This window comes from Equus przewalskii, chromosome 1, assembly GCF_037783145.1.
Source record: "Equus przewalskii isolate Varuska chromosome 1, EquPr2, whole genome shotgun sequence".
NCBI lineage: Eukaryota > Metazoa > Chordata > Mammalia > Perissodactyla > Equidae > Equus > Equus przewalskii.
This window is the reverse complement of record NC_091831.1, coordinates 4201818-4345996: the sequence shown is the minus strand read 5'-3', so window position 1 is coordinate 4345996 and position 144179 is coordinate 4201818. Positions and strand designations below refer to the sequence as shown.

The following is a 144179-nucleotide window of genomic DNA, read 5'->3' as shown; positions in this document are numbered from 1 at the left end:
TACTAATCTTTAATAATTTATATAGCATAGAGTTTCAAAATATTTAAAGCAATCTATAGCATCAAATACCATATGAAACAGAGCGTTCAAATTAAAGATTCCATGTAGGCATCAGAAGCTTAGGGAGAGGGAGGGATCATTTTACCAGGAAGGTGGAGTGGGAAACCTCCTGCCTGTCATAGACATGATGGCTGTTTAAAAACACTCCTGCTCCATCTCCTTCCAGACACAAGGATTGCACTTCTTCTCCCCGTTGAAGTTATGCATGACCACACGGCTTGCTTTAACCAAGGAAATATTAGCAGAAGTGACATGGCACTTCCAATAAAAGCTTTAAGAGTGAGTGCATGCTTCCCCACATTCTCTCTTCCCCTCTACCATGAGAGGAGAGCAGACAATGGCCCAGACAGGAGCTACTGTATCAGCTCGGATCCCAGCCAACCTGGGAGAGGCAAATAACATGAGCAAGAAATACACATTAGCTGTTTCAAGCCTCTGAGATTTGGGGGCTGTTTGTTACTGCAGCACAACCTAGCTTATTGTAACTGTTACATTGTCATTGAGTGATGAATTTAACTCTACGATTTCAGCAGTCAACGAGGAGAGTAAAACAGCATGTACCTACGTGATTCTCCTCTTTCCCGAGAAAAGGAAATACACAAGTCCATTGGGAGCTGGTGCTAAGTCTCAGAATTGCTTTGCCTGGAGTTTTAAACAGGAGACAAGGAGGAACATCATAAGTTATTCACAGAAAGGGGACTCCTCCTGCTCTTCAATATTCTAATCAAGAAGTCGAAGTATCACCTCCTTTGCAGAATTGGGGTAAGGACTGGAGATGATGTGGGGGAGTTTTCCAGCTGTGTGACTGGCCTTCGCTAGGCATGATTTCCTGTCTCCTTTGTCTACCTGAGCCCACAGCAGCCTGTTGTGCTGGAAGGGGAGAGCAGCTGCACATAAGTTGTCATCAATACAATGACTGAAGCTTGCAAATGCTGTGATTATGTACATAGACAAGAGCAGATGAAAAGTTATCACTACCATTACTCTCACTCACAATCTGATGTGTTATCCCGAGAGAAGGGGGTATTGTTGTGACTCAAGAGTTATGAACACACAATGACATCATCAACCAGGTATGCCCCTGCAGAAGAAGGTGCCGTGGATGACAGCTCTTACAGATGATTGAGCTGGGTGCAGTGGTGACCTCAGTTTACCATAAATCTCCCAGATTCCCTGACCCGGAACTGGAGTTCACTTATTTGCCTGGCAGGATCTGGTTTGCTCATTTCCTGGAGTTAGGAAACGAGGACCACACAAGTCCTGGCAGACAGCAGGGAAGTCAAGAGAGTCTCCATCAGATTACTTTTATATGATAGAATTTCAGGGAAAAAAAAATCAAATTAAAACATTCATCCAATTAGTAAAATATATGGGTAGAAATGAACCATTTTTGGGTTTTTCTGACTTGCGTGATCCCTTTGGAATTCAATTCATCATCTTCGCCAACGTCAAACCTACCAACCTAGACCCCTGTGCCTAAGTTTCAACTGGAGAATTTGAGAGAATTGTGGAAATTCATAAAAGAGACATTTGAAATTCTTTATAATTATGCCAAGTATATCCAGATTTATCAGAACTGTCTACACTTTGAAATGAGAAAACATAATCTTTAACAGATAAGTTAATTAGCCTGAGCGATGGCCAGGGAGTCAAAAAGTTTAGCCCCATCCTCCTCCCAGAGTCTTCAATTACTGAAATGTGACCACAGCCACTCCCCTCACCCAGGCCTGCAACAGCCAGTGACTCGGTGACCAGGGAACGCCCTCCAAGAAAAGACCTTGGGAAGAATTACGACACGGATTATCTTGTTAAGGTAAGGCTACCTGCTTCGGGGTTGATGGACTCTTCAAGTGACAAAGGCAGGAGGCTCTCCTGACAGCCAGAAAAGGCAGATCTCAAAGCTTTCATCCAGAGCCTGGTAACCTTCCAAGTGTTGGGCCCGGGGATTTACCCAGACAAACGGCTGCCCTCGGCAGCAACTGTTTCATCCGCTTCATGAATGAATTACAGAAAGTCAGGAACAGCAGATATCAAAGCGCATCTCCCTATAGAAAGTATTAATAATCATCTTTATTAGGCTTCTGTTTGACGTTATATTTCCCTATCTTCAAAATTTTATCAGACCCACTTTAAGAATTAAAATCCTTTCACATTGGCTATTGTGGGATTTTATCTTAATTTTCAGTTTTTACCTCTTTTCTTTATATGGAATGCTGCAGAGAATGATTTATTGTACTTTAAAATTATAAATTATTATTGAAATTTAAGGCAGTGTTCTTTCGAGCTTGTATATCATTGCTTTATTATTTATTTAGAGGTATTGAAAAGTCTGTGTTAAAATTAAAAATGTAATATATAAATTCATCTTTCTTTGTTTATTCAAAATGTTTTATTGCACACCTGTTCTGGGACAGTCACTGCACTAGTTTTCAGAAACTGGAGACCAGAAATGCATGTATTTTCTCCAGCTTTCTTGCCTCGCAGTTCGAAACTCTTCATAACTTCTTACATTTGAAAAGTTATAAACAGCTCCAAAAACTGTTTCCTCTTCTTTTTCTTCTGTTTTTCTTTTATCCCCAACATCTCAGTCGACACCGGAGACTTCCATGGTTAATATCCCTAATTAATATCTGTTCGCTGAGAACTACAGACCTCCTTAAACCATCATCTGTAAAGCACATTTATAGGACTAATTTGTTTTTACTTTCACTTAGGTGCACTAATGCAAATTAAAGACATTAACTAATCAGGCATGAGAATAATTTATAAAGAAAAAGAAAGGGGCATGTCTTTTCCAACATAAAGTCTATGGAATTGCTACAGAAATGACCCAAGTGAGCCCTCCTGGCTTATTCAAGAAGAGTCCTCTCAAATTCCATCTGTGAACATTCGGTCAGTCCTTTTATGGAGAGAAGACATTTCTCCAGGTTCATATTAATTTTTGCGCACATCTGTGCGTTCACCTAATCCCCACCCACGTACCACTTCAATTAAAATTAACAGAAGTCAAATCCTTGAGTGGTTTTAATTGCAGTATGTAGATTATAAATGGTGCCCATCTTCAACCACACAAAAATTATTTTCTTCCTTGGCCTCTCTCTCAGGAATAATATTGAAGCATAGGTTTGGTTATTGTGGAAGAATTTTCGTTTATTGTGTGACTGCTCCAAAGGATACTGAGACCTTAGCAGTGGGCAAAAGGCCAACCAAAATTAATGCAAAAGTACAATTAAGGAGTATTTTAAAGAAACGTCTTTTCATTCTATTCAAGGGCACACAGTGATATGCATTGCCAGAAAGAGGATAATGTTGGGCCTGCTTTAATGAGGCAAGCATAATTATGTCAGGTCTATAAATGATACAGTAAATGGTTTTTTCTCCTAAGTAGGTTAAATATTGTCCTTATATCTGGTTCACAATAGTCACAAACTACTCGTCTCACAGATTCCTGAAAGATATATTTTAAAGAAGACTGTATCCAAATTATCTGCCCTTTAAACTAGCAGAATATGACTTAATGCTCTCTTATTTCATGTACATGCCTACCCCACATATGCATTTCAGTTTGCTGAACATTTTCAGCCTCACACTGGTCAACTGTCTAACGAATCCTATTTGTATACTCAAATTAGAACAATCGGCAAAACCACCAGTGAGAGTTCTGCTTTTGTTTGTGTCTTTGTCTCAGCCAGGGCAGAAATTGCTTCCACATCCACAGCCTCTTAAAAGCAACAAGTAATTTGCTCTTTGTCAACTACGAGCAGCATCGCTACCACACACCATCAGCATTTTTAACTTAAGGAAGCAATTATATTGGCTCAAATAATAAGTTAAGATAAACAGAATTGGCCATTGAAACAGAAAATATTATTAAGAAGGAAAAAGTCAAAGATGGCACCAAGAAATGTCAACCAGGTTAATCACACTTAATTTGAAAAGACGACTATAACTTTAAGAACAGAGCTTAGCTGGAGTTGGAGCTTAGGATTTTATTTTACCACTTTATAGCCTGCTTCACAACTACTTGGACAAATACAAAACAAGAATTACAGTGCACCATAAGTTATTTTAATATCCTGTAGTGGTGCATACTTCCAATGAAATCCCAAGACTATGATTACGGTTCTCTGTTTGTGTGAAAATGTCAAGTTGTTTCGAGTGACTACATACTCTAAATTATATATAACTGTTACTTTATAGCTAATAGGCACTAAAATTACTTTAAAACAGAAATGTAAAGTTATATTTTCATCCTTTTTGACAGATAATAAAACTTATTTATGAGATACAATTTTTCAAGCATTAAAACATCTCATGTTTACAAAAACATTAAAAATATTATTACTTGATATTTAAAGGAACGAAAAGAGCAGAACCATTATGAAAATACTTGTCCTGCTCGATGACTTCTCTATTTTGTCACTGTCATAACTTCGTTTAGGAAAGTTACTGGTTTGAACACTTTTAAAATTAAAAATACTTGTAAGTTCAAATAGAGGCCAGTGATTTAAGATCGGTCTTGTTCCATAATCTGTTGGCATGCACAAAATCCTTTCCTATGTATTTTAGATGAAATAGTGACATGTGATGGATTGTGCCTGTTTATTCTCCTCTGTATCCCAAGAAGACCTGTTACTGGATTGTCCCACAGCTGCATCACTGGGGGAGTTAAACGGTATTTGTTTTTGTTCATAAACAAAGTCTCTTGTTTCTTCTTCTTCAGTGGGACTACATTTTCTGATAATCCCTTAAATTTCTGCTGCCTTCAATCCATCCATCTATCCACAGTGTCCAGCGAGAAGCACTGGGGAGACCAAGAATGAGGGAGCAATACACTTGCCTGCTCCTGTAAACCCAGCACCCGCTCCGCCCCTGTAAGACCATTCATTTACAGAAGAGGAAACAGCCAAAAGACTCACACAAAGTCACCCAGCTCTCAGTGGCATGTGTTGCTCTTTGAACAGTGGTAAATGTGCTGATAGCTAGCAGGGAGTAGAAGGGGACCTTCATAGAAGGTTCCAGCCTGGAGGAGTTATACTAAAAAGTTACTTTACCAGGAAGCTGATACTGACCTGCTCTGGCTTCTGGGGCCATGGCTGCCTTTTTTCAGTAAAGTCAGCCTGGTTGTGGCAAAGCACAAATAGAGGGGTGTGCCACCTTGAAGAGCCAGGCAGTCATAGCATGCACAACACCAGTGCTGCATTCTTTCAGCAGATGCAAGCCAGCCTAAGGCTCGGAGCCAGCTCCAGGGAAACGCGGGGAAATGCTAAGTGTGCTCTCTGGGCGATGGCTTTGTTCCTGGCACTTCCTGAGGAGTCAGGCCCTCTGGATCTAAGGGCATTCCTACTGTGAGACCGAAGCAAAATGCAAGGGGAAAAGTCCAGCAACAAAGAACCCAAGAAAAGTATCCCTTCCAGAGGGACATGATGGAAGTCATTTCAAAGGGGAGCTGGGTGGACGCTTGGGGCTCTTGGCTGCCCGCCATCTATGCTCTTCCCAGAAGCACCCACATTTGCTCAGAAGCATCGCCTCCTCCCTGCTGGATAAAGTCAAACCCTCCTTCCCAGGAATCTGAAAGACTGTGGAGTTTTCTCCTGAAGACAGGACGTCTGCGCCATGTTGGAATGTCCTTGCGGGGAGAACGCCCTTGGGCTTCCTGTTTCCAGTGCTCTGGAGAGACTGGTTCACTCTCCAGCCTCCCCACCAGTGCCCAGGCCCCCCACATCCTGCCAGGAAACTCTCTTTCTGTCTAAGGGGGCCAGAGTTCATTTCTCTTTCTTTCAACCAAAGAAGTCACATCCTCTATGGAGCTCTCCTGGGGTCCCTTCCCCACCATAAGCTTCCTGGCAAGATGGCAGCCTGGCATTCTTCGTGTCTGAACTTCCACAGGGAATAGAGAGATCCCCTGATTCTCCTGGGCTCTGGTGTCTGGAAATTGACACACATACCTGCCCCCCACGATCCCCCCGCCCCATGTCCTTTGCAGAGCCCATGTCTCAAGGTGCCCACCATGATGGAGCACTGAGTCCCACAACATTTCTCCCCAGTAGCTACTGTGAGCAGCAACACGCCCACATCCAACCACTGAATCCTCTCTGAGTTTGTTTTAGGTTGCACATTTCAGGCCCTTTTCACATTGCTTCTAACAACATGCCCTTTGCTAGGAGGATATCAGAGTTCCTGTCCCTGGCAGGTCAACGCTGTCCTCCAAGTGGTCTAGCTAACTGTAGTAGCCCCTATATCCACCCCAAGCTCCTCCAGCAACTTTGCGAGCAGAAAGATGTTTTCGTGGCTTCCGTTTCTGACCCTCCTCCTCTGTCAGGCCCATGCCTTCCTTCTCATGGAAGGAAAGTAAAGCACAGCCCCTGAGAGTTACTGGTCAGCAGAAGGCTCCAGCACAGGGAGGCTGCCCACACCAGGCACCATCCATGGCCACCCAGCCACCAGGAATCTCGGTTCCGCTGCCCAGGGCAGGGAGTGGGATCTGTGCTGGAACACCGTGGTCTCTGCAGGAGGCCCAGCGGGAGGCCAGCGAGCAGCTAAACCAGGACAAAATGTTTAGCTGTGTTTTAAAAGACTAATCTCTGATCACACCCCACAGACTTTGTTCCTCCTCCCAAGCCTTCATTAATTATTAATCCAGCTCATGGGCAGGGGAAGGGAAACCCATCTCTTCTGTATAAAAGGAGGGAAAAAAGCATAGCATTGCAGAATTTTGAAATGAAAATTTTAGGAAGACATAAACATTGTGAAATCTATGTAGAAGTTCACTGGAACAGGTATGCACAGGTATGTGTGTCCACATGCACAGGTGTGCGTTCCGGAAGGCAGTGGGCTCCAGGAATACTCACAAATGGAAAAAATTTGCTGCCATTGCTAAAGAATTCTTTGTTGAGTTAATACCAGGTGAACCTGAGAAGGCAGGGACATTTTGCCTATTGGGTTAACCTGGGATTGTGTTCAATCTATAAGGGCAGATATAACAACTTCATGTCCCAAGATTTTATGAAGGAAAACACGATTTTCTCAGGAGTTGATGCAACATATGCTATTACGTATTGAGCAGATCAAATGAGGGACCATGAAATGAATCAGCCAAGGTGCAAGGTGGTACAACACAACCACGTGTCTTCAGAACTTGGGTAAATAGAGGCACGCATGCAAGTCACAAGATACAAATGATATTCAAATACAGGGTCCTTAAATATATCCATTTACTATAAGAAACATGCAGAGTGGAAACCTTTGTGTTACCCAGGTCTCCGCATTCTCGCTGCTTCTCTTCCGATCTCTGATGTCGAGAGGGTTGTTTGCCCAGTGAGTTTTCCCAGCCGCCCTTCTTCTGAGAACAGAACTCCTCACTCTTGCGGGATCTATTCCACGGGACACTGGTAGGGCTGACCCTACCCTCTCCCCAGCACAGGGGTGGCCCCTGACCGAGGCCCAGGCCATCAGAGCACCACGTCTCCCAGCCTGATCACTGGTCCTGGGATGGTCGTGGCACCCAAGTTGGGCTGCTCAGAGCTGTCTCTAAGACATCTGCCATCTTCTCTCTAAGACTGCTAATCTTTGGCCATAGTGTGAGTCACTGTATTTTAGGTCAAATAAGGGGAAAATGCCTGAAAATTAAGCTAACATAAAAGAAAACAGAACCTGAAGATGAAAAGACAGACAAGCTAGATTTCCAATGACGTAGCTTCAATCTCTGATCCAGCCAAATTCCTTTCCAAATTCTACTGAATGTCTGCTTTCGTGTAAGGAGTTATAACAGGGGACTCGGTCACTCGCAACCACAAGGATCCTGGCAGAATGCCATCCTTCCGTAAGAGTTTCTTTCCCCCACTTCAGCTTCTTTCACAATTCCACCAATGTTTCAGTGACCCAGTAGTTAATTCACCTGCTCTTTTAAATGCTGGCTCAATTTGCAGAAATAACCACCAAGAAAAACAAGTGTATTTCTTTCTTAAGTACAGTAAGGGAGAGCTTAACTGTAAATAATAAAAGGTGTTACCTTTCACGATAGTTTATCGAATTCATGTTCATAAAAAATTGAAATTAAAAGTAAATCAAATCTTAACAACCACCACTAACTGTGAGTCAAGGCAGATTTAAGCAGAGAACTTGTGCAAAACTGAAATTCAAGGGGGTGTGTTAGGAGGCCAGCATTTGCTCTTTGGTGATAGGGAAGCGTAGAGCCCACAGATGTAGCACTGGCAGGGACGTGGACGGCAGAGCTTGCCCTGGTCCTTGCAGCACATTGTATCCCCAAAACCAGGCTCCAAGCAGGATGGTGAGCAGCAGCAATGAAGCAAAGGGTGTGATGAGAGGAAGAAATTGGCAGAGGTCAACCCAGACCAGGCGGTATTCAGAAGACCATGCATTCACGGATGGTTTGCCAATCTGCTGGCTGTCCTAGGAGGGACAGTGCAGAGAACCAAATGTACAGGAGAGAGAAACGGAAATCACTCAGAGTTTGGGGTGAGATCAGGAGGACAGATCAGTTAAGTTTATCCTAACCCTTCCCCCAGACAGATGGAGATTCCCCTCCAGAGCTGCCAGGTACTCAGTGTTCATAAGTCAAACGTGGATGGAGAAATGGATGGCTGCCAACCTAATGTTTGATTCAAAACCAGGAAACCACAGGCCGAGGCTGCAGAAGGGAATAACACCTTATTGATCGAAGTGCGGGCGAGAGACTGGAACCAGGCAAGAGCTTTACAAGTGAACTTTTGTAAGTGACTCAATCACTTTCACCGAATGGGATGCCTAAGCGGCACTGTTGGGGGAACATGTGGGGTTTGTTTCTACCGGGTAGAAGTGATTTTTCCTTTTGAGAAAATTAAAGCTGGGAAAGCTAGAGAAGCAGACCAGGAGGTTTGACGGAAGTTTACAAGGTGTGACACATGTTACTAATACGGCTGTGAGTCCGCCACCAAGCTTGGACTTGTAAGTCAGGGTGTGACGGAAGGAGAACAGTATATGGGCTTAGAAGGGGGAAAATGGACAAGTAATTTCTAATAGACATCTTTTGACTACCCACTTATTTTAGAAGAAATACATACTTTCACAGGGCTGAAGAACTTGTGAGAGCAGCATATAACTTTTATTAATAAATTGTTCCTATTTCTACAAAAAATCCTTTAACACACAGGCACTCACACACAAATGCATACACACACTCACGTGCACTAACATGCACACACACATCCCTCCAGCTTGCTCCTGTGGTTCTTCCTGCGTTTGCCTTTCGGCTTGCTTTTCTTCAGGTTACATAACTCCAGTTGCTTTCTCCTGTCCCCCGGGGTTTCTCTCTCCAATTGTCCTCTCAGTTTTGTTGTGTCCTGCTGCCTCCCTGAGTCTGTCCCCTCCTGGATGTCCTGATGCTCTAGTCTAAACGCAGCACCAACTCAAGGCCCGTTCAATGCCCTGTACCGTGGGGACAGGAGTTCACGCCTCCTCATTCCTGCTGTTGTCGACACACCGGCGGCTCATACTCAGATATAAGCCACACGGTGGCCCCTGTGAAGCATGAACAGCCGCTGCAGTGACCAGGACTGTTTCCCACTCTGCTTACTCAGGGGGTGGCATTTCTGACCTTACACTCCATGCTAAAGACCCAAGGTGGGGCAGGCTCCTGTCCCTGAGACAAGAAAAGATCAGAGGTTCGTGCTGAAGGCACGTCTCTCTGTCCCTGACTTCCCCGAAACTGTGCACCAAGGTTCGTCCTTCTTTCGTGCACCATCCTGAGTCCAAGTGTGCACATCTTGGAAGGCCAGAGGGAAAGGGGACAATCACTCAAACGCTTTCGAACATGTGTGTACTTTGGAAGCCGTGGCCTGCAGCCCGCATCCGACCCACAATCGTTCCCATTGTCGTGTGCAGACGCCTATAACAAACCTCCCGGTGGGCCCTGTGGACTGCTCGGACTTTCCTTCTGAACATGTGACATCTTCATGCACCCACAGCGTCGGCACCGCCTTCCTCTGAACTTGGTTCTTTTTGTTAGGTGCTGAGTTCTTAGATTTAGTAAAAGCCCAAAAGTTGATGGAAAAGACTGATTGGCTGATTAAAAAGATTAGAACACTTTTAAAGGAGTCCTTCTCATCCAAGTTGCTTTTGCAAATGTCTTTGAGAGACAAACCAACATCCTTGACTAGAAACCAGCCACAATTCCTTCCAAACTTATTGGAAACCAAAATGCACACAATCAAGTGGTACCCTTCACCTGAGAAGGTTTAAGTGTGGGGTCAACAAGCAGACTCAGAGGTCTCTTAGTTCACCACAACTATGACCACCTTTGGCATGGAAGTCCATTCTCGGCTTCCTCTGTGTGGTTCGGACACCAATCACAGTTTCCCTGTAGCTATCAGCATAAGTCCTACCCAGCCACAGCTTTGTCCCTCTTCCATCTGGGTTGCCCTGATTCCCTCCACTCCACTTCATCTGGTCCTGATACCTCAGTCCCGAATGCTCGCTAAACACAGGCAGATTCTTGATGAAATAGGAAATGGTGTCAGCACTCACAAAGAGCTTAAATTCAGGCCTTTCAGTAAATCTTAAAGCTGTATGAATAAAGGTGTTCGCAGCACATCTTGGGCACTTCATCGATCATATGGAAAGCTTTTCAAATAAAGTTACAAATATCTTAAGATGTGAGAATAAGAACCATACTAGTTTGAGACACTGTTTTGGAAACTTTAAGAGCTTATCACATTAGCCAAAAATACAGCCTTTACCAGAGAGCCTTCATTGGGTAGTACTGGGGGCACCTGCTGCTTCTTCCTACTTTTCTGTATTTGGAGAATTTTCTGTGAGAAGCATGCATTTTCTTTGTAAAGAAAAAGGAACATTAAAATAAATTGCAAAGCTTTCATAAATTATAAAATACTAACAAAGCTAAGACTCATTCAAGTTGGAAGAAAACTTCTAGCAATATCTAGGTGATGATAATAGACCCAAGATACAATCGCTAGGAAAACAATTATTTCATTTGCTTACAAATTGATAAAGTTTAAGAAAGAATGTTTGTCTCTAAATATCGCACTTGCTGTATCTTAAGGAAGCATGTTTCTAGTGTTGTTTTAGTGTGTAATTGCTCCATATTTAAGAAGGTTGACTGCAATCAGAGTGTAGTGTTTAAAATGCATTCAACGCACACCTCGTCCTTGTGAAAGGAAGTTATTCGTCTCTGTCTTCTGAGGAAGCGCATGGCATGATGAACGAAACCCGAGGAGCAATAAAGACGAATGAGGTGCAAATCACGAGACGGATCCAGCTTCATCCCGTCAATTAAACAGATGAGGTACTAAATATCTTGTTCCACGCAGAAATAAGAAAGAGCAGGTAACTCAAAACACATGCTATCCCATGCACACCCGTACCTCACAATGACATGCTTTATATGAAAAGTTGATCAAGTATTTCAGCAGTCATAAGCATCTGTTTTCTCAGCTCTGGAGGCCTGCAGCTAGCAGAATGAGGCTATGATACAAGTGCTGCCATCCCGGCTGATCCTCCTCAGGGAGCTTGGACTGGTTCACACAGGTGAAATATTATTTTAGATCACCAATGACATTCTGATGACGTCACTGGTAACATTCTTCATACACAGTGGTCTTAGTGATGGTCATAAAATTCATGGACTCAGTCAACAGACCCCAGTGAGGACATCCAGTCTGGAGACTTCATCAGGACCTACTCAATCTGCTCCAATAGGGTTAGTTATTATTCCTGTAGAATATTAATGTATGAAATGAAACAAAATGAATAAGATGCGTCATAACTAAGCCAACTTCCAGGTTTGAGGGAAATATTTAAGGTGCTACGATTGCTAAGGAGACTCTTCAACAGTCATCCTTTGGACAGGGACTTCCAGGGGAAGTCAGATAAGGCAGAGTCCTTCAAGATCCCTATCAGACTGGGCTCAGAGCCACCTTGCCCCTGGACACCCTCCGGCTCCTGCTCCTGCCTGGGGAGCCACATTTAGAAGAGCCACATTCCTAAGAAACCCAGAACGTGAGCCCCTGTGGAGGTGGGGGCACAGGGGCAGGCTAAAGAGGCCGGGAAGTGGAAATGAGAGGGAAAGAGAGACAAAGTCCAGACCACTGGGGCCTTGTAGGCAGTCGGAAGGAAATCGCTTCTCAGAGAGGCCTGCATCTCTCTGAGGGCGCAGCACAGTTGACATGCCATGACGCCGTGACGTGGCAAGAGGTCCTGGGGGAAGCTCAAGGCTGACAGATTTTGCTCCCGAGCTTCCGAGTCTGGGCTTGCCCCTCTCCTTCAGCCCAAAGGAGACCTTCGAGAGGCCCCAGAACAAAATTATTTGCAGCGTGAATCACCCCATAAACTTGAGAGATCCAAGACTCCCACTGGCCAGCCAGGAAATGTGGGACCAAAGAGGGCCAACTGTGGATGCCCTGGTGCAAACTCTCTGTCTGAGGGAGGCCCGAGATTCAGCTTTCCTGATAAGCCCCAGGTGGTGCCACTGTCGCTGGCCACTCTTTGAGAACTAAGAGTTTAGAAGCCACTGGATTTTTGAGAAAGTCTAGTGCTTACAGGAGAAGTATTGGGTTTTTTCTTTCTTTTTTGTTTGTTTTTCCTTTAAATCTTTCATTTAATAAATAATCTTCTAGGCAACCAATATGGCACATGCCCTTTTCTGTAGATTGGTGGGAATTTGTCTCAAAGAAACAGAATTTAAATTCATTAATTCTAAACCTATATTCTCTTTACAAAGGACGCTTAGGTACCTAAGCCTAGAATCATCAGTATTGGGTAACTATTTACTGTGTGCTGACAAGTGATAATGGGCAGTTAACACTTAGCTTGAATCCTGTTAATATATGGAAATATAAATTATTTGGGTCCTGAGCCTGAGCAGGACAGGCTTACTGGCAAGGCAGTAGCATCAGAAGCAACTGTTTGAGACCATTTGCTCTGTATGCAATTCACACTTGTCACCACTGTGGCCAGTCACACCAAACATTCAGGCAAGGACTTCTCTTAAGGTCACCTCATTAGTCAAAAGGCCATCGAGCTTCCAGAGGAAGGGACTTGGGGGGTGGGGAACAACAGCCAGGTCTCTGGGAGGGCCATGAGGAGTAGCTATTCATTTGCAGATAGAAACCTTTTCATTTCAGAAGTAAACTAAGAGGCAGGGGAAAATCCCTTAAAATAGCTCAGTCACCCAAAGTCATCTACAAAGGGAAAAGTGGGCTGAACCCTGGGAATGGATGCAACTTTCCAAAGTAGGGATTTATAGTGCAAAATAGTAGGCACGGGCAATCTCTAGAAGTTTACATTCACGTGGTGTGATTTTTTCAAAAGTGAAAATGAGATCACTGACCGTGCTCCCTGAGACAGCTTCTTGTCCACAAGCACAGTGCCGATACAGGAGCTTACGGGATGGGAGGGAAGGCGGTATGTCACTTCCCTCCCTGGAAAATGCCAGAAGCAGAGGGGAACCCATTCCATGTCAACCAAAGAACAAGTCATGGGAGACCAATTTGATTGTGCCTCCCTGATAGAATTTCAAGATTCACCAATGCTGAGTGCAATACACATATTCCAGTAAAAGTTTAACAAAGCATTTGACAATAAGATCTATTAGATTGCAGAGCAGACTTCCAAAAGAAGTTGTGGGAGTGCTCTCTCTGGGGACCTTTCAAATACAAGACAACCCATTCGAGGAAGCACATTGCAGAGGACAGTTTTTTTCCTCTAGGTTTCTTGATTTAACTGGCCCACTTAACATTCCTTCGGTGGAAATATGATTGAAATAAGTCTCTTTTCCAAAGGCAAGCATAATCAGAAACATGGGTTTATTGCGCCACTTTTTCTTTTTTTTTCTGCTTCCCTAGACATAGAAAAGTGGCCTCTTCTCAGAAGGCCCTTCTTCCTTGAGATACAGGGCACCAGAGAGCCATCACCAGGCCCAGGGAAGGGAGAGGTGAAACTTCCTGATGCCAACAGCACAGGCCTCGCCGTGAGCAACACAGCAAAGGACTCTTAGGCACGCACACACCGCGCCTCCTGCATCCTGCTCCACTGCCAATCCAGCAAGCATGTTAGAGTGTCCAGTGATGTTCTCCACCAGAAAATAAAGAATTGTCGCCAGAGCTCAACAATTCACACAACAGGCACCCGACACAGTTTGAAACCCCTTAAGCCCCCGATGTCCACTATGATAACATACATAACAGTACGCCATTTTCTATCATTCCTTTCCTTTAACCAGTCAAACAAATATTTATAAGCCAGAAAATTCCAAAACCATGTTTGTCTAGGATATAAACACTAATTGCTTCCCTGGTTGCACTACACTACTTTTGAGGGGGAAAAAATGATTTTTTTTAAACCTTGCTACAAAATGTATGCAGAATTTGTTTTCCAATGAACGCCTAATAAGGCTACCTCTTAAGTCTAGATATGTAAAAAATTGCCCTTTTCACAGCTGATAAAATACAAATTAATCCTTAGAGGATTTCATATGTGCCTATTTATTACTTTCAAATCTGAACGTACCATAGCAATTAATATGGCTCCCATTAGCCTGTGAGAAAATCAGGAACTTTGCCTTTGAAACTAGAAATAAATGCAAAGTTGACCCTGTTTTAAATGCCTCCTACCTGTGTGTGTGCATGAGCCATATTTACTTTCAAATGTGCTACAAAAGGTGTGATTCGATGCCCTTCAGAAGATCGCAATTGCCAGAGCCCCTCTGTAGTTACAGCATTGCTTCTAGAATCAATTTGAGTTCCAAAAGCTTTAAATTGCAGTGTCTTCGGGGTATGAAATAATGTTGTTTGTATGCAACTGCAAGTTCAGTTTATTATGAGAAATGAAAACATTTTAAAAATTAAAGAAACATTTTTCTTTGTGTTCACAGTTCATCATGTTAGTTTAACCCGCACGCTTAACCTCCACAGTTCATTTTGTAAACTCGCCTTTCATTTATTTTTGCATGCATGCAGATTTAACCCTTGGCTACCCAGCTTGTTTTTTAGCATGCCAGGTAAATGAAGGCTTCGGAGAGCAAATGCACACATCCCCCATCTCCTGGGCGTGTGCAGCTGGTAGGCTGCAGGACTATGTAACTACATTTGCAGAAATTTGACTATTCCTTACTTCTTAACCCGCTCTTCTTAGAAAGCCACTCATGTCTATTTTTACCCTCATTTATTTAGCATACGTATTTCAGTTTTCTCAATTGGATTCAAAGCATCTGAGACCATAACAACTTATACCCTAGGCCAGACTGAAGTTTAAATCTGTGTAATAATTTTATCCAATCACATTTCTCATTTTTGATACCGAGCGCTTTTCAAAACGAGCTCTGCTTTTTTTTTTTCATCTTGGCCTCAAATTTTAGTCTAAAACCAAAAGGATCATTTCCTGTTCTTCTTCAAAAATGAGCCCTTCTTAATTACCACAGCACTTATTCTTTAAGTATACATGGCAATCGGGCAGGTATTATTCACTTTTTTTTTTTAAGGCTAGGATGTCTGTTTGATATTCTGCTTTTGTGTATTCATCAGCAAAAGTCTATATAATTTCCTGTAATGGTCATGATTTATTGACAATTTTGGCCGTCGTATTTGTTTAGGCTAAAAGAACGCCTCTACGGAGTTAAGAAGAGCAGCCCTCTTTGCTCTGAGAATTATGTCACCTCTTCTGTCCCATTTCAGCCCATGGAGTTCTTTTGACAGACAGCAAGAACAAATCTGCATAAGGAAAAGTAAGTGACAGCTGGGGTCAGGCTCTCTCTGTTTAATGACACTGCCAGTTACACATTTTGAATTGTTTAAATATGAGTCTACCGCTTCCACAATCATCATTTCACTGGTTCCACTTTTCATACCCAACAGCCAGGAAACTGACACGTAATTACACACTTGCTGATGGTATCGCCGGTGCCGATAATTAAAACTGCCACCCGAGGATTGCGATTGCTAGTCTACAGCTGGGATGTTGTCAGGAGGCAGCAACTCCAGCAGCTTTTAACGCCAGCTCCTTACAGGTGGACCTTGGGTCCCAGCGCTGGAGGAACCGGCTGGCCTCTGCACATCATTTGCAACGTCTCGCACAAATGAAGAAAATCTATTAACAATCCAATAAGTGAAATACAAACAGGATGACCCAGGGGTTAAACTGTCTGCTTGGACTCAGGAGTTGGATCTGTTAGGTACTGTTCTTTTTTTCCTCTCTTTTTGCTGCATTTCCCGAAAGGATCACCAAATAGTCTCCCCCCTCTGAGTGTAGCTTCAAGTCTCCTAGTGAAGTTCGAGGTGACACAAAGAATGGACAGCTCAGATAGCTGCTTGGTTTCCTACCTGTACCTGAATAAAGAAATAGGGGAGGCTCTGGGGAAAACAAAAAAACTTTAAACCCTTACAAGTTTATCAACTAAAAGTTGATTTAATTTCTTGGGAGGAAATGAGATTGGAGTAGAAAGAGACTGGGGGTGGGGACACTGGGACCTCCTGGGGTTAAGTGCAATCCCCACACTTCTGCCCAAGAAAGTGGTCATGCTGATGGCATAGCATCTGTGACTTCTGACATCCCACTTTCTCCTTCCTCCATGCAAGGACACACAGAGGGGGCAGAAGTGCGAAGAGTTGCTAAAATAATCTAAATAGGACAGGCAGGGAATGCAAAAAAAGGAGCCATCATGAGTAGGCAAGAGCTATGGATTTATGAATGCTAAACATTAAAATATTAGAAAAAAGTAACTTTGGAAAAGTTAAAGCTGCCACAGACAAGTGATAATCCAAATTTTAATAGGCCCCGACAGCTTTGCCTAGAATGAACTATATTTATTCAATTCAAAAATCAGCAATTTATTCATTGTATTAGACCCAAACCTATTCATCAGCCTGAGTTTATGTGTCTTTCATGGACTGCCTGCCTTTCAAAATAACCTCCCAGCGCATCTGCACCGGGAAGACGAAACGCGACCTCTGCCTGTGCACTCAGCTGAGTTTAGCACAGCAGAATTAAATCTGTCTTGTTCACCAGGAGAGATTCTCCCAACACCCTCTGCTAGCCTAACTTGTCATCCTGGTTTGCTGGGATGGAGGGGTCCCCAGGTCTCAGGACCCTCATGCTAAAACTGGAAAGTCCTAGGCCCCCCAAGACAAGCCAGTCAGCTGCCCACTCCACCCCCATAATATTGCAGAGAAAGTTGGATTGAGGTTTTTTTAACCTTTTTAAACCCCAATGCAGAATTAGGGATTTTGGGCTAATAGATCTGGGCACCTTTATCCAGAAGTGGCAGATATATAGTGGGTGGGGGTGACCACAATACATTTTCTAAAAACTCTAATTTTAATCCATGGCAATTTAAAATATCTTAATATTAAAACCACGGTTTCATGGTTTAAGAGGAAAAAGTGACTAAACTGTTTTATGCACATACACCTCGCAACTTTGAAATGTTATGTTGATTATGATTGTCACAGAAATCTCATTAAGTTCTTACTAACTGGTGTTTCCTTAAAGCACATGCACCAAAGAACCTCACTGGCTGGTTCTCAGTTAACATTCAGGAGACAGTGCCACACACCTTGCCTAGGATATTTCACGGCACTTGTGTGTTGCTTACATCCATCACATGGATATTTGTCATTACAGCAGTGCTGTGCCATCTCCCCAACACTCAAAATGGATCGATGGCCCAAAAGTCAACATTTTAAAATACTTTTAATAATAAATATTTGGTTTTTAATATTTAATAAAAATAAAAATAAATTAATTTTACTGTAAAAATGAATGGTATTTTTAACTAATCTTTTAAAAAATTTTAATAAGAAAATAATAACCTCCATACTCCAACACGATGATTGTTAATAATGACAGGACTCTAGTACGAACACAAATTATGAGAAGTGAATCTGCCATCAATGATGATTTCCATCAAGAATCCAAAAGTAGTCAAGAGCTGTGAGTGGCATGGAGGCATCAAAGGAGGAAAAAAGACCAAAGCCACAGAAACAGCATTCAAGATTACAGCTTTCCCTGCAGAGCAGGTCAAGCCACACATGTACTGAGAAGCTTGTAAATCTGGCCACTAGTTAATGACAAATACGATGGTTGAGGAATGAGAAGAATAAGCTATAGGTGAAATTCCTTTATGATGTCGCTCTTGGATGTCACACAGTATCAGTGGCAGGCACCATCACCAGAGCCCTCTAACAGGTGTCTTGCTGTACAGTTAGGCAGAGCCCCTTCATATGCAGAGCTCAAACCAAGTCTTGCATCCATGTGAGAAAGACGAGCTCGACAACAGGCACCAGCAGCACACTGCACACGCCATCGACTACTCAGAGGGACATCTTGAGATCACATGCTGCAAAAGAAGGGATTTTACATTTATTTAATAACTGTCTTGTGGGCAATGACGGAGACCGGAGAAGGAGTGTGGAAGTCGCCCTGCTGGGGCAAACGGGAGGTCGCACCTGAAGCCTGATTTATACACTGTTTCGCTCTTGGGAAATTGGGGGCCTCTGGTCTTGATTTAGGGTTGAGGATATAATAAAAATTGTGAATATTATCAAGTCATGGAAGCAAACTATGTGTGTTATGAAAGAAATGGACAGCAGAGTTCTGTTTCTCACACTGCAGGACAGTGAGCTCCTCACATGGATTTTTGAAATGAAAGATGAAATAAATTTTTTTTCATGATACTAAAATGCCATTAAAGACTATCGTCTGCTTTTAAAAGGCTTATTGAAGTGACCTAACGAGGGACGTATTCAGTATTTTGAATAGCTCAAGCCTATCACTTTAGGACTAAATTACCACATTTGATAGTGAGGAAAAATGGTTAAATCTGCCAGTAAGACCAAACTGTGGGATAAACAGGGTATTTGTCAGAAGTTTGAGTCTTTCTAAACACATGATGCTTTATTGCACTATGAGCAAAAGAAATTAATGACATGTTTTGGGGGCATATTTTAAGACCACATGTAAATATACAAACAGGGCATGATAAAATACTTTTCAGACCCAAAGGCAACCAAATATTGGGTTTCACCACTATTTTCCCAAACTGGAAGGTTCAGTCTTTTACTTGTGAGTGACACAGGCTCATCCTGCATCCGGGAAACCCGGGAGTCCTTCGTGAGAAAAAGGCGCCTTTCTGCAACTGTCGAAGCCGCATTCCTCCTGATGACCAGAACTGCGATCTGATCTTCGAAGTGCTGGAGGTCGCTGGTCCAGGTTACAAATGGAGGTGCTAACACAGCCAGATCCCAACCAGGAACAACACACAGCCCATTCCCAACAACCGTAACTGTAGCTTAGGGTTTTCTAATTTAGAATTTAAGAGGATGAGAAAAGAAACAGTCCGCAGGTTGACCTAACAAAAGGCTTAGTTACCACCTCGCTGATGAATACATAGTAAGTGTTCCTGTTCAAAAGAAAACATGATGTTTTAAAAATTAAATTGGGATGCGTTATCTTCATTAACCAAAAATCCAGTCGCCTTGCTCTATGCATTGAATTGGGACAATTCTGTTCCCTGGAAATCTGGGCATTTCTGAGTGTTAAACAATCAAAAAGCAAAGACAGGCCCCAGTGCCCATATTTAAGTCACTCTCTGGATGCAGCTGAGCAAAAACCACACGTGTGACTATGCATTTGTGAATTTTATGGGCTTTTTCTTTTTGAATCTGGCAGTCAGAGTAGCCATTCAGCCCAACAGCAGACCTACAGGGAAAAGAGATGCACGTACAGAAGCACAGAGTCAGAATCACGCCGTTAATATCTGTGTTTGATGCGCTGTGAATCGTTCTCCATCAGACACCGAGCTCTGCCATCTCTGGGTCCCAGCCAGCCAGCAGGCAACAGGGCCTTCAGAGACGCACGGCGCCCGCAGGCAGCCACCCCGGGTTAATCCTGGAACAAGTCAGCCCCAAACAGGACCTCACATGTGCAAAATTAACAACAGCAATAAACAAACAAACAACAAGGAAAACCCTGTAGGAAAGCAGATGATGAGAAAAGGGGAAGATCCAGGGCCTTTACGCCTTCCACGATCCCTGTGATCAAGAAAAAACTGTGAGGTCAGGGCTCTGGCTCCTGCCAGGGCGCCAGGTGAGGTGTGATGGGTTTAAAAATGGACGTGTTGGTGCTGAGTTCTTGGAGACTTTCTTTTATTTTTCTTGTTATGAGTAGGGGTCCCTGGCAGGAAGTGGGGTAGGACCAGCTTGTATGGCTCCTCCCCCAGGCCCTCCAAGAGACCCCTTCCTGTAGGTATAAACACTTCTTTCCACACTATCCTGGAGCCACCCAACCTTTCAGCCAGGTCCTGCCGGGTGGGGGGTTGTGCAGAGGCAGGGTGGGAGAGCTGGGGAGTGGAAAGGAGAAAGCTTGGAAGTCGTGCCAAATGCTCACCTAGTCCCAGCGAAGGAAAGCCAGAGGTGGCAGTAACCAGACAGCCAGGGCTCAGGGACCATGGACATGGTGTCAGGCCAAGGGCTCAGGGTGGAGAGAACAGAGCAGAGGCAGCTGAGGAGGAGCTCTGGAGGAGGAGCTGGCCACATGCCACCAGGGACTGCACTGACCAGGGCCTGCTGTGCGCCCAGCTGAGGGCAGTGGAGTCAGGCTGGATAGACTGTGGGGACCCACCAGGAGCTCAGGGTCACAGGATGGAGTGGGGGGAACATTACCTTGAGAGCTGCTTATCCATGGGGACTGCAGCCCTCTCCAAGTGCCTCAATATTGGCCAGCTGGCAAAGATCAGGCAGCCCCATTAGAAGTCCCCCAGCAGCCTTCTCGCCCCACATGGCATTTCCAGTCGCATTGCTATGCTGTCCAAAACAGTTTCCATATGCAATCAGGTTGTGCCCTCCAGAACTAGAGATTCCAGAGCAGCAGGGAGTTTTCCTCAGAAGGCACTCATTTTAATTACATTAGACAGGATGACTACCATGGCCACTGTCTGTGGGGGTGGAAAGCTGATCAACCCCATTTACCAATGCAGATACGTTGGCAGCAAGTGGGAAGCTGATGGAGGATGGAACAGCTTTCTCTCCGTCAAAAACTGTTTTTAGAGAGTTATATAAACAGACAGACAGATTTTTGTGTCCACAAATCCTGGGGCCCCTGCAGGTGTGGGCTGGGGGCTGGAGGTGAAAAAAGGGGCTGGCTTATTCTCCTCAATCTAAGGAAACCGACAAAGGAACCCCAGTGTCCCATCTGGGATCTGTCTGCATTTCCAGTTATAGACGCGGCGTTTCCCTCTGCCTGTCCGTGCCCTCAGCCGCGACCCAGTAGGAAAAGGCGGCTGACGTGCAGGTGGCCCATCCCCACCGGCCAGCTCCTCAGGGCCAGGGAGCCAGGTGGCTTAGGGGCTGATTCAGGGACATGCATCCCTGTCCAAGACCTTCAAGGCCAAAGTAGGACTTGCATACTTCGTGCTTTTTGTAAATTTTTGATCATGTGCATTTCCTCCAATTTTTTATCCTGAAAATTTTCAAATGTAAAGAAAAGTTCACAGAATACTTCAATGAACACCCAAGTACTCATACCCAGATTCACCAGCTTTTAATGGTTTGCCACCCTTGTTAAATCAATTGAGAAGTAGTCACTCCATCCCTAAAACCTCCAGTGTGTCCCCTAGGAACAAGGAAGAACAAAGGAATAGAACTTTCCAGGGCTGTATGCCCACCTCTCGAATACGTGCCATTTTTCTCACGGCTTATGGAATTTAGGGCTTTGGTTTACCTGCATTTTGTGGCACTGAAAATGCAGCTTTATACAATGGAGTGATCAGCGACTTGGGGAGCATCAACATCTGCCCCTGGGTGCCAAGGTCAGCCCAAGGTCGTGCCCATTTTGGCCATGCTCACCGTCTCACAGCCCTCATCTGCCCACAGTGATTAGAACAAAACAAGGACGGAAGCACCCACAGAATTCTGTACCCTGAGCACCGTTTAACAACCTTAGCACCACATAAACTACAGACACAAGTGGACGAGACCCTAACCCCCTCCATCAGTAAACACGTCCCTTGAATTATTTGCCTGGTGAGAAACATCTTTAAGAACAACACAATATGGACTTTAAGAAGTAGTCATGGACAGCAGTACATGCCAAGAAACAACCTGAAGGACTATGAACTGTTGTCTGCGAGGGATACTGGAGACCTAAGGAAACAGAAGGACAGCATTACTGGAATCAATGTCACTTGCTTTGGGCAATAACTAGTGCAGACAGCAGAAATTTCTGGGCCTGTTCCTCACACCCTTTTCTCCTTCTTCCCTAAAAGGGGGTCTATTTTAGAAGAAACAAGTCAAGGTCCCTTTCATAAAGATCACACACAGAGTCCCAAACATCCCCTCTTCTGGTCCTCTCCCAATGGCTGGTGGCCCCGCCAGGACACTGACTCATGGATGACACCAGGGCAAGCTGTGTCCCGGGGTCTCCAGGCTCGCCAGCCTCCTCCTCCTCCTGCCGTGTCCGCCTCCTTTCTTCCACAGCCTCTGCCCATCAAAAATTGCCCCTGGGAAAAGTTTTGGTGCTCATTCATACTATGGTGTAAACAGCTTAGTGTCATCTTCCCAAATGAACTCACATTTTGGAGGATATCAAAGTCTTAAGCTAAAGAAGTATTTCCCTAAAAATCATGGGAAGAGTCAGACTTTCATTCACATCGCCGACAGACATAATCAGCCCAAATGCCCCCAAATACTCCCTAAAGAAGTAATAAAGGAGAAAGACAGTGGTGGCCATTACAACCCTGGTAGGGACAGAAGAAGGAAGAAGGCATTGGACAGGGCCTTCTGCTCTGCTCCAGGGACCCGTCTGAAAGCCTTCGGCCAGGCAGCCTCCACCCCCACAGACCCACGTGGACACACAAGGCCCTGCCACCGAAGGACACCATTTCAAATGCAAAACAGCAGTCACTTCTGCAGTATTGACTGCCAGCTGCCGGAGTCCGCTTCCCTCTGCCACACACTGAGTGACTCCAGTCACAAGCGGTCACAGCCCAGTAGACGAAGGTGACAGGGCATCTGGCTGCACACAGGAGGCCTGCCTAGACGGTGGCAAGTGCCCATATCCACAGAGTGGGGTGATCATGGCCATGTCACAGTACTGCTGACACTGCTGCCCGCTCCCACAGAGGATGGAGTCTGGGCTCCCCGCAGACTCCTCCACAGGATCTGTTCCCGTCCTAGGCTGGGGCAAAGCTGAGCACACCCTGTGGGGCTCAGGCAGAAGCTGTAGCAACAGCACAAGAAACCAGATCGGGGGACCCCACTCCCACTTGGGTTGGGCGCAGGGAATGAAAGGGCAACTGCTCCTGCCACCCGTCTGCCAAGCTCAGGGCTCCTCTGAACGGGATGCCAGCCCAGGGCTGCTGGTGCACTGGGGCCCGTGGGCCAACTCACAGGGCCAGCTCTCACAGCTTCCCCAGGGCCAGCAGTAGGTGATCTGGCGACTAAAGTACTGATGGAGATGGTTTTCCTCCTGGCTGAACCTCTCTGTGCCTTGCCACCCACAACTACTCCCAAATATTCTGCAGAGAAGCCTGGCTCAGCCCACCCCAGCCCACCCCTGCCTGCAGAGCTTCTCTGACCAGCTCCCCAGCTCTTACTTGCCCAGGACGCATCAGGCTTCTTCAAGGCCCAGTAAGGAATATATTTCGGTTGCCTTAAATAAGGTGAGAGATTGAATACACAAATAGACAATGGCCAGACCACAGATGACAGTGGAACTCTGACCTGCAAACTGCAGCCACCAGCTCGGAAAGCCAAACCACAACCTCACAGGACACAACCACAACCACAACTGGTCAGGACGTGGTTGGGACGTGCCAGTTTCCCTCATCTTTGCTCCGGTTTCCAACTCAGGCCCAACCAGAGAAAGCCAAATATGCTCCCCAAAGTAATCCCACAGGATGCTCTGCTTCTGGGGAGCTGCCTCTGGCTTCCCCAGGCCACTGCCTCCAGGCGGAGCACACCTGGAGCCTCCCCCTTTTCTACTCTAAAGCTCCCCACCCCTCCGGCCTCTGAGTCTCTGCCAAATGCAAGCGATGGGGGCTGAGGCCCTTGCCGTGGCAGCTCTGAGCAAGTAGCCTCTGTTTGTTATCACTTGGGTGGTCTTTGTTTATTCCCAAAAAGGACGTGCAAGAACCTCAAACAATTCACTTTACTCTCTATCTTCAAAGCACCAACTCAAAGGAAATATTTGCAAATTACATATCTGATAAAGTACTTATAGCCAGAATATACAAAGACTCTCAAAACACAACAAGAAAACAAACAACTGAATAAAAAATGGGCAAAAACTCAGACACCTCGCCAAAGAAGCCATAAAAGTAGCACTAAACAGATGAAGAGATATTCTACACCATTAGCCACTGAGAAATGCAAATTGAAACTACTACACAGTTATTAAAAGGGTCAAGACAAAACATACTGATAATACCAACTACTGACGAGAAGGTGGGTACCTGGGACTCTCCTATGTTGCCAGTGGGAATGCAAAATGGCACAGTCACTTTGGAGAACAGGTTGGCAGTTTCTTACAAAGTTAAACATACACTTACTGTACGACCCAGCATGCCCAATCCCAGGTTTTTCCTCAAGAAAAATGAAAACTTATGTTCACACAAAAAAATCTGTACCCCAACTGCTTATAGCAATTTTATTGCCAAAAACTGGAAGCCACTCAACTAGAAAACAAACTGTGTTCCATCCATATAATAAAGAGAGCAGCTACTGATGCATGCCACAGCATGGGGACGTCTCAAATGCCAGAGAAAGAAGCCAGACCCAAAGGCCGCATCGTGCAAGAGTCCATTTATATGACATTCTGGAAAAAGCAGGACCACAGGGACGGAGAACAGAACAGTGACTGCCAGGGGTTGGGATTGAGGAAGCGATCCACTACAAAGATGCAGCACACGGAATTCCGGGGCGTGATGGAACAGATCTGGGTCTTAATTGTGGTGGCTGCATCACTCAGCATTTGTCACAACGCACAGAACTGTCCACCACAAGAGAGAACTTTACCCCACGTAAGCTTAAAATAATGACATTTTTAAAAAATCCTCTCTAATAACATAGCTTTTAGAATACTTAACTTCCAGCAAGGTTTGAAGGGCAGTCATATACTCTATAGTCACACGTTGCATTTTTTATGCTAAAATACCATTAGTAACTCAGTCAAACACTCATTGCAGAAAGGGAAAAACCAGCAGAGCGTCCACTGGCCATCGGCCTTCCAGCCCTGCTTTACCCACCCAGCCGCCCAGCACACTTTCAAGCCTATTATTTCCTTATGTTTAGAACATGTATCGTTTTCTGATGACAAAGGTAAGATACACTCACTATAGAAAATATTAAAAAGAGGAAGACACTAATAGTATCAACAGCACCATTATAACCTAAACTGACTACAATTTTCTTTTTTAAAATATTCACTTTTTTATTGAATGAAGTTATTATTACTACCATTAAGGAAACACTAAAGATCACTTATCACAAATAGAAGATATCTGTAAAATAAGCATAATTAAAATAAAACAGCGTAACTATCTTTTAAAAGATTAAATTTAAAAAATGAAATACAGGTAATGATAAATCTAACTAGTTTCCCTAAAATACATACTTGAATATAAGCTCCTCAACAAAAAGAATGGACCTCTTTACGATCAGTCATGAACGAGGGTTATTCTACCTCTCGTGGGTTCTCAAAGTGAAGGCTGCAGCTGCACCCCTGAGAGGGCTTGTGAAAACAGATGCAAGGCTGGCACCACCCCATCCCCCTCCCACTCCCATTCCCACCCTCACCCCCCACCCCACCAGAGTTCCAGATTCAGTAGGCCTGGGGAAAGGCTGGAGAATCTGCACTTCTAATAAGTTCTCAGGTGTGGCTCTGCTGCGGATCTGGGGACCCCACTTTGAGAACCTCTGCTTTAAGACGTCTTTCCATCTTCTAGGTGATTCCAGTTCTCGGTCTGAACATAGGTAAGTTCCAAGGAAGCCAATTCACATTGTTGCATTCTCAGGAGTATTTCACCATCTCACCTTAGTAATGGTGGACACACAGAATTAATTCTTAGCCAACATAAGGTAAGTAACTTTGGGTTTAAGGCACAACCTCCAGACTCTGTCCTCCTGAATGAATGATTCGGCCAAGTCCTGGAGGTGATGGAAGTCTGTTCTCTGTCCACTCACCACTCCCATTGTGGTGGGGAAAAACTCATGAGTACCTCTATCAAGTCTTTCAAAACTGTCTCTTCATAATGTTCAAAATATTTTCAGCAGGTTCTTCAGATGAGTTCATGGCCGGGTCACCTAAACCAGGAAAGGAATCCCGCCCTGCCACGAGTGGCGGGAGCACCCCTGCAGGCTTCCAGTCACCACCTTCTCTGGTCCTGCACGTGGAACACTGATGTCAGCTGAAGCCGCCTCCTGGGGATGAATGCAGGTTGTTCAAATGAGCTAACATGTCTGCAAGATATGCTAATTTGCAAAGCTGGCTGTAATCATGCATACAATCTCACAGTTTGGAGAATTCATCCAGAAAGTTCTTGAAACATAAATAGAGTGAGGACTTTCTCAAGCAAAAGCCAAAAAGCGGCAGTATTAAAGAGCTGTCTGCAGTCAGTGAGTGTCCCTCCAGTGGCCTTGTCTTACCATGAGTGACAGTTCAACAGCTTTGGTACGCTCTCCTCTCCAGTCCCCACCCCATCAAGGGTTTCCCTGCGCGTGTGCTTCCCGGTGGAGGTGTGTGTCCAGAGCATCCATTTTGCAGCTGTGCAGTGAGGGAGATGGCAGAGACCTGCACAGGGCAGCTAAAGGGAAACAAGTGACAGTCACCAAAACACCACTGGTTAGACATGCTCCGTGCATAATTTTTTCCTAAATTCATTACAATACTTATGCCCAATAACATATTTTTCAAATTCTTTACATGCTAACAATCCATCTCACACCATCAGTGGTAAGCATCAAGGTCTCATAGCATGACGTTAAAATACACGTGCTTCCTGAATAGGTTCCTGAATAAGTTAAAAAAAAATAAATAACTGGGAGTGGCCAAGGTCACAGACAAATTAAAGATAAAGATGATCTCAGGAGAAGAAAACCTAATCAAGCCATTATAATCTTACAAGGAAGAATCCACTGGGCCAAGATTCAATAAATATGTTCATTTCCACATTTTTTTTGGATCCACATTTATTTTTAAAGTGTTTGATTCCTGCATTCCTTTGCACATTCTGAGTAATAAATGATGGATGGAAAGAAGGAAGGAGGGAAGGAAAGTAGGAAGGAAGGAAGGAAGAAAGGGAGAAAGGAAGGAAAGAGGAAGGAAGAGGGATGGAGGATGGCAGATGAAGCAGAATCATTGTCAGGTCTGGAAGCAGATCTGCCTTTCCTGCTTGCTGGTTGTGTAATCTTGGTCAAGTAATTTTAGCTCTGTGAGCTTCAGTTTCCCCAATTTTAACAAAAAATACAATAATTACTGTCCCACTGAGTTTTTGAGGTTCTTGTGAGAACCATGTTAGATAATAAAAAGGAAGGGATTATTACAATATACATTTATCCACTGGCTTAATTTCCCTTTTATTTTGTTTTATTTGAAATTTAATGTGAACTAGGCTTTGTCTAACTATACAATTTATTAGCACACTTAAACCAAGCCACTGACTGACATGACAATTCACAAAGCATCGGCCCTAAGGTGACAACAGCAGCTAATGTTTCATGAGGATGTCCTAGGTGCCACAAATTGTTCAAAACCCAAACTTGCATTGACTCATTTAATCCACAAACAACCGTCTGAGGTAGATATTATTATTATACCCAGTTTCCATCAAGAAACTAGGATACGAGAAGATTAACCAGGATGGCCCCAGCCGTGCAGCTAGTTATCACCAGAGCCAGGGTGCAGACCCAGCCCCCTGGCCATTACAAGCACATCACAACCATGAGCTGGTATTCGGAGTGACTCAGACGGGCAGTGGAGCACCAGATCTGCACAACACGAGCTGCACAAACTTACTGAGACCCAAACCTACTTTCTCATCTGTAAAATGGGCACAGCAGTATTGTCTCTTTTACAGAATTTTATGGATTAAATGAGATGACACAGGCAACTTGATTACACTTCACCTAGCACATAATAAGAACTAAAAAATGTTTGTGGTTTTTTTCTAAGTTTTATAAGTCAACAAAATTACCAAGCACAGGCAAACTTACACAGGTGAACATCCACCCAGTTCATCTGTTGCTGAATGGAACATTGGGGAGCTGTTAGAACTGTGTGTGCATATGCGAGTGAGGATGTGCGTGTGGGTGTGCGTGCACGTGTGTGCGCAGGCTCGTAACTTTCCTTCACCTGAGCTGCTATCACTATTAGCTGGTCAGGAAGAAACTCTGAACCCAAAACAAAAAATGCTCATATGCTTCTGCAGCTGTGTCAGGAATTTAAGTAGCATGTGTTCTGCGTTCAGAGAAGACTGTAAAACGCCTGCAGACTCTCAAACGGAGGATGGAATGAGGCGTTTTCTGAATCCTCATCCAACGGCTGCTTTGTCAGACTCACGCAGACAGTTCTTGGTGATTCTACTGGAGACGGAATAATCGCAAATGAGCTGAACTGTGTTTTCTTCCCCGCCTTCTCAAAGAGGACCTATGATCTGCCTTCCGAGGCTGCACAATTGATGTTCTCTCCCCACCAGCAGGTGGGATAACAACGAGACCAACTGAGAAGCCTTCCTAAACCCAGATGAAAGCCCAAATAATCCGCTTACAATGCAGGCCAGCACAGGGACAATCTCAGCTCATCTTTGTTCCAGATGGTGAAGTGGGGCGGGCATTTCCACCGCAATCCCAGCTTTTTCAAACTGCGTCCACTTACCTCTTGGTTTCCTACTGTCGCTGTAATAAATTACACAAACTTAATGGCCTCAAACAACACAAATGTATTATTTTACAGTCTTATAGGTCAGCAGTCTGATATGGTCTCACTGAGCTGAAATCAAGATGTCGGCAGGGCTGCGTCCCTCCTGGAGGCTCGGGGGGAGAACCCATTTCCTCGTCTTTTTCAGCTTCTAGAGGTGGCTGAATTCCTTGGCTCATGGTCCCTTCCTCCGTCTTCAAGGCCAGCAACAGTGGGTTGAGCCCTTCTGACACTGCATCACTCTCACCAACTTTTCCGCCTCTCTTTTCCACTTTTAAAGACCCTTGCAATTACTGGGCCCACCCAGATAATCCACAATAATCTCCCTATGTTAAGGCCAGCCAATTGACGACCTTAATTCCATCTGCAACTATAACTCCCCTTCACCTTGTACCTGCGTATTCCCAGGTTCCAGGGGTTGGGATGAAGACATTTTTGGGGGCCATTCCACTGAATTTACCCACCTCCTTCAACTCTTTCTCCTCCCATAACTCTTCCTCAAGTAAGAGCTCTTCTCAGAGAGAAAGTCTGACATGGAAGAAACAAATAACCAAGCAGATTTTCGATCTTACCCCTTCACAGAGTACGTGTTCTTCAGAGAGAGACACAGCACCACATCTGTGACGGACACATGGATCCAAGACATAAGCAAAAGAAATGACTCTCTCACTGTGGAGTTAGGGTGGTAGAGTTATAAGAGGGTAAGTAGGCCTTCAAGGGTGTGGGCGGTGAATTCAGAGCCTCTGCTGACTTCACCTATCATTGACTCATTAATTCATTCAACCAACATTCACTGAGCCCCGTGCCCTGCAGCACACTCTCTGCATGCTGCAGAGGTGAGGGAGTCAGGCAACAAGATAGTTGTCCAAGGTCCCAAAGAATTCACGATGTGGCCTGCGGGGAGACACAGACGAGGACTAGGGGCTCTAGAGGCATGAGGTAGCCCCGAAGCCTTAACTACTCTGTAACAGGCAGGTGAGAACACACCACTCGGTTTTTTTTAACTGCTGTCTTCATCCTTTCCGTCCCACAGCCTTAACCCATAGGCAAGATCACTAGGTAACCTCTGTGTTAAGACATTCATAAAGATGAACACAATGGCAAACGTTTTATTCACTTAGGCTCCAGTAAGGCCAAATGTTGCTAAGAAGGGCAAGAAATGGTAATGGAGACATCTCAGCACAGAGGACCTCAGGGTTCAATGGAATTAGCACTTGCTGCAGAATCGGATCCCAGTAGGAAGGCAATCTCCAGCAAGTTTCCTGGTGCACTAAATGGAGATAATAGTACCCAGCTAGTAGGCTTGTTGTGAAGATTAAACTGAATGATAACAGATGTAACGCCATCATCACCTAGTAGGTATCCATTAAATGTTAGTTTTCTCTGCCTTCAGCAGTTACTCACAAATTATGAGCATTTGCTGAACCCCGAAATACCAGCGAGTTACTCAAAACAAATCATTAGAAACACTATGCTCGTGCTAGCTGTAATTTCTTTCCAATTTTAGCAAAATCATATAGAAGTACTCAGGGACATATGGATCTAACAAGAGGAGCATTTGAACTGGGCATAGTTCCATCACTGGGTCCCACCGAACAGACGAGTGGATTTCGATCCACCTTTCTCAAAGTTGCTCCCATAAAAAGGGGTGAAAAAGGGGTGATTTCCTTTTCTGAAACCCACGGGAAAAAGCAAAAACAATGGAAAATTAATTCCAGCTTCAGTGAAGGCAGGAAACGATGGCAACCTCAAATAGTAGATTATGAGTAACAGGGACACACGACCACATCTATGATGGATACCCAGAGCCAGGACGTCTCTAACAGAGACATGTGACCACCTCCATGATGGATGCTCAAGGCCACAGCATCTCTAACAGAGACACACAACCACATATCAGGAAGAAGGCCAAGGAAGGACATACTTTCAAAGAATTGCTCTAAAAGCAGGAAAAAAAAAATCTTTCAGGCAATTGTTTCTTTATATTCTTGAGTAAATTTAAAAGAAAATGGAATATGGAAGAAATAGAGAAGAACTATGAGAGATAAAAGAGAGAACATTACAAAATAAAAACAAAGAATAATGAAGGGGATAAAATTTAAGGTAAGAAAATTGTTATGGAAGTGAAAACCTCAATTAAAGCAGCAGGAATTTAAACAGACAATGCTGAGAATATAGGTACATGGATAAGCCTATGGAAAATTCCACAAAGTCACACGGAAAAATGAAGGGTTATAAGGAAGAGGTGACAGAGATGAAAGAAAGACACGGGGTTCCAATTCAGATTCCGTTGCTTCCAACATAGATGTGATTTTTCATTCATTCATTCACTTAGTCAATCATTTTTTCATTCTAAAATTCTTAGAATAATTGAGTCCTGACTACCTTATGTGCAGACGCTGTTCTAGGACCCTGGACATAAGCAGTGAGGAAGCCACCAGCTCACCAAAGCTCACATTATGGTGGGGACAAGACAGGAAGGAGCAAGAAAATGAACGAAGTTCAGATACTGTTAACAGCCATGAAGAAAATCAATCAGAGTAAGGAGAAAGAGAGTGGCTGGGACGAAGGGTGCCCACAGGGAGAGGACATGGAGCAGAAAATGAAATCATTCCAAGATGTAATGGAAGGAATACGTCCCTAAACTAAAGAAAGACCTGATTCCCAAATCCAGGGGGAAAATGACACAAGACTATAAACATTAAGTTTATATCACTTCAGAGGAAGTGACTGAATTTCAAGAATTTTTTAAAAACCCTTAAGGACAGGAACCAGAACAAGGAAATCAACTACCAAGGATAAATTCCTGGCTGGCCCAAGATGTTGTACACACGGTTCAGAGCCAAGACCCACAGAACGCTCCAGGCAGCACTGATTCCATAACCTCAGCTGCAAAAGGGAGTCCTAGGACACCTCTTTCAAAGGGCAGAGTTCTCAAGCCCACATTTGGAACTTCTGAATCACTAGGATGGAGTTGCTGGCCAGGAACTGGCACATGACACAAATGTCTGATAATTCTGAGGCAGGGTGTCCAAAAGACCCATACGTTGAGAAACGCTCTTCCCCAAAGCTTTGGGGGAGGACGTAGGACTCAAGGATTTTGTACCCAGCCCATTTGTTTGTGTATACAGTGAATAAAAAAATCTGTCCTCAAATATAGCATACATGAGCTCTTCACAGAAAAAAGAAAGCTAGATGAAATCTGGGAAAACAAATAAGGAAATTAGGAATGAGGATAAACAAACTGGTGGGTGAGCTTTGAATACATTTAAACATGGAATCAAAATAAAGCATTTGCAAGAGTTATGGGGATAAAGGAGAAAGGAAGTTTTTTTAAAAAAATCAACATTAAAATTATAACATAACTAACAACAATCCAGAGACAGGGAGGGAAAAGAAAACGTAAGGCCACACATTTCCCCATCTTTCACAGGCTGGAGCAAATCAATACTATCTGAAGTTGATCAATCAAGAAATAGAAATGCAAGCAATGTTTTAAAAGTAACCACTAGAAGAAATAAAATGAAATTTAATTTTCCCAATACTAGACAGACTCTCTTTCCTCTCCAATTCTCTCTCTTCCCCCACACACACTCAGACTGTGTGAGCAAAAGAAAGAAAACAAAAGAAGCGTAAAAAATGGAAACAAGAACCTAAAATTAGGCATACCACATTCTATAAATACGTCTGTCACAATAGATGTAAATTGGAGAAATTCACCCATTAAAAAGCATTTTATACCAAATGAAAATTCTACTATATGCTGTAAGAAGCATTTTTCAAAAGTTATTCAGAAAGGTTGAAAGTAAAAACATGCCAACGAAAAGGAACAATAATGATACACAAGGCAGATTGCAAAGTCAGGAGCCTGTGAGCATTCAGCTCTGTGCTGGACCCTCACACACTTTCTCCAAATGTCCCTGGCCACTCCGTAAGGTCTCTGGCACCTTCCCTTCTCCATTTCCTTCAAAGGGCCATTTACCTCTGCGAATTGTCAAGTGTCTTGTTTATCCGTGATTTCTTGTCTGTTGCACATATAAATGTCAGCCTGGCAAGGGCACATATTTTCCTTTTGCTCACCCCTGTTGCCCAGAACAGCACATGGGGGATGCTCAGAAATATTTTTTCTAAGAATGAACAAAGGATAGCTAATGAATAAGTTTCATTTGGACCAAATACTTAACTTGTGTGTGTGCACTTTACTGAGGTGTAATTGATATACAAAAAAACCCTGGACATATTTAACGCATACAATTTGATGAGTTTGGAGGTAAGCATACACCTGTGAAACCATCACCACAATCCAGGTAATAAATATGTCCATCACCTCAAAAAGTTCCCTCCTGCTCCTTTGGGTTCTGTTGTTGGTTTGGTTTGGGGTTTTTTTGGGGAGGAGCGGGGGGTGGTAAGAGCATTTAACATGAGACCTATCCTCTTAACCAGTTTTTAAGTGTACAGTACTGTTTGTTAATTCAAGAGCAGAATGGTGGTTGCCAGGGCCTGGGAGGAGGGGAAATTGGAGAGTTTCCCAACAGATGTAAAGTTTCAGCTATGCAAGATGAATAAGTTCTAGAGATCTGCCATACTTACTTTTTCAATGAAAGCATGATAGTTCTAAAAGAAAAATGGACTTTCCGAGAAATGGCTAAAATGATTATAATTGTATACCCAAAAAAGCCAGATGAAATAAAGGAAAAGAGTGATAACTCTGACTAAACATAACGTGTAAAATTCTGTAAAGCACAATTTCTGCGCACTAAATGGGTAAAGAAATGAAAATCTGGGGGAAATACTTATAACACCAATGCAGGTGAAAGGGAGGCCTCCACAAGGCAAACCAAATGCTGACACATCTCGTTTGTTTGTTTAAATTTGATGAAGCCAAAAGGAAAATGTCCAAGGACACGAAGATATATGAAATAATGAAAGTGAATCAATGCAAATCACAGCAAAAAGTACCATTTTCACTTACGGATTTGCAAAGGATGACCAGCATATTAATAATCCGCTTCTGACAACAGTGTGGGAAGGAGGCACGCATGACTTCTCAGTGATAGCATGACTGGGTGCACGTTTGAGGAGGGTAACTTGGCAATATTCCTCAAGGTTTAAAGTGCACGGGTGCCTTGACCCAGCAATTCCACATATGAGACTTAATCTTACAAAGCACTCACTTATTTGTATAAAGATTCTCTCTCTCTCTCACACACACACACACACGCAAGTGTTTATTCCAGATAAAATACGGAGAAAGCTGTCTGTATGCAAAGCCCTGGTCTTTGCTCTCTATGTGCATTGTTTTAATTCTCTCAACAAATACACGACATAGGTTTGCTTTACTCCAATTTTACAGATGAGGAAACCGTTTCAGCGAGGGTAAGAAGCGTGGCTGACGAGCGCTGAAGCTCGGATCCGAACGGAGTCCCTTTGTATCAGAGCTTAGGTATCCTTTTTCTTGGCTTCCTTTGTTTGTAATAATGGAAAACTGGAAACAACTTCAACATCTATTAGCGCAGGACAAGTTAAATAAATTAGTTTCTGGAATACTAAGCAGGATTAATTTTCATCAGCTTAAACTTATGTACAGAAATGAAAAAAACGCCCAAGACACATCAAGTGAAAAACAGCCAGGCAGCAGGACATAAACTGCGATTCCTCCCGTGTACGTGCGGGGGCTGCCGGTGGTTAACTGCAACTTACCAGATTTTGTACTCTTTGCTTCCTTTAGTAATGAGCATGTCTTTCTGCTATAATTTTTTAAAAAAACTAATTTTGAAATAAAGAATAAACATTTCCTGGACACTTCCCCAGGATATGAGTCTGTTCCAAGAGGTACACACCCAAATCAGGAGGGCCGGTAACACTCTGACAATAGGATTTCTAGAAAGAGAGGAAAAAATGACTTCAAGATGCGATGTTTCCTCATAAACAAGAGGCAGTCGGAGCTGAGTTCCCGGTCTGATATTTGAATGCCCCCATGGCATTTTTTTCTGGCTATTACAAAGAGAGGGCCATTAGGAAGCCCTGCCTTGCGGAGGGCTTCAGCTGTGAGCGCAGGTCCTATTTTTACAGGGTGTTGGCCTTCTTCCCCTCACATCACTCATTTTCAACGTGAACGTGCCCCACAGCTCAAGGAACAGGAGGCAGGGTCACTTTTCTATACCGGGCGCAAGTGTCTCATGTTTTCCTGTTTGGCACGCTCTCCACTCCCTGGGAGAAATTCTACAGCCAAAGACAATCTGTTTTTCCCTTTAAATGAGGGGAGCTTCACAGAGCTTCAAAGGAAAAGGTGCAAAATGATGAGGGATGGTCCATACACCCGGGCACCCCTCGTCAGGGGTGAAGGTTTTCAAAAGAATTAGACTAGAAACTTGTTGGAGGTGAAAGGGCAATGCTTTGGGTAAACCACCCAATCTACTGTGGTGTTTTTACAAAAGAAAATAGAATTTCAACACACAGGGCTTGTGAGAACATCGGCTATGTTTCAACACCATGTTTCTCACATAAACATCAGCGATGTGGTCATTTGCCTGCTTGCGACTTTTCATTACGGATAATTAAAGAACAGACCCCACTTCAGTGGGGGAAGATATACAACTCCTTATCGGAGGACTGTAGATGTTCTTCTTAACAGTGTACAGACACGGAGATTAAATTTCAGAGAGAGATTTATTTTGTGCTATTGTCCCGTTATTCACCAGAGGATTGTGCAATGCAAGTAATCTGATCAGAATAATGCATAGGGACATATTTCAGAAAACCAATAATTGTGGTAACATTGAGCTCTGCCAGGTGCCAAAATAAAGTCCAGAATCACTCTCACCCTTTTCCCCCAATTCCTTCATCATAACTTCATGAGATGGTGCAATGTTGTCCGTTACAGGCGCAAGCTGGTGGAAATCACTATTGGACTTTTAGAGATTTACTGTAATTTGAGATCTATAGCACTTCTCTAGACCCAAAATCAAAATGATATTTTATAGATGAGTCCTGGCAAGATTTTACAGCTTTTATATCTTAAGAATTCTTTGTCCTTGGCTGGCTACTGCAGGGGTTTTTTATTATGTTATGAAGCAGTTAAGTCGAACAATAGAAAAATTACTAAAACTGGCTGTATTTAAATTCTGTTTACTTCTTTAACCTTTTGACTTACCTACATAAAAGGTAATCTTTCAAGAACAAGTCCCAAACAGAATCATCGCCTCTTTGCCCTTCTCAAATCCTTATGGGATAAACAGAATCTGTAACAAGATCCCTTTAACCATTTTTTATTCTGCTCATATTTGCAATGATTTTATAACAGACGGCCGGTTTGCCTCTCACATTATCACAATCAGTGCATCCTGGGATTAAAAACCATTTAGGGCCCAAGTCTTAAACATACTCCCCACACAGCAGTATAATGAACATTATGCATTGTTTCTTTTTATTGTTACTAGCTTTATTGGTTCAACCAAGAAGCTGGGGAGTTTGGTCCTCATTTTTAAGCAGAGGAGCGACCCACTTACCAACATGGAAAGTGGCATCAAATGAGATTGCAAAGGTGGCCGGGAAGTGAGTGCATGAGCCCTTGATGGCCACCATCCCCATTTTATCACGAAATGGTCATGCACTAGATGCCTCTCCAGAGACTTTTCTTGGAATATTTTCTTTACAAACATGGGCTGATGTCTAAATTGCTCAAGAACAAATGTGTTGAGTGGCTAAAAAGATTGCATTAAGAAGAGCAAGGTAATCAAACAAGTGGCTTAGAAGCCTAACCATATGGAAAATTCCAGGCAATTCTGGGGAGGTCCGTTCAGCTGCCTGTGGATGGATTCTAGGCGCGAGGGGGCCACAGGAGGACGTGCTGCCCCCACCCATCTCCAGTGCGGTGGTCCAGGGTGGTCCAGGGGCAGGAGGGCCTCTACTCTGGGCACAGCTCCTCCACTAGAGAAATTAAACAGGGAAGGTCAGCTACATCCAACCAGGATCTCCTTTCAGGATCCCACAGCATGAAATAGGGTGGAGACAGTGAATTCAGCCCTGCTGAACAATTTCCCAGCCTTAGGTCAAAGATAGAAACTGGTCTACAGAAACTGAACACCAGAGAAGATCCTAAGTGACTTCTTTTGTTGTTACCCACCAAGTAGAATATGCGTCCCAAGATAATCGGACTTGCAATCTAAGGTGAACTTGAATTTGGACAATAAGATCAAAAGATATATTAATGAGCTCTTATGTTTCCTGAGCTGGTTTTCTATGCCAACCTAAGAATGACTCCGCTTGCAAACGGTTAACAGAGAAAGAAAGAACTCCATCTCAGGAATCAGTATTAATCTTTAGTTTATCTGTGAAAACAGGAAAGGGTGGTTTTTAGGGAAATGAATGCCTTCTGATTTTTACATTGTTAAGAATGTTCAGTTAGTCTATCTTAGTAATTAAATAACATTACCACCTTATATTTATATAGGGTTTTACAGTCATTTCATTTTTTCTGGTCCTTAACCCTGTGAACCAGATAGATAGTACAATCATCATTTTAGATGATAAAATGAAGCTATGCAAAAATATTGACTTTAATCCTGTTAAAATTAGAAATAATACAACGATGTCTATTATCACTATGACTGTTTAATATTGTTCTGATAGATTTTCCCAATGCAGTGACATGCGAAATATAAAAAAACGAACTATTATAAATGACAAAAATCATTCTTTGCACGTAATATACACATACATAGAAACCCTTAGAACTAATTTAAGTGAAGTATCCAGAAATATGTTAAATATAGGAAAATTAATTCATAGGTTATTAGAAAACAGAATGGGAGAAAATTACTTTCATAATAGCAAACCCAAACATAAAACGCAAGCACGAATCCTAACCAGAATTATACAGAATTTGCGATAGGAAAGCCACAAATATTTCCTGAGCAACATTAAAACATTTTACAGAAATATATGATGGTCACCGAAAGGAAGGCTGAATGCAGTAAAGATGAATATTTTTCCCAATTAATTTAAAAGAGGAATGTAAATGCAATCATAGTCCCAGTGGGTATTGTTATGGCACCTGACAGAATCATCCTAAAATTTATATCAAAAATAAATAACAAAGAAGAGCTAAGAAATTGCTGGGGGAGGGGAAGAGCAAGATGGGGAAAATGTTCCTGCCAAGAAGTCTCATTTAACTAAGGACTTTTTCTTTTAAAGGGGAAATTATAAAACACGAGAAGAGGTGTGCATACAAATAGACATATTTAATAAACAGTGTTAAGAAAAACGCCCCTGTGTTTAAAAAACTGGCATACATTATAGGCACACCTCACATGATATAACCAAATAAATTCCAGATGGATAAAAATAACCCAGTAAGTAAATAAAAAATAAATATGCAAAATTTAAAAAATAAGACTAGTTTTTATATTCTTAAGCTATACATTCCATGAGGGGAGAATCATGTCTGTCTTTTTGAATGAATGAATGAAAAAAACACCAAAATAATGGGGGGGAATCACAAAGAAAAAATGGATTGCTGTGATAGTTTAAAATATCTTTTAAAACAAGAGGCAAATAAATCTTGGAAAGGATTGCAAATAGTATGATCAAGGATTAATATTCTTAAGATGTAGAGATTTCATTAGTCAATAAGAAAAAGACAATGGGAGAAAAGTGGAGACTATTGCAAATTGTGGTTTGGGAGTGTCAAGAGAGACGGGACCTAAGACAGCTATGCAGTTCCAAGAGGCCACTGTGGTGAGCGACATAAATTTCCATCAGCCTCATCTGCAGGGTGCTGGGCCTTCCTCCAGCAGCCCAGACACAGAAGCATCGATCTAAACACACTTTCAATACTTTGACATCATCATTATCTAGGGATGGTGTTGCCTTACTAAGATTCCTTGATAAAGATATACTTCCAGTCACTTTTGCTAAGCTGAGGTTTGGTAAAATGATCTTAAAGCTAGAATTTCATGATAACTTGGCTCACAAAAATAAAACAGAATAGTTTGGCTTTTCTGTGAGAACTAATCCATTTATCTTATAAATAAGTTAAAAAATTACTATGTAAAAATGATAAAAAATCTATGACAGTGTTAATTTTTGTGATTTAGGTGCCAAGAAAAACTCTTCTATCTCGAAAGCTTCCAGACGTGAATGTACACACACGCGCGCACACAGCATTAGGAAGGAATATATTGGCCAAACACCCAATCTAACTTCTCAAAACCTTGATACTCAATTCATGGGCGTTCATTACCTTTGTCGTCAATAAAGAAGGAAGATGAAGCCACTCAAGAGTTCATGGAAAATTAAGGATTGAAGGAGGACAGGAGACAACAAAAAATTAAATTGTCTAATTTACAGGCAGAATTTAGGAAAACATGAAATACATAAAGAAATAGATAAGAATGCAAAAAGTCAATCATTTTCCTTTAAAAAGATAATATAATGTAATGACACAGTATAAGGGCAAATGTCTTAAAATTTTGTTCTGTTTTTCTGATTTACTAATGGAATAGATGCTCTTTATTTAAAAATTAAAAAACAGGATTCTGATTTCTATGGCTGACTGAAGATATATTATTCTTTCAGCCCTCTCCAAACCCTGTTGAAATCACTGAAGAAATATTTTTTAATTCATTATGGTTCTGGAAGAAATGGACCCTTACCAATAGATCAAAATTCTGGAAGATGGAACACATGAATATTGATCAATGGCAAATCCCAACAAGCTAAAGTGCCAGCATTACCAAACAGACAAAAAAGAGGGCCATCTTGAAAATAAGTTTCCCAGCAGAACCCCATTACACCCCAAGATCAGAGGAGGGCAAAGATCAGGTCATGGACCGTCAGCCCAGAAATTATTTAAAGGCAGCCTCCAATGCACCCCAATGAGCCACAGTGCCCCCTGTTTACTTCCTTGTGTAGGTACCTCCCTCATCCAGTCTGGGTGGCCTGTGACTTGCATTATAAAACAGAATACGGGGGAGCAACCCTGCACCAGGCACCAGGTCTGAGCCCAGCCCTTAAGAGGACTGGCTGCATCTGCTTCCTCCCTTTTGGAACTTGCACTTTGGGGACATCCTGAGCTGTCCTTGTAAGAAGTCCAGCTCCCCTGCTGAGGAGACCACCTAGAGAAATCACATGAGAGTCCACATGAAGAGGAAGAAGCCCTGAGATTACATGGAGAAAGAGAGAGAGAAAGAAGTGCATCCTTTGTAAGTGCAGCCCTGCCAAGGCTCTGGGCATGTGAGTGATCCCTCCTGGGCGTTCCAGCCCAGTGGAGACCCCAGACAACTGCAGACCCCGCCAGCAGCCCCAGGAGCAGAAGGATGGCCCAGCCGAGCCTCGTCATCCTTAGAATCATGAGTAAATAGGATGGCTCTCTTATGTGGGATTTCTGATGAGGAGGTCCTCAGGGTGGGGTCTATGGCCAGAGAAGCTGGTAGTCACCTGGGTAACAAGCTGCCGTGAGAATGAGATGCCTGGGACCCATGAGGTGCCCTGCTCACCCTCCCTGAGGGAAAGCTCAGCTGGCCGAGTCCTTGAGCCCCATCCCCTGCACAGACACCAGAGCCACAGCTTCTAAGGTCAGAATTTGCATTCACTGCCAAGGTGACACAGCACAGTCATCAGTACCACTTGGCTTACAGTCTCATCTATGAGGTGAATAATTACGAATCCTCACACACTGGGGGAAGCAGCTTGAAAGAACAGTGCCCCTCACAGAAGTTGAGAGAAGAGTCAGAACGAAGGCAGAAGAAAATGTTGAAGTCCAATGAATGAGCTCGGAGGAATATGAAAGGATACCTGTTGGCTAATCTCAAATAGCCTGCAATACAACTTAGGAAGATAAAAAATATGATTTCCAGGATGAAAAACTCAATAAAAGAACAAATAGACAAAGCTGAATGTCCAATTAGGAAAGTGGAAGACTGAGACAGTTTCCAAAAACTCAAACCAAAAGGACAGAGATGAAAAATAGGAGAGAAAATGCAAAAGATAACACGGACTGATTCAGAAATTCCAACAGCCGTCTAATAGAGTTTTCAGGAGAAAAGGATATTGGAGGAGAGAAAAGGAACAAAGCATTAACGAAGTAATTCTCCCTGTTGGAAAAATGCCCTGAGTTTTTTTGTTTGTTTATTTTCTTTTGTTTTGTCTTATTGAAAGGGTTGATCAAGTGCTGTACAAGAAGAATGAAAAACGACCCATTCCTGGGGCCAGCCCAGTGGCATAGAGGTTAAGTTTGTGCACTGCTTTGGTGGCCAGGGGTTTGTGGGTTCAGATTCCAGGTGTGGACCTAGCATCGCTCATCAAGCCACGCTGTGGTGGCATCCCACATAAAATAGAGCAAGACTGGCACAGATGTAAGCTCAGCAATGGTCTTCCTCAAGCAAAAAGAGGAAGATTGGCAACAGATGTTAGCTCAGGGCCAATCTTCCTTACCCAAAAAAAAAAAAGGACCCATTCCTAGATTCATCCTGAAAGTGTCCAGAAAGGAAAATATTATCTACATGAAACAAAAAATCAGCTATCTGATCCACAAAAATAGGTCCTAGAAGATAATGGAGCAATGTTGCAAGGATGAGAAAAAAGGAATTTCATACCTAGCCTAAAACCAGTCATGTGTATGGCAAAATAAGGATAAGTACAGACATTCAGTGACTCCAAAAGTTTGTCAATCTTTTTAGAAGTTACTTGAAGATTTGTATTGGCAAATTTGAAAAATGAATCTAATAAAGAAGTTAGTGGATATAAGAAATAATGGTGAGAAAAATACCAAAAAGATACAACTTTAAAAAAGAATTATCTTTATAATATGGCCATAGTTGGTATGATTTTAAAAGGTAAAAGTATAAGGCAAAAGATAATAATTTTTTGGTATTTTTTGGTATCTTGGAACTAAAACTCTTAATTACATCAACAGAGTACAGGAGGAGAAATAGAGATGACGAAAGAGGCTTGTCATACTTGCGGAAACTTAAACTTAATATTAGACCCAAAAATCAAGACAAAAAGGACATTTAACACAAGGAATTATGTTTTATATAAAATATAAAAGTACAGGCCTTTTTGTTTAATAGTATAAGCTCCTATACATTGAACAGCAAAACATCAGACTATATCAAGCAAAATATATAAAACAGTTATATACAATATATAAAGCAGAAACTGGAAAACCAGAAGAAACTAGCTTGTTCGCAGACATAGAGTGAGATTTTAAGTTACCTCTTGAAAAATTACATATGCGACAACTGAATAAAGAGGCAAGATTAAAATATCTTGATAAAAGCTTGATTGAAATGATATAAAGAAAGCATTGCCCACAACAGATGGAGAATCCATGTGTTTTTCAAACACTTTTGGAATATTTACTTTACAAATGTGCCCAAGTTTTGGTGCATAAAGAAAATTAAACAGACTCCACAAAAGTAGAAATCACAGAAACAGCTCTCTCTGAGTCCAAAGCAATAAAACTAGAAACTAATAACCAAAAGATGGCCTCAAAATGTCAAGCTACTCAAACACGTGAACCAGAACCTCTGAATAACTTATGAATGTAAGAGAAAATAAAAACTGAAATTAAAAATGTGTAGTAATGAAAATGTTCCATATTAAAACCCATGGGCACAGGCAAAGCAGTCCTCAGAGGAAAATGTAGAGCTTTAATGCATTTTCAAAAAATAAGAAAGACTAAAAGCAAATTAACTAAGCATTCCATTCAAGAAGTTAGAAAAATAACTCAAAAAATCTCAAGTAAATATGAGGAAATAATTAACAACAAAAAAGAGAAGCTCCCATTTCTAATATCCCACACTAAGTTATTCGGACCAACCCTTCCATTGAAAACAACTACAAATAATAGACAATTTTAATACCCCTTAAATGCATGAAAAAAGTTGTCAGTATTGTAAAGAAATACCTTCTGAAGTCTAAGGAAACAGAGAACTCAGAGAGCCAAGAAAAAGAACCTTAACTTCATGAAACTACACAACTGCATCCACGGTGCCAATTCCTAGGGTCCTACAACACAACTTTGGACCAACAAATTTTTAATGTTAATAAAATGAACAGTTTTTTACAAAATTCTGAGGGTTCCACAATTGACTGAAGAAATGTAGAAAACCAGAATATATATCAATGTCTACAAAAGAAATCAAAAAGTAACCAAACATACATACCCCACTTCTCACCAGTTAGACTCAACCTTCCACAAGATTTCCTGTGCTGTTTAAATTGTTCCCAGCAGAGGAGATGTATATCTTCTCACCTCATCTGCAGGACAGCCTACATTTTTATTAATTCCTTTTCATTTATTCTTTTCTAGCTTTTTTAGTTGTATATATAACTAACTTGTTTATTTCCATTTCTGGTGATAGAGGTACATAATTAGATGCTTCTCCTCTTAGCTTTAGTTTAACCGTATCCTCTAGATTCTGAGATACTAAGTTTTTCTTATTATAGTTTTAGAAATTCTGCAATTTTGTTTGTTTCCCCTTTGACCCAAAAGTTGTTTAATAGAAGGATTTGTTTTTCCAGGTGGAAGGACCTCTTTGTGTTTTTATTTTCTTATTAATGCCTGGTTTTATTGCACTTAGTGAGGGTGGTTTGTATTACTTATATTTTTGGAACTTATTGAGGTTTTCTTTATGGCCTAATATATGGTCATTTTTTGTAAATGTGTACTTGAGAAGAAAGTATGTTCTCCATTACAGGAGTACAAAATGTTAGATCCACACAGTCTACCTTATTCACTCCCTTGTTGAGGTCTTCTACATAATGAAGGAGGTAAGATAATGCACACTAATGATTCCGTCTCCATCTGAGACTGAAAGCATATGTTGTCCTTCTGTACGTGCTGTCTATTTCTCCTATTTCAGTGTGTCCACGTTTCTTTCTTTTTTTTTTTAAGGTAACTTTTTTTTGGTGAGGAAGATTGGCCCTGAGCTAACATCTCTTGCCAATCTTCCTCTTTTTTTCCTTCTTTTTTTTCCCTCTCCAAAGCCCCAGTACACAGTTGTATATCCTAGCTGTAAGTCATTCTAGTTCTTCTATGTGGGATGCCACCACAGCATGGCTTGATGAGTGGTGTGTAGGTCCACGCCCAGAATCCAAACCAGCAAACCTCAGACCACCAAAGTGGAACACATGAACTTAACCACTCAGCCATGGGGCTGGCCCCTCTTTTTTCCTCTCTCATGGTTTCTGTTACACAAAGGTCGCTTCTGCGTAATCTCATGCATAGATAATAATAATTTTTGTATCTTCAGTGTGAACTGTGCCTGTAGCCTTATAAAATAATCTTTTTTTTTCCTTTTAAGGATTATTGGCCTGAATTCTATCTTGTCTATTATCAAATTGCAACACCTGCCTTCTTTTGATTACTATTTGTATCCTTGCCAGCCTTTTATTTTTCTTCCTCAATTACTTTGTATTAGGCATCTCTCTTGGATACAGCTTTAAGTTGTATTTTGCTTTGTTAGCCAATCAGACATCTTTTCCTCTTAATGAGTGAGTTAAATCTGTCAATATTTATTGATACGACAATATGTTGAGCTCAGTTCTTTCATATTGTTTCATGTAATATGACATACCTATATGCTTATATATATGTAGGTATACATATGTTATGGATGTTATGATACATACACATGCATGTACAAAGTCCTTCACTATGAGGTCTTTTTCTTTACTATTCTGGTATCATTTACCAGAATTTTGGTGAATTTATTTTGGTATTTAGGAAAGTTTATATTTTTCTTCTAGTGTTTTTCTTGTTACAAATATCTTTGCATAATAGCCTTCCTCTCCTCTTTCTTTAGTTTAATATCAACGGAGACTTAAGTAAACAGCCAAAATTAAATATCAGATTTTGCAAGAGAATTAGGCCCTCAGGCATCTCTATTTTAGATTGGAAACAAAGACTTATCTCTTAAGCACCTAAAATCATGCAGAGCTCATATGTACCATCCATGGGAGAAGGAAAAAATCAAACAATGTTCCATGTGGCTAAACTTCCCCCTGAATCAGTTAAAAATGGTTCTCAGTTATGAAAACAGGCACTAACTAGTAACTTTGTCCCTTTCCTGTCCCTCTTCCCGACCACCGAACCATTAGACACTAGTGTTGGTGTTAATCCTCGTACTCCAAGATTGTACTCCTTGATTTATCAGTTGCAAGTGCTATTTGACTGTTAGCTAACATCCACGGGGTAATCAGTGAGTTGTTCCACTTTCCTCTTCCTCCTCACATTTTGCCTTACATCATTTCTCCATCGTCAGAGCATACAACCAACACAGAACCATTTTGTCACCCTCACTCCCATTGTTTGGTCTCAGTTCTACAGTCAAATATCTTCAACGCCTTCTCCAACACTCTACATAAAGCTTTTCTAATTACTTTAATATGTCTGAGGTTCATTGTCTCGTAGAATCTCCGGGAAGGGCTCACAGGAACACTTGCCCTTCGGTTCTTGAATGTTCAATGCAGGTTACATGTGGCCTCTGTATTTTAAGGGAAACTGGGCTGGATATGAAATCCTTCAATCACATTTTCTTTTCTTGATAATCTTTAAAACGTTGCCTTCTTGCATAAAATGTTTCTGTTGAGAAGATTGATGCCAGTCTCATTTTCTTTCTCTTTCAAGTTATTTTGACATTTTGGCTGGATTCTCAAAGAATGTTTTCCTTATTTTTGAAATTCAATACCTTTCCTAGGATCTATCCAGGGCTTTTCCATTCTGGGTCAATTTGCTCATGTTTGCAGTGCCCTTTTCAATATGTAGATTAAAATCTCCGTTTATCGCAGGAAACTGAATGGCTCAAAACATGACATCTGTGGAGCCACTGCTCAGTCTCCAGTTTAAGTCTGCTACAGGAATGTTTCTCATCCTGATTCAGGGTTTCCAACCCAATGTAAGGCCTTACTCTCAAGACAGTGTTCTCACGTCTCGATTTTGGGTTTGGTTGTTACAATATTCACTGGGAGGGGCTCCCTCTGGGCCCTCCCTCCATGCCACACGAGCCTTCTCTCTCCCTTACCCCACTATACCTGCTTTACGCAAGTTGGCTTCTGATTCCGATATTCTCCCACACAGTGAGGCTCCATCCCTCTGAAAGTGTCTGCTGGTCACTGAGCTAGACTGTCGCAGCATCTTTGGAGTTCCAGCACCCACCTGTACAATCATTTCTGTCTCACCAGCATCTCTGAGTCTGAGGACTTCTCTCGGCCTGACCGGTTGTGGCCACATCTGCAAATTCAGAGAGAGATGCTTGCTTTGGGGGGATACGTTTAGTTTCCACAAATCATAGGCAAGACCTTAGCCCCTACCCCGCTGCATCTGCCAGCATACAACTGACCCCTCTCTGCCATGGCTCAGGGTGGTTTGGCCACACCCATCCATATTCTTGTCACCTGGCTTTTGTTGTCTGTAGTTTTATACCCTTCATACTCTCTTTTGTTTATCTGTGTTTCAGAAAGCATTTTGGGGTGATTCAGAACCACACTGAGGCCAGGACTCCAATGCAAGAGTCTGATAGATTTTTAATTGTTGATAGAATGGACTATGCTCTAAAACAATTTTAACATTCCACAATTTATTTAAGAAAATACAGAAAATTTATATATAACAATCACCATATTGAGTCTTTCCATATCTAGAACATAGTATATCTCTTTTATTTGTCCAAACCTTATTTTGATCTTTCTCAGCAAAATTTTGTAGTTTCCTTCTTGTGATTTTACATTATTCTTCCTAACATTCTTCATAGGCACTTTATATTCTAGATCGCTTTTGTAAATAGGAATTTCTTTTCCACTGACTGCACTAACTGATTATGGCTTATATGTAAGATCGCTATTGATTTTTATATGTTTAATTAGAATCAACACACTTTTATTTTATATTGCCTTGGTTGGATAAGATAAAAGCTAAAGTAGGTTTTTTATCACCAAGATAAAGATCAAACACATATATTTGTTTAAATGAAATATCAATCAGGAATTTAGAGAATAAGATTTTAATGACTAACTTTTAAATCAAAAGATCTTTTTTATTTTATGGTTTGTGTTCATAATCTTCAGATAAATCACAAGTGATTTAATCAGTAGAATTTAATCAGGGGAAATGTGAGGATTTGATCCACTGGTCTGAAATATCTTTGAAAATGACATAATTCCTTGTAATAACATATTGCTCTTTGAGCAAGATGTTGTAAATGGCCCCTTTGGAGATGTTCTGAGAAATGGTATCTGTTTGTAATCTGGTATTGGAATATGAACAGAAGTTTGTATATTAGAAGAAGAAATTCTTGGGAAAACTCATTCTGCATAGTTTTGGTAATAAAAATTCTGTGAAACAACGAAAACACACTTTGGGCATCTGAGCAACCACCATCTGCTTAAATAGAAAACACCCAAAGAAGCTGAGGCACCTCTCTCTTCCGTATCCCTCCTGAATATCTGCCTGCGCTGAGAACACTCCAAGGGCGTGGAACTTGCCTACCCTGTAGGCCTGTCATCATGGAAGTACCGGGGGGCCTGAGAAGGGCCTGTTCCCAGGCAAAGAAGAAGCTAATTCTGAAGGGAAAGGAAGAAATAAAATTAAGCTGCTTCTAAGAGCAAAGAGCAGAGGACGGGAGAGGAGACAGACCAGGGCAACGATGGACCCCAACATCCCAACTTCATATATAAAGTCAGCCATGAGTATAAGTTGGCCAAGAACACCCCAGATCAGCCAAGGCCGGGCTCTGTCTGTGGGGTGGAGCCACGGTGGCTCATCGAGCCATATGGATGGTGCCTACAATACCAGCTGTTAGTAAATCACCTGTCAGCATTTGGCTTTCAGAGTTCATCCTGACTCTAGAAGCAACTCAAAATGTGTCTGTTGGAACCTGTGCTTCCTTTTAGGTTAAAACCACATTCACCTAACCTTGAATCCCAGTTTCTAATTAACCCTCATTACCTACATGGTAGACTGCTAGTTAGTTTCCTCAACCACAAAGAAAAAGTTTAGACTAGATGAGCTCCCGTGGGTCATTTCAGCTTTGACATTCCGTAGCCTCTGAAATCCATAATAGAAGTCCAGGTACTCAAATTCATTCACTGCACAATTACAGATTGAGTGCAAACAGCCGCCAACGCAGGATGCGAACCAGAAGAAGAATAAACAGAATAAAAGAATAAACAGAAATGAGGAGTGACTGCAAATGGGTACAAGGTTTCTTTTTGGGAGCGAGAGAAATGTTCTAAAGTTAGATGATGGTGATGATTGCACAGCTCTCCAAATATACTGACAAATAATTGAATTGGACACTTAGAACTGGTGAATTTTACGACATGTAAATTAAACCTCAAGAAAGCCATTAAAAGAAAAAGGAAAAACAGAATAGCTGGTTCTAGAACGCTTACAGCAAGGAAAACAAGAAAGGCAGCACGGAGAGCTGGATGCGACACCAAAGGATGTCCAGTGCGGGTGGTCATGGACCTGTCCAACCTGAGAAGCAGCAGCAGATCCCCTGACTTGGTGATGACTTGGTGACTCTCAAACATTTCCTTTCCGTGGGTCACACTCCCTTCCTCTTTGTCAAGGCCGACACGGACAGTGGCGGGTAAAATCAAAGCCAACTTCTGTCTCTGGGGCTGGTTGCTATCCGGGCTGGCAACCATCCAACAAATTGTCCGTGTAGAGAGAAGATTCCTCTTCTCTGCTTCCTTTTCACATCCCCCAGGAAAACTAAACCAGGAAGGGAAGCCTCAGAGGGCAAGAATGCATAAGAATCCTAAAATGGCTACTCATTACAATGTTTGCAATTATTTCAAATTTTGATTTTCATAATAACTCTTCATGGTTGTGTTGACCAGAGGGAAATTTTATTCCCAAATGTGCCCATGTCAAATTTGCCATTATCTTCCAGGAAGAAAAAAATCAAATGAAAAGGCTTTTAAAAAGAGATAAAGTTTACTCATTGGAAATTAGAAATGAATATTTATTGTCAGATCTCTGTCTAGATTAAAACCTTTTATTCAACACCAGTTGAAAGTGTAAATTATTCACATGTTTACATTTCAATGACTTCTGTTCTCTAATGATTCCATTTTCTAGAGTGTATTAGTGGTAAGATAATGAAATGCCTCATCAGCTTGGAGTATTAAGCAAACAACTAACTTCAACTTTTTCAACAATGAATAAAAAATAGAGTGGTCCCAACAATTTACTTCATCAATTTATGCAACATACAGCTAACTTCCCAAAAGACAGCAATAAAGAGAGGGCTGCCAACAGCAATGGAAACGCATTCCAGTCTCCCGTCAACATGCAATGGGACCATGATAACAAATACACTCCTCTCACACAAATCATGATTTTTGGCAAGATTAATCTTTTGCCAGAAGGGAGGAGAATTAGAAAAAAAAGAAAGAGCATAGTATTCTCCACTTCTCCAGCCAGCAAAGATGATCTCTTGCTGCTGGAATAACATTATATAATTGTTCACTCCATTCTTCTCTCCTAGGTTATTACTTAATGTTAGGAAATTTTATCATTAGTAATAGTAATCCCACATCTGTTTATATTACTCCAAGTTTACAAAACGCTTTGCACATATGTTATTCCATTTAAGTGATGTGCTCTTTCTGGAATATTGGGGGAATCTTTATATGCTTAAAGATCAATGAACATATGTATTGACATTCAAGAATTTTATTTAAAAAATCTGTTCTCTAGAACTTTCCATGAGGATGTTATACAAATCTTTCAATAGCACCATGTTGCTCACACATTTAAGGGCTAATAACCTACGACATTTTATACATCCCTCTATTTAACAAATCTCTATTTCCACAGAAATAACTGTAATTTTTTTTTTATTATGCCAAGCATAACTGCTGGCCTTGAGTAAGTCAGAGAAATGCTTTCTTTAGAATTACAATAGGCATTGGGGCTAAAGAGTTAAGACACAACACTGATCCGAAAAATATTTAGTCTAATAGGGAAAACAAAACGTTCATAAAATGAAAACTAACAAAACATGGTAATGAGTAGGCATGACTAAGCGAATGACAGGGAAAGCAGTAGAAGCATTCCTCCGAAGGGGAAATCCTCACGGCCTTGGAAGAACTGGAGACGCCCCTGCTGAATGCTTTTGAGAGAAAGCAAGGAAGGAGGGTGCCCTCGTTGCAGGGAGTGGGCGTAGCAGGAGGGAAGCGAAGGGCAGGAAGGCGCCGGGCGGCTGCAGGTGGACCACGTGGCTGGTCTGGGTGGGCCATATATTTTGAGCAAAGGGGGAGTAAAGAGTAAAGGTGTTGCACAGACTGAGCTAGATTGTAAAGAGTCATGAAGTGCAGGCTAGATTTTTTATTTGATCTTGTAGTTAATCAAGAATCCCCCTCAAAAAAAGAATTTCAACCTTTTTAAGCAATATTTTAGTACTATTAATCTGACAATGATGTGTGAGATGAATTGAATGAGGAAGAAGTTTGGGTAGGACAAACCAACTGTGACAACCTTCTAATAATTTCAGCGTCAGGTGACTGAGACCGAAACTGGGTGGCAGTGGTGATGGCAGGGAGGGAGAGACAGGTGTGCACGGTCTACAGGGAACAAGGAGGCCGTGCTGACTGGCTGGTAGGGGAGGTGAGGCATGGAAGGAGCTAAGTTGACTCTGAAGATCCCAACACAGGTGACTCAGAGATAAAAGATGGCGCCGCTGACGGGAGCTGGGATGTAGCTTGACTGGAAAGAGATGAGGAGCTGGTGTTGGACGTGCTGGATTTGAAGTGACAGTGTGACACCCAGGTGAAGACGTGCAGCCGCGCTGTGCGTGCAGAGCGGAGTTCAAGAGAGAAGTCGAGACAGGCGGCGTTGTCGCTGAAGTTGTCCGCACAGAAGTAACAACTGAACCCACAGAGCAAACGAGAACTCCCACAGGGAGGGTGCTGGGAGACGAGAGTTGCACGCCAGAGATCCAAGTTCAGGGAGAGCTTCAGCGAGGACAAACCAGAGGCCATGGGAAAGGTGGAGAAGTGGCCGGAGAGATGGAACCAGAGCCACACAGGCCGGGAGTGATGGAGCCAGGAGAGAAAAGGGTTTCCAGAAGTCAGTGGTTCAGAAAGATGCCGTCTCTGGTGTTGCATCTATCCCATTTATTCTGTATTGGGGTGCAGATGCTGGTTTCCATTTTTAGCCCCCCAAGTGACCTTTTGACCCTTTAAATCAAATATGACATAATGTGTGGAATAAAATTTACCAGATTAAGATATTCTGCTGTCATTTCCTAGGTCATTAACATGCAGCTTTTCATCTAATAGGATATGCAAGGCGCTTGGTGTCTTTCCTTTGACCTCCCATGAAATAAATTTAGCCAAACCAGCTCTATCCTGGAATATCTCTTTAATATGTAACAGAGTCTTTCAACTTGAGAAGAAAAATCACCTTTCTAAATGGAGTCCTCTGTGAAAGGGCTGCTACAGAGGCTGGTCCAAAACGGATACTGGGGAAATCCCTGCAGGCCTGTGTCCTCAGACCCATGTGACCTGGTCCTGGCTTGCTGAGGCCCCTGGGGAGCGCAGTGCCTGGCCCTGCCTGGGGTCTGCATTCTGGGCTCCCCGAACCCCATCTGGCTCACTCTCCATTTCTGGACGGGGTCCAGATCACACGCTCTGCCCCCTCAGGAGCCACACGAGACCTTCCCCAGGACTGAGCACAGCATGTCCTCACAGTTAGGACCACGTCTGTCCCTCTGCTCGGGCCACTCTGCTCCCGGTGCCAGCAGCAAGCACCACCCCGGCGTCATCACTGGAGTTCTCTTTAGCCAGAGAAACAGAAGCAGGTAGGAATCCAGATGACTGATTATTTATCCCTGTGCTTCTCGGAAACCTCTGCTCTTGAGCCTCCCTACAGAGTGCATGTTCCCCCCACAGGTGGCTGCAGCGATGACTCAAATCCATCGGCATGCAGCATCCACAGCCCTCACCAGGGGCCCAGCCGCTGGACTCCCTGAGCCACTTCTGAGTTTATTGACCGTAACACAATGCAGGGCACTCTATCATATTTGCTGTTTTTGTGATTTGTCATGTATTTGCCGCATTTCCCAAGTGGCCTGTAAGTTCTTTGCTTGCAAAGATGGTGCCTTACACTTAGCGTCCTAGAGCCCAAGCAAGTCAGAACTGGGAGGAGGAGCCATGTGGATTTTTCTCATTAAGCCCATTTTATAAAGAAGACAGAGCTAGACCAAGGATATGGAGCTAGTTAGCAGTGGCAAGGACTCCAACCCCTGCTTTGGGGCTCTTTCTCCTGCATTGGTCTCTCTCTTGTTTGGGGTGGCCAGGATGTGTCATCTGAAAATTGTTGTAAGGCAATTTGGAAATTTTTATGAGGAAGTCAAGAAGGCAGAACCTCTTGGTGGTGTGTAATTCACAGTGAAGGAATCGTTATTTTTGGACAAGCACTGTCTCTAAAGATATAACTGGGTCCATAGGGAATGGTCTTCCATTTCCTTACACTGACCCTTTAAATTAATATTGGGGTTGCCTGCAATGGTTGGCTTGGGAAAAGGAGCCTGGATCCTTTTCCATGGAGCTCGTCCCTGTTCTCATCATTGTCGTGACCCATTCTTCCTTTCAGGTTTCAATTCCGCCTCGCTATTCTTCCAGGACAGAAACTTCCCTCACTGTCTTCCTCTGAGCTAGGGTGACCCTGTGTCCTGATTTTCCAAGGGCAGTCCTGTTTTATACCCCTTATTCCAGCATGATTACAAATAGAGCCTTCCTTCACTCTCAGAAATGTCTGTTTGGATAATAAATTAAACAATTACCATTTATAGCTCATGCAACCAAGAGTTAAATGTACATTAGATTACTTAACCAAGAAACTCACAGTGGATATTTTTTCTTCTGTCAGATCAGCACCCTACCTCCTACCCCACTTCTCAGGGAAGGTTGCTGGTTCTAGTTGGGAGCTGCAGCCACCCACATGGGCAGTCACATGACTGGAGCTGGGCCTGCTTATTCAAGCCAATAAATGTCCTGTTAATGAAGCTCGGTCAGATTGACTTACCAATAAAAGACAATCCCATCCACAGAAGATGTCTTTGTTACACATCTGCTCTTTTTCTCCACTGCATTTTGCACTTACACAGATTTGCGATTTCATACTGTGACTTTTGTTAGGCTACTGTTTATACACTGGACTTGAATTTTGTTCTTAATTTTGCTGATTCTTCATTTCTTCAGTTCAAATTGCTTCCTATACCTTCTCATGGCCTACCTTCAATAAAAACATAATTTGCTTAATAAATGGGTTTGTCCATTCGTTTCACAAATATTTACTATGCACTGATCAAACTCTGCAATATTGGCAATACAATAAGAAATGAGATGGACAGGGTCCCTTTTTTGATATAAAATAAGTCTAGAAGGGAAATTTGATTTACGTAATAATTATTAAATTATAAATGTGATCAGCGCTACGAGGAAAAACACAGGAAGTTGTGTGATGGGAAGCCTCATCTCCTTTTGGTGGGAGGAGGGGTTATCGACATAAAGAGTGAGTAGAAAGTAGCCTGCAACAAAGGCTGAGTGTGAAAGGCGTTGAAGAGAAAAGGAGCAACCAACATAGCGACATGAGAGATGAGACGGGAACAATGAGGGACTTTAGAGAAACCATGGGAAGGGAGAGAGTGGTCAAGGAGGTCATCCACAGAAGAGCTCTCAAGGACAGCAGCCATTTAAAAGGCTCCGTGGAAGACCATGCAAGACGTGCTGGTGGCCAAGGCAAGCATGACGGCAGTGAGGATGGCAAAGTACAGACAATCTGGACAGAAGCTGGGGGCAGAAGCATTCAACCTTGAATTGGTCTCACTGCCTCGTGAGGCCGCAGGAGGTGGCAAGTGTGATTCCCGAGTGGAGGGTGAACCGGAGCCGAGATGAAGAATGCAGGAAAAGCTGAGTTGACCGGGGAAGCTCATGAGTTCTGTTTTGACATCTTCAGCTTAAGATACCTGGGCCACATCCATGGGGCAATGCAGATGAGGTGCTGATGTGCAGGTTTGCATCTTGGACACGTGATGTGAGCTGGGGATCCATTCACAGCTTGTACACAGTTAAAGCCGTGGGCTTGCACAAGGTCACTTGGGAGCATTTGTAGAGAGAAAAGAGGAAAGAGGCCTGAGCACAGTCAATGTCTAATGTCTGAGAGTGAAGAGTGATCTGTAAGGAGATGAGAGACGTAGGAAAGATCCAGGAAAGAAGACTGTTGAAGAAGAGCAGGGCCAAGGATGTCCAGTGGGTGTCCGCTGGAGTCAGCAAGAGAAGACAGAGAACTCACTGAGAGGGAGAGTGGTGCAGAGGTGGAGGTGGAAATCAGATTAGAATGTGCGAGAGAGCCCAAGACCGGCTGCAGAGAGGGGGGAATCGAGAGTCTGCCAGAAGAGGACATGGGGTCCAGGGAGGGTTATTTTGTTTTAATAGGTGGATGTGTGGAATGTGGGGTGGGGAGGTCTTTTAAATGAGAGGAAATAGAGTGTGTTTGAGTATGGATAGGAAGGATTTAGTAAAGAGGAGGGAGTAAAAAAATAGAAAAGTGGGGATAATTAGGTGCTTTTACTGAGGAAGTAGAAAAGACGCAACCCAGAGTCTTGGACGGGAGGGATACTTTCAAAGCCCTTATCAGGGGGCGGGTAAGAGCCATGGAGAAGATCTTGTGGAGAGTAATTTTCCCTTGTTTTCAACTCGGCTACTCTGTAAATATTTAGAGTAATTTTACCACTGACCAAGGCTGTTCTGGTTACTACATTGTTATTTGCATCACACTTTGTAGGAGGTTTTTTAACACATTATCTCATTTGATACAATAACTCAAGAAAAACATCCTAAGCTTCTGGCACTGTCTCTGATCTTGCCCCTGATCCATAGCTCACAGGCTCAAACTTGCCTACCACGGGACAAGGAGCAAAACAGAGAGTAAAACTAAGGAGTCTCCATGCTTCGAAAACGTATTTTTCTTTCACCCGTTTCATTCCACTGTGATGTATATTCATAAGCCCATGTAAATAAATAACTAAAGCGCAGTGATTAGGAGAGTGGTTAGATGAGAGAAACACAGGGGAAACTTTGTTACCAAAGGGACCATCAGTCACCGCGGCTGGGCCATCAGAGCAGGGCTCCGGGGAGGGCACTGCACCGGGGACTCTGACTTCGCAGCAGGAGTCAGTGGATGCCAAACAGCCCTTCGCTTCCAAGGTTCTGTCACTGGCGTTACAGTGAAACTAAACAAAAGTTATTATTTTTTTCTTTTTGTCTGCACTTTAGAAAACTGTTTGTATATTTTTCTAGATCCAAAAGCAGTTTGGATATTTAATGCTAATCTGTATCACACAGTATAAATAGTATTTCAATCAATAAATAATACATAAAGCTGTGTATATTGTTATATGTTTGTATAAATCTCTTTTTAATGAACAAGATTCTTCTGAAAAAAAAAACAGTACTTATGGTTTTTAGTGTGTTTTTTAATGTTTCTGAGCAAACATTCATGATTTTGATCTTGACTGTTTACTTGAGCTGCAAATTATCTGGAACTTCCTTAACTAATAAGACATTTCACTTTTTTTGTCATTTCAATGTTCTGTTTGTGGATGTTAGGTGGCTTGGGCTGTTTTTAATCAACTGATAAGACTTAGTGTAAAATCAATTAAAGACAGCACCCAAACTGATGGATTTTTATGTTTGTATGCTTTTTCATTAAATAGAGACAGTGACTTCGTAAGGAGTAAAGTGTTCAGCTCTGCAAAGGCGGAACTCATTTGACTGAGCATTCACCTTGCCACACCATCCTTACTCTTCTCCTCGTGGAAATAAACACATTTACTGTGCACAGTCACTAAAGCAACATTTTACCCTCATGCGCGCACTCGCTTTTTAATTTAGAAGAATCTTGAAAAACATGAAGCAGCAGGATTTTGGCATGCTCTTCAGAATGCACACAAATAAATCTTTTTCAGCAAATCTCTAAGGGTTTCAGGCAAAACTTTGTGACTGCCAGAGCAGAAAGCTAAAAACAATTTCGGGTTTGTTTGTTGAGCCAAAAAAGTGGACATCACGTCCAAAGTACAATTTAAAGCATTATTTTTTTGTATTAAAGAATTTAGTAATGTGCATTTCCAACTCAAGAATTTGTCTGCAGAGTTTCCCAGGCATGGACTGCTTCTCCAAGTTTTTAACTCTTAGCAGAGAAAGCCAAACAGAATGGACTCTAGCAACTATCAATGTTTCTGCAGGACCCTCTTTAAAGAAGAGGATCATGTCCCCAAGTGCACTGCACTCAGGTTTTTCCCTGCAATGATTCAAACCAGGAAAACAACTACCATGGGCACAATTTTCTCTCTCCCCCAAATCTTCATAACACATTCCTTCCCATTAACAGGAATGAGCGTCTTTGCATAGAACAGAACACCACACATAATACAGATTCGAGAAATATTTGTTGAACAAAAACACATAAAAACCAGAGATAACAAGTTGTGCTGGCAATTTTTCTAACTGCTTCACTGAGGTATGATTGACATGCAAAAAACTGTAGGTGTTTAATGGTTACAACTTGATGTGTTTGGCGATAACAATATTATCCTATATACTTAAAGTTTTGCTAAGGGGGTAGATCTAATATTAAGTGTGTTTGCCTTTTATAATTAGTTTATTTTTCCTGTTTATAAGAAAAATGCATACACATTGTAAAAAGAATTTTTAAATGTAGAAAGAAAAAACAGGCAATAGAAATCTTGAGTATCATCTAGCCCCTAAGAAGCACTTTTCTTCCTCTGTTCTCCACGGTCTACCTGAACCTCCTTTCGGGCTCCCACACTGTCTAACCAGCATTACCACGGCCTCTTATAAAGTCTGACCTTCCTTACAGTGGGAAGATTTTTTGTTGGATTCATCTCCACAATCCTTCAATGCTAAGTCCAACGTACCAAGTACAACGGTTACACCTGGAAGGCACTCAGTAAATGTCTGCGGAGTAGATAATCCCATTATTCTAATTTTCCACTTGTATTGGCTAACACTGTAGCTAGAAATGCACAAACATGACCAGCAAATGCATTTAAACTCCTCCCTTCAGTGCTTCAGGAAGAATTGAGGCATTCATACAAATACTCCAAAGTCACTGGTTTTATTTCTAAGTACCATGAAAGATTTCTATCACATATTTATGTAACGTACATCGTCCATATTTGTCCACTTAGGTCTTTATTTGAACATCTGCTTTTCTGCTGTGAGCCTCCCTGTGGCTGGATGGAAGCCACTTTGAAACCTGGAAGCAATGCCTGATGTTCTCTAATTACCTATTTCTTTCCTCAAATAGAAATAAAATTGAGTGTAAGAAAATTTGGCAATGACTCATTTTGTGTATTGCTCTGATAATTCATTTTAGCCCAATTTCATCAGTCTTATTTAACTTACATGAAAGAAAGTTTTGATGATTTGAGGAGAAACACATCACACAACAAGCTGACCGGTTTCATTACGAATTCTTTACTGTTAGATCTAATCTCAGTCACAATTTGTAGGGCGTCAGCAGTGTTTGGTCCTGTGCTGCCACCCGCTCTCGCCCTGCTCCATGCCCCATCTTGCTCTCTGCACTCCAGCCACATCAGCACACAGTCAGCTCCTTCAACATGCCATCCTCTCTCTCATCAGAGGACTGGCCTGCACTGCTCCTTGGCCTGAACACTCCCTCCACCAACTATTGCCTAGAGTAACCAGCTCTGACTTTAGACCTCAACTCAAGGGCCGCTGACTCTGACAAACTATTCCTTACACCTACTCAAAGTCAAGTCCCTCTATTATATATTCTTGTGGAATCAATCATTTCTATTACCTCATATAACTTGTTCTTCAGTTATAATCATGCATATGTTACTGTGATTATTTGACCAATATCTATCAATACCAACAGTTTCATGGCTTCAGAGGAGCAGGGATTATGCCTGTGTTCGCCCACAAAGGAGATCCTCAAATATTTGTTGAATTAATGCATGATGACAGAATAAATGAATGGGCAATCAATATATTCCATAACCTGCTTTCTCTTCTAGAAGGTTCACTTTCTCACTCATCAGAATAAATTTCATACCTTCTCTCTTCAAGCTTCTGACATTTTTTCCTCTGTCTTCTCCCTCCGCTAATGAACTTACCACATGATTCGTGGAGAATACAGGAGCCAAATCCACACTCTGTCATCTTCCCACTACCAAACCTGTAATCCAGTATATACTTGCCTGACCTTTGTCTGAAAATAGATGGAACAAACCAGAAAAAATATAGCAAAATGGCAGACCTAAATCCAACCACATAACAGTTATATTAAATGTAAATGGACTAAAAATTCCAACTAAAAAGCAGATATACTAAGACTGGGGATAAAAAAGCACCAAGACTCAACTATTTATGTCTGGAATAGATACACTATAAATATAAAGACACAAATAGCTAAAAGTAAAAATAAGAAAACATAATCCATACGAATAGTAAATATAAAGAAGATTAACTGACTACATGAGGCAAAATATCCTTTACTATACGTTGCTTTTTAACATCAGCAAATAGACTTTAAGAAAAGTAGTATTACCAGAGATTAAGGAAGACATTCCATAATGATAAGGTGTCACCATATCAGGAAGACAGAACAATTATAATGTGTATGATCCCAATGACAGGCTTCAAAATACATGAAACAAAAACTGACAGAAAAAAGGATAGAAATAGGCAAGTCAACAACCATAATTGGAGATATCAACAACCCCCCGTCAGTGATCCACAGAACAGCTAAACAAAACATCAGTAAGTAAACAGGTCTCATACGTATAGACGTTAGATTGACATTTTGAACAGTATGCCCAACAGCAACAGAATGTTTTTACCTGCATCTGGAATGTTCAACAAGATAGACCACTTACTGGGGTACAAACAAGCTTCAATAAACACGAAAAGATGGAAATCATACATTGTATGTTTTCCAGCCACAAGGGAATCAAATTCAAAATGTGTAACAGTAAGATATCTTTTAAAACATATTTAAACTATTTGGAAGTTGAACAGTATACTTCTACATAACCTATGGATCAAGAAAGGACTCATAGGGGAAATTAGAAAATATTTCATACAAAATGATAATGAAAATACAATCTATCAAATTTGTAGTTTATAAACAAAGCAGAAAAAATAAGAAGGAAGTTTCTCACTTTAAATGCTGATTTGAAAAATTCTTTCAGGGGGGTTTAAAATCCAAGTTTCTATGTTAAGAAGCTACAAAAAGTTGAGTAAACTAAAATTAAACTAAGTTAAAAGAAGAAAATTCTAAAGATAAGAGCAAAAATCAATACAATGAAAAACAGAAAAAAACCAATAGAATTAACAAAGTTAAAAGCTGGTTCTTAGAAAGGATTAATAAAATTGATAAACCCATCACAACACTGAAGAGAAAAAAGAGAGAGAGAAAACACCTTACTCTTATCAGGAATAAAAGAAGCAACAGGATAAAAATCCTACAGACATTAAAGGAATAGTAAGGAAATGGACAAACAAGATTTTGCCAATACTGAAACTGACACTAAATGAAACAGAAATTCTGAACAGACTATTTGAATTAAAAAAATTGAATTCCTACTGACAAAACTCCTTAAAAAGAAAGCAAGACAAAGACATTACATAGTAAATTGTGGACTAATATTCCTCATTAATAAGGATGAAAAATTCTTAACAAAATTTTAGCAAGTTGAATATAATATTACATAAACGAATAATATATTGTGACCTCATGGGATTTATCTTAGAAAGGGAAGCTTGGTTTTAACACTTGAAAATCAATAAAATGTAACTTACCATATTAGCAAAATAAGAAAGAAAAATTATGATCATCTCAAGGATGCTGAAAAACATTTAACAAGATCCAACATGTATTGTTGATTAAAACTCTCAGCGAACAAGAAATAGAAGGGAACTTTCTCAACGTGAAAAAGCATATCTATGAAAAACTTACACCTAACATCATACTTAATAATGGAAGTCTGAATGTTTTCCTGCTAAGATCAGGAATGACACAGAATGTTCACTCTTGTCAATCCTAGTCAGTGTTTTATAGGATTGTCTAACCAGTGAGATCAGGCAAGAAAAAGAAATCACAGGCATACAGATTGGAGAGGAAACAATAAAACTGTGTTTATTAATAGATGCCATAATTGTTTATGTAGAAGATCTCATGAAACCCAGCAATTAAAAAAAAAGACATTAGAACTAATGATTTTGTCTAGCAAAGTTTCAGTATACAAGATCAATATATGAAAATCAGTTTTATTCTATACACTGGTGACAAACCATTGTAAATTGAAAGTATAAAACAATATAATTTACAATAGCAACAAAACATGAAGTTCTTAGAGAAAAATTTAACGAAAGATACCAGAGACAGGCACAATGAGAACTACTAATTGTTATGGAAGGAAATTAACTAAATAAGTGGATAATTATATAATATTCCTAGTTTTGAAAATTCAATATTTTTATTACATCAGTTCTCTCTAAATGGACCTTCAGATTCAATGCAAATCCCACTCAAAATCCCAGAATGCTTTTCTGTGGAAATTGACAAGCCAATTCTAAAATTCATGTGGAAATGAAAAGGCCTTAATAAAGCCAAAGAAACTTTGAAAATGACTAAAATCTTTTCAAAAACTGGTGCTGAAACAATTGGCTATCCATATGCAAAAAATAAGCTTTGATCTATCTCTCACTATACATGAAAATTAACTCAAAATGGATCATAAACCTAAATGAAATCCTGAAGCCTTTTGAATGATCAATAACTACACAAACCAGTGCTCAGCATCCCTAGTCATCAGGGAAACGCAAATTAAAACCACAATGGGCTATCACTACATACTCTAGAAGGGTGAAAATTAATAAGACTGACAAAACCAAGTGTTGATAAGGAAATGGAGTAACTAAACTCTCACGCAGCTCTGGATGAAACATAAAATGGTACAACCACTTTGGAAAAGTTTTGGCAGTTTCATATAAAGTTAAACATACACCTACCCCGTTTATTTATCCAAGAGAAATCAAAATATATGCCCCCCAAAAATGTGTACAAGAATATTCATAGCAGCTTTATTCACAGTGACTGAAACTGACATCACCCAGTTGTCTGTCACTGAGAGAACGGACGAACAATTTGTGATGTAGAATATAGCAGCAATAGAAAGAAATGAGCAACTGATTTCCTCTATGTGGGTAAATAATACTGAGTGAAAGGAGCCAGACACAGAAGAATTCACACCATGAGATTTCATTTTTAGGAAGTTCTAGAACAGACAAAACTAATATAAGATGGAAAAAAGTCAATCGAGTGGTGTACTGGGCAGGGGTTGGGGGATGGTGGCAGTGCAGGAATTGACTTGGAAGAGAGAAGATTGAAATGTTCTGTATTGTGACAGGGGTGTGAATTACATGGGTGGATCCATTTGTCAAAACTGTACAGTTAAAATGTGTGCATTTCAGTGTACATAAGTGTCAACTTAATAAAGAACTATAGGATTTGGATGTCTCCAAGATGGCGGTGTAGGAGACCCCAGCTTCCGCCCTCCCAAAAGAATCTAAAAACTTTGAAGTCATAGAAACAGATTAGATGGACGGTTGCCAGCGGCTGGGCAGTAGGGGAAATGGGGAGATATTTGTCAAAGGGTACAAATTTTCAGTCATAAGATGAATAAGTTCCGTACAGTATGGTGACTATAGTGAACAGTACTGTATTGTATACTTGAAAGTCACTATGAGAGTAGATCATACATGTTCTCACCATAACAACAACAAAATGGTAATTATGTGAGCTGAAGATGTGTTAACTAACCTTATTGGGGTAAGCATATCCCTATATATACATGTATCAAATCATCAAATTGTACACCTTAAACTTATACAATGTTATATGTCAATTACACCTCATTAAAGCAAGGGAGGAAAAGAGCTATAAATAATGGTAACAATAACGAGAGGTTAGGGGTAAATAGAGGAAGAGGTGGAACAAGAACAGCAGAATGCTCACAATTATTGAAGCCGGGTGATGGGTACATCAAGGTCCATTATACTGTTCTGTTTACATGTATTTGAAATTTTCCAGAATAAAATTTTTTTTAACTATTGGAAAAAAACTCAAGTTGGCTTTCAAAATAATTACCTTACAACATTCCAGTGGTGATACTAGAGATGAAAAATATTTGAAACTTTTTAAACCAGATTAGGTCACCCAGCAAAACATTTCTTAGAGCTGATAATCATGCCATACACGGTTACGTATGTAGAGATACTGCATGTGCTGTACAACTGACAGCAAACGTCTGCACTTATGTAATAAGTAGGCAGAGTCGGTCTTGGTGTCATGTGACCTACAACTTGGGGACATGGTGAAAAGGGTTGTGGGCTCAAGTGTTGGCTGCCATTGTCCTTGGGGAGCTCAGTTATTCTAAGCAACTTCTCTCATCTATCAAATGGGGAAAAAACCCTACCACACACAATTGTTGGGAAAATTAAGTAAGATGATCCATGTGAAGCAATTGTATGCATTAGGCGAAGACTCAATATTATTAATTAGGGATGTAATTTATTACAAAGCTTACCTGAAGAGAAATGATCAGCAGGTAAACAACAAACAACCTTTAGGAGGCAGAGGAGCACACAGCTGTTTGTTTTGAGTGGCTCGGTGCTTTAAAGAATCTTGAGGAACAGCCACAGACTGTGCTGGCTGCAAGTAACTCATAAGCTAATGGAGGAGGACAGGAGACTTCCACATGTTAAGAGCGACAAGAAATAGGAGGTTCTTACCTTTGTTTCGTCTAAATACACTTATAGCAGTGAGAATCAATTTTATTGTTGAAATTCCTGAAGGAAAGATAATTTTGTTACTGTAAGCTCAAACCTACCCCCTGATTTCCTTTCCCCGTTGAAATATCTATTCCTGTAATACAATTCTTATAAAAATAGCTTTTTTAGGAGAATGTAATTATCATAGCAGAGGAGAACACACTTAAAATGAAGAAAAACAGACTCCAAACTCCTCAATAGAAAGAGTAAACCAGCTTCCCAAGTCTCAGACGTAATTGATTCACTGGAAGAAAATTAAACCAGACAGACGATACAGTTGTTACTGTTTGGTAATCAGAATCAAGGTGTCTGTGACCTGGACAGAAGCACATTGATTTGTTCTGTCCCTGGTGTGTAAACAGAGGCCACCCTGTGTAGACACTTGGGTGTTCCCGATCTGCCCTGCGTGTGGGGGCTCATCACACAAATAGAAGTTTTCCCAGAGTCTTAGGGGAAAAGAGGAGTTTAGGAGCAAGTGGAACTCAGGAGTATGACCTAACCTGGGCTCCCAGAAGTCAGCAGAAAGAAGGATGCTGGAGCCTGCCTGGCAGAGAGCACTCTGGGATTCAGAAGGCATTCGGCTGTCCTCGCTGATGGATGGTAAGCGGATTAGATGCTCCCCAATTAAAGAAGCTGAGCACCAACCCTCAGGCTTCGAGCCAGGCAAGACTTGTCTAGAAATTCACTTCTCCAATCTAGCTTTAACAAGAAAAGAAATTTATAAATGGAGATGTCAAAACAATTGTAAAGGAAAACGTCAAACGGAAATTTAGATAATTCTGTTCCTTTAGTGGGAGTTCTAAAGCTACAGATAACACGGCCAAAGCAAAGAGGGCTGGAGCCAAAAATGGACTTCACCATGATGAGTCATTACTGCAATTTCCAGATCTACCACTCATCCGAGAAAGCTCGTCACGGAAAAGAAAACTGCGCACACAGCTGGGCCCTTGGGGTCTACACAGCCCTTGCCCAGCTATACACGCTGTGGTCTGAACTATCAGAATGTCTGCACATTCCAGGACAGATGACACGTGCCATGATCAAAGACACAGGAAGAAAGAAAAGAGCATGACAGACAAGGCAATGGATCTTCCCAGAAGGCCTGATGGCAGCCATGTACTAATGAGAGAATCAGTGTGACCAGGAGCGACGTTCCAAGAATATCCTTCCTGAGAAGAGGCCTGAAATGAGGAAATTACAGCTTCGGTGGTTGAAGGGAGTAGGAATTAGGAGCTTCTCAGTTTTCAAGTGTGTCAAACGTAAGTTAATAATCACCAAGACCACAGGTACCTTCACCAACCACTGGTGACTATATTCCTGAAGCAGCTGTCATTCACGTTGGGTCCATGGGTGATGATGTGGTGGTGTTTCAGTGAGTTCATGTACATGAGACATTCAACGCCAAGTACGCAGCAATGTTTTTCCACTTACTGCACAAACAGTAGGTCCACAGGGCAGCAGCCAGGATGTCTGGGAGCTGCAAAGACTTGATACTTGAAAATTATCCTAAAGTGTGTAAATACAAGATAAACGTGATTGAGTCTAAACTTCTCCATAGTTCTCCACTACTTGTTAGCTCTGTGAGGGGCAGGTCAATTGGCTTCTTGGAGTGGCTTGGACGGCTAGTGTATGAAATGTACCCCTGATACCTGAAGGCAGAGGCTGGACCAAGGGGCTACCTAGAGCCCCTTCAACTATTCCCTGACTGAGCAGTCATTGTGCCAGATGCCAGGAGGGGACACAGATGAAACAAGGAGACTTTGTTCCCATCTCCAAGAGTCTTACCACCCAACTGGGGGGAACAGATGGTAATAACTATAACAAGGCAGAAAAAGAAATCTAATACAATAGAGACACAAAATACTAAAGAAATATAAAGCCAAGAGAGATTAATTCCATCTGGACCACAGGGGACAGCTGCATGAAAGAGGTGGCATGTGAGCTGACGATTATTAGGAAGGAAGTAACGAGGACCCTAACTAGGATGAAAGCAGTAACATGGAACAGGAGGAATGGATCCACGACATTCTAGAAAGACAGGGCAGGCAGGCCTTGATGAAGAAGTGGATATACCATATCACCCAGTTCCCAGTCCTTAAGCAAATTCTTTTCAGCTGAGAGTCTTAACTCTTCATAATCCATAACTTTGAAAACCAGCTGATGACAGACAAGTTGAATTGAACCTTAATTCAAAGTAAGTAATGCAATCTGTGCTTTCTTTCAGTAATCAGTTATATTATATAATTATATAAAAAATAATATAATTAATTGTACATATACATCCATAAAGTAATTATAAATATATGTATAAGTATATAACCGTTAAAGAATTTAAGAATAATAAACTCATGCAATTTAAACTATTTTCTCATAATACTTTAGATGTTTTATCAGCATGTAATATTTGAGATTGGAATACAGAGGACAAAGGGAAAATTCGAGGATGACTCTCAGAGACTCAGTAATAAGTCAGCCCACAGATGATGATGGTAAAAAGAAAAATCTTTGAATTATTTTACAGTGAAATATTTGCTTCATTCCAACTGCTCACAGTGCTTCTAATTCCAGAGAAAGAAAGCACCCAATGAGACAGAGGATAAAATGAAAAAATGTAAAGTCCACCGGAGTAAAAACAACCAAAAAATTATGTAGTTGCTGCAAAGCTGAAGCACTATAAAGCTACCTTAAAGAAACCCAGAGGGCAGGGTGAGGGAAGGGATGACGTGGCTCTGTCCCCTCCTGGCACTGGTCATCTCCAGACTATACTGCAACTGGTGCCACACCGTGAGACAGACACAAACTGAAGGAATTTCAGAATGAGACCCAGAGGGGTAAAGAGAAGGTCCCTATCTTCATATTCATCTCATGTTTATATAAACAAAGGGTTGGCTTGGAGAGGACCAACGAAATTTGATCTGTGGCCTCATAGATAGGACCAGGGCCAATGAGGACAAATAAAAGGAAAGACACTTCTGTTGACTACAGAAAAGAACTCTGTAGCATCCAAGATTTCCTCTTTCAAGAAAGCAAGAGTTTGCAAGTGGAGATATTCAAGCCAAGGTTGGACATACGTCACAGTTCTCAAGCACTGTCCTTAGGTTCTTACAAATATTAATGTATTTAGTTTTCATAAAACCATATGAGGCAGGGGCCCTTATTCTCCCCATTTTACAGATGAGAAAAATCAAGCACACAGAGGTCATGTGACCTTCCTAAAGTCACCCGGCTGGTAAGCCACACTGGCCCTGGCTTGGGTGGCCATATTCTTAATCATTATGCTGCTACAGGGCACTCCGCAGAAATGTCGCTGCAGAGTCAAATCATGGATGAGGGATTGGCATAAGTCAAAGTGACAGCCACACAAGTGCACGGAAGCAGCATGGTATGGCCACATGGTAAGAAACACGCCAGACCGTTTGGAATGTAAAGACCAGAGCAGCCAGGCGTTTTGAGGATAATGATGATAATAAAAATTCTGGGCTTCCCCAGGCTATTCACCCTTTATTTCATAAACATCTTAGAATTTTCTGTCCTCTTATTACTTGATGTGACTTTGACAAAGGATCACAGAGAGGTCCATCTCTGATTTCTTTCAACAAGAAACATTAGTAACGAGCATTTAGAAAAACAAGAACCACTATCAGTACATAGAAAAACCTTGAACACGCTGATGCCGTGTGGGCACTTGCTTTCAACTGTCTCAAAATGGCACTCATTATGGGGATTTCAAACGTCTCCTTCTCCTCGTATAAAATTAAGACAGGAGTATCGTGTTACAGATAGACCGATTTCTCCAAACCTGGGAAATCCCTCCAACGCTCACAGCTGAATGTTAAGTTCGGCATATTTCTCGTTTCGAAAAGAGAGGGGGAAATGGTAACCCCCTGGCAACAATTTGGGAGAAGTACCTGGAGCTGAAAAGCTTCTTAACACGTTTCTGAACAAGATTTCAACAGTATCCCAAGAGCAACAGGCTTGAGTCTCCCGCTTCTGCATCCCGGGCCAGGGCAACTCCACCAGAAACACCTGCTGACAGCTGCGCGCCGGGGCGGGACCAGGACGGCCCTGGCACGGAGCAGACACTCAGCGGATTTTTGTTAAGGTGATAACTGCCTTTTATTAAACACTTCTCACGTACCAACTCTGCTGTTCACTTCACATATATCATTTTATTTATCCTTACAGCCCGAAAGATTGAAAAACTAAGCTTAGCACTTAACTGACTACCTTGAATATAATCATCGCTTAAAACTCGCTAGTCTTCTTATAGCTTATTGCCAAAGAGCACACGATTAGTAAGACGCAAACCTGGGAACGGGCCTCAGGACCATGTGGTAACAGACACATTAAAGAAGTGGATGAAAGAGCGAGTGGAAGGAGGGAGGGAGGCAGGGGACGAAGGCAGTCCAGCCAGGGTTGTCCCTTTCATAAGAAGACAAGGTGAGCAGAGCCGTGCCAGGAGAATGAACCTGAGTGATAACAGCTGGCAGCGGGGGCACAGGTTATAGCATCAGCTCTGTCCCGAGCACTGTGCTGGAGCCTGAGGAGTACCCAGAAAAAAATGTGTCCCTTCCCTTGTGGGATTTAGCTGGACTGATGTGTATGTATCTATTAAGATGTATAATTTGTGTACATATTATACAATACATGTATACATATACATACACTGCAAAAGCTCTCCGGTGGAGATTCCTGAATGGGGAGCTTGAACCACTTATATGATAAATGTATCCATGTTTCATGCAGGAACGTGCTTCACACAGGCTATTTTTTCTCCAAGGGAAGCTTCTGAGTAAATTAGACAGCTTTGTGTTTGGAATTGAATAATGACCCCAAAATATCCACTCTGCCCACCTGGGATGCCACCATTAGATATTCACTCCTTTGAATCTCAAGGATTTTGAGAACGTTTACTCAGTCCTCCATTAAAATAAATAACATTGAAAAGATGCTATACTTTAAAGCATTTAAGGATTTTAAGGGAATTAATTGGATAGAATCTCCATTTGAACTGGTTGAGGAAAAGGCAGTAGAGAGAAAGAAGTCTGAACATGCAATCAAGGGATGGGCCAGAGAAACCCAAAGGGCTCCCATCTTAACCAGGGCTCACCTCGGTCCATCATTCTCCGAGACGTCACATTTCGTTCTTCCCTTTATATATCATAACAGTCACTGGTCACTGGCCAAGCAGTAAAACTCCACGTTGAGCACTCAGCCATGACTTGAAGTGGACAGCTGGGAATCAGAGGGTCTTATTCCCCTCGTCTGAAGGCAATGTCCTCAGAAGGAGTCCTTCCTCCAGCATCGTTCCTAGTGGCAGTGCCACTGATTCTACTGGGTATTTTCTGAAGCAGAAGGCGCAGCCCAATCCTCCTTTATCCAATTCCTCCTGCCCATTCCCCAAACTCAAAAAGGAGTTAGTACCCCATTCTAGAACATTCAGTGACGCACGAAGCTGAGCCCCAGTATTTCATTCTGAGGGCAGAGTTTGCCTTCATGATGTCCCTTGTCTAAGCAAATAAAACAAGCTTGTCATGCTCTTGTGATCCCTTTCAATCTTTCCTCCTTCCAGAAAGCCTAGAAAGTGAACAGAGGGACAATAGCAATGCTGAGTTCTACAGCCAACTCTTACCAAACTTCCCAGCCACAGAATCACCTGCACATATTTGTGGAGCAGCCACGGCGAGCAGGGCTCGGAGTCAAGGCTGGGGACACAGACGCTTGTCAGAAACGGCAGATCTCCACGTGTGTCCTCCCCAGACAAGCAGACAACTGCACAGAAGGTGACAAGGACTCTTCTTTATTTGTTCACAACTTACACTTGCTTGTAACCTTGATAACTGACATGATTTTGTTTAAATAGAAATTGAGAAAATATAAAACAAAACAGACTTAGAAAGGAGAGTTTTAGATAATATACTAAAAGGGGCAGACTATTGCAAACAATTGCAAACAAGGGCTCTTATTTATTTATTTACAACCTAATTTTGTTTGTATCGTGACAACTGACATGAAATTATTTTAAAAGAAAAAAAAATCTAGGGGAAGCAAACAGTTAAAAAGGAGTTTTAGGTAATAGATTGAAATACGAGAAAGACAATAACAATTTGAAACGCTCCAAGTTGAAAAGAGTGCCCTGAAATGTCCGGCCAGGGTTGAAGCAGGGAGACCTGGAGCCCACGGACTCCTGCTCAGAGTCAGCGCAGGCACCGTCCCTCGCGCAAAGCTGGGGCCTGGGGGCAGCAGAGTCCGAACTCTCCCTCCCTGCCTCTTCACTCCCACCTCGAGGTGGCAGGGAGCAATGGTGAGGAGCAGCCTCCGCCACAGTCCCTACAGTCCGCCTGGCCTGGGTCTGGCCCAGCGCCACCTCTGAGGGGCTCTCATAGAGGGTACACAGTAGCAAGCTATAAAGCAACACCTCGGGCACCTGGCACAGAACCCATGGCCATCGCCTGGAGCAGAATGCCCACGTCATACATAGCGGTGCATGCCTTTTCAAGAAGGCAGATTTCGGTTAAAGGTCAGATCTTCAACCTTCCACGAGATAACACAATGAACTAGACCGTGTCCCAGCCAGGCATGGAAAGCTGGGACTTGCCACCATTAGAGCAGTGTCCTAGTGAACAGAGCTATCGAACCAACAACTAGCTCCTCGTTACAACCAGAGCAGGTCCACGAGGCCCAGCCAGTGGGCCAGGAGTTGTAAGAGGAAGTCTGCTGGTGGGGACAGGGATAGGGGCACTAAGAAAGATTTTGTTTTCAGGTAAGAGAGGCAGGCAGTTGCTGGGACTGCCCCACTCCAGGTCTTCCCACCTTGGAAGCAATAGCGATTCCGGAACCTCGGGCAGCCACCCAACAACCACAGGTCACTAAGTAATGGGGGGCAGAAGGAGAGATTCATGTTTCTGGGTAGCATTACGGGGCTAACACAGCAAATGGGGAGCCCCTACTTCAACACCCCAGTTGTGAGATAAAATGCCTTTCTTGCTGAAATCACTCAGTTACCTGTAGTGCTAGCATTCCTAACTGATGCACAATCCACTTTGAGAGCATGGGTGTCCATTTAGTGTCAGAAAACAATGAAATTTTATTGGCCCTATGTTAATTACATGCGTAATCATCAGTCACTTTTCCATGAAAGAACAACAACAAAAGATCAAAATGAGGCTCCCCTTCAGAAGTGCACAGACCTATGCTCTACTCAGAGTGACCCTTTGCTAAAATCCAGTAAGTAAGACCTAGATTTTCAAGCCTGAATTTTTCAAGTGCTCTCTACTTAAATTCCAAATATGTATAAAAATCTGTACTATTATAAGACATACTTTTGCCTCTGAGAAAATTTTAGGCAATATATCACTTGCAGCTTTAGTGTCTTTGCTAGTTTCCCATGATCCTGTAGATTTTCAAGAATTAGTACTTGTGGCAGAGCACCATTATTACTAATAATATCACCTTAAAATTATACAGAGCTTTACCATCTAAAGCATTTTTATATACCTTCTATTTTTTAAATATCTATAAACCACAAAGAGGTTGCTGTTTCTTTGATTGAGTGCAGGATAGGGCATATGAAAAGTAAGAAAAACAAGTAAAATTATTCATATTCTTTACAGGCAAATACAGGATAAGAAAGGCTAAGAAAGGGAGAAGCATGGAAAAATGGAAAAGGAGCTAGACATGAGAATAAAATAATATTTAAAAACTAAAAGTTCAATAACCCAATTGAAATGTGCTTTAGAAGCTGCAAAAATCACATGGAAAGTGCACAAAATTTGATAAATAAAATGAAGGATAAATTGGAGAAGACCCATAAGAAACAGAGGTAAAGGATAAAGATTGCCAAAAGGATGAGAGAGAAAACTACAGCCATAAAGACAAGAGAATAAAGACCCAACATTCACAACAAAAACTCCAGAAGACACAAACGTAAGCAAGCAACATAGTGATTGGCCATACCCCGGAACATAAAGCAAGTCTCAGTGAGGTACGAGGATGGAAATCATTCAGAGTACATCCTCTGACTACAAAAAATAGAACCCAGAAATAAGTAACAAAAATAGAACCAGAAAGTCTGAAAGTATTTGAAAATTCAGCAATACACTCCTAAATAACCAATGGATCAAAGAACAAATTATAATGGAAATTATAAAATAGTTTGTATCAAAGGATAACAAAATGCAATACAACACAATTTGTGGGATGCAACTAAACGCATCCTTAGAGAGAAATTGATAGCATTAAATGCTGACACAAGTAAACAAAAACACTTAAAATCAGAGACTGAATTATCCATCTTAGGAAGTTAGAAAAAGACAAGTAAATTAAATCCAAGAAAAATAAAAGAAATTAAGAAAGAATAATTTAAAATGTAAAACAAAATGGACAAGAGAGAAAAATCAAAGCCAAAAGTGGTTTATTTAAAAATCTAAGTGAACTTACAAGTCCTTAAAACGACTGCTCTAGAAAGCAGAGAGAAAACACAGTTATCAAAATGAATACGTAAAAATGGAACATCACCACACAGTTTACAAATATTAAAAAGGGGAAAAGAAGATATTATAAATAATTTTATGCAGATTAATTTGGAAATTATGAAACAGAAAACTTTCTATAAAAACACAACTTAGAAGACTAATGAAAGAAGAAATAGGAATGTAAAATAGTTCCACATTTATTAAAGAAATTTAACTTGGAATTTCAATTCTCTCCCCTCCAGAAAAAATCTCCAGGCCCAGATGGTTTCATGAATGAATTCTTCTCAGTATTTTGGGAGAAAATGACACCAATTTTACAGAAATTTTTTCAGACACTAGAAAAAGATGAAAAACTTCCCAATTCATCTTATGAGAGCACATTGGCCTTGATGCCAAAACCTGACAAGGACATTATAAGAAAGAAAAACTACTCACTAACTGTTCCCATTAACACAGACACAAAAACACTACAGAAAATATTAGCACAAACAGCTAGTAAAACGCCAAAAGGAAAATGCACAAAGCCTAAACTGGGTTTATTCAAGGAATGTATGGATTTTTTTAATATTCAAAAATCAATGAATGTGCTTCTGCTTCCCCTCCCCCTTCATGAACAATTCAGTCCCACGGCTATTAGGTGGAGCAAGGAAGGCACCTATGGTGGGGAAAGGGGTCCTGCAGTGGGCTAGAGAGGAATGCCTGGAGCACAAGCAGGTTAAGGAGTGCATCCATGCTGGGAAGGCAGTGGTGAAGAGAGGGGAGATCAGTTACATCCTGTGCATTGAGCAAAGAAAGAAAGATATGAAGGGTAACAAAAGCCAGGGTTCTCCCAGGGTTGGAGAAGAGCGTTACAACTATAGGAATGGAGAAAACTAAAAACACTGTGATGCTGGATTGGAATGGGATGTATCAGTGTGAACTAGTGGTTTTTGATAGAGATTAGATGACAGACAGACAGATTGATAGAGATTAGATAGATAGATAGATGGATGGATTAAAATAAATATAGATGCAAATGAATGTCTGTATATGCTTGTGTGTGTATACATACATAGGCACATGGACCGGCATACATGTACATCTGTATCTTCAGTATACATTTGTCACCTAGCTCTGCCTGAGAGAGCCTGGGGGCAGCTACACCCCAACAGCAATAAGCACATCTAGCGGCAGCTCTCAGCCTCTAAATACCACCTTCCACTGGAAGAAGTGAAAAGTCCTTGGAGAAATGGCTGATTCCACATCTGGAGCAGGAAAAGCACAAAGAGGAGCCTGAAACTGTCATGCCAGAGAGCAAGAAAGTGCTCAGAGAGGAGTGGGCCATGCCAACGGACACCCGGGCCAGCTTAAATGAGCTCCCCCTGGATAGACCAGGGACAATTTGAGCATTGAGGTGAATAATGATAATAACAGATTATGGTCCGTTGAGAGGAGTGGGAAACCATGAGTCTTTCAGAAACTAATTAAGTAATTAGTGTAAAACTTGATGAGGAATAGGATATGCACAGTTTCAAAGTAACTCCCCACAAAAATGCTTATTAATTACAAAGGAGAAATTAGTAAGTTTACAATGGAGAAACCTGGCAGACACCACCTTAATCAAGTAGTCAAAGCAAACATCATTAATAATGAAACAAACCAGAATCACGTGCCACCTGATAGGACACAATGAGAAAACGGTGGTACTCCTGAAAATGAAGCAGAACCTCAATCTAATTGTAAGAAAATATTAGACAAATCCAGATTGGAGGACTCTCTACAAAATGAATGGTCTGAAATCTTCAAAAGTGTCAGTCATGAAGTCAAGGAAAGACTGGGAAACTGTTCAAGACCATAGGAGGTAGGGGGGCTGGCACCATGGCCAAGTGGTTAAAGTTCCACCCACTCCACTTTGGTGGTCCAGGTTCATTGGCTCGGATCCTGGGTGCCAACTGACTCCACTCATCAGCCATGCTGTGGAGGCATCTCATTTACAAAAAGTGGAGGAGGATTGGGACAGATATCAGCTCAGGGCGAATCTTCCTCACCAAAAGAAAAAAAAGACCAAAGGAGGTCAAGAGATGCAACTAAATGTAGCATTTAATTCACATAATTTTGAAAGGATCCTTTTGCTATAAAGATATTGTTGAAACAAGTGGAAAAACTTGAATAGGATCTGAGGATTAGATGGCATGATGTATCAATGTTGATATCTTGATTTTGATGGTTATATAGAAGAATGTCCTTGTTATAGAAATAAACCCTAAAAATATTCAGGGATGATAGAGGAACATGTCAGCAGCTTACTCTCAAATGACTTAGGAAAAGCAAGTTCTTTGTCTTCTACTTCCATTTTTTCTATGTTTGTTATTGTTTCAAAATTTTAAATAAATACCCTATGTATACATACACACATATATATCATGTTATTTTCTCCTTTTATTTTGTTTATGTGGTGAATTACACATACACACACACATCTTGTGTGTGTGCAATTCACCACATAAACAAAATAAAAGGAAAAGAAAAGATGATTATTTCAAGAGATGCAGAAAAAGTATTTGACAAAATTTTACATGCATTCACAGTTTAAAAAAGACCTCTCATCAGAGAGACCTACAGCTTCCGCCCTGAGATGTGAGAGCTGAAAGGAGAATCAGTCTCACTCTTCCAACAAAGAAGAGACAGATTAACTTCAAATCCACAATTTCTTTGAACCCATCACAGAGCAGAGGTCACAGAGCAACAAACTGGGCCAAAACCTGAGGTGGGATGGTGCCTGCAGCAAAAGAAGAGAGGCTAGCCTGGGCTCATCTGGGCCCGAAGTGACCAGACACTGGGGAGCAGGGTTAGGCTAGAGCAGAGGACAGATTGGTGAAGGTCTTCATACAGACATGGAACAGTGTGACACCTCTGGGGAGCTGCATAGTGTGGGAGGTGTAGATACCTTCTCGTAGGCTCTTTCTTCACGCAAAAAAGAACTCAACAAGCTCTTAAAAATGCCCATCGCATGCAAACTGGGGGCAAGGGAACAGTAGAAATGAAAAAGAACAAGGAACTCCTCCAGGATCTTTCTCATCTTTTAGCACTAAAAACAGAACTTCTAATTTGTTGGGGGAAGGGCAAAAGCTGCCCTGATGGCAAAAACTCTGCAGTTAGTGGACAGGAAGAAGAAAAGACTCTACTCCTGGGAGGGGCAGGATCACACACTGAGTCCACAGGTTTAGTGTAGAGGAGCAGAAGAATCAACAAAGTTACACCCCTGAGACCTAAGGACATGGGCACGGCTAAGACTGAGGCACAATCAGGATGAAAGGGACTGCTACTGATGCAATTCACTCATCATTGACCATCTCGATAGTGCAAGAAAAAGCACCTGAAAAAATACAACATGCATTCCTAGTAAATATGCTCAGCAGACCAGGAACAGAAGAGAACTTTCTTAAACTAATAAAGAGCCTCGACAAAAAAAAAAAAAAGAAACAACAAAAAAACCCTACATCTAACTTGGGGAAAAATGGAACGCTTTCCCCTAAGACCAAGAACAAAAAAGGGATATCCTCTCTCACCTCTCCTGTTCAACACTGTACTGGAAGACAGTGCAATGAGGCAAGAAAAAGAAATAAAAGGAATATAGATGAGAAGAAAAGGAAAAAACTGTCTGTACTCAGAGATGGCATGATTGTCTATGTTAAAAAGAAAATCACAAAGAACCTATTTAAAAAGCTCCTGGAAATAATATATGAATTCAGCAAGTTATTGTCAACACACAAAAATGAATTGTATTACTACATGCCATTAATGAACAAGTGGAAATTGAAAATTTTTTGAAAATACCACTTACAACAGCAAATAAAATAATTATAAATCCAACAAAATCGCTGCAGATTCTCTATATTGAAAACCACAAAACACTGATAAAAGAAGACTTGAGTCAATGGAGAGCTATACCATGTTCATGAATTGGAAGACTCAATAGTGTTCAAATACCAATTCTCCCCAACTTAATCTATAGGTTCAGTGCAATGCCAATCAAAATCCCAACAGGATTTCAGTGCTATTTTTAAAAAGGCTATCCTGTCTCCATTAAATTGCCTTTGAATGCTGGCCAAAAATCGGTTGACCACATTCACGTGGCCTTATTTCCAGTGTCTCTATTCTGTTTTGTTGATCTGTGCATCTTATCCTTTTGCCAATACCTCACTGTTTTAATTGTACTTCTTGAAATCAAGTCTTCCAACTTGGTTCTTCCTTTTCAAAATTCTTTTGCCTATTCTAATTGCTTTATATTTCTGCATTTTAAAAAGTAGAATTATATTATCACTATTTACCCCAAAAAAATCCTATTGTGAGAGACATTACTTAGAGAACAAAAAGAGAAGGCATGGAACAGGAGGAAATATTTCTGAATCACATTTCTGACAAAGGATTTTTATCTAGAATATATTGAGACTATTCAAAATTCAACAATAAGAAAACAAACAACTCAGTTTAAAAATAAACCAAAGGTCAGGACACTTCACCAAAGAAGAAATAAGGTTGGCAAATAAGCATATAATAAGAAGTTCGACATCATTAGTCAACAGGAAAATGCAAATTAAAACCATGACGAGATATTACTAAAAACTTATTGGAATATCTAAAAAAAAAAAAACATGACAATAAGAGGTGTTGACAAGACTGCAGAGCAACTGGGATTCTCATACATGGTTGGCGGGAAATGCAAAATGGTATACCTACTTTGGAAATCAGTTTGGCAGTTTCTTATAAAGTGAAACATACACCTACCATAGAACCTAAGCAATCTCACTCCTAGGTTCATACTCAAGAGAACTTTGTTTGAACTCAGGTTTCAAACAAAAACCTGCATATGAATCTTTATAGATGTTTTATATTATATTATCCAAAATTGGGAACATCCTTGCTGTGCCCTTCAACCAGTGAATGGATAAATAAACTGTGACATATCCAAGCAATGGAATACTACTTGTCAATAAATGAATGAACTACTGGTTCCTGTAACTTAAATGCATTTGACAAAGTAAAGAGGCCAGACCCAAAAGGCTATACGTATATTACAGCATTCCATCTATTTGATGATAGAAAAAAGGAAACTATAAAAGAGAAACTGACCAGTGGTTGCCAGAGGCTGGGGTTGAAGGGAGGAGCTGTCTGTAAAATGGTAGCCAGGGAAACTCTCAGGGTGATACAACTGTGGTAGTGCACATACGACTCCATGCATTTGTCAAAACCCACAGAACTTTGTACTACAAAAAAATGAATTTTACTACATGTATAGTTTTTTAAGAAATTAGCCAGGATGTGAGAAAGCTCCTAGAAAGGTGGAATGCAGACCAAGGTGACAAATAAATCTAACTGTATTACAAATGAATCAAACAGCCACACTGAAGAGGATGGGGAAGAAAGGAGCTGACCCGAAGAACTTTAGAAAATAATACTTTAGCTAAATACTGTAAGGCTAAAGATAAATGGAACCAAACATAAATACTGTACTCTAGTTGATAAATTAGTTTCTCACAAGGGTATGGTTAGAAGTTCTAAAACTACTTGTGTGAATATCGGGGTTGAACAATTACGTAGTGATAGAGAATGAGACCCAGGTTTATCACTGTCAGAGAACATTGTTATAAAGAAGTTATGGGGGAAGACTAGAATGAATGTGGTGGTACTGGGTTGGAGTCAGACGTATCAATATGGACTTGTGTATTTTTAATACACAGATAAACAGACACAAAATTAAATGTAAATGTGTATATACGTGGTTTAGTGTACAAACATATTTCGTAGCTCTTTCTATGAGATGGTCTGGAAGCAGTGACACTCCAGAAGCAATGAGCACACCTAGCAACCAGATCTTGGTCTCTAAATACCATTTCCCAATAAAGGGAACCAGGGCTCCTTGGAGAAGTGGTTGATTCAAGGGTTTGGGCAGGGAAAATCCAAGATGAACCTGAAGTGTTATGTGATACCAGAAAGCAAGGAAGTACTCAAGGGGAGGCAGGGGGAAGGCAATGGAACATACTGAAAGGGCACAGGTGCCACCTGAAAAAGCTCTCAATGGCCACACTTGGAACAACTTTAGCAACAAATAAAGTAAAAAATTATAGTACTAGATTATAACTTAAAGAATAAAATAAATATTCATGAGTCCAAAAAAAGCCCTAAAAATATGTCATATTTAACTGTGAAATAGTGAAAATTTTACATTTATCACAAAATAGTGAAAATTTTATGTTTATATTATGCATAAACATAAACAAAGATGACTCAGCACTACTTCTATTCAACATTGTACTAGAAATCTTAGTCACAGCAATAGTAATGAAAAAAGTTTTAAACAGAAGAATTGGAAAGGAAAAATAAAAATGCTATTATTTCACACCATATGGTTTTGTACTGAATTAATCCAAAAGAATCTATAAACAAACTATTAGCATTAATAGTGGATTGAGCCAGGCCAATACAGTAGATGGAGTCATATGAAATCACCATTTTGGAGTTGAATATTGGCAATTTCACATGCTTCAACCAATAAAAATCAAATGCATTTCAATATATTAAGAAAATAATTAGAAAACAAAAATTTAACAGATACCACTTAAAATAGCATTATAAAATATAAAAACATTAAGGAGTAAGTCTAACAAAAGATGTGCAAGATTTCTACAATGAGAATGACAAAACATTATTGAGAAAATTTGTTAAAGACCTATAAAATGGAGATCTATAACTTTGACTTTCCAGAATTATAAAGTTATCAATTCTCCCTAAATTGATCTATATATTCAATGTAATTCCAATAAAAATCAGAACTCTTTTTATGTGGAAACCAACATGCTGATTCTAATATTCACATGGAAAGGCAGAAGGCCAAGGAGAGCCAAGATGGTCTTGCAGAAGAAAAACAAAGCTGCAGATGTATCCTACCAGCTACCAAACCTTCTATAAAGCTACCTCACTTAACATAGTACAGTACTGGCACATGGAGAGACAAGCAGGTCAATGGAATAGAAAAGACAGTGCAGAAAAAGACTCACATAATTATGGTCACCGGCTTTATGACAGAGATGACAGTAAGGCAAAGTGGGAAGGATGGTCTATTCAACAGATGACGCTGCATCACTTGTGTATCTGTATGGAAAAGAGTAAATTCTGACCTGCAGTTCATACCTCTCATACATACAGGAAAAAAAATTGTTTCCAGATGGCTGGTAGATGTAAATGTGAAAGGTGAAAGAATAAATCTTCTAGAAAACAGCATAGAAGAGTATCTTCATGATTTTATGGCAGGCAAATATTTCTTAAACAGATGTAAAAAGCACTAAACATTGAAGAAATGGTTAATGGATTGTATAATATTAAAATTAACAACATTAAAATCTTGTTCAACAGAAAGATAATATTGGGTATCTATGAAAACTCCACAGTTCACATCATACTTAATGATAAAAGATTTAATAACTGTCCCTCTAAGATTGGGGAAAAGTAAGGATTCCTACTCTCACCACTTATATTAAACATTGTACTGGGGATCCTAGCCAGTGCAATGAGGTGAGATAGACAGAGAGAGAGAGATTATACACACTGGACAGGCAGAAGTAGAAAATCCTAGGGAAATAAACATTTTGGTAAGGTTAAAAGAACAAGGTCAATATAGAAAAATCAACTGCATTTATATATAGTAGCAATGAACAATTTAAAATTTAAAATACCATTCACAATAGCATCAAAAACCATGAAATATTTAGAGATAATTTAGCAAAATATGTGTAAGACCTGTTCAGTGAAAACTATATATTGCTGCCAAGAAGTTAAAGAAGACTAAATACACAGAGAGATATACCATGCTCATGGATTGGAAGTCTCCATTATTATTAAAAATGCAGTTCCCTCCAACTTAATCTAAAAATTCAATGCAGTACCAATCAAAATCCCAGAAGGTCTTTATTGTCGAAACTGACAAGCTGATTCTAAAATTTGTATGAAAATGCAAACGATCTAGAATAGAAAAAATTAGTTTGAAAAAGAAGAAAAACATTCGAGGACTTACATTATCTGATATAAAGACTTCTATAAAGCTACAGCAAAGAAGTTACTGGGGTTCTGGCATAATGACAAGCACATGGTACAACGGAACAGAAGAGAGAGTAGAGAAACAGATTCACACATAAGTGGCCAATTTATTTTTAACAAAGAGGCAAAGATACTTCAATGGACAAAAGAATAGTCTTTTCAACAAATGGTACAAGAAGTAATGGATATCCACATGAAAAAAAAAATGACCATGGGCTATTACTTAACGCCATATACAAAATCAGCTCCAAGTAAATCATAGACCTAAATGCAAAATTCTTCAAACGTTTGGATGGGCAAAAATTTTCTAGATAGAACACAAAAGCCACAAACAATAAAATAAAACATTGATAAATCAGATGGAACCAAAATTTAAAACTTTGCTCTTCTAAAGACAACATTAATGAAATGAAAAGCCAAACCAAAGACTGAGAGAAAATATTTGCAAATCAAATATTTGATAAAGAACTTACATCCGGAACATATAAAGAACACTTGGAACTCAATAATAAAAAGTCCTCCTTAAATGCTGGGATAGAAGCAATAGAGAAAATTTCTCAAATGTTCAAGCAATTAGAAAGTGTATTACATAAAAAACTTAAAGGAAAATGTGTTCAAAGACATTCTCCAGCAGTCTAAAAGATGAATCCAAATACAGAATAAAGAATTCTAAAATCACATATAAAAGTCCTGGGATAAACAATAAAACCAAATAATCATAGAAGCAAACATAATATTTACAAAACAATGAAATTTTGAACATGTGAAAACATCAATAATGTAACAACAAACTGGCTCTAAAATGTCATGATGCAAAACAACAGGAAGTGGGTTGAGGAGGGAAAATAGAAGTTGAATGCTAATTTCCTCATCTCTCATAAGGCATGTCAACAGATATAAAATGACAGGCAATTTGATAAAATACCCAGAAGACTTGAAAACATTTATCCTCTGTAGCTAGCAATTTTACTTATTGGAATTTGCCTTAAGGAAATAACTATGTGCAAAAAATAACTACACGGATGATCCCTGCAGCATTATGTATGATAGACAAAAATTGGAAGGATTCTGGGGCCAGCCCTGTGGCATAGTGGTTAAGTTCAGAACACTCTGCTTCAGTGGCCCGGGTTCACAGGTTTGGATTCTGGGTGCAGACCTACACTACTTGTCAGCTATGCTGTGGCAGCAACCCACATATAAAGTGGAGGAAGACTGGCACAGATGTTAACTCAAGGCTGATTTTCCTCAAGCAAAAAAAGAGGAAGATTGGCAACAGATGTTAGCTCAAGGCTAATCTTCCTCAGCAGAAAAAAAAAAAAATTGGAAGGGGGCTGGCCCAGTTGCACAGCAGTTAAGTTGGCACATACTACTTCGGCAGCCCGGGGTTTGCCAGTTCAGATCCTGGGTGCGGACATGGCACCACTTGGCATGCCATGCTGTGGTAGGTGTCCCACATATAAAATAGAGGAAGATGGGCATGGATGTTAACTCAGGGCTAGTCTTGCTCAGCAAAAAGAGGACAATTGGTGGCAGATGTTAGCTCAGGGCTAATCTTCCTCAAAAAAAAAAAAAAAATTGGAAGGGCTCTAAATGCCCAATAGTATGGGATGGACAGAAAAACCACAGCATATTCATTCACTCAGATGCTGTTTATTTATTAAGTGATATGTGGACAAGGAACATTTAATGATTAGGAAAGATTTTCATAATCTTTCTTAGGTATTTTTTTTCCTATGTCATTCTATGTAAAACCAAGAATTTTGCCTCTTAATGAATATTGCTTTATCATCAGGATTTATTTGGCTTCATTGCTAGTTTTTCTCATTTCTTTTCCTAAGTTTTCTGCTTCTTTGAAACATTTTCATGTAGAAAAAGTCATGTACTTCATTTTAACTGAACTTCATTTTCTCCCCAAAAAACTTTTCTATGCTTTAAATACAAGTGACTTTTGCTTCATAAATTGGCAGTATCCATAATTTATTTTTAAATGAAAAAATAAGGATGTCATCAGTCCGAAGCTAGTTGGTTTGCAACACCAATGCACATAAATTCAATGCTTAGTTTCAAACATGACACTACAGTTGTATTTTTAAGTCTCAGTCACTTATGGTTTTGACAGACTTGAATAAAACACTAATTGCTCTAACAACGTATACTAATTTTATGATACAAAGAATTAAAATATTAATTTTTTACCAATTCCCAGCAATAAACATTTCTAAAAGGAAACACACACACACACATAAATATATAACATTAGTAGATTAAGTCAAACAGGACCTCCAACACATGTATTTTCTAAAAGAACTGATAATAAAATATTGGTAATAAAATATTCTCCACCACAAAAATGTAAGCGAAACCCATCTTTCATTTATTTCAAATACGTGAATGGCACAATTTCTGGCTCACAGTCAACCCTCTCAGAAATATTGTGCCCAGGAGGCACACAGTCTCCTCCCACCACTGCCTGGGAGCAACCCATCCCCATCGGCCATGGCTCACACAGGCTCCTCATGGACTGTTCCGGGCTCCTCTCAGACCAATTCCCAAAGAGCTGAAGCCAGCAGCTGTTCATAGCCTAATGACTGCCCAGAAAGAATGGCGGGATTCTGGGGGCTTTGGGGGGATCATCTCCACTACCCACCCAGGGCATGCTCCTTCCATGGAATTCTGCACACTCTGTCCCTGTGTAGCTCTGCTTGGGATCTCTGGGAGCCAGCAAGCCACAGCCAGAACTCTTCTCTCTGGCAAGATCCTCACTGGGTTAAGTTTTAACGCAGTCTGCATCACCAAGTTAGATAGCATTAAAAAATGTTTTGGTTGAGGTAGAATATTCTGATGCCATCCATCTCTTCCTTTCACAACACTGCTGGGCATGATCATTTTTGTTACATTTCAGCTCTTTCTGAAGGATACCCCAGTGTTGCCAGTTGCAACTGAGTTCTCAGACATTCTCTCTGGCACTCACTCAAACTTTTTTTCCTCCTTCTCCCACAAATATTTCCAGAGTCTTCATTAGAAACAGATTATAAGAGACCTACATGTTTAGGAGGAACCTTCTCACTTGTCAGCTACATGTGACGAGCTTTACAGTCATTACTTATTGAAGACAAAATGCTCACCCTTGAAATTTGGATGTTGAGACACTTGAGAAACCAAGCCAAGGCAACAGTCGCTTTCTTCCCGTTACTCCCCACTGTGGACCAACGTGCTTCCGCTGTTCTTTGGATTCACCAAGGCAAAGCCCTCATTTGATCACGTCTCCTATGAAGAAAAATTGAGTTAGATCAAGTCACCTCCAATTATGCACATGAGAAGTGAGGAAACCAAATTATTTGTCCAAAAAAATCAAAAAATGATATGCTTGCTGTAACCATGTGCCTGCCAGGCACACATTCGGATGTTGTGCCAGCTCCTAGCTATGACAGGAATTCCAGCATGCCACTGATGTTTCTACACCCCCTAATAGGGTACAAGATCCTGCACTTCATCCTATCCTTGGAAAATCAGCAAAGCATTGCATTCAGTTTTTTTTTTTTTTTAAAGAAATTGCACAGCTGTTGTTCATAGAAAGGATGTATTTTTAAGCAAGTGTTTTCCTTATTTAGGATTTCATTATTGGTATGTGCTTAAGTGTATTTAATATTAACACCATTCGACACAGCTTTTATCGGAGGCCTCCATTTCTTGTCATTGGCCTTTGGGAAGCTATGTGAACTCACAGCCATAAAAGCTGACTGCACATAAAGGATGCATTAGATCTGGTTTCCAAGCCTAATCCAGAGAAGAATTTCTTTCTGAACACTCTCACTTTTGTTTCTGAGATGTTTGAAAATAACCTTTTTACGGTGGAGTTTCACTAAGCATCATCCTAAACTTCCTACCACGTGAAAAATGCCTTCTTTGGTAGCAGATGGTGTGATCCTGGAGATATAAGGGGGTTCTGCTCTCAGACACAGCAATCTTCAAATCCTCACTATGCATGCAGTGATAAAAGCCATGTTAAAAAGTGCTATGTCAGGAGGGATTTTCTCTGTAACCAGCAAAGAAAGACAAAGCAATAATAACTTAGGAAGCGAGCAACACAGGGCCACTCTGGGCCCTGGGTTTGCCCCACCACAAGGCCCTCTCAACAACCAGCCAGGCTGTAGCTCCAGAGATGTGACACATTTGCGTGCACTGAACAGCGATAATCCTAGAACACCTACAACAGACATCTTATCCCAGGAAGTCCATTGACTTCCCCAGGTCAAGAAAAAAGTCTCTTCATAAAGAGTACTTTATTTATAATAAAAGAAATAAGACCTCTTTCTTGTTTTTTCCTGGAAGGTAATAGTACTATATATCATATTACGCACGAGGCTTCTTAGATATTGGAACAAGACCAAACAATTCACGTAACCATTGACCTACAATTGTTCAGCGACAAACCACAAGTTCGAAGACTTTGAGAGGCCTTGAACTTCGTGTAAAGTCTTCTGCACATGACTTCTTAGCGACTTCCTTGTTAAAAATTAGAAGAAAAGAGGTTGGACTATTGACTCAATAATAAAAATTTGATCACACCTTAAATTAGAGATCATCTGTGTTTGCCTTCCCAGATTCTTTATCAGTAATATGTTGATGCATGTTTGAAAATTTATTAGATGCTGTAAAACAAATCATTAAGCAGGAAGCAGTTCTGAGCCTCAGCCCTCCCTGACCCTTTGTAACCCTATTATAGCACAGAAGTGTTTCTAACAAACAAAAGAGAAATTAGCTCTTTTGTTCTCAGGACTGTCAAGCAGGTTAGTTCATCTAACATAGCCTTTTATTAATAAATGGCACAGATTTTCATGCTAGCATAGCTAAAGCAAATCACATCATCGTCTGCAAAAGACATACCTATTATTTTTCAGTGATATATTGCTTTGCAGCTGTAGCCAAAACAATCTAATAAGCACTATTAGATAAAGGATTCTGAATATGAATGTATTGAATTTGTAGTGGAAGAAAATGAACATATTGCAGCATTTATGTCAGATTGGGTTAAGCTTGGGCATCTCTTTCTCCTTAATAAATGCAGATCAAAAGACTTCTCTTATGTAAAAAATAATAATACAAGTTTCAGCAATATGAAATAACACAACCACTTTGTAATGTTAGGAGGAAATCAGTCAGCCATGTGCTGTACAGAATATAAATTATTTTAGGAGGGCAAACACATCCTGTGATGCTTTCCCCCATACATTTATATTCATAAAAGGTTCCAAACGCCTAGAAGAATAGCAGCGATCTATTCGCCATACAGCATCCCGACATTCGTAGTGTCACTTATGACAGCTTTGATAGACATGTACTATATAAGAAAAATATCTTCCAGCACTCGACTCGTTTAATAAATTGATTAAACTTCTCTTCAACCAATTGTTTTTGTCTTAACTTCTTCTTCAGACATCACCTGAAGGAGACTGCGCTTGTTTCCAAAAGACTATGTAAAAGGAGACAGTTTAATCGAGCCCTCAGTGTTTGAGCACTGTCAGAATTTCCCCTCAAATGATAAATGATTGTATAACGCAACAGTCTACTGCTAGGGCTGAATTATATTAGCCATCAGTGTTCAAAACCCATTTGAAACTTAATTGTGCTGTGATGGTGGTATCCCCCAGTCAGCAGAACAGCAGGTTTATAAAAATCATCTCCTATGATTGTTAAACGCTTTCCTAATGAAGCTGATGATCACAACACTTTGCAATAAACGCTTCTGTCAAGATGTCACAAATGCGTGATAGTGGCCTCTACAGTGAGCAAGTGCTTCTGTGATTTGGGTTTATCTTCATTGCACGGAATTCAACAGATCGGTCTGCATATGGAAGATAATCTCCATAAAAAGGGAAAGTGCCGTATATTAAAATGGGATTATCAACTAGAACATAATCATGCCACGGTGTAATTATATGGTACACCATACGTAGATGCGAACAATCATACAAGAAAATAATTGAGGGCCATAAAACTTAATTCAGAAAAATCAATAGAATATAAAAGCAATCAGATAAGGCCTCTTAAGAAATCGATCAAGGCTTGTACAAAGTCATAATGTGTTTTCCTAAGAGAAAAGGAGCTAAATGAAGCAGAGAAACCTACATAATATCCTACAAGTAGGTTTCTAGAGGTGCTTGTATATTGAAGAGGGAAGAAGAATGGAAAATGCAATTACTTTTTACATTCTAGAACCACATGCACTGGGAGCAAAAGGAATATATGTTAAATACTGCCAACAGAAAGGGCCATTAGAGCAATTATTCCTTTTTGATCATTTATCTATATTTGTGTCTTTTTGTATCTCTCTAGAGTCTAAAAAAGCTATTAGGCTCTGCTCATTGCAACTTTATGTATCTTTATATGTTGTACGCTCAATCTGAAATACTCAAAAGATTTAAATATTGGTATAATGTGGAACAAACCGCAGGGTGAAAAATCTGTAAGGAAATCATCTTCCCCTCACCCATGACTTCCTCAGAGTCCAGCAGTGGCTTTGTCGAAGTGTCACCCTCTCATCATTTCTGTGGAATTTGCCCACATAATTTAACCAGAACAGTGTGCTAAGCCAAAACTGCTTTCATTACGTAGGGGAAAAAGTTTATAAATGAAACATACTTTCCTAAGGGAATATGCCACTCTTGGATTGTATCCCTAAGGATCTGGGGAAATAATCAAGGGAAAATACACACTACTTTTGAAATATTCCCACCAAAACTCTGCACAATTGTACATTAGCAAGAGCTTTGCGGTTTATTTTGTATGAAAACAAATAACAAAAGCTCATGTAACCTATAGGTGAAATGTACCCGTAATCCCCAAAGCTCACTGGCTGGGCTTCCAGAGGAAACAAATAACTTTTTGTGAAACATTTAATGTTGCCTTCTTTTAAAGGAGAAAGAGAGGGGAAAAAAAAACTTGGCTCCATTTTTTTGTCGCCCATATTAGGCACTGCACAGTTTCAGGGGCACGTGACTATGTGATTATACTAGCTAAATGCAGCTGGATTTATTGCCTCTACTTTTAAAGAGAAGTCTATTTACAATTTATTTGAAAGAATCTCTAATAGGTTCACAGTTTGAGAGAGGGAAGCACAAGAGGGCTTATGTCAAGATAGCTGAATGGAGAAATTTACATGTTATCACTGTAATTTACGAAAACAGAAACTCAGATTATTTACTTCAAAGTTTGTTTTAACATATTTAGAATTCGAGTGGAACCAGCTGTTTTTTTAACTTCTAAAGATCATGTTGTTATAACCCTGTTCAAAAGGGTGATTGTACTGCATTTCTTTAAACAACTTAAGAGGTATTAATTACAAGAGGAAGGGAAAATACTGTAAATGTCTCTTCTGCCTTATGAGTCAAACTACAAACTAACTGCATGCGTCTTTGAGGGACCTGTGATACATACACATGTCCCCACAGAGCCACGTTCTCCTGGCCAATGCACCCACAAAGTCATCATCATCACCAAAAACTCTCCTGGAACATGAACACCAAAGACAATGCCCACATTGTGGGAGCGGGTCAAGAATGGGGAACACAGGAGGTACGGGGAAAGGCCCAGACTCGGGTTAGCTTTTAGCAAACACGGACCAAGCCCGTACAGAGGACATCCCCAACCCCAACCAACAAGACCCCATCACTGCTCCTCGGATCCCCAGGCCAGGGGCTTTAAGTCTCAGCCTACCTTCCTACAAGCAACCTGTGCTTCAGATCACAGGCAAGGAGGTTATTTCGTGCCCATTTAAGGAAAGGTAAGTAAACTGATGCCAGTGAGTTCCACCCCAGTGGAGAGAGGGATGACAGCCAGTTTTTTCCAAAAAGCTGAAAATATAAGATCTTCTCTTCTTTGCCATTAATCCTCCTATGGGGGTGGGATGATGGGGGTCATCAGGTACACATGTACCTGCTCTTGTCAACTCCTACCTTCAGAAGTCAGAGATCACAAAACAGACAAAATAAGGGAGTGGCGGCTTATTTATAAGAGAGATACTTTACAAAAGGATTAAGCTAAGGACTCCTTGAAGAAGCTAACTCCCATATGGCAATTAAAATGCTCTGCTGTGAAAATTCTTCTGCAACCTCTCAGAAACCCTATATATTTATAACGTCACCATCAAAGATGTTCCCTATCGCTCAGAGCCCTAATCTAATGTGATGTTCTGGGCCTTCAGGGGGCCCTCCAGCCACTGTTCTCCAGAGGGGAGCACAAAAAGAAAAGAAATTGTAGTTCTTTTATTTTATGTTTTTTTTTTTGAGGAAGATTAGCCCTAGCTAACATCCACTTTGTTGAGGAAGACGGGCCCTGAGCTAACATCTGTGCCCATCTTCCTCTACTTTATATGTGGGACACCTGCCACAGCATGGCTTGATAAGAGGTGCACAGGTCCATGCCCAGGATCTGAAACGGTGAACCCCGGGCCACTGAAGCAGAGCACACAAAGTTAATTGCTACGCCATTGGGCTGGCTACTATTTTATCTTATTTTAAATAATATTTCACAATAATATATCAGTGCAATAGCACATGTATACAATTGGTAAATAAAATAAATAGACCTATTCTGGAGGCCCATGTTCAAAATTTTATGGTGGGAATTCCCGATCAAAACGTCCAGAGAACATATCCCAGATTTGGGGTATTCTTTTCATCAAATGAAGAACTGATTTAACCTACTAGAAGTTTTGCATTTTTACAAAGATACTTGTTAAACCAAAGGGTCTCTATTTAGAGGAATTTGTAGTAGGCAGGAAAAATTCCAAGGGCTGGAATAGTCTTGGGCTGGGTAAAAGAATATTCTGGTCTTGCGAAGGCCAAAACTGCCAACTGGTGCGTGCTAAACTGATTCTCTTTTTCTCAGCTCTTTGTCTTCTTCTACAACCAGAGAACTAAAAAAAAAAAAGAAAGAAAAGCCTAGGCAGCCTCCCAGGAAGCAGCGGCAGCTAGCAGAGAGTGAACAGACTCAAGCGACCTGACAATCAAATACATGGCATGCCCCAAACTGCCTTTGTTTTTAGCACGTGTGAACATTCCACAAATACGTCATTTCACGGCTCCCAAGAGGAAGTGAATGTGAGGGTCTCAAAGGAAACCAGTTGTGAGCAGAAGAGTCCAAGCGCATCCTGGTGTCTGACTGAGCTACCCTCACTAGTAGAAAAACATTAACTCCTCAAACCAGAGTACACGTAAGGAAAAATATCAACGTAATGAAAGCAAAGGGCTCTGTGGAAACACGGAGCTACTGCGGGGAAAAAGAAAACATTTTCCATATGGCAAATGGAAAGAGGGACAAAAAATCTCAAGAAATAGATGAATATTCATAATATCAGTTATAAAGAATGAGTTCTCCACTGGTGTGAACAGGTATATACCTGCAAGAGCAGCTCTGGAACAACTTCACTCAACAGGTTAAAAGCTAGATGGCAACGATTCTCACTCGGGTGGGCATCTTATTTCTTTGGAACTGAGATTTGGGTTATGTCTCTACAATTAGCTAAATATGGTGTTGGCAAACTATAGCCAGTGGGCCCGATTCAGCCCACTGCCTGTTGTTGTAAATAAAGTTTTATTGAAACAGCCATGGTCATTTGTTTACACATTGTCTGAGGCTGCCCTCACACAACAATGGCACAGTTGAGGAGTTATGGCACAAACTGTATGGCCCACAAAGCTTAAAATATTTACCATCTGGCCCTTTAAAGGAAAAGTTTGCTGGCCCCTGAACTAAATAGTGAAAAACAGTAAATTTTTCAGATGCCTTGTCTGCCTGGGTAAACAATCTAGATATTTGGAAATATCTACAGAGAAGACTGAATGCTTTCACTCTTCCCCTAAGTGTTGGCAATTGCTCCTTATTTAATAAGATGTTAGATGCCGGGGGAAGGAGGGGATGGAGGGAGGGTGTTGGTGGTGGAGAGCTCTGAGAGCCCAAGAGCTGGCCAAAGAAAACAGTCAAGGCGAGAGGCGTAAGCAGATTTTCTGGCAGTAAAAAAAGAATAATCACTTAGAGCTGGCCACGTTGTTTCACTTAAAAGTGTGTGTAGATTGGTTGATCAGAAGGCTTTTCAGACAGAAGTGGTCTTGCTTTGGGGCAAATATTTGATAAACCCCACCATGATGGTTCTGTGGTATGGATGGAGAAGTAAGGCCCGGCTAAGGACAAGTTATCTGAACTCACAGCTGACAGAATAATTATCCCCATGTACACAGAACAGGGGTTAAGGGTTAATTTGGAGAAGGTCTCAAGCATGCCTCCCAGCACGGAGCTCTCAGAGATTCTGTCCAGGTCTGCAATTTATCAGGGCTTTGCCTGAAGGTGCGGAGCACACAGCAAGGTGGGAACTAACCCAAGCTGGGGGAGCTAAGTAAGACAATGTGCATCAGAGCCAAAATCCAAATAATCTCAACACATATGAATCCTGGAAGAACAAAAACAAAAACACACCAGCAAGATCACTACAAATGAAAGGAAACTTCTGTTTAGTATCTAGGAGGGAGGAGAAATGTCTTGATGAGTTCTCAAAACAAAGACCTGCAAAGTTTCATTGCCCCCATGTTCCCCACGAAGTAACAGTATAAAGCAGAGTTAGCATCGATTATTAGAATTGCAGTTTCCATGTCCCAGAATCAAACAACATCTGGACTCTTGTGCTCTGTCCTGAGCATCAACAAACAGTGGGGATCAGAAACTGCAACACAAAAGGAACACTGAAGAAAAGAGCGAGCCCACTGAAAGAAGAGAGGAATGGAACCACCATCTTCAGGCAGTTGAAGATCATGTTACGTCAGATGAGTCCTTCTCCATATCAATGGTTAAGAGATGGAAGGATGCAGAATTTGGTTTGGTATAGGCAAAAACCATTTCTTGGTACCAATTATCACTACAGAACAATGGGGTCCTTCTCAAGCAACATCAGGTGAGCTCTGATAGTTGGAAGTAACCAAGCAGAAACCAGGGGTCCTTTGTCAAGGAACCACCACAGGAGGGGATGTCCTCATTCTGGAACATTCATTGCCCCTAAGATGCCATGTGCACAACCCAGGGGTGGTCCCACCACCACAAAATCAGAGTATATGATTATTGAGTAAACATGTGTCCTGATTGTCCAGGACAATTTTTATTCTAAATAGGCCATTCCATCTCTCCCCTTAAGCTTTGACAACATCCTAGAGATTCCATGTTCCATCTCCCAAAAGTTCTTACATCTGGAGGAGCCTCAGTGCTCCCTGAGACAATGAATTCTCATTCTTTTGGAAACTACACTCAGTACAATTGCTGCAGACAAGAACAGTCTCTCTATAACACAGGATCACACCTCAGCATCCTTCATTCTGCTTTTCTAGGCTGCCTTGATTTTTTCTCTCCCACCCTCCACCTCACAACACATAGAAGTAACTTCCTGTTTTTACTTACTGAGGGCTATCCTTCCAGGCTTCTGCCTTGATCCTATGTATGGGCATGAATGTATAGATTAGTTTTCTATGAATGGGATTGCAATACAAACAGATTTATAACCTGCTTTTTTCAGAACTTTTATTAAAATGGAAAAATACCCAGGTAAAATAAAATCATCATTTTAATAGTTCCATAGTATTCCATCTATTCACGTTCTAAAATGTAAAATATCTCACAGGCTGCAATGAAAAGCACCATATATACATCTTGGCACATGCTTTGGATTATCTCCTTAGTACAAATTTTACATTTTGAGACATATTGCCAACTCTCCTCCAAAAGCTTGTATCAATTTATATTCTAACTGGAAATTTCTAAGTATAATTTTATCTATTCCCTTGCCAGCACTAAATACTGTTACTATATTTAATCACCGCCACGCACACAGGTGCAAATGTGATGGTGATATTCTAGTTTGCATTTCTCCTCTGGAAGTGAAGAGTTCAGGCTTTGGGTTAGACCACCACCTCAGATCTACCCAAGTTCTCATTACGCACAGGATGTGGTCAAGGGACAAAGTGATCTGTGCCTGAGCTTCCCCTTAAGAGAAATAAAAATAATAACAATATTTGTACCACATAGGGTTGTTATGAAGTTAAATGAAATAATAAATATAAAGCACTTGTATAATAAAGATAATACAACATGACAAAATGGGGTTTATCCCATGAATGCAAGGTTTGCTTAACATTTGAAAATCAACGTGCATCACCATACCGATAAACTGAAAAGGAAAAAACCATGAGATGATCATCCCAAGAAACTCAGAGAAAGCATTTGACAAGATCTAACATCCATTACTGATAAAAAGCTTTCAGCAGAGTAGAAATAGAGAATTTCCCAAACCTGACAAAGGGCATCTACAAAAAACCTAGAGCCAACATCATGTTTAATGGTGAGAGACTGAATTCCCTCCCCTTGTTGATCAGTAAAGAGACGAGGATGTCTGCTCTCACCACTTCCATTCAGCACCGTACTAGGGGTTCCACCCAGGGCAGTAGGGCAAGAAATAAATAAATAATCACAAGGCTTCTAGATTGAAAAGGAAGAAGCAAAACTCTCTTTACTTACAGATTACATGAGTGCCTATGTAGAAAATATGGTACATTCTACCAAAAACTCCTAAAATTACTGAGTTTAGCAAGGTTTCAGGATACAAAATCAAAAAACAAAAATCAGTTGTATTTCTGCATATTGGCAACAATCAGAATTTGAAATAAGAACAACAGCATAATTTACATTAGTCCCAAAATATATTAAAAATTTAGATAAATCTGACAAAAGATGTGTAAGACCTGTACACTGCAAACTACAAAATCCTGCTGAGAGAAAGGAAGGAAGGCCCAAATAATCGTAGAGACATCGTGTGTTCACGGGTCAGAAGACTCAGCGTTGTTAAGATACTGTTGTCTCCAAATTGAACTATAAATTGAACAAAAACGCAACCAAAATTCCCACAGACTTTTTTGTGAGAATGAACAAGATAATGCTAAAATTTACATGGAAATGCAAAAGACCCAACATAGACAAAACAACTTCAAAAAATAGCAAAGTTGGAGGACTAACTGATTTCAAGGCTTATTTTAAAGCTGTGGTAGCCAAGATAGTATAGTATTGACATAAGGATTGACAAGGAGATCGATGCCACAAAGAAACAGACCCAGGCATATACGGACAATTAAATTTTACAAACGTGCAAAGGCAATTCAAAGGAGAAACGATATTCATATGCACTGTACACAAAAATTAACTCAAAATGAAGAAAAAGCTTAAATATAAAAACTAAAACCATAAAATTTCTGGAATAAAACACAGGTATAAATTTTGGAGACCTTGAGTTATATAAAGCTTTCTTAGGAACTATACCAAAAGTATGATCCATAAAATACACTTGATAAAAATTAAAAATGTTTGCTCTGCTAAAGACACTGTTAAGTGAATGAAAAGACAAGCCATAGACTGGGAGAAAGTATCTGCAAAGAACATATCTGATAAAGCACCTTATCCAGATATACCCAGAATATATAAAGAACTCTCAAAATTCAATAATAAGGAAAAAATTCAATTTGAAAAACAAAGAAAAAAGGTTTGAAGAGACACTTCATCAAAGACACACTTTTGAAAATGGCACATGAAAGATGCTCCATACAATTAGTCATTAGAGAAATAAAAATTAAAGACACAATAATGCACTACTACACGCACATTAGCGTGTCTAAAACCACAAAGACTGACCACACCAAGGCTCCATTCTGGAGGAACTGGAGCCATCACACTCTGCTGGTGCGGATGTAAAATGTGACGAGCATGTTGGAAAACTGTTTGGCAGCTTCATAAAAAGTTAAACCCACATCTACCACATGACCCAGCCACTCTACTCCTAAATGTTTACCCCAAAGAAAGCATGTGTCCATATAAAACTTGTACCAAATGTTCACAGCAGCTTATTTATAATAGCTACAAACTTGAAACAATTCAAATTTTCATCCCCAGGTGGGTGGATAAGCAAATTGTGGTATATCCATCCAGTGAAATACTATTTAGCAACAAAAAAGAATAAACTATTTTTAAAAAGAAAAGGAAAGAACTATTGATACACACACAACATGGATGAATCTCAAAGTAATTATCCTGAGTAAAAGAAGCCAAACAAGAAAATAATGCAAGTGGTACGATTCCATGTAGGTGAAATTCTAGCAAATGCAAACTGATGTAGAGTGCCAGAGAGCAGATCAGTGGTTGCCTGGGGATGGTGCTACCTGGGGAGAGGTAGGAGGGAAGAATTCCAAAGAGGCACAAGGACACTTCTGGGGGGACATATATACTCATTATCATGATTGGGGTGATGGTTTCACAGGCATATGTATGTCAAAGCTTACCAAATTTCACACTTCAAATATGCCCATCTTATTGTATAGCAATTGTGCCTCAATTAAAAATATAAAATACTTTGAGTAGTGAGTGTCAGAAGGACAGCAGGTACTCACAAATGTTAGTCACCATTATTATTATTTTTCCACCAGATGTTTTATCCACCAGGTGAATTGCCTAGCCAGACAATTTTCTACTTATTCAACTTTTTTGTAAGAGTACTTCAAGAATGAAGAAAATTAATGAGTCATAGTTTTGAAATATTTCCTCCAGCCATTCCTTTGTCTTTCCCCTTTATCTTGGCGCCACAGCTACGTTTAGACACACCATCAGTCTTTCCCAGGATGGCTTCTGCCCTTCAGGTCATATTTTTAAAGGGAGGAATTTGATTTTAAATATTCAATCTTGTCTACTTTTACCAGCCTTATTGAAGTATGATTTATATATAAGAGAATTCACTCACTCTGATTGTACAGTTGGATGAGTTTGGGCAATTTTATCGAGTCGTGTAACCACCACATTTCCATCGGCCCCAAAGTTCCCCTCGTGCCTTCGTGCAGTCACATCCCCCATCCCTGCTCCTGGAAACCAATTATCTGCTTTCTGACAGCTTTCCTTTCCTGGAATTTCATGTAAATGCTTTCATATTAGTGATTATGCAATATATATTCTTTCTGTTGTATCTGGCTTCTTTCACTTGCCATAGATTTTTGAAATTCATCCATGTTGCTGTACGCACCAATATTTCTTTCCTTTTTATTGCTATGTGGCATTCCTGGTGTGGACCTAGCAGGAATTTGTTGATGCACTCACCTCCTGATAAATATTTGGCTGTTTCCAGGGGGGGAGGGGGTTGCACCGGTGCATACACTGTTATGAATGACGTTGCTATGAACATCTGTGTACAAATCATTTCAATGGACATATGTTTTCATTTTCTTGGGTAAATAACTAGGGGTGGGATTGCTGGGTTGTATGTTTAACTTGATAAGACACTGCTGGGCTGTTTTCCAAAGTGGCTGTACCATTTCTAATTTCCACCAGCAACATATGAGTGTTCCAGCTGCTCCACGTCTTCACCAACACTTGGTATTGTGAGGTTTTTTTTAAAATTTTAGCCATTTGAGTGGGTGGGTAGTGGTTCTGTCTTGTCTCCTGTTAAAATTTATTCATGATTAAAGTGTCTCAATCCATATCAGCTTTCTTCCCTAAGATCAAGATTTTATTCCTAAAATTCCCCTTATCCAATAATTAAACAGGCTAAGACTTCCAAAGAGATGGTGATTACAAAGTGCTAACAATCCTTCCTCACACACTTGTCATATGTTATTGAAAGATTTAAAATATAAATTGAGCTTTTATAATAAACCACAATGACTTGAGTATTTTTAGCTAAGAAGGCAAATAAGGATTAATCATTAAATAAAAAGTATTTCAGGAATTTTATCCTACAGGTTTTCGCTTCAGTAATATCAAAATAAAGACAAGAAAGAAAAAGCTGCTCAGGATGACAATTACATTTAATACTTCTGTAATGTACTATGTGGTACATTTTAGTAAACTCAACTCTGTGGGTGAGTCAGAAGGGAGGGCAGATGAGGAGCCCCTGGAGTGGGGTCGTGGGTCAGTGTGGAAATGCAGGGAGCCCACGGGCACCACTCCCCAGGAATGAGGCTTCCCAGGCCCCTGTGTGGGTGTGGGGGCAGTGGGGGGCGGAGAACATAATCCTTTCTATGGAAATACCAGGCACACACATGCACATAGGCCTCAGGAAGGAGTAATTGGATTTGGATTACAACAGATTTGGATATTAATTCAGTACTTAACTTCATTATATAGGGGCTTTATCAAACAAGAAAATTTTCTCTAACAGTATCATTAAAAGCCCATTTTCCTAGCCCTTTGGGGTGAAAGTTGTGGTCTCCGCCCAGAGCTTTTCTGCCACTGCCGCTGTGAAATGACAACTGTGGCAGCCGGATGTGCCAGCCTGGGTGCCTCCTCCTCGGCCCACTCTAGCCGTGTTGTTAGCAGCAATCGCAGCACTTGGTCTGGGTCTGCATCCAGACAGAGGCTGGATTCCCAACCTTGTTCCTATCTCCTTCTTTGGGCCATCAACTCTGCTAATCCACTTTCTGCCTATCCGGTTAAAAGGATTTCCCTGGTATTTGTTATCAATATCCTTCACATTCTTGACATCATAGAGAACGTCCAAACATGATTTGCATAATCCAGCACTGGGATTTAGGGCCATAATCTCAGCCCAAACTAACCTGCATGTTTCTTTCCTGGAAAACATCTTGGAATTTTCCATTTCTGTGACTCTGTTTGAATGAAGAAGCCGAGGGGCTTATAGAAAGAAACAAACTGTGTGGTGACCTTTATTTCTCTGAAAATGGCAGAAATATTCTATCATGGGCCCCAAATACATAATATAAACTTATTGCCATTATAATTCAAAAACCAGGGATTCTTTGTAGTTTTCCTAAAAATGCATGCTTTGATCGGGAGTCACACGTAAACAATGTGCTTTTCTTGTCTATTTTACACATGATGAAAGTTATATAATGCCACATAGTCATTGCTTTTTTGGTATTGTTTCAAGAATGGTGAGCTTTATTTCTCAGAATTTATGTATGTCAGGATTCTTGCTGTTGAAGAGCCAGGGCGGAGCTAGAAGGGATAAATTCTTACCTCCTCCTTTCACTCCCACTATTTTTATTTTACATTATCAACAAAAAAAGATTAATAGCAGAGTCTTCTGCATCAATTAGCACTTTACATTTGGCTACGTATTTTACAAGATGTCTAAAGTATCTAGGAAAGAACACCATTCTCTCCAAGAACTACCCCAGCAGAATCAACATATAGGCATTGTTTGCAGAAACGGGGGGGAAATAGCCAAGATCTTGCCTTTTCCCAATGAGGCCCCCTATTAATATACACCTGCACACATTTTTATCAGAGGAACTAATAAGACGATAGTAAGGAAGCAAAGTTAGCTATTAGATAACAATTCTCCTGCCAAGAGCCATAATCTGACACAGATTGAGCTGGGCATAGTAGTCCATTAATGGTTCACGGCTCATACAATAATGACCTACTAACCTGACGCGGTGTTGCTCTCTCATTTTGCCATCCCCTGGGATGCTACTGTCACTGTGTTATCTATTGCCTGCTTCCCTATCAAAGAAAAAAGCAGAGCTGAAATGTATGTACGCATCCAGCTCTGTAGTTCATTGCACACCAACCCTGGCAAGTGGAGGAACAATAGATTTATAAGTTTATCCTACATTAAGCCAAACATGCCTGACTGCACTGTAAATTACTAAATAATAAACCAGGTGGTGTAAGATCCTGACTTGGACAGAATATAAAAATCTATCAACCTGTAAAATACAATAACCATAAATGTGCTATGTAGCTGATGGCTCAGGTAAACCATCCACCACCAGGATCCAAGGTTTCAGCAAGACAATTGCAACAAAGGCATGCTAAATTTTAAACTTGGCTCCCTTTTCTTTTGTGCTCCCTGTCTGCTGGTAAAGTAAAAGATCACTGAGTTAAAATACTTGTTTGTTAGTTTGTTCAGTTTCTTTGTCCGAAATGGGCCACTTCCCTTGAATTCGGCAATTGCTCACGAGCTGCTGCCACACGCTTGGGGCTGGTTCTTCCAAGACGATGTGGGGTTGCCTCAAGGTTGCCCGGATGCCCAAACTTGACATTCAAATGAGCTTGAAGCACTCCACACAGGCTGGGGAAAGCAGAAGACGCAGGGAAGATGCAACCTTCAGATGATATATGCCTTCCTCTGAAGAGAAATATCTTCAAACTGGGCTACCTCGGTAAACCCCTGTCCTAAATTCCACACTTCGCCGGTCACCATAGAAATAAAATGAAGATTAAGTAAATTGCACACGAGCTTCCCTGGTGCCCCCTGCGAGAGAGAGTCCATTTGTACGAATCACAGGGAAAAAAATTAATTTTATTTCAGTGAAAGATTCCAAAACGATCCCATAAATTGCGATTCCAAAACATACAAAGCTAATGAATTCCTTTTTAGGAGATTTTCAATAAGCAAACCAGGTTAAGTTTATATGATTTACAAACAGTGTTTACATTCATAGAGGTGCAACTAATTGCTACACGGTTTGACATCATTACAGGGAAATGCTGGGGGATGCAGACAGTTTAATTAGGGGTGGTTTCAAGTTCGCTACATGATTACCATCACAGAGCTCCCCTAATATGCTTATACAGCACAGCAACACCGAAAAGTGATTACATTTTGTCCGCTGTCTGCCCAAATTTTGAATGAAAAATGACAATCCCTGTACAAAGGGTTGAGTTCATACAGTTTAGATTTCTTTCTGAATCACACTCGCCTGCTTGCACTTGGGCCTCATCTTGTCTTATTTTGCACGTCTGCTACATAGTGTAAGCACGCAAGCAGTGTAAGCACACAAGCATTTGGATACACCGTAATTTCTCCTTAGAGTGTTTCCAAACCAGGCTGAGAAACTCCAGGCTTCGCAAGACATTTTAGAAGCAGGTTTTTGCCATCTACGTAGTTCAGGTACAATACCAGCGATATTTATAAATAATTTAGTTCCAAATTACAACTCACTTTCCATTTTGGCCAATAACAATTGTTTTGCCGGTTTTAATTTTTAGAGTTTTTTTCTGTTAAGTTGCTGTCTTCTGCAATCGATTCAAGTTGCTAATGACAATGCTGTCACTTTGAAGTGCTGGAAACTTGGATGAGGCTGAAACTCAGGGTGTTCAGATCCCAGGACACCTCGGTTTTAATGAGCCCTGTCACCATCACGGAAGGGCCAGCAACTTGTGTTTCAAATGTCAAGCTCCACGGTTATTTTTAACAAACATATAACTAAGAGCCAAACACAGGGAAGATTCTAGAATGCATAAGAATGTGCAGAAAATTTCACTAAGCCCCTCCTGCCCTAAAAATACTTACACTTTAGTCCTGGAGAAAAGGCATCTTGTCTAGGATCATTTCCTTTAGGGCTGAAAGGAAGACAAGTTCAAATAACACTGTGACGATCAGTTAAACTTCAAAAACCTGACGACTCCATGCTTTTTATCCAACACACATTTCTAAGTTTTGGCTGAAGTACTCGCAAAACACTTTACATTCAGCTGTTATCTACTCTGGATTCTGGCAATTCAGTTTTGAAAGATCAATAAATGAAATAAGATTCCCCAAAGCAAACGACTTTACGGTGTAAGTAACACCTCAAGGGGTTCCCTGGGTTTTCTCAGGAATTTCAAAACACAGACATCACAGAAAAAACTTTCAACAAACCTCACATTGTTGGTGTCTGGGCTTCATGAAAGAGACTCCCGCAGCTGACCGCTTCCTAAAAGCCAGTGCCTCCCAGGTGGAGGACAGACTCAGTACAGGAGATGAGCCGTGCCCACACCTTCTCGGAGATTGGGTCGAGCAGGAAACACCAGTTCTCATGGCGCAGCGAGCCCTGTGGGAATCGGTGCTCTGGGAGCCGACTGACTCTTCAAGGAATAGATTTACCTTTATCAGGCACAACTGCTAATTTTTCTATTCAAAATCAAATAACCAATTCCTAATTAACTTTAATTAACTTGGGCACAGCACCAAAGCATTCCATATCTCTGTTAACAAGCAAATTGATAAATTCCAGATCAAAAACTCTGAAGTCGCCATAAATGGTTAAAGCATTAAGAACTCGTTTTAAAAACTGTAGCTTGTGTCTCTGGCAGGCTACAGAGCAACATCTTTCAACCTGTTTCACCGGGCTTCAGCATCATTCTAAAGGCCCTTCAGTCTTCTCTGGAATCTCCCATGCTCCCCTTCTCTTTCCTCCTTGCTGAAGCACCCTCCTCCTCATGTAGCTGCTCCCTCTCCAGCTGCTCCCTCCATGCGTTCTCTGTCACCTCGCTGAAAAGGATACCTGAACATCCATACCTGGACTAAAGGTGAGTTTACAAACGAGTGCGCCGTCTCTGTTGAGAGTACCCCAGGCAGAGCCTTAGCTTTGAAAGTCCCTGCACTTCAAGGCAAATTCAGCACTGGCTAGTGCTCGGTCCACGGCGAAGACTGGCTGTTGTGCAATGCTCAGCCTCTGGCTCCAGCTTTGACTGTGAGCCAAAGCTAAGCCATGGAGACAAGCGATGGAGTGTGCTCAGGGCATGGATCAGACAACTGGCCGGGGCCCTGGCTCAGACATTCAGTCTATATCCTCAGTTTCTACCCGCCTGTCACCAAAGGATTCACCTTCCCCCATTTTGCCTCTGATTCCTGTGTCTCTTTGAACCCTCTGAGCACCTCACACTGTAGGCACTTGATACAGGGTTGCTTAATTAATTAACTCCATGGAAATTGATGTACCCAGCACACTGTACCTGAGCAAAGATGAATCACAGAGACCAGGCAGACAGCCCATGCAGGTCTATGAGGATATACATTACACAAGACTGTTGAAAATAAAATGACTGCTGCAATTTCCTAACAATGAACAACTTGCATCTCCTATAAAGCAGAGCCTCTGCCATCCTCTGACTTTCAGAGCATCCACACGCTGCAGGTTAGAAAATGCTTGACATTTACGGGGGACACGTCCAAGACCTTTGCAAACCCCCATGTAGGGGCATTAGAGAAATAATTTCCAACAATTCCCTGCCCGACCTCCCGCAGACCTGGAGTCTGCCTGCAATCAGACACAGATGCTCCCCTAACTTTCACGGATGCTCGGCCCGCAGTGAGCAGTCTCCGCCCTGGGTGCAGCACTCCCGTGATTTCCTAGGTCGCTGTTTCTTATTCCCACATAGATTCTCTGAGGGACACCTTCTTATACTAGGCCTGGGCCACCAATCCCCCACATTTCACTCCTGACTTTGTCCAGAATTCCGTTTGTTGGCTATGAATCCCCATTTTCTTCACTCTCTCTTCATTTCCAGCATTAACAAATGGTTTTTTGAGCGTGGGAAGTGTGGGGATGGTGATGGGGTAGATAACACTTCATCCTGAGAAAACGAATGAGTCATTTTCAAGAATTAATGAATCCACAAAGACAAGAGGAGAACCACAAGGCAACACCATAAAGCTGCTGTGCGTTATCCAGGCTCATCAGTTAAGTGTTCACGGCATGCCAAATCCATTTCATGGCGTACAAGATCTAAATGTGAGGCTCAGCAAAATTACAAATGACCATATGTGGAGGACCTTCCAGGTCACCTACAAATAGCCAAAACTGCAAAGGTCAAATCACAGATTCCAGCACTCTGCTGAGCCAGATCACAAAACCAGCGTCCTGGGGCACCAAAGCCACCCAACGCACAGTCCACTTAACAGGACAAAGAGGGTTCCAAGTTCATCTTATCCTTTTAATTGGAATATGACCCCAGTCCATTAGCATCACTTAACACAGACCCCAACTCGGATTATCTGATTCCTAGACACTGTGAGGAAGGATAGGTCAGGAAGCTCTTGACTATAAGTAACAGAGAACTCCACCTGAACTGGCTTAGACGATGGGAAAATTTCTCTCACAACAAGAATTCCTGAGATGGATTGGGAGAGCGCTGATTAATTAATGCAGCAACATAATCAAGAATCTGGGTTGTCTTTCATCTTCCCCTCGGCCTTCCTCAGCCTAGCTCCTTTCCTGGCCTGTCTCAGTGTCAGACATCACGTGCAGGCAGCCGAACATTCAGCAGGAAAGGAACTGTTACTTCCCTCCTATCTCTTTGTTAGCAATTCAAACCTGTCATAGGAGGCCCGCCGCTTCTCATTGGCCAGAACTGCATCACATGCTCTTGCCTAAACCAGCTAGGAAAATGGAACAATCATGATTGCCTTAGACCATGCATCACAAATTGGAATTAATAAAATCAACTGAGTGGGTCCTAACTCCCCAATTTTATTGAAATTTGAGTCCAGATATAGATAGAAATATACACATACACATTCCTACTGATGTATGTGTGTGTTAAACTGTGATGTTAGATGAACTTCTTGTTATCAATAATGATCCAATTGGTTTAAGAAGCGCTGGCTTAGACCAATCCCGACCTACTGCTAGGAAAGAAGACCTTGCCTTCTTTGAAGCACAGGGCCACGTGCAACAAAAAGACCTGGACAAAACAGGGTTCTGTTGGAAGAGAGACGTAGGGAACAGAGACTGGGAGCGACCCCAAGCAGCGAGTGAAGAGGGGGCTCACATAGGATGAGGAAGACAACAGTCATGTGCACAGAGAGGCAAAAGGAGCGTCAAGTGAACAGGCACTGATGCCAACAAGCTGACAGTGGGGCCATATAGGTCCTATGCTGTGTGACATGGACACGTTTCCAACCAAAAGTGGAGAGCAGATATGGCAGGGCATGGATTACAGGCAAAGAAAGGCACCACTGATTTAATTTCAAAACTAGAAGCAGCATCTTTACCATCTGATGAGCAACTGAGCAGATCCTGTCCAACTGCATACTGTATTTATTGATTTCCTATGATGTGCTTTATGATACTGCTGAGATCATTATGTGGTTTTTAATGCAGTGTGACTCAGGAGACAGACACATTGAGAGCTGTCATCACCAAGATGCCTTCTGCCATAGGACTGTCTTCTTAACCTGACGTAAGAAAATTCATATTTAGTGAAGAGGGAAATTACTTTGGGTATGTATCATTCAAATCCTTAAGGATTATTGGCTAATTAGGAGCACAGTAATGTAAATTTGCCTTGTGTCAGGTTTTCAGGAACAGTAAAATAACATAATTAAGCAGTGAACAAAGCACATCATTTAAGCAACTCTTCACTGCAAACGTATATGACGGCAAAATGTATGCATTGGCCTGGAAACTAGAAAAACACGGTCCACACTGCAGGGGTCAAATATGGTTTCTAATAACAAGAAAGAAACTGTGAAAATTTGCTTTAAATATATCGCTATTTCTTATATGAAGGTTTTCATAGAAAAATTCCATTAGATAATTAAATAATTCATTTAAAGGAAATAGGAGTTGTTCTTTTTGAAAAAAACAAACTGAACTGCATTTAAATAAGCAAAGTAAAAAGCCAAATAAAAACTTTCTAGAACTGGAAACTCTCATAAAATTAGAAAATAAAATTTTAAATAGCATTTCCCAATCTTGACTTCTCTCTGCTCTTGTGGTTACATGTGCAAAATTACACATGAAAATGTAAAGCTTTGGCTGAAACTGTTTACTCCAAATGTCCCAGTTAACCCTGATTCTAAGAACAGAATCCCATAAATTGGGGGCACAGATGCTTTTACTGTTCATTGCTAAACAAAGTATAACCTTTTTGCTCAAAAACCTGTGAGAAGGCAATTCTGAAAACTCCAACAAATTCTAAAAGACTTGGAAGAAGTTCAAAATCAATTCAAAAATTTTCTATTCCATCCTGCTCATCCATAGAATGGGAGAATGGGAGAATTCTGGGGCTGGGAAGGCATCTAAGTTAACCTTCCATGATCTCAAGAAGTGAAATATCTTCTGTTGCTCCCCTCCTGCAGCCCCCATTGAGGGTTCCAAAACTCCAAGTCAATTCTTCATTCTTAGGAGTACTGCAGAAGAGAGGGAAGGGCAAGAGTCGAAATAACAAAAGAAGAAAGGGAAATGAACAGGGTGGCAGTGGACACCAAGAATAAAGAAATCAAGGAGGCGGACCTCATAAGATGACTAGACAGGAGGCATTTGGAAAGTGAGCAGAGTGAGACGAGGGCAGTGGAGTCAGCAGAGAGAGAAAGAAAGGATGAGCACTGTCGATAGGGGGCTCAAATAGATACGTGGGATAAAATTGTTTTTAAACCTGGTCTGCAAAAGTCAGTGAAAGCATCAATCAGTCAGTCAGAGGCACTCAGAACCTTGCTCTTGATAAAATATTGGCCACTATCACTTCAGTGTCGCAGGCTTTGCCAGGAGGAAAGCTGCTGGTATGGCTTCAGTGCTAAGAGAAAAAGAAAGAAAAGGAAAAGCGAGCGCATCTTGATGTCATCTAAATTTCCTTTCTGCGAGGGCCAGAGAACGGCAGATCCTAGGCAACATCTGTACTGCCATAGAGTGCTCCTTGCACTGATGGCCTGATTCATAACTGCTTTTTCTATTATAATCCAAGTACCTTCAGGGCCCTTTCCAAGACTAATAAATGATTACAAAGTGCTGTATTGTATCTCATACCTTCTTTCCTCCCAACTCAAATCCAGTAGTTATGACTTGGGAATGTGTCCTCCAGATCGGGGCCAGTGTCTAAACCTGTCCATGCAAGGCCCATAACCAGCTCTCTTGGAAATGCAATTCTGCGTATACCACTTGACGTGATGCCTTCAAATAAATAATAAAGAACCTCACGTGAGCTGTCACGTCACCTAGATGCTTTGGCGATTTGTTTTTTCTTGGGATCCACTGACAACACCTTTGTTAGGCTATGCCAGGGACACGTTTACAAATCCCTAAATGCAAAACAGTGGAAAAAGCTCTTTGGTGGTGGACAATTAACAATCTCCCAGAAGAGACAATATGCGAACTATAGTAACTCCAGCAGAGTTAAGTGTGAATCTTACCTTACTCACTTTTAAACCCCAGAGATTAACACGCTGCTTAGGTAATGTGGAATGAACTCAATGCTGTATGAGTTTTAAGAATTCAGATGGGGTATCTGTTCTTTAGATCTTTTCTAACATAAATTTTGTCCTTAATGATATTTACCATCCTTTGAAAAGTGGGTCACTATAGTCTCTTGCCACTGGATGATCAGAAGAACCAAAGAAAACAGTCATTAAGTTGACAAAATGTCCCATACATCCATGTCAGTTAAAAGGAAAAAAATAACCAAGATCTTCCTTGTGCCACTTTTCAGGCTTCCTGACATCTGTCACAGAACTCAGGCCATATGTCTTGTCCTCCCATGAAGGAGAGTCGTCACATAACCAGTGCTAAGGTTCTGTCAAAAAGAATTATTGACTTATAAGCATATCTTCCCCCACCCTGCTAATGATTTCCACAAATACGCCCACTGATCATCGTTTTTTATGTGCTTTCCAGAAATTACTGGGAGACCCAGGGGGCCATTTGGGGTCCTGTGCTTAGGGATTTGACAGGTAATGTTAATGAGACTCACATCCGTGTTTATTTCCTTAGAGTGGGGTGTTCTGGTTGCGTGAGTCTTGTTGAACTGGCAATAGAGAGAGAAGTGAGGAAGGGAAGGCGAGAGCCAGGGGGAGGGAGGGGACAGCAGAGAATCTAGAAGCCCCCTATAAAGGGCTCCGCGGGCACCGTTTACTGCCTCTTCTACAGGGACTGCATCCGTCTGCCCTCATATTGTCAGGTTGACAAGAGGAGAAAAAAATTAACCAAAAGCCAAATCAAATAAACGTGCAACTCATAAATTCTGCAGCTAAAAATTTACCCCTGAGGGATCACAACAATGCACCGTGGAAGGCTTCCCCTCTCCTGCCCTCATAAAGGGGGATGATAAGTGAAGCTTCTCTCCTCAGCACCAAGAGGCCTAGGCTAGAAGAGCAGCGCCAGGCCGCCTGCTTCCTTCTCGTCTGGCACAGGAATTTATTCCCATCGTTGGTGGGCGTGGAGCTGCTCTCCTCCGACCAGGTGTCAGCATCAGCAGGCCTGTGCGTTGCTAAGCAAGACGTGCCTGGACGGGGATGGCTGGCAGTGGACCCGCCTCCAGGGACTTGGCTCTGGGTGAGGCTGCTCCAGGCTGGGGGGCTGCAAGGAAGAGTGGAGAGCCAGCAGAGTGTGAACAACCAACGCCCACCAAACCACTTCCTTTCTTTACTCCAAGGTTCGGTATGTCGTCTGGAACAAAACTTGTTCTAATAAACATCATTCTTGCTCCCAAATATTTGATCAAAAAACTAGGAGCAACCACTCTTTGGAGAAAGTTGGCCTGTTGCCTTCCACCAATTAAAGCTCCCAGAAGCAGCAAGCAAGCGTTTCAAGGCAAAAATGTTTATCAACCCGCTTATAGCAGCCGCTCCTGTGGTGTCTCTAAGCTGGAGTTCTACGTGGGACATATTTGGCATGTATCAGTGTTTGGGAAGAACAGCCAGTACAGCCAGGGGCCTTTGACATAGAACATTCATAAGAAAGACTGGAAAATAATGGGGTATTTCATGCCACCCCGATTGTGCAGAAGAATTACATTACTATTTGGCAAAACTCACAGACCCTTATCTGCACAGCGCCATCTTGTGGCGGGCAGGACTGCTCTCTGCACCTCTGCTCCCCAAACCAGGGGCGGGGGCACCAAGACCAGGAAACAGTACACTGGCGCATCCTTCACAACTTGGGTTGTTTTTTTAACCTGAAAGCAGAAGATATAAAAGCTATCATAGCAATTAAAAATCAAAGAGGTGGGCAATTGGTTCAATATGCTTCTAGATGATTCATCCAAATTCAAACTTGATTAATAGATTAGTGAAAATGCAACATATGTATATTTGCCAAGCCTTCCGTTACAAAGGGAAAATGAAAAAGAAAAACTCAACTTTTTTATAACCACCAAAAATAGCCACATTCAGAGTGTCAGTAGAGCTTTTTTTCTCAGATTGCCAAGAAATATCAATATACTTTAGCTCTCAATTATAATTTGCAATGATGTTTCATACAAGGTGTTTGAACTAACCTCAATGAATAAATATATACATATTTTAATGGAAAACACTTAAACGTATTTCCACTAACTGAAAAAAACGAGTTTTTGCAGCTTCTTTGAGATAAAAGTACAGTGCTAGCACCATAATACTATTACTGAATACCCTATTAACTGAAACTATAAATTCCGTGTATCTGTCTGTCTATGCAAACTTACATAAGTAAAATTGCTTTTCATCAGCAAATGTATTCAAGTTACAAAGTCTTCATTTTTCAAATACACATTCAAGAGCACAGCCATGGAAATTTTCAAAACGCCCTAACCAAGATTGCTGCATTTTGTCACAGGGCTTCCAGACGGCGGAAAGCAAAGGGCAGCTGCCGCAATGATTTAGGTTAGACTGCAGGTTGTAATAAAACTAATTCCTAAATGATGCAATAAGGAACCCGTGAAGGTGACAACAGGTTTTGAGAAACAGGGTATGTTTTTATGTTTTTAAAATAAGAACAAATGAGTCACTGTCAAAAATGTTTCTTGTTAATAATTATTTGCCATCAACACTCTGTTAAATTAGGATTTTCTCCTTCTGCATGGGTGATAAAAGAATTGATTAGCTGTCACCTTTAGGTGCTGAGTGACACCTATCTGAGTTAGAAGGGTCTCTTTTTGCTGTTTTCTTTCCGTAACTGTAGGCATTTTGACTAAAATTCTATTCTGAGTCTTTTTGGCTTAGTCCCTGAAATTCTGAGCCTGCATTCTAGAAAATACACACACAGGAATTGTTCTCTCCAAAAGGAGACACCCTCAGATCCGCAGTGCCCTTATTTCACCTCACAAAAGAGGAGGTCAATAAATCAACTAACGGTAAAAGTAAGATCTGTAATAACCCGTTAGCACGTCTTCCTCCTCCCACATGGCAGCACAGAAAACTTTGTGTCAAAAGGTCTCACATCACGAGAATTAATCAAGAAACTCTTAAAATACTCTATGCACCTACTTCTGATGGCTAATTTGGCTTCCCTATGGTGAAGCACTAATTTTTTATCTCAATCAATTGGTACGATATTCTCTTCCATCAATCACAGGGTGTGGGGACAGTAAAACTCCACCCTTTTTGTGGGTATAAAGCAAAACTAAGCCAAAAAGAAAAAATTGTTTCCTCCCAAGGAAAGGCTGCTGTAAGGATAGAAAACAAAGAGAGAGCAGGAAGGGGAATGGAGAAGGAGAAAGGCAGCAGGCGCTTCAGAGGACCCAGGGGAAACCTTACAAATAGCTCCACCAGAGCAGAAGGAATCGCAAAAGCATCAGAAGGCCAAATGCAGCTGAGAGGGAGAGCCAATAAGAAAGTCAACAAGGTGCCTGGACCAGATGGATCTGATGGGATGGATGTGAACAACTCGCAACTCAACAGGGAGGATTACTGCTCTGGGCGAGAAGACAGACTGAGCATCTCTTTCCCAGGAAATGAAAGGGAAATGCCCATAATGGCTGAGAAAACGAAAGCCTTCAGGGAGAAGAAAAGAAAGGAATTCTGAAAGTTAACTCTGGTTCTTCAAGAAGCCAGGAAAAGACTGGGGCTATGTCAGGCAGAAGGGGTATGCATACTGACGAGAGAGGGCAGAGGGCAAAGGACAGAGTTCACCCACCCTCCACTCCCAGGGCAGAACCCACAGGTGGGAAGCACCAGCCACCCTCAGCGGCCCCCAGCAGCTTCTTCTGCAGCCCAGCCTAGCTGCGGGCCAGAGGCCGTTAGATCTGTCACATCTGCCCGCTTCCAGCCATCTTTGTCATGCCTGCTGCCATCTTGCCTGATTGGCTCCCGGCCCAACCAAACTTTCCCTGACTGTCACTGAATGCACAGCCAGAGTTGGATCTCTCCCACCCCAGGTCCCCTGCTGCCATCTTCTAGAAGTGACGATGGTATGTTCACTGCTTATGTGGAAGAATAAGACACTGTGACAGCCGGGGATGGACAGCTCCAACTGGCTTTTCTAGGTGCCAGGGCCACAAACCACGTGCTCCTCTTGGCAGGCTTAGAGAGCCAGGCACCTCAGCGACTGCTCCAAAAACGGAACCAGAAACCCAGAACCCACAAGCAACAACAAAGCAATTAAAAAACATTAACTGATAAAGCGTGTGAAGCCATGGAAGACAAGAAAAGCTTAAACTAGGGGAAAAGAGGAGGTATCAACATTTTTTGTTGGAAAAGATGCCTGATCAATGTTGTATTGCTACCCCTAACCACCTGTTCATAACACGGGGGGCAAGTCAATGAGTGTGCTTCCCAAAGCGAGGCACGCAGAGATGCTGCCGTGCCACGTGCTCTAGAACCTTCCAAAACTTTACATCAGCTCATCGTACCCTCACAGCAGCTCTGGGGGGTGAGCTCTGATGTCCCTTTTAAAGCTGTGAAAAGTGAGGTTCAGCAAGGTCAAGTGATTTGCAGGGCACCCAAGTAGAAAGTCACATGCTAATATGGACCAACAGCTACAGCTGAACATCTGTCTTCCGACTCCAGGTGCCACTCCATCCTGTGTCCCAGCCAATGGCTGGGACCTTGGGTCCTTTTGGGACACCAAAGGAAAGAGGGGATTGCCAGATTTAACCATTAGAAATCCAGGATGCCCTGGGGGCCAGACCAGAGGCATAGTGGTTGGGTTCGGCACGCTCTGCCTTGGCAGCCTGGGTTCGTGGGTTCAGATCCTGGGCACAGACCACCACCATCTGTCAGCCATGCTGTGACAGCAACCCACATTGTAAAGTAGAGGAAGACTGACACTGACGTTAGCTCAGGCTAATCTTCCTCAAGCGAAAAAAAAAAAAAAGGAAGATTGGCAACAGATGTTAGCTCAGGGCAAATCTTCCTCAGGAGGAAAAAAAATATGGGATGCCAAGTTAAATCTGAATCTCAGATTAACAACAAATAATTTTTAGTATAAGTATATCCTATACAATATGTGGGACATACTTCTACAAAAAAAGTATTCCTTGCTGATCTGAAAGGTAAATTTAACTGGCTTTCAGTATTATTACTTGCATCCTAGTGAAGGCAAATGTTAGTTCCTCCAACCTTTCTACCAACCCAGGGGAGAAAGCCCCGGGAACAGGTGAAAAATGCCCAGAGGCATGCCCTTCCCAGAGGCCCAGCTCTGTAGGGCATTTCATCGTCTTCAAAGCACTTTCTCCCATTATCTCATCAGAACTAGGGCATGGGCACCATCATCCCCACATCACGGACAAAGGAAACTGCCACCAGGCTTGAAGCGACTTAGGAAATTGAGTGACAGAGCCAGGGCAGGAGCCCCGAGTGAGTCCAGGGCTCTCCGTTTAAAATGAGAAAGTCCGCCCTGACCAGTCTCCAACCATTGAACAGATACTACTCGGCTCCTCTTGAGAATCTCAGCTGCAATTTCTTTTTCAAGTTGTGAATCCAAGAGCACGAACACATAAAATGTCTAAGTCATATCCACATCCTTGGTTGACGCTCAGTCTATAAGCAGACGAGGATCACTGTGGCAAAAGGGATGCTGAGGCGGCTACAGAGCGCAGGACCCAAAACTCTTCCAAAGGCCCAAAAAGCTCAGAATAGAAATCACCTGAAAAAAATTTTAAAATGAGATGGATTCATTATTCTCATTTCCATGTTCCACATCTATTAATTTAGCCTCCAAAGTAATCTTTGTCCAGGGTGCATAATTGTATCAAATACTCCTGCTATCAAAGCTTTATTTCCTTAAAAGGCAAAGATAATATGGGCTGGGTATTCTTTTCCTACACATAATTCATTTAAGTCAGAAATGTTCTCAAATGGCTTCTTTTTTTTACCGCTCTCCAAGTTTACGTGCACCATGATCCAAGAAGACATAAATTACCAGTGGGAGAAGGGGCCACGACTGCTCCCTCCCATGACACAAACACCGAGATTTCATTTTCCTGATACTTTTATTTTGCTGCTAATAAAATTGGGTGGTTAAACCTCCATGGTAGAGTATGAATATAACACCAGAGTTAAGCTTTAACACCAGCAAAAACTCTATTAAAATGTTGCCCCAGAGACTGTAAATTTGAATTCTGGCGCTGCTGGTCAGGTTGGGCCTGAAAACTAAGCAGGGGAAGGTCCTAAGTCCTGCTGAACAGGCCACACAGAAGGATTTTTTTTTTCCTTTAGACTAATTTCCTTACGGAGAAGAAAAATATAAAGAGGTAAGAAAGGCCTCAAAATTCTGAGCTGCCTTCTGAGGAGAAATGAGCTGCAAAGCAGCAGAGTCAGACCTCCGGCCGCACCTGTGCGCGGCCGCGGCCAGGCAAGCTCTGAGACGAGGGAAGATAAAGGGCAAGAGACACAGACGGGCCCCCGCGAGTTGGACTAAAACGCATCTCGCTGGAAAAGCAGCTTTCAGAAAGATGAACGGGAGAGAGCAGTCCGTTTGGGGAGAAACAGGTCATTCGTCACAGTCTTGACCTGAGGCGTGGCACCCCTGGGTTCCAGAACCAGCTCTGCCTTAGGCACGCCAGCCACTGACCCCCTGAGCCAGGGTCTCCTCACCCGCTAAATGCAAATTATAGTCTAAGGAGACTGAGAGGGCCACAACTTCAAAAAATATATGTTTATTCAAGTGCTTGGGAAATCCGACACGCCTAAGAGAAAGGAGTTCATGAACACGGCAAATGGTTAAAATTCAGTCTTTGTAGAATTCACTTACTTCTTACTAATGTAAGAAGTTTCCTTTAAAAATGGACTGGGGAGAAAAAGTCAGTTACTTACTTTTGTCAGTAACAATGAGTTAAAAACTTTAATTGGAAAAATAATATTTGTAATAGGAACAAAATGTCAAGAATGATAAGAATAAACAAAAAAAATTTAATAGGCTAGGTTTACATTTTATGTTATATAACAGATAGAACGAAAATTAGTAAAAATCTATTAGAACCAGTAAAAAATTTAAAGAAATACTGCAACAGACTTGAAAACTAATAGTCTACCTAAGAGTAAGAAGAAACTAGAAAGCAGGTGGTAATTGACAGCCAGGTTATCACACTCCGGTCTTCGAGTGAAGGCACTAGCAATATTCAGGTTCCAGCTTGCAGAATGACTGTTCAATATACATTTTACTAACACAATCAATGAATTTAGCAAAGATGTGTTTAAGAAGAGAGTATTTGAGGATTAGGAGCAGGTTTTAGAAATGAAATGGAGGATAAGCTAACAAATCTATCAGAAATAAGATCAACAACTTAAAATTTAAACCAATCTTGAGCATATATTTGAACTTGGATATGCAGAAATGGTACACCAGTCCCTGAGGTTCAGTGATACACTCAGAGGATCAACAGCCCTATAGACAGTTAAATTACTTAGAAAGCCAGGGAATTTATCAAACATGAATTTCAAAGTGGATTCTGGCCTCCAGGAAAAATGGAAGTGCCCATTAATGTACATACAAAATAAACGTTGTCTGCAAGCTCTTTACACTGTTTATTTTTTTGACCACAAATTGGGTAAAGGTTTTTAATTTACATAAAATGGGACAAAGAGCCTTCTCCCTTTGATAGAAGTAATCTGGGTCCAAGTTGTGCAAAACTATTTACAAATACTAAAAATGTAACCGTTGCCCTGACAGGTACAACACAAAGAAATAATTTGCCCCATTTCACATCTCTTGGTGCATTATTTATAACCAACTCCAATTTGAGAATGTTAACATTAAATAGGTTTCACACATGGAGGAAATTCGTACAAACCCATCATATATTATGAATGAAAATTATAACAGCTCTGCAAAATTTGTTAAAGCAGACGGGCTGGAATTGAATGAACACCAAAGTATGCAATAGTCCTTGGAAATTTAGACAGTATTTAGCTCATAACCTCAATATTTATTTTATTGATCAAAAGAAATGTTAACTTCATCTACTGTTGACAGATAATTTATCAAAAAATGTGTTAAATAAGAGAACATTTCATAGCTAAGGTGGCTTGGGAAATTAGTCCCTGGCCTTTGGGCCTGAGCTGCCCCCAAGGAGAGAGGTGGAGCATCATTTGTGGGTCAACCGGACCCCAACCCAAGAGAAGGAAGGCAGGCAGACAGGCCAGGCTGGGCTGAAGGGTGGGTGCAGAGTGAGGCTTCACTCCACAGGGGAGCGCCACATGCTCCCTCCAGTGCATGAATGTACAAAGTAGCATCGCCTTTTCAAAGATGGGGATCCTTAAATATAAGATTTGCATCTATCATCACGCAAAGCCAGAAACAACATCGGTCAGCCTGCAGACGGATCATTTGCCTGTAATGTGCCCGTTGACCATGGCTGCAATCATTTCATTACTAGCCCTGCTCTTGCACATCAGGGTCAGAAGTCCTTCCTTGCTCTCGCTGCTTGCAAGAGTTTCAAATAAATCCCCTTCCTGGGTGTCTGGAGGTGACAGAACTGTGGACATTTCACAGGGCCAGTCCGTAGTGGGTGAAGTATCAGATCTCTAGACTGTACTTGCCCTCGCCACCGACCTCAGCCTTGCCCACAATGGCCGACCCTGACCCAGGACCCAGCCACACTTTGCAAATCCACCTTGTCATCAACAGGATCGCAAGCAAGTGAAGGTTTGGGTTCCCTCATGATCTGTGCTGGGGGAGTGACAGCAAGACCCCTTGGCCCTTTGCCTCTAGAGGGCCTTGCCCCTCCCCCTCCCAGCCCACTCCACACTCACCAGATGCTCAGGAGAACCCCTGAAACTACACTCTCTGCCCCTCCTCACTAGCAGGACCAAAAGGCGTTGTTCTCTTGGGTCCGGCCACTCCTGCTGGGTCCTTGTTGCCCACACTATCCCAGTGTGCCAAGGAAGCCAAACAAGGCAATACCGTGCCCAGAGCCTCAGACGGTCCTCCACCGAGTGCCTGTGTCAGTCCGCCAGGGCCGCCACAGCATAGTGCTAACTCAGGGCTGGCTCCCCCTGAGGTCTCCCTCCTTGGCTTGTGGACAGCCACCTTCTCCCCATGTCCTCACAGGATCGTCCCCGTGTGTGTCCGTGTCCCAGTCTCCTCTTCTTATAAGGACCCCGGTCATACTGGATTAGGGCCCACTCATATGACCTCATTTTACCTTAACTACCTCTTAAAAGGCCCTATCTCCAAATGCAGTCACATTCTGAGGTCCTGGCAGGACTTCAACATGCAAATTTATGGGGGAACACAACCCAGCCCGTAAATCTCCCCGACCTGGCTTCTTGCTCCCTTCCCGGAAGCTTGCTTACACTACAGAGAGTTCATTACCAAGCGGGCTTCTCTCAATCGGACACATCATCTGCCCAGAAATGACAAGTGATAACGCCACAGCTACAAGAGGAACTGGAGGAAATTCTACCCAAAATGAACGTGACAACCTGGTGTGGCATATTTCGCAGCAGAAAGCCCTCTCACAGGCACTGGAGTCTTTGACTCTCCAGCCCGCTCTGGAAGGGAGGCTGGGGAGGTATTAATCAATGAATACAGATTAATTTACGAGATGACGAGATGCAGAGTAAGTTGCCCAAGGTCACACAGCTAATTACGGCCCAAGTCTTGCGACGCCAAGAACATACTCCTTGCACTACCCCTCGTGGTCCCCTGTGCAATAAAGGGACGCCTGGAATACAATTTCACAGCAGTTCCTTCAAGTTAAAATGCGTTTATCATCTTGCATAAGTTATGACCCCAACCTTCCCACAAGAAGATCATATCACAATAAAAAACACACGTCGTGCAGGTGGCTAACATGATTTATTAAATTTTCTCAATTTCATGTATTAGGAAGTTCCTCCACACGGGAAAATTTTCTAAATATTGAAAACATATGTACATAGGACAAAGCTCAGGGAAAAAAGAAGGTTATTATAATACATCACACATAATAAATGTTTTTTTAACAAAGTCTCTATGAACTTTCCACATTAATCAAAAGTGAATGCTGTATGATTCTGTATAATTAACCAGGAAGTCATATTACAAGTGATAAATATCACAGACAATAAAGTGAAGTGAACGAATATTGACCTTAAGTGCTCATTAATAATGCAGGGTTTTGGATGGTCCACAATGCAATTATTGCTCAGTTAATTGAAGGGTCAAGTTTCCCAAAGATTAATAATTAGACTTACAGTGGCCTGTTCATCAGAGGTTTAATATATGCTAAAACAGGCCCCTTTAGGCCCCCTTAATATCTGAACCAGAACCTCAACCCTTTGCTTGCTGCTGTCCCTGCAAAGCTATGGACTCGAGAAAAGGAAACACATTCCATGTTGACAGAGGGCCCCTGAGAGGTGTTGACGGTCACTAGAAAAAGACGTGCTTAAGACTCATGACAAAAACTCGAGAAGGAGGGACCATCTCAACCATATTTGGAAGGGAGCATCTGGACAGACAACAAGCTAATACCTGTCGGCCTCCGGACACAGCTTCCAGCTGGCCTCACAGCGTCCAGGACCGCCCCCCAGCAGTGGTGAATTTGAGACAACTAAGAAAGATTACAATGGCCCCTACAGAAATTCACAAAACAACTTCATATTTACAAGATATGGGAAAGATGAGACAAAATAAATCCTTGCAAGTCAAAATATTCCATCTCCTTTTCTGTGCCTTTTTTACTAATAAGGTCCTGTGTGACCCACACAAACTCAGATCGCCCCCATGCCTGCAGCAGTCTCACCTCCTCCCTGTTGCAATGAACACCTTCCACAAGTAGGACCCAGTGCCATTTGTGCCACTTCAGGCAGACAACAGGCCGAGTGCGCCTGCACTGGCCAATTGAGCTTGCCCTGTGAGCTCTCCCAAGCCTGGCCCCCTCCTCCTGCTCTCATCGCTCCTATACCCTCAGCCTTTCCTCAAAGCTCAGGTGAACTGCCACCCGGTCCACAAAACCTTCCCACTCAATCTCTAAATTCAAGTAGCCTCTTCCTCTGTACCCAACAGCATGTGACTTGCCTCTCCTTTATGGCAGTAACCTGAGATCATAGTCTCATCTTCCTTCTACCTGTACACTGGGAGCCACTTATGGGCTGGGGCTGGGTGACCCTGTCTCCTCTGTCTTCCCCATGCCCCAGCCAGGTGCCCTGCCTACAGTGAGTGTGAAGACTTGCTTGCTGAAGTGGATGGGCGGGTGGGGAAGGAGATGCCCTGTGTTCCTTCCAGAGCTGCAGTGGCAGGCTGAGTGGAGTGAGATGAACAGGAGCCCTGGGGTGCATGATGGGCAAGAGCAGCCAGGGTAGGGGAGCTAGAGCCATGGCACAGATGGGCTCCCCCAGGGAGAACCCAGGGAGAACAGACGATGCCCTCCACGATGAGTCAAGATAGCTTGGGACTTTAGGACAGCATGAAATTGGAAACAACCTAAATGTCCAACAGTAGGGGACTGGCTTCATAATTATGGCACATACACTCAATAAAATATTGAAAAATCATGTTCTAGTAAGTCTAAAACAGCATGCACAGTGTAACGAAAATCGTATGAGAAACATATAGACAGAGGACAGATAGATATGAAAAATGCTAACCGTGGTTAGGAGCGGGTGGTGGGATCACAGGTGATTTTGTTTTAATTTTATAATTTCTGCTTCTCTATATGTTCTGAATTTTCCCAAATGAATATACAATGCGTAGAGGAAAAAAAAGAGGTATGGTAGGACTTGCCCTGGGCCCTGTTTCGGCAACAGAAATCACTAGAAAAATACGAGGAACTGGTGGTGTGCTCTGAGCCAAAGTACCCTTGGCAGCCAAGGGTCCAGAGGAGAGGACAAGCTGGGAACTTTCCGGGCCTCCTGCACAATTTGGAACAGCCTCTCCGGAAGCAAATGAAATACAGAGGCATTTCATAAAAGGCAAAGCAAAGCACAGGGGTCCAGATCTGCCGGCCTCCCTCCTTCCTCCATTTCTTCTTCCTCTTCAGCCCCACTTTCCTTAGCCCAGAGCCCAAACCCAAGCCAGAGGTCACAGGATGAGTAATGGGCAACCCCTCCAGTGTCATCACTTACCCCCTCCCTGTGTACCTCCTCCAGGGCGCCTGCATTCCTTGCCAGAAGCAGACAGAAGCCCACAAGTGCTGGCCCGAGTGCCTGCTCATTCACACTCACTTCTCCCCACACTCAGGAACGCAATTGCCTCCGTCCTGGTGTAGTTTGAAGCAGTGACCCAGAGGTGAAAATTCCTTAGCCCGTGACCAATCCCTTGGGCCAGCCAGTCACCTTTATTTACAGTTCCTGTAAAAAGAACCTGCCGCGAATTTTCGCTCTGCCCTCACATGCCCACTAATCAGATCTCCTTTCATATGGACATATCTCCACCTTTTGGGACCAGTGACTTCTCAGCCCACTCTGAAAAGCTGGCGGAGCTTTGCAGAAGCCTTCACAGGGCCGAAGAGGCCAGCGTGACCTGTGGGGTACAAACACAGACCTCTCTTCGGTGGCACTAAACATTCCTGTGCCCATCAGCGTCGGATTTCAAGCCGAAACCAAACCAGAATAAATGGCATCCTGGCAGCACTATATTTTATGTCTTGTTTTTATTTCCTTTACTTGTCTTTCAGTGTAAACAGTCGATGTTGTTCTAAGAGGTCAGTTTTATATGCTGGAGCACCACGAAACTATTTAGGTTTAAAATGACACTACTGTTTAAGACCCAGTAATTTTCAGAACACATGATTTACTGTTGCGGCGCTCCGTAAGATTCATTTCATACTCCAAGAAGAACCAGTCAAAGTGTTAGATAAACATGAAGTCTGTGCCTTATTTTCTTTCCAAAAGCGCAAACACCGCGTTACTCTAATGATTAAATACTGCTTGCGCCACAACCAAGTGACTATTTCACAGTTGCTTCTTTCCTGTGGCTTCATTTTATGTATTAATTATTTTGTGTTCAGACAAAGACTTTAATTAGGAGTCATAAAGGGTTTCTGAGAGTGAGGAAGGAGTTCCAGCCGCATTAAACTGATAATAAACACACATTTCTAAACGAGGAGCTGCCCATGTGCTCGCCTTCACTAAGTCTGAATCTATCAACCACTAACTAAACTTAGCCTCATAAAACATTGTTTAGGGACGTCACATGACAGTGAAAATGATTCAGATTGCCTTTAGGTGCTTAAAGAGGAAATAAATTAATTGAAGTTTGGTGGATATTAAAGACTGAAACTTGCCTTTGAACATGAAAAATTCAACCAATATTATCTTAAGCTCCTAACACTGATTATTAAAAATTGTTTGATTCGTGGAAAAGACAGTACAATGGCCAAAAAAAATTTAATATAATGGCTTTTTAAGGAGAAGAGACAAATATATGTGCACTTGATTACGATGAATCTGGAAAAAAAGGAAAGAGAGAAGGTTAATTCTGCCCATTAGGCTAGAACTCTCTGCTCTCTGAAACAGGAACTACATTATCAACAATGTCTCTCCAATAAAGGCTTCGAGAAGCAATGCGTCAAGCTGGAAAGGGCTTTTCTTAGCCACTTCTATTAGAAGGTTCAATTTTAAACACTCAAGCGACCTCCCCTCTCCAGATGCTCTTTTGCGATGCCTGTTACTTTGCTGTCAGTCAATGGCGCAGGCAGTGAGGGCCTATGGGTGAATGGGCATTCACCTTTGTTTTCAGCTTTATCTTTTATCTGCATATTCATTTTAAGCCCTGGTGCTATCTAGTTTGTCAGTTGCTCCTGAGGTGCTGTTTTCTGGTGTCATAAATTCTTAGAATGGAAACGATCCTTAAAGAGTGTCCTGTGCTGGGCCTTCAGTGTTGGGAGAGGCGCCAGTCTCCTATTAACCGTTAGGATGAACTACAGCACGAGGACCACCTGCCCCAGGAGACTGCCCACCCTCCAGCCAACCTGATGCCCCAAGCTCCCTAGGTACCCCCACCCCCACTCGCTGTAGCAGCTCCACTGGTCCACAGTGTGGCCGCCACCCAATCTCCTAGGAACCTCTTGAAGGTGGAGGTCTTATCTTACTGACCTGCACATGCCCAGCCCAGCACAGAGTGGGTACTCAATAAAAATCTGTAAATGAATGGGAGGGTGAGATGAATGGAATTGAGCTGCCTTCAGCCTCTGGCATCTGGTGATACTTTGGCTGAAAGGAGGACAGGGAGAGGGCCCAGCTTCCAGCGTTTCTCTGTAAGTGGCTCCTGTCAGCATCACTCATGTCAACAGGCCACCTCATCCTGGGTTTGCTTCCTAATGGACAGTTTTTCTTCACAAAGGTGTCCGCTGTGCCACATGGGGCCAAAACTTACTGAGGCAAATATCAGTGCTCAAAAGGGCAGCCATGGACAGGCTGGGTGTTAAAGTGACCGACCAGCTAAGAGGACCTGGCCTGAGCCTCTGACAGTTGTGGGCTCCAAGTTGGGTGGGGGCATCCACTTCCCCATCAGACCTCGTCACCTGAGAGCCCTGGCTGTGAGGTACAGGCCAACAGGGAGAACGGGATAGCCCTCTGGAAGAGCTGGGAGGCCCAGAGCACCAGGCAGTGGGTCTCTGGGGATGCCAACCCAGGCCTCTGGGCATGCCGAGGGCTAGGACAGAGGGTGCTTCCTCAGTCTCCTCATCCCCCTGAGCCACCCTGTGTGTGTCATCATCCTCAATCTTGTCTCTACCAATAAATGTTTTGCAGGACTTTGCTTTTGCTGCAGGAATCCCAGAAAGAACATTAGGATGGGGACCAGACCTTCTCCGTCTGCCAGTGTGTTTCTGGCGCCATGCTGACTGTCCCACTGTGTACCCTCCTCCAACGTTCATCTCAGGCCACCCACTCGCTCCAAACCAAAAGCTCCTGCTGCTTCAAACCCCAAGTCACCCAGGACACCAGGCCACAGCCAGAGAGAAAAAGACATTTGCCCAAAAGAATTCTGGTGCATGCAGGCTGCGCCCAGCTGAGCACACAGCACCTGGGGCCTGGGACCCCCAGCTCTCAGGAGGTCAAAGCCGGGACACACTCCTGTGGGCACATGTCGTTAAGATAAATCTACAGGACATGGTGTCATGGACAACTCTCATTTCATACACTAAGTCACCGAGGATGTAAGCAAGAGAAAGAATGACGATGCTGAACGTAATTTTGCTGTTAGAAAGTAACTCTGGTCATGGGATCTTTCCACGGATGAGAATTTCCATGGAGCCCCTGATAAGGACCATTACCCTTATCAGATGGGCACCATTGGCTGTTGCTTAACAGAATGTTGCTTAAACATACACAGCCATCAGCAAAGACAGGTTGGGTTGGAGAAAGAGCTCTGGACAAACGTGGCATGAAAAGTTGGGGTTCCAGGAACAGGACAGCTGCTTCCCAGTTCTGTGCCTGAGACAAGTTACTGAACCTCAGGTTCATCATCTATAAAAAGAAAATAATACCACAGTACCACAGTACTGGGACCACACTAAGAATTGGATGAGATGGGACTACAGCAAGGATTAAATGAGACGATATTAACAGTACACCACAGAGCCTAGTTCAACAAACGCTTGTCCCTCAAATCCTCAAGGCGGATCATCTTACAATTCAAACCCTTAAAGGAGCATTGCTTCGCACAGCCCTCTGACCCACTACTCCATTTGTACAAATGCATCCTACAGAAACAATCTCACAAGTGCACCCAGATAGGGAGCAGAGAGGCCCACGGCAGCAGCTTTACAGAGGTGAGGTCTGGAAATAACCTAAGTGCCCATCAGGAGGGGCCTGGGACAGAGACAATCCCGCTGCACTCATACTGTGCAGACCATGCAGCCATCAGGACAGTGGGCTCACAAGAAGTAATGTCCAAGCGAGGGGGAGGGAGGCAAGTGTGCAAAGCAGGATGTATAGCAAGACCCTCTTTGTTCAGAATGACAAAAAGAGACAGACGGGCAGATTGAATGAAAAGCTCTCACATACACACGGGTGTGCATGGAAAACAAGCTTTTACTTCTCATTTTACAAGTATGTTGTACAAGTTTTCCATTTACCATATAAAGCCAAAAAAAAAGTTTCCTCCAGTCAAAGCAAAGATCTTTGCACCTGTCCTCATCCAACAGAGAGAGAAGAGATTCAATGCAGGAAATTTTGTGGTGATACACCAAGACGAGAGGAGAGAGAGAGAGAAGGAATGAGAAGATGACAGAGAAAAAGCCAGGCTGGGCTGAGGCTCTGCCCACGTACAGATTTAAGAGCCAGTTAATTGTACATCACTGTCTTCTTTGCGTAGTGAGATGTTTCAGGCTGTGGTAAGCCCCACCGACATCAAGCGCACATGCATACAAAGGAGCCAAGCATGACACAGGCCTAATTAGGAACTCAGAATAGAGACCAAAAAAAAAAAAAAAAAAGATTAGTATAATACAATGGTGAATATATTCAGAAAATGTCAGCTCCCAAATGTTTGCACTTTGAATTTCATCTCCAGTTGGGTGAAAACGCCCATGGATCTCAGAACACTGGGATAAAACTCCATGTGGTTCCATTTTTATGGGTGAATCTGAAACCAGGTGGTTCTGGAAAGAGAGTTCCCACAGCCCTTGCCCTCCTGTGGTTTCTCCGGATGCTTAGAATGTTTTCCTAAAATGAAATTACAAACATGAATCTCTTATAGGCAAGCAAACTTTCATACCAAGTATGCCAATTACAGGCTTGTCATTTTCCCTTTGTAAACCCCAATTTTTAGCCATAAAAAATGTGCTTATGATACAACTTTTTGAGCTCAAAAGAATCAAATGTGTACTCTTTTCAGGGGGAGGGGACTTTCTTGACTTTCTTAAGGGAAAACAATCATACACAAATTAATCATTACTGGGTTTGATCATAATTCTGTGATTCTCTATCCTCAAATTATTTCTAAATTTTTAAAATGTGTTAAGTCATAAGATAATCTTTTCTAAAGTTATGGGTGGAGGGACTCCTAGAGATGGAGAGAGAAAGAATGAGCACATGGGGAGGGAAGCGAGGATTCTATAAAAGAAGGCAAACAAGGAAGTGCATGGAATCATCTCACGTTGTTTGCGAACGAGCACAGGAGCGTATCAATGATAAGCGCATCCCCCTAGCTAACGTGTCCGACCCCTGTTCTCCCACACCTGGGCACCGTGGCACTGGGTAAATAACAGGCTTTGAAACCAAACCTGGAATTGTCTGTCATTAGGAGTATTAAGCCATATTCTTAACATTATTTCAATGGAGGTTTTTTGTGTGGTTTAATATAGCTATACCTTTTTCTAACAGCCACATACTCTAACTTTGACACATTTGAAGATAGAAGATCTACAGGGAAATGTAGAATCAAGAGCCATAAGACACTGGGTTACAGTTCATGAGAATTTGCAATTTAAGTATATGATGACTGAGAAGGAGATGTAGATGCATCGGGAAATGTATCTTTCAGCTGCTACAGCTACAAGTAGGTTAATTAAGTCACCAACGTTCTGCAGAGAAAAGTGTAAAACACCATGATCAAGTGAACTCTTCTCCAGGGTTACACAATTCATAACCCACACCATCCTCGGAGGGGGAGCAGCTCCCTCTGCCAGGCTTCCGAGGAGACGGCTCCAAGGCGCTCAGCTTGCCAGTGGAGGAGGCAGGAGACCGATGCGGCAATGCATGGCCTTCCCCTCCCACCATCAGGCTCTGGCCTTCGGTGCACCCTGGCCGTGTGCTCAGCCCTCTGAGCGGTGATGGACAGTGCGCCTGGAAATGTGGAACTGAAGAGGCGTGCACTCAGGAGCTCAGAGGACAGGCAGCACAGGGTGTGCCTCCCCAGAAGGAAGATAAGGGGCAAAGGGGCACCCGAACTGGCGTCTCAGGCAGGGTCATGGAGGGGAGCCTGCCTCCTCCCCTCCTCCCAGCCCTGAGCCTTTTACCCCAATGGAGAGAACGCCCCCAACTCTCACCCACTGCCCACCCAGCCTGAACACGCTGGAACCTAGAATCTGAAATCGATACACACAGCCCTAGGCCCTAGACGCTCACACTTTCTGTTTTAAATTAAGCCACATAATTTAGCATTGGTCTTCATCTGGTGCACCTGGAATAACAAAGGTGAAATTGCATTTACTGAGTAGTATCCACATGTCTGCCCTCAAGGGATGTACCCAAACCACCAGCCCTGAAATGTGTCCTTTGCAATCCTCCCCAATTTAACCTGCCCCAATTCCTGCTCTCAGGGGAGCTCAACTAATCCCCGTAACCCTGGGACGATGGGAGCAGAGCGCCCCACCAAAGTCCTACCTCCTAGAAGGAGGGGTGTGGTTTGAAACGTACAACTGCCAAGACTCAGCAACCATCCATGGAGACCAGAAAGGCAGCGGGATTGCTTTCTGACACAAATGGCTCAACCGTCGGCAGCAGGTGAGAAAGGGAATCTGTGGGGCCAGGGCATGCCCCTGCCCCATCCAGGACGCATGCAGGCCCCTCCATGCCGTGCTTGCTAAGTGCCCCTTGAGAAGCCTTTCTCCTTACAACTAAATGCACTTTAAGACGAGTCCCCTGAACAAAACCCTGAGTTCAGAGGTGACAACACACAAACGAGGGAAAGGAGGAATTGTGTGAGGCCCCCAAACCAGCCCCTTCACCAGCTGGGTCCTGAATCTCAGTCCTCCAGCTTCTAGTCCAGCTTTGACATTAAACACATAGGCCTCTCCCTCCACCCCTCCACCACAGGAAATACCATTTGCCTTTTCTAGTTGGGCAAGTAAAAGCCCCTGCCTAGCGGGGACAGCCACCACTTAGAAACCACTCTGCCACACCTCTTACAGGATAAGATGCGCAAGTCACTGAACCGCCCCAAACCTGCGTCCTCTTACCTGCAAAATGAGGATAACACTGCACAAGGAGATAAGGTACATGACGCTCCTGGGACAAACCAGGTGCTCAACAAGTGGTAACGAAGAGCCTACACGAGCAGAACAGGGGCCAGTATTAAAATACTCAACAATCTCTTTGTTTCAGAAAAATATCTTAATATATCCTCTCTTCAGGGGGAGAAATGTCCCATTTGATTTGTCTGGCACCACAACACACTTTCTTTTGGATGCTGTGGTAGGCTGGAAAAAGGTCCCCGAAAGATGTGTTAATCCCTGAAACCTGTGAATGTGATTAAAACTGACTTTCAGATATGATTAAATTAAGGATCTTGAAGTGGGGAGATTATCCTAGATTATCTGGGTGGGCCCTAAAAGTAATCACAAGTGTCCTATATTGAGCCAGAGGGAGATTTGACACAGAGAAGAAGGAGGCCATGTAAAAACAGAGGCAAAGATTGGAGTGATGCAGCCACAAGCTAAGGAATGCCTGCCACCACCAGAAGCTGGAAGAGACAAGTAAGGATCTTCCCCGAGAGCGTCTGGAGGGAGTGTGGCCCTGCCGACGACACCTTCGTTGCAGCCCATGGATACTGATCTCAGACTTCTGGCCTCCAGACTGTTAGAGAATAAATTCTTGTTGGTTTAAGCCACCTGGTTTGTGATAATTTGTTACATCAGCTCCAGGGAACTCATACAGACGCTGTGGTGTAAAGTTTCACTAAGCGATAGAACCTAGCACCCTGGAGGCTATTGCTCTGGATGGAGGGAACGCTCTGGGCCTGCCCTCTTCAAATGGGCAGGGTGCCTAGCTGCTGGTTCAGAAACAAACTGACAAGCCCCTTATGAGCCCCAGCACCTCCCAGTTCATGGGCCAAAGGTAAAGCTGAGAACACCTGGTGAGAGAACAGAGCCCAACTCCGTGGTTGCTGGCAGAGCAGGCTGAGAGCTTTCTGCTTTGGTTTTTTTAAGCATAAGCACAATATGAAATGCATTTATTTCACCAATAATTCCCTCAAATATCCCTATATGCCACTACAAACTCTCTCTGTCCCTACTTGTTCTCAGAATGACTCAGGGCTGTTTTCGTTGGACTCTTTAGAATTTAGAGGATGAAGTATACAAAGTTCATTATATCGAGGGTAACCACATAATCTATTGTCTAAATGAGGATAAGTGTAGAGTGAATAGGAGCCCCCAGATTATTGCGCCAGGGCGTATGGTTACCCTCACTAACCTTAAGGCAGTGCTTCTCAAACCCTCATGTTCATGAAAATCACCTGGAAATATTGTCAAAAATGCAGGTTCTGGTTCAGTAGGTCTGGGGAGGGGCCTGAGCTTTTGCATTTCTCACATGCTCCCAGACCACACCGAGGCTGCTGGTCACCAGACCACACCTTGGGCAGCAGGACTGCAGGACAGCAGCACTCATGTGTACATGGCATGGACTCAAGAGGTATTCGGTAGGCGAATGAACTGTCAGAGAAGATCCACACTGTGGAACCCGTGAAGCCAATGTTGTAGGGAGGTGCTGTGGATGGGTTCATGCAAATGGATGCACGTTCATGCGTTTTTTTCCAAAAGCCATACCCAGAAGTAAATACAGATGGGTATAAATGACCCTCAGGAATGCAGCAATGAAACATGCCAAATTTAGATATTTCTCATACAAAAAAGACAACTTGAATATCAAATTCAACTTCAGAGACTAAATTAACGGGATGAACGTTGAGCAAATAAAGAGCACCCACCGGTGTGTGCTGCCTACTGCAAGGAACTAAATGAAACAGCATTTTCATGCTCTAGACAAAACCGAAACAACATAGCCAGGCTCGAATACAAATAAACATTGGATGGACCCCAAGAGGAACAGAACACAAGATGGCGAGGGCGGCGGCAAGCTGGTGGGGCTCTGCGCCTAGAAGCAGGCAGGGGCATCGGGGAGTCACACACCAATGGGATGAAAAGACTACGGAGCTTCATCAGAAACAGATAAATCAAGCTAAAATCATTATTGTTGAAGGTGGGGGTGGGGTGGGCTCCACCTCACCCCCCACGCACAGAAGGAGGCTGAAAGAGGTCAAGGTCAGATCTGGCCTCTCACTGGCTTTAAGACTGCATCAGGAATACGCCCAATACCAGAGCTGAGCACAAGTCCCAGTTCTGCACTGAAGAGATGGGAGCCGCGTGCAGGCAACCACCAAAACACGAGGGAGGCAGGAAAGAGGAGAGAGAGAGTGAGAAAATATGAACACATCCTCTAAAACATGAACCCTCCCATTCAAACGGAGCCCACACAACAAAATTCCAGAAGACAGAAAACAAAGCTCAAAGAAAGACGCATAATTCAGACGTAGCATGAAGTCATTGCAGATACAATTGAGTCTACAGAAGAGCTTAGCAAAGACTTTAAAATGAGTATGTTTAAAATGTTAAAGGGATAAGCAAAACATCTAACACCTCCATAAATAATTTTAAATTATGAACAAAAAAGAAATAAAAGAAATAAGAACAGATGCATATGGAAGAGAACCAATTATAACATATTAAAAATGCAATAGAGAGTCACTAAAATTGTTTTAAATGCACAAGATGGGATAAGCTCTAAGGGGAACACAGTCCAAAGCAAAGACTAAAATGGAAGTTAGAGCTGAGGATCACACCAAGTGCAAAGAGTGGTGTAATTTTTCTTTGTTTTTTTGGCAGGGGAAGATCACCCTAAGCTAACATCTGCTACCAATCTTCCTCCTTTTTCTTCCTTTCCCTCTCCAAAGCCTCAGTACATAGTTGTGTATAGTTGTAAATTCTTCTAATTCTTCTATGTGAGCTGCTGCCACAGTGTGGCTACTGAAGGATGCGTGGTGTGGTGCCATGCCTGGGAACTGAACCTGGGCCACCAAAGTAGAGGGCACCATACTTTAACCGTTTGCCATCAGGGCTGGCTCTGGTGGCAATTTTTTTAAACATATGAAAACCTGTTAAGAGGCAGGGAGAATAGATTGAGAGGCTCCGAGATTTATCAAATTGGTGCTCTTGAAGCTGATAATAGGGGAGGAGTGATATTTGAGAATTTTAAATCAATAATAGCCAAAAATTTTAAACAACTGAAGAATGACATGAGTCCTCAGATAGCAAGAGAGATTGATCAGAATAAACAAAAACAATCTATGCCTAGATAGCATAATGAAATTCAGAACATTGAAAACAAGGAAACAATCTCAAAAGCTTCCAGAAAAAAAAAGAGATTATCTATAAAGGAATGATAATTACAATAGTAATAGATCTCTCAACAGCAACAAGAGACCCCAGAAAGCAATGAAGTAATGTCTTTAAAGAGATGGGGGAAAAAACAATAACCTTAACCAAGAATTTTAAACCAAACTATCCATCAATCAACAGTGAAAGCAGTCAACAACAGAAACAAACTATCCATTAAAAATGGCCAAATACGCAAACAGATTTTTCTCTAAAGAAGATATACAAATGACCAATAAGCATATGAAAAGATGTACAACATCACTAATCACTAGGGAAATGTAAATCAAAACCACAGTGAGATGCTACTTTATGCCCATTAGGATGGTTATGAAAGAAAAGAAAGGAAAGGAGGAAAGGGAGAGAGAGAGCAAGAGAGAGAGGGAGAGAGAGAAAGAAAAGAAAGAAAGAAAAAAGTGTTGGCAAGGATGTAGAGAAACTGGAACCTTGATGCATTGCTGGTGGGAATGTAAAACGGTACAGCCACCGTGGAAAAAACATATGGCAGTTCCTCAAAAAATGAAACAGAATTATCACCTGATCCAGCAATTCTACTTCTGAGTATATACCCAAAAGAACTGAAAGCAGGGACTTGAACAGATATTCAAATACCCATGTTCATAGGAGTATTATTCACAATAGCCAAAACATGGGAGTAACCCAAGTGTCCGTGAATGGATACGCAAAATTTCGTATATACATGCAATGAAATATTATTCAGACTCAAAAAGGATTGAAACTCTGACACATGCTACAACACGGATGAACCTTGAAGACATTATACTAAGTGAAATAAGTTCCTTTCTTGAGGAATCTAGAGTAGTCAAATTCATAGAGACAGGAAGCAGAATGGTGGTTGCTGGGGGGAAGCGGAAGAGGGAATGGAAAATTATTGTTAACAGGTAAAGAGTTGCAGTTTGGGAATATGAAAAAGTGCTGGAGATGGATGGTGGTGATGGTCGCACAACAATGTGAATGTAAGTATGCCACTGAACTATACACTTAAAAATGCTTAAAATGGTAAATTTTTTTATGAAAATTTTATCACAATAAAAAACTACAACCATAAAAACAGAATGAAAGCAAAATAAAGACCTCTTTTTTTTTTTTTTTTTTTTGCTGAGGAAGATTTGACCTGAGCTAACATCCACTGCCAATCTTCCTCTTATTGCATTTGAGCCACCTCCACAGCATGGCCACTGACAGACAAGTGGTGTAAGTGGGAACTGAACCCAGGCTGCTGAAGTGGAGTGCACCAAACTTAACCACTAGGCCACTGGGGCTGGCACAAGACATTTTAGTGTATACAAAGATTTAGTGAATTTACAACATACAGATTCCAATTAAAGAACTATGACAGCATGCAGTCAGGGGGGAAAAAGTAAATGCAAAAGAAACTTATGAAAAATGAGAAGCAAAAAAGAGCAACGCAACTGAGAAAATAGAAGAGTAAATTTAACTATTAACTTAAAAAATAACTTTTTGTACTAAAAGAGAGTGGTTAAACAAGCTGTAAAAACAGTACACAAGATGGGGACTTGTTCCACATATGCTAAGGTCCTTTCTGTGGTCAGAAGAGAGAAAAGAGAGATACTGAACAATTCCAGACTTTGTTACAAAATTTTTAGCTAAATATTTTAAAATTTTAAGGATAATCACCAAAAGAAAAGAAATACAATCTAGCTTCCAAAGTAGAAGGGGAAAAATTTACCATAAAAAATTTAATCAATTTTCAAAGAAATGAAAGGATAAAGAAGACAAAGAAATAGGGGGAAAAGAAAGAAGAAACAAACAAACCAAAAAAAAAAAAAAAGAAGAAGAAAACAGGAAAGAAATTGATATTAACAAAAAATAAAATAAAATGGTAAATATAAGACAAAAAATGTTAATTAATTACAATAAATATTAATAAGTAAGTTTTACCTATTAAAAGATGTTATCTGATTGGATTTTTAAGAAATCTAGGTATAAGTAACTTATAAGGAAGACACATAAGAAATATCCACACAGATAAACTGAAAATAAAGAAAACGATATAACACACACATATTATCTGAAAGTAAATAGGGGTTCATTACGTTAATATAAAATAAAATGCAATTTAAGCCAGAAAGTATCAATTCCTATAAAAAATGACACTATATCATAGAAAAAAAATTCACCAGGAAGGTATAAGCAATTATAACTGTGTACACTCCTAACAGCATAGCTCCAAAATATAACGTCAAGTCCAAACTGGCAACATTATAAAGATAAATAAACAAATTTGCAATCACAGTATCTGTAAACTATGAACAATAAATAATAAGGAATTTCCATAACCTGACAAATAGGTTGTCAACAACATATTACATACATCACACAAACATCACATGAGACTCTAGAAAGTCTCCTTAAAACTGAGGACAACACAAGGCTGCCTACTATTACTACTTATATTTAATACTGTTCTGGAGGGTCTAGCCAATGCAGTAAGAGAAGAAAAATAAATTAATGTTTTAGAAATAGCAAAGGAAGAGATGATATGATAGTCCCTTTATAAATTCAAGAAAAATCTATGGACAAATATTAGAAATAGTGAAAGTTCAGCACAGTCACTAGATATCAAACTGTAGTAGGCAAAATAATGGCCCCCAAAGACGTCCCCATCCTAATTCCCAGGACTTGTGACTATGCTACCTTACGTGGCAAACTGGACTTTGCAGATGTGATTAAGGGTAAGGACCTGGAGATGGAGAGAGTATCCAAGGGGGGCCCAACCCACCCCATGAGTCATTAAAAGTAGAGTTGTAACAATGAAAGGAGGGTCAGAGAGATGCAATATTGCTGGCTTTGAAGATGGACGAAGATGACCATGGGCCAAGGAATTTGAATGGCCTCTAGAGAGTGGGAAAAGTCAAGGAAATGCATTCTCCCCAGAGACGTCAGAGAGGAATGCAACCATATTGACATCTTCATTTGAGTCCAGTGAGACCTGTCAGACTTCTGAGCTACAAAACTGTACAGGAATAAATTTATGTTATTTTAAGCCACTCCGTTTGCAATACTTTTTTATAGCTGCCATGGATAACCACATAAATAAACAGAAACCAACAGCATGTCCATCACCAAACAACACATTACACAATAAAAATGTCAAAGTTCCCATTCACAATAACAACAAAATAAAAAAAGTTCTTGGAAACAAACTTAAAAAAGACTTATATGAGCAGAGGACTAAATGTTATCAAAGGATATAAAACAAGACCTAAATAAATGAGAAGACGTATCACGGACATGCATTAGAATACTCTATGTCATAAATATGTCAGATCTGCCAAGACTGATCTCTAAAGTCAATGTAATTACAATGCCAACAGGACGTGTCATGGAACTTTACAAGCTTATCTTAAAACTCAAATCAAAGAGCAAAGGGTCAAAACTAGTCAAGAGAATGTTGAAGAAAATAAACAACGTGAAGAGACTTGCTCTCCCAGATATCAAGGCTGTTACAAAATTAGGTTACATAAGACAATAGATTCTTGCCACAGGGAAAGACAAAAGACCAACAGAAGAGAATGAAAGTAAGAAAATAATACATATAGTATATTTCCATTTATATAAAGTTGAAAGAAAGGAAAAGCTAAAGAACATATTGTTAAGGGTACATATACATGTGGAAAACAGCAAAGAAATCCAAGAGACTGAGCATCACAAAAACTGAGAGGAATGAAGGAAGGGGATAAGATCAGAGAGTGGCCCACAGAAACAGAAATGTTTGGACATATTGGAAATGTTCTATGTCATAACATGGCTGATAGTTTATTATTTTGCCTTATTGTCTAATCAAAATCCTTAATTGTGGGTGTAGGGGGGGCTGTCTACTTCCTGTTTGTATGGTAAAATTTACAATAAAAATATCTTAATGACAATAGTGAAATGAAGGACTACTCAATAAATGAAGCTGTGACAACTGGTTATCCATAAAAAAATGTAAAATTCGACCCTTACTTTACTCTATACATTTGAATGCATCACAGATGGATTTAAGCCCTTAATGTAAAAAACGAATGCTTTCATTTTTATAGTAATGTTCAGTAGAATATCTTTAGGATCTTATGGCAAAGAAAGGTTTCTTAAACAAATATAAAAAGCATAAGATGTTAATTAAAATATTAATAATTTTGACATTATTGATATTAAAATATCTGCTCATCAAAAGACACAGTAAAAAAAAAATAAGCCATAGACTGAAAGAAAGTATTTGCAATGTGCATAAAAAATAAATTATTATACCCAAATACACATATTTTTTAATTTTTTCAAATCAATACCAAAAAAACAGACATTCCAACAGAAAAATGACTAAATAATCTGAACAGGCAGTTTTCAGAAGAGGAAACTAAATGACCAATAAATATAGACAAGACGCTCTGCCTTGCGCATAATTAGGGAAGTGCAGATCAGAACAATGAGCAACCAACTCAAATCCGTGAGACTGGCCAACATTTTTAAATTCGGCAATTACGACTGTTGATCAAACATGAAGGGGAAAAAAAGAACTTTCATACCCCCTAGCTGGAATGTACAAGGGCACCTAATTTTGGAAAGTAATTTAGGAATATCTAACAGAGTTGAAAACTCTTGCCCCTGTGACTGAGCAATGCGATTTCTGGGTAGAAACTCTTGCTCACATGGACAAGAGTTTGAACGAGACACATACAAGACCGTCTACGACCACGTTACTGGTTATGACGAAAAACGGGAAACAAGCTAAACATTCATCAATAGGAGAATGGATAAATTGTGTTGATTCCTACAATGAGAGAACACCAGGTAAACAAAGTAAATGAAATACAGCTTTATATGCAATCTCAAAAAGATAATGTTGAGTGAAAATGACACCGTATATATTTTTTTAATCTGCAAACTACTATCATAGATAACATTTATAGATAGATAAATATGTCATAAAAGTATAAAAACATGCTTACGAAAGATAAACACTAAATTCATACAAGGGGCCAACCTTTGAGTGGAGGGAGGGGTTGGGATCACAGAGAAGCACACGGGGTCTTCCGTTTCATCTATGATGTCGAAATTTTATAAAGATGGCAAGAATATAAGTACTTGTCTATTATTCTCTATTCTTTCAGAATACTTGAAATAGTTCCTAATTTTAAAAAATGTATCTTCATAAAGAGAACTCCAGCCCCTCTGGGAGGAATACTTGTCTGTAGCTGGGAGCATCTGCCGGCTCCCAGGTCTACGAATTCACACAGGTGTCTTGTGACCACTAAAACACATCCTGCTGCTGAGAATAGGATCCGTATTTTTGATAAGACATTCACCTACTTTATGCCACAGCCAGGACTGACAAGAAGGCAAGATGATACAAAGTTTTCCTCTAAAAACAGAAGGAAATTTAACTGTTTATAAAGCAGCCCAAACGTAATGAATATTTATAGGGAACGAAATCCAACCTGCCAAAACGATCTGATTAATAATCGAGGGGGAGAGCCAAGCCTGGTAACCTTTCATGATAAATTATAGGCTGTGTGTCAGAGGTCCGGGGGTGGGCAGAGGGTGACTCATTGTCCCTGGCCCCTCCTTTGGAGGGACTTCCTATCAAGAATGGCAGGCTCAGACAGAAGCGGAAAGGAGGCACAGCCACCTGAACTTGGTCACGGGTCAGGGAGAGCATACGAAGTTCCAGACTCTGGCGTCTCCCTGGATTGCTGTCAGCTGGAGAAATAGATGGATTTAGGGGAGGTCTGCCTGGGATAAAAATGTAGTCAGTGGGAAGAAATCTGCAACTAAACCGCTTCAGTCTTAATGGTATGAAATTCCGTGGCAAGCTGCCCTCCTCTCTACACGGTGCCCATCTTCCACAGAAGAGAGCCCGCATCCCACCCAGCGTCGGCGACTTGGAAATAAATGGTCTGCTGTTGATATGCATGTTTTAACCCCTGTGAACACTAATGGGAGTTTTGTGTATGTATCGATTGCCAAAGAAGCCTAAAGTTTAAAGCATTAATTTTGAATTCCAAGATGTTTGTCAATTCCTCATAGTCACCATGAGCACTTGGTATTTTCAACTCGTGTTTCTCTGCATATTTTAAAAGAAGAAATTTAGGAGCTTATCTCATCTTATCTTATGTCTCCGAACCCCGAGTCCTTTAATGGGTTCTTCGATAGACATCCATATTTAGGCTGAGTTGAATGGGCACGGCCGTGCGTTTGCCTTGGCAGCAGGACTGGGTGTCAATCATGAAGACTGCTCGTGCAGACACATCAACCATTTGGCATCCTGGTCCCCCCACCCCTCCTTGATATTGTTGAAGACACTTCCAATAGATCAATAATGATCTGTGTCCAAAAACTTCTCCAGGGGATCACAGGAGCCAGGAGGGAGATATATTTCCTCATCTCATATCACATTCCAGTTGCCTCTGCTTCGTGGCACCCCAGATGTGACCTCCCAAGCTTTCTGAAATGTGGAAGAATTTAGCTCACATCTTTAGCTGTCATTGGCCGCAGGGGTTCTCAGGCAAAGAGTGAACCAAGGTTCGGGGGGTCAGTATCAGAGGGAGTCGACTTCAACGGCTCTGGTTTCGGGGCTCACTGGGAGAAGTTGCCTCTGACCCCTCACAATCACCCCACCAAAGAAGCTTCCACTCCCACTTCCTGGCCAGTCACTTCTTGACAGATTGTGGCGATTTTCCCTCCTAAATACCTCCTGGCAGCTCTCAGCAACGCCGCTCTCCTCCGGGAGTTGTGGTCTCGCAGAGCTTGGTCCCATTCCTTTAGGGTCCGACCCTCCTCGCAGGGACCCCACCCCCTGCTGCCTGCCTCCCGGTTTCGTGGGCCACACAGAGCTCGGCCCTGGAAGCAGCCCTTCCTGATTCCACACTGCAGCACCTCCACTTTCCACCCAAGCGGCCTTGGAGGGTTCCGGACCTTCTCAGAGGCTCAGTTTTCTTTTCCCCCAAATGAAGATTAAACTACCCACCTCAGGGCCCTGGGAGAATGGAATTGATAAGACGGGGAGCGCTCTGTGCACCTCCCCGTGAAAGCTCTCAGACACAGCCAATACACAGGGCGTGCTCGGTTTCTCCCTTCTAGCGTCTTCACAGAACCTAAGCAGAGGAACCAGAGAGGTGGAAAACTAAGAGAAAGAGAACAGAGTAGAAACTAATAAAAGTCTCATGAATTATACAGAACCGATGAAGGTGGGGTGGTTTTGCAGGACCTACACCTACCGTGAGTGACTTTGATCCCCACATAGCGTGGCCAGATTTAGCAAATAAAAACACAGGACGCCCAGTTAGATCTGAATTTCAGAGAAACAAGGAATAATTTGTCAATATAAAAAGGGTTTTTAGTATACTTACAGCAAAAAAATTACTAAAAAAAAAATTATGTATTGTTTTTCTGGAATTTTCTAATCTAACTCATCCTGGGAGGGAGGGAGGCAGGGAAAAGTCATGGTGCTCTCCCTTCACAGGTGAGAGAATGAAGATGAGCAAGGCTGGGTTCTTCCCTGATGGGAAATGCAGACGCCAGGGCCCGTCATCCAGCTCCACCCAGTGCGGTGTGGGAAGCTGACAGAGGGGAGAAGCGGGGAGAAGTGTGACTCTGAGGGCACTCACACCCCACACACCAGCTACCTGGAGGCCTCGCTCAGGAGAGAACCAAAGCTCTTACAGAGAGGAGCTGTTCTGCATATTTAGGTAAGGTGGGTTTGGTTTGGTTTTAATCCTTGGTAAAGCACAAGGCGTAAAGACTAAAATGTTATTCTCCACTTCTATACTACATTTATGGGGGAATTGGAGGAGAAAAGGAGTTAGTCTCCTACTGAGGAAATGTCTGAACTTAATTACTTGGAACCCAATTAATATTGGAAAAGACGCTTTGGTTCTCAGAGGACAGTCACATCATCCGTTGTGGGGACACACCTCGTCCCCCAAGATCCCTAAGAGAACACCAGAAGAAAACTCCAGCTATAGCCTAAAGGAATTTTACCACTGGGGACACCCTATAAATGAAAATATAAAAGCTTTAACAGGTCCCTCACCATCCTTCTCCTTCTCTCTGGGCTGGAAGGAGGGACAGTACCACCAGGAGGTCACAGACCCCTCCTCAGGGGAAACCACCCAGGGCGGGCTGGCAATCTACACCCGAGGGCCAAATCCAGCCCACTGTCTGTTCTGTATGTGCTTTTTACATCTTAAAATGGTTGAAAAATTCCAAAGACGAATAATACTTTGTGATGTGAGAATTATATGAAATTCAAATTTGTGTCAATAATAAAGTTTTATTGGAACGCAGCATGCACGTTCGAGCTTACTTATTGTCTAGGGCTGTTTTTGCGCTACAAAGGCAGGACTGAGCAATTGTAACGGAGACTATATCGCCTGCAAAGACAGAAACATTTACTGTCCGACCCTTTCAGAAAGTTTGCCATGAAAACAACTGCAACATGACGTAGCAAGTGTTCCGAGAGGGCATTAACAAATGCTGCAGTGGCCAGGGAGGCGGCAGGATGCCCCCAGAGGATGCTGGGAAAGGCGTGGAGGACCGCGCTTTGGGATCTTTAAGGATGCTCATCAGGGACACGGGTGAAGATGCTGGGAAAGAGCCGTTGAAGCACATGGAGCTTTCGAGATGCTTTGATGTGACACAGCTACCACAGCTTACCAGGCACGAACATGTTTACACACACACTGCCATGTGGACATTGATTTACACAGAGAGAGAAAGCCTCTTTTGTATTGCTAAAGATTGTAGTGACGGGCCAAGTTCTCAAAATATTAAAATCAAATATTCTAACTTAAATCAGCTATCATGATGCTCAAGCCTTCCTGCCTTTAAAAGCTCCTTTGCTGACATCCATTCCTTCTCCTTCCCATGTCTTTAACATCCCTACTAGATTCTTCCTTCATTGAGTCTGCAAAACCCCCAACTAGAAAACCCTCTTGGAAAACACCCCCTTCCAGACCCCTCCCTAGCAAGCCCTTCACATCACACTCCCCCTAAAGCCACCTGTGTGTACTGTCTACTCTTCCCAGCCTCCTGTGCCCTCCAGACTCCGGGGGAGTCGGGCTCTCCCCAGCCCTCTCTGAGCAGTTTCTGATGACTTGCAGTTATGCTGTCAAATGGGCATTGCAAAGCCCTCCTCCTCCGCGACCTCTCAGCTGCATCCAGCGCCGCTAAACCCTCCTTCCCTCTTGCAGCACTTTCTTCCCTCGGCTTCCGTGACTCCATCCTTCTCTGGTTCTCCTCTTACCTCTCTGGCTTCTCCTCTAAACATGAGAGTTTCTCAAGACCCATTCAGCTCTCACTTTGTTCTGTCTCCCTAGACAAGCCTACCCCTGCTTTTGGCTTCAAGTGCCCTCTGTGTTGTTGGCATTGTCTAACTAAAAACCAGCTCACGAGAGAAAGAGTTTTTCCTTATTCATAAAGTCAGCCAGATTTGGCTTTCCCCAAGCCCCAGTGGAGGGATTAAATGATTGCCCTCCCCTGAAAACCTTCTGGAAATCCCTTCCTGGACGTAAACACTCTTATCTTCAACTGGTGGTCTCTCCCTCCTTTCCCCATTGGGGTTAGATCATCTTGATTTTGGCAGTTAATGAAGGCTTCATAGTAGATGCTCAATAAATGTTTATGGACTCAAGAGAGGGTCTTGATGATAAAGTACCTGCTGCATAATTAGAAAACATAAGGACTTATATATCCAAACTTAAACAGCCCTTCCAAAGGAAGACTTCTGTAATTTCCCTGTGGCTCATTAAAACCTCAAGACATTTTTGTAACATAAAAAGTAACTCTGACAACATTTAAGACCACAGGAGCTAAGTATGTACAATGCTTCTGTCTGTTGGAACTGTGGCTCTGCCATTTACTGACTGTGTGACTCTGGGAAAGCGTCTTAACGTGTCTGAGCTTTGGGTTCTTCAACTACCAGATGGGGACCAAAATAACTCCCCCTGGGGGTTTTTGTGAAAACCAAATCACATATTTCACGTCAAGTGCTAAGAGTAGCGTGTGGCACATAATAAGCAGGGAATAAATGATAGTGCAAACTCATTCTCCAGGATAACTAAAATAAAGAAACAGTAGGAAGGGAAAAATTCAACAAAGGCACTGCCATATACCCAGACAAGGACAAAAGCAGTTTCATAAAATATAGGAAATGTCAAAAGGCTTTCTTAATTCCCACTAAGTAGTGATGGCTCACCCCACCTTCATGCTGACCCAACAATAAAACCAGGAGACAGACTCATGCCGTGTTATAACCTAACCATATTATATCAGGCTTTCATTATATGTAGTGTTCCAGGGGACACGTGGCTTAACCTGCGGTAAATTTAAATCTGTTTAATGACTTGTAGTATAACAAGCTCCTACCATAAATAAAAGTTCCCGGGAGAGGGGGTAGGCTCACGTCCCATTACTATGTCATTCATACTGATAACTCGCAACACAAATGGGATGATCTGGATCAGCAGAGTATTTATCAAACGTGCTTGTGTGTGTTACGTGGTGCTGGACACCGACCAAAAGGATGTCAAGGCCTCGTCCCACTGACGACGGGCAAATTCCCATTAATCGAGTCCACAGTCAGGCCTCCCACCCTACAAACACCTGCCCACAGAGCAGAAACCCACCATCTCCAAGTCACCCCGAGGCTGTGGGTCTGCCTAATTCTAGGGCCAGCCCTCAAGTAGAGACACCTCCCCTGTCCCTGCTCACAGATCAGTAGGAGGACAGGGTCGGGACTCAGAAGTCCGGGCCCCAGCCGCCGGCCAGGACTCGGGACCCCTCCAGGCTCGGTAAATTTAGGTGTAAATCTCCCAGGAACTCATGACAGACAAGCCCCGTGACAGCTATGCAATTACTGTTGATGGCCGACTTTCCAACGAGGTTCTTTGAATTATAGGAATCTTATTAGAAGCCTCTGACCTCCTGAATTTTCGAGGCAGAAATTGCCTGAAAATCCAATACTCTTATTTATGCTAGCTCTGCAAAAAGGAAAACAAGTAACTACATGCAGACAGACAGACAGACACCTGTACACATTTCTGTACCCAAGGATGTAACACTCCTCTTACCAGGAAGGTCCTTTTCACACCAGGACTGGCTGGGAGCACAAGGAGAACCACCCTTCCCGTCCTTGGTGCACACTCTGCAGAGAAAGTTCTAGTCCTCTTTAATTCCAGAGAAGGAGAGGATATAAGTAAGAAAGCAGCCAGACAGGAGAACCCAGCTGTACTTGCTCTGCTCTCCTGCTCCTTGGGCCTGGGAGAGGCCATATCGGTGGGAAAACGTGGGGCTGGAATGAAGCGGCAGCTGCTTAACGAAGGTAAGGAGGGGGCAGGGTTCTATTGAAGGGGTGTGGCTAGCTGTGGTGGGTGGAGCCAGTGCGGAGGGGCGGAGCTAGAAAACTCCAGGGCTAACTTAAAAGCCATCCACGGAAAGGGGTGGGGCTAATACAATGGGCGTGGCCAATCAAATAATCCAGGGAGCTAGTGATGAGGGCTTCAAGGAGGAGGTGGGGCTGGAGGAGAAGGGGTGGGGCTAGGAAAGGGGCAGAGTTGATACAAGGAGGAGGGGCAGAGCAGAGGAAGTATTTTACAATTTGTCCCATGGGGGGGGGGTCTCCCTTTTGTTTTTCTAATGAAAAGACTTAAATTAGGAAATGTAAAAGCCCTGGGGAAAATCACTGAGTCACCTGGTGCCAGCGCATCACACGGCCTTTAATTCCCTTTTCTGAACCAGCCCCATACGCCGATCCGTTCAGAATTCCAGGTACTGCGGGCTCCTGCCTCCTGCCCGCAGTGGTCTGCCGGGAAGGCTCTGACGACGTCAGGGATCCCAGGAACTCGGTGTCTGTGCCGACTCTGTCCCCGGCTAATCTTTATCCAGTCAGTTTATGTTATGTAAGCTGTTTGGGTTCAAGGGTGTTTCGCTAGCACAGCTTACTGGGGACTGCATTTTCTCTGGGGTGCGCCGTGAGCTCTACATCAAAGCCTGATTGAGCAGAAAATATGTGCTAATGTTCACAGCAGTACTCTATTATAGTATAAGTGTGCTTGTAAATATTCACTACATGTTATTACGCCATTTGAACCAAGAATATTGGGAGGTGAAAGGTCGGCCTAATGCTCTCTCCGGAGGCAGCAGTTTTGAATATAACCAAATGGGATAATGGTCAGGAATACCCAGAGGGGGCAATGTAACACGTCGTAAAGAATTGTGCTGTGAGTTTTAAGTTTTCAGGACAACAAAGATGCAACGAGATGGCTCATAAGCAGTCATTATTAATGGAATGACAAGGCTAATGTTAAGCAGAATGTCTTTGCGACAATAAATCTTGTCCCTGTGCCATTAGCACTCCTTACAACTGCAAATAGCAGTTAGGTTATAACCTAACATGGCAGAATTTTATCCTCTCAGTCTCTAATGTATTTTATAATGCTGTTAAAGTCAGGCGTCGCAACTGTTTAAGCTCACTTAATCTAGGAGAAGTTTAAACACGAATTTTAAATGCAAAAAACTGCTTTGATATTAGTTTTTCTTAATTAAATAGGAGATCTTTATAAGAAGTAGATCTTTTTAAACATGCATCAGCCTGTAGTAGATGAGCATTGTTGAATTTTAAATGCCACACTTTTATTCAGGCTCCTTTGCCTGTTGTGATGAAGCTTTTTTAAAAAAGAAGAAAAGAATTATCTTCGTGGGAGAACCAGGTTGCACTTTTATTTGTTAAACTTCAAACATGCTTGGGGTTCAAGCTCCTACTGGGAACTCAATCAATCTTTTAAAATAACATTTGTATACCTTTTCAACATAGTTTCCTTTTGGCCCTGTCATCTGATTTGACTTCCTTTAAATATAACAACACTCTGAATAAAAAATTAACACTATACCCGCTTTTTTTTTCCCTCTCCCAGTGACCACAAGGACATGTGAACAGGAAGCCAGTACTGAACCAGAGGGCACCCCTGATGGAAACAGCAGCTACTGCAGCAGGGTCCCGGCAGCTAACTCAGACTCTCCTCCCCGTGAGACTTGGAGAATTTCTGACACCTTCGCCGAGAGCGCTCTGAACCAGCCACGGGGCTCCCCGGTGTTGCTCATCCTGGCCGCTGATCCTCCCCTTGGTAGGAAAGCCTCGCGTCTCCCTTGATCAAGGTCACCCCCAGCAGACAGGTGAGTGCTTCCCAGCAAGACAAACAGGTTGCTGAAGATGGAAGCCCCTTGAAACTTCTACAGCAAGCAGCTCCTTTTGGGGTAACTGTGGATCCCTGGTCACTTTTGGGTCAGGAAAATATCCCGTCACCCTTCAACTTCCTTCTTGCTACAGATGTTCAGACTTGCTGCCTTTATGGCAATAACTGCCAATATTTGTATATCTTTCCATAGTTTACACATACACGCTCTCATACTTTATTACATTCTCACAGCCGTGTGAGACCATCCCGTCACACAGATGAGAAAACTGAGGTGGGGAGTGACTGGGACAGGGGCCACCAAGGCGGCAAGTGGGAGGTCCAGGCCCAAGCCCTGGTCCTCTGAGTCCCCATCTGCTTCTGGGCCCAACCGCTTCCCGTCGCATGCCATGAGATGGATCCCTAAATTGTAAAGTCACTTTTAGATACACGCAACTGTATCAGATTATCGTTTGCCAAATGGTATGTTATGATTGCTCTAATTCTTAATTTGTAACTAATACACATGAAAATAATTTAGATTCTTCCTGACATAAATTTTCTAAACATCTCCTGATTCTTCCATCAAAAAACTGGTTCTAACCTCAGATCACACAGCTGGAAGGAGCGTCAAGTTCATCCTAAAGGAGAGAAAATTAAAACGCAGCAGGGAGGGGGTGGCCTTGAACCACCTGGGTTTGGCACAGGATCCGACGCTCTGTTTTTGCCCGAGCATGTTCTTTCACCCCTGGCCTGGCCTTCTAATTCCCATAGGAGCCGCACCTGGAGAAAGGCCGATGTGCTGCCGGAGAGGGTCTCCATCCAGGTCAAGTGAAAAGAGCAAGCTGCAGAATGTGTATAGTGTGTCCCGTGTCACACATGCACACACACACACAGTTGCCTGCACACACAAACGAGCACACGTGTACAGGCACACATGCACACACATGCCTGCACACACATTCATGCGTGCATACGGGCGCACATGTGCACATGCAAACAAGCACACGTGCAGGCACACACAGGCTATACATCAGGTGTGCATGTATCTGCATGTGAGGGCGTAGCAGAATGTCTAGCAGGCACACAGAGAACTGACACCAGTAGCTGCCTCGGAAGGACCCCCGCGTGGGGCAGGGGACTCAGAAAGTGCTCAAGGGGGATTTGACCTGACTCCATTGTTGAAAGTTTGCAAGTTCACAAGACTTTTAAAAACATTTTTATACAAATGAATGTGTCTCTTTTCGGATCACTGTTGCTGAGAACAATGAGAAAGGGGCCTGGCGGGCCCTGAGCAGTGTGAAGCTTGCCCCCAGCATCGCTCAGCCTTTGGATCTTTCCTCGGAAGGTCCTATTTTCCAGTAACCTCAGAGCCTCCTGCTGAGCTGAGTGACCTCAGGGCGGCCACGTCAGAGGAGAGAGCCCTCCCTCGGTTTTCAAAGGTTCCAGCTCTGCCCTGCGAGGTGGGCGTCTCAGCAGGGCTGAGGACCCTCTGCCCAGGCCGTGGCTCCGTGGGCAGCAGCGGCTGGCTGCTAACAGGCTGCCAGGCAGGCCCGCCCAGCCGGAGTGGGGGCTGCTGTCCACCACCCAGGGGCTGTGCTTTAATTGAAAATTGATGTTTAATTGAAGAGTCACCTGTTTCATGTGCGATCAGAGAGCAGGCTTCCATCAGACTTGTAATGGGGACAAGATGTGTGGCGTTACATGTCTACTTTGTGAAAGACGGAAGTTTCATATTTAATTCATACAAGGATTCCTTGGCTAGGAAAGAAAGACTTCTAAAAGCCATGCTCACATGGATATTTAAAACACCCAACATCTTTATTGCACAGGTTTCTGTTTTGTTGGCTCCTGGCCCTCTAAACTTGGCGTTCAGTAGAAGAGAAGAAATTAGAAGGCTGCCTTGTCCCCAAATCATTTAAGAATAACTGTGATCTTGAAAGCCAACTTGAAAATCAATGCCATTAGAAAAAGAATGTGCAGAAATATAGTCAAGGGTTAGTATCTTTATTATATAAGGAGCTCATATAATTGGGTAAGAAAAACATACACATCCCCATAGGTTAATAGGAAAAGGGCAGAAATAAGCGATTCCAAGAGGAGAGAATACGAATTTTAATATGAAGAAAAATATTTAACTGTGTGGTTAATCAAAAAATGAATATTACACATAGCACAATTCTTCACCCATACAACTAGCGAAAACTTTTCATGGTAGCATCCAAAGCAGAGAGGGAACGTCAGTGAAATGGGAAATCTGGTATGCGGCTGGGGTGGGACAAACCAGGGCAGTGCTTTTGTGAAAACAATTTGGCAGTAAGTCATATGAGCCTTAAAATATTCATGTCCTTTGACCTATTAATTTTGTTCTGGGAATCTAACCAAAGAAAACAATCTAAATATATAAAAGGCTTTATAAAGATGTTCACAGAAGTGTTATTTATAATGATGGAAATTTTAAAATAACATTTAAGATAATGTCACAAAAAACAGGGAAACATAAGCAAATTACAGTCCTTCCATTTGATGGAATATTATGTAATCATTAAAAACTATATTTACAAAGACCATTTAACAACATTTTTTAACTTATCATCTAAGGGAAAATAAAGAAAATTGAAGTTTTATATTCTGATGGATTACAACTAAAAAACAAAATTAAAGGGAAGAATAAGTCTGAAAGAAAATGTACTGATATTTAATCGCATTTGGGACCACTGGATGATTTTGATGTCTTTTTTTTGTTTGTTTTTAGGTTTCACAATATTCCTCAAGACAGTGTGTTACCTTTAAAATAAACACGAGAACATATTTTAATTGTTTTTCCATTTGCAGAAAGCTGGAGAAAGCCATCATAAGGAAAGTTATGGGCTAGGCCTCACGTGACTGGTCAGGAAAGGGAGGCTGGGAGGCCCAAGTCGGCTCCAAGTCACCACGCTCATTAGACAAGAGCGCCTCTGTAGAATTTGTTGCTCAGTATTTGTTAATTGTATCAACTCCCATTAATTAATTAATTCTAGAGGGATATTATTTTCTAACTAGGAGCATGTTCTGGGGAAAATCACCACTCTTCTCTTTCACCCAACAAACAGGCTTAGCAGCCCCAGCCAGAAAAACAGACAAGTGAAGAAATGATTATGTCACCATGTCATAAACATATTACACCCCATTTTATTTTATTTTATTTTATTTTATTTTCTGCTGAGGAAGATTGTCGCTGAGCTAACATATGTGCCAGTCTTCCTCTATTTTGTATGTGGGATGCCACCACAGCATGGCTTGATGAGCAGTGTGTAAGTCTGTGCCCAGAACCTGCAAACCCCAGGCCACCGAAGCTGAGCGCAGGAACCCAACCTCTACGCCACCCAGCCAGCCTGACACCCGATTTTAAAGGGGAAAAATAACCTACTGGTTGAAAACCAACTGCCTGCCACAGGGATTAATGAATTCCTTTGGTAAAACCAAAACTTCTGCTATTGTCAGTCTACAGAATTTCACTTGCAGGCAGGCTGTAACATAAGCACAACATCTTCAGAGTGGTCCCAAGTCCAGTTCTGTCAACATAGGCATGGATGAATCCACACTGCAGGCAGGACGTCCTGATGCGGGTGAGGACGATGAGAGCCAGGAAGAGCACCTCTGTGGGTAGGCCAAACCACATCCTGCCAGAGGTTGGGATTCTTTACTTTGGTGTCTGCTTCCCTCCGTTCTGCCCCATCCTCTCCAAGGCTGTACCGAGCCAGAGGTAAGAGCCCCAGACAGGAAGTCTGAAGTCCAGGGCCTCTGTCCGTCCTTCCACTGACTGTGCTGCTGATCCTAGACAAGCTCCTTAGTCGTCCTCTGCCTCAGTTTCCCATCTGTACCACGAGGCCAGATCGTCATGAATTCACTCTTTAATTCTCCCCTTCTGTGGCTTTTTTAAAGCTTAACACAGGGAGAATAATTCCACTAGATCCTATCAACACAACCTAAATCACTTGCTGGTATAAAGATAAATTGAAAATACTAATGCTTAGTGAATACATTACTCTGTACTTCTTTTACTTAGTGAAACATTTAATTAGTATTTACTAGAAAATTACTATCAATTACTAAAAATGACTACAAATTACTAGCAAAATGGATAAATTTTCTCTCTACCACTAAAATAAATTCAATTACTAACTTTAAGTAATTGCGGGTAATTTATTTCTTGGAGGGCAGAGAGCTATAGACAAAGTGGAAGGAGATGAATAAGATGCGAGGAGTGGCTGATTTATGAGGGAAACTGAAATAGCTAAATCTGGGTGGCTGAGCAAAGCAAGTAGAAACGCACGCCTCCAGACGCCCACAAACGGCTGAAGCAACATCAGATTCTCTCTGCTGCTTAGCGCAGGAGGGGGGAGGCCGTGGGGCGCAGGAGATCGACTTAATCACAGGCTTTTTGCTAAAATACTTAGAAGTTTTCTTGATGGGGAAATCCAAGACCTTAATATGGCTCCCAAAGGAAGTCGTCAACACCCAGATTGTGGACAGGACAAAGGGAAAGAGAAGGCTTTGCAGAATGATT

General features: G+C 41.9%; 1 long non-coding RNA gene across 1 annotated transcript; it reads right to left on the bottom strand.

Annotated features, from left to right (window-relative positions):
- Window positions 1–25468: 25468 nt before the first annotated feature.
- LOC139074356 (uncharacterized) lies at window positions 25469–137777 on the bottom strand. Its single transcript, XR_011523888.1, has 4 exons — window positions 137531–137777; window positions 82550–82691; window positions 26709–26866; window positions 25469–26483 (listed from the first exon to the last, which is right to left on the bottom strand). It is a non-coding gene; the product is annotated as an uncharacterized lncRNA (long non-coding RNA).
- Window positions 137778–144179: the final 6402 nt, after the last annotated feature.